This window comes from Misgurnus anguillicaudatus, chromosome 7 (assembly GCF_027580225.2).
Source record: "Misgurnus anguillicaudatus chromosome 7, ASM2758022v2, whole genome shotgun sequence".
Taxonomy (NCBI): Eukaryota; Metazoa; Chordata; class Actinopteri; order Cypriniformes; family Cobitidae; genus Misgurnus; species Misgurnus anguillicaudatus.
Genome location: NC_073343.2, coordinates 31,464,413 through 31,608,591, shown reverse-complemented (window position 1 = coordinate 31,608,591; position 144,179 = coordinate 31,464,413). Strand labels below are relative to the sequence as shown.

Genomic DNA, 144,179 nt, shown 5'->3' with positions numbered 1-144,179 from the left:
TCGCACGCAAAAGTTTCAAGTGGGCACACGAAACTAAACTTTAATTTTTTTTATTACATTTTTGCTCCATGTCCCTTTAGGGGCTCCGTATTACATAGACTGAATAAAGTGAATTAAAAATCCTACATAAAACAACCACATAATCTAATGGTGTTTATTAAGCTAATATCTATAAGCAGGCAGGATGGAATAGATTATACTAATAAACAACCAAACATTAAGTTGCTCTTTATGGTAAATACCCCCAAAATCCTTTTTCATTTGCTTGTATTCTTCATCCCAAAAACAAACCAGGAAAGTAATTGCATGTTTACTTAAAAAACACCCCAATAACTGCAATGAATAAACTACAAGATGACCAGACAAACTATGCAAAATGTCTAAAAAGGTAATGAAGAGATGTTTATTTAACATGCAACCTGTTATATATTTCATTATAACGGGACAGAGCCATGACAGGACACATCTGCATTATAAAGTTCTCCTGACAGTTCCAGTGCACATTATAAAATATGACCATTAGTCTCACATTTACGACGCAGAGCCATGTGCGGTTGGCAGCCAGTCTGCTCCGGGGCCATCTGGATTTAGTGACGGACCTCATCACCTATAAAAGCCCATTATTGCAGGCAGGAGCAACCGCATGCGGAGGGTGATATTGATTAGTCATGTCTTAGTCTGGGGTATATGGAAAGCGTAACTGCAGCTGTCCGCTTCTGCCCACCGGTGCCCAAAATGAGACTTCCGCAATGGGGGGTCAGTCACCACCTGGGCCTTTCTGGGTCCTGAGGACGTTTTTCATCTATAAGCACAAGGCTCAGTGGCTTTGACACACGAGAGGGTGACGGTGTTTGGTCTCTGTGGTAAATTTACAGTCTGTCATAAGTTTGGGGCGTTTGATACGATCAAAGAGGTGCAGAGCTCAGCGGTCGGTTATTCTTGAAGTTTATCTGAAACACCCGAGACAGCAGCTGTACTGTTTATCTCACTGGCTCATAAAACTCTGTCATGAAGATTTTAATGCCTTCCATCTGAGAGCATGGAGATATATCACATATATGGTAAAAATGGCAAGCACTAAATGTCAAATATTTGTTGTATTACCTTAGGTTCGGCAATAAAGTCATATCTAATACAATAGAATTTCCATATTTCTTTTATTTTCGTCAATTTGTTTAGATTTTTCATTTTATTTATAATATGTGAAAGTGCTTTTGTAAACCGTGAAGAGGAGTCATCAGCGTTATCAGCATGCATAAAGTTAATCTTTTCTCAACTTTGTCGCGCCACTGGACACGCCCCATCCGGTCGCCAACAAGCAAGCATTTGATGCGCGTCAGAGGCGAAATCGCTTTTTGTGGGAGGGGCAAGTGTTATGCGGCTGTCTTTTTGCAAGATGGTTGATTGTGCATTTATCGAGATAGTACCGGTTCGTATTTGGTCACCTTACTATAGGGGGAAATAGTTTAAAAACCACCAGGAATGCCGCGGGTCGATAAACGTCACGTGACTCAAAAGTGAAATTTGTATTTACAACTTACCAGGTTGCCCAATGTCCTCACTGACACTCTTCCAAGCGAGGTCCTTTTTATTCATGTCTCTATAGAAATTAGACATTGTGTCGTATAGCTCCGGGTTACTGCTCACAGACAATATCAAGTGTTCCTCCATGTTGAATGAGTGACTCCGGGTGGCTCATGATTGTTTAACGCGACGTGATAATCCGCCAAATTTCAAATTGTTCAACTCGGCGTCAGCCGCAAATTTGTGTCAAACACAAAATGCACAAGAAGCACCATTCGCGCGTACCGTGCCAGACGGCCAATTTGCGCCATGTGCGCAAACTAGATGCGCGAATGAGGCTGAATTGCGTCTACCGCGCTAAACGCCTCTTTTGCGCCGCGAGACCTCTAGACGCGTTTTCAACATTGACTTATCATTGACATCACTCGCGCTTGACGCCTTTACCACGGCTGGTGTAAACGCAGCATGAATGCAGCTTAAGGCGTATTATGCTAAAAGATAGAGTTTTAACTCTTTCCATGCCATTGTCGAGTTATCTCGTCAATTAAGAGAAAACATTTGCATTAAAAACGTGTTCCAGATGAAAATCTGTAAAACCACAATTATCCACTTACCCAATTTATAAAAAACTTATGCAAAAGTAAAAAATTTATTTACTCAATTTAAACTCTGTGTATGTTTTGATAATCTATTGGAATCTGATCTCTAACAAAATTCCTCCACAAAAATGCAATTATTTCAGCTTTTTGCTAAAAAAATATTTTTTAAGAAAAATACCCATATTTAAGATTTTATAAGCAGAAAAAAATAGATAGGATGAAACTTTTTTTTCCCGTTTTGTTTGTTTGTTGTTTGTTTGAAAGTAGAGGGTCTCTTCTTTTATTCGATTATTTGTACGTTTATATATTTTTAGAAGAAAATTTTTCTGGAAGCATTTTGTGAAACGTACCCAATTTATAAAAAACTGAAGCAAAGTTTTTTTTTACTAAATTTAAACTCTGTGTATGTTTTAATAATCTTTGGGAATCTGATCTCTAACAAAATTCCTTCACAAAAATGCAATTATTTCAGCTTTTTTGTAAAAAATTTTTTTTTAAAATACCCATATTTAAGAGTTTATAAGCAGATACACTGTAAAACCTAAAGGTTAACTCAACTCAAACCATTTAAGTAAACTGGTTGCATTAGGCCATTTAAGTTTTAAAACACATACATTTGAGTACTGTGAACTTAAACAAATTGAGTCATATGCAGTTATGCACTTATATTTAAGTTCACACTACTTAAATATAAGTACGTAATTGCACATGACTCAAGTTCACAGTACTTAAATGTATGTGTTTTAAAACTTAAATGGCCTAATGCAACCGGTTTACTTAAATGGTTTGAGTTAAGTTAACTGTTAGGTTTTACAGTGTTGAAACGTTTTTTTCCCCCGTTTTGTTTGTTTGTTGTTTGTTTAAAAGCAGAGGGTCGGTTCTTTCAATTGATTATTTGTATGTTTATATATTTTTAGAAGAAAATTTTCCTGGAAGGCATTTTGTGAAAGTTTTGAGAAATCACTGAAAATGCTGCCGGGCAACTTTAAAATAAAGGCTGGTGTGGAATGAGTTAAGTGATACAACTATCGACTGTACAAGGGGATAATAAGGTTCATGTATATTTTTCCTACCAAACTGGCACATTTGTTTTCTTGTTTTCAGCATAAACTCACTTAACTTTGATAAAATGCTTTTCAAGTAAACATCTCGATTCAAGAATTTTATTAGAAAACAAGATAAGTAAAAAATGCATTTTTGCAGTGTAGCTACATGCGCAAAGAAATGTCCATCATCAGACACGAGCAGCTACACTATTGTTGTGACAATACTGTGTCATGTCTCACCCTGGATATGTATGTAAACTCTTATTGATCTCTTCAGAAATGCTCCGAGAGATGTTTGGTGAGAACACGCTGCCCGTCGTTTGATCTCATACTCTGAATCCTGCATCTGAAGCTGATAATTGGAGGCCAAGTGTTCGATTGCGATGAGAGCTTTGTTTGAAGAGCACAGTTGTCTCTATTTTTGTTTTTCTGCTCTCTGCATTAGCAGCCGGCGGCGTTCGGCGGTTCATAAAAATGATGGAGGTCATTCTTACAGTGCATTTGACAGTTGCGATTGTGCCTTGATCTCTCAGTTCGTACTAAAACGCTGTTTGAAGATTTGCCCCCAAAGATGCATTTACATCCTCAGGTCAATAGCGACTATAAATTCTTCAGATTAGAAGCCTAAAAAATGCATTTGTAGCAGCTTTTGTGAGGGGGAGGAAATCTGCTGCATGTTTTTGATACAGTCAACATCACACAACATAATGCAGACAATTCATCAAAGCTGTACGAAGCTTTGTGGCTGAGTGTCACGTAAATGCATAGGCATCACCGTGCATGTTGGAGCATGTGGACTGTCCACTTGAATTTACTTGAAAATAGGCAATAGAGATTCAGGAAAAATCCAGAATTTCGAGCTATGGTTTTAGCGCTACATACGGAAAATCTGTTTATTTAAAAACAAAAACAATACATGTTGAAGCTCGATTCCCTGTTTGGGGTCCTTTGCTGGTACCCTCGTCTCTACCCTGCACTTTCCTGTATTCTTCTAAATTACCGTCTATGAAATAAATAAGCAAAAACAACAACAACATAAAAGATAGAGTTTTCCAAAGTGTAGATCCCATGCTTACTCCACAGTCACGAGTATTTATTTATCACATTATTTCTGCAGTGTTGAAGTGAGGCAGGTGCTTGCAGACTAAGTTTTGAGACCAGCTGCTTTGAGCAGATTATACAGCTTAATTCAGGAAAAACACGACTTAGATATACATTTATATTTTTACTGCAGCATTTCTGAATCGAGTAACAGTTCAATGAGTTTTTATATAATAAGCTGGAATAGAGAGTGCCGTGGTTGGATTAAGGGGCAGTATTATCCCCTTCTGACATCACAAGGGGAAAATTTTCATTGACCTATTTATTCACATGCTTGCAAAGAATGGTTTACCAAAATTAAGTTAATGGGTCGATCTTTTTCATGTTTTCTAGGTTGACAGAAGCACTGGGGACCCAATATAGCACTTAAATACTTAAACTTGGAAAATGTTAGATTTTCATGACATGTCCCCTTTAAAATATGCCAGTAGCATTGATTTGTCTCAAGATTCACACCAATAACGTTTTTAAGGCATGTTTATAAGTATTGTCTGCGAATCCAGGCCTATATTTTTTGTTAAGTACATCCAACTTTTACTTTTAGACCAAGGTTTGACTTAAAGGTGTAGCGGAGGATTTTCTCGAATTTTAGAAAAGAACCGCCTTCTCCACTTTTTTAAAAAAATGCAATTGCGCAACACTCCTGATTGACAAGGAGGACCAATAGTCTTGATGATCGACCTGGAAAAAGAAAATCCTCCGCAATACCTTTAAGATATTTTCGTTTTTATTTTAGTTTCATTAATATTTTTAATCAGCTTTTATTTATATTTTTAGTTCATGTTAATTTTACTTAAATTTTTAGAGTTAGGGTTTTGTCATTTTATTAGCTTTTTTCAAACTAATAATGTTAAATGTTATTTTAAAATGTAATTTTATTTCAGTTTTAATTTAGTTTTATTTTGTTTCAATTTACAAACTTATTTTTTGCTGAGGCAGCACAAAAATGCTGGATTATTTTCAGAAAGTCACAAACCCAGCCGTTGGGTTAAATTAACCCAGAAATGTTTATATTTGACCCAATGTGTTAAAACAACAAATTCTAAAAATTTAGCATAGGTTTAATTACGGATACATAAATTTTGACCCAACGTGGGTTTTAAAAAAAACTTTTTTTTACTAAAATTTAGGCGTATTTGATTTTATTCCAATAACAGATGTGTTTAGGTTCGTTTTAGTTGTTGATAACAACACTGGTTCACTGTTTGCAAAGTTTTAGAATGTTTTATGCCATATATTTTTTTGGGGGGGCACAAAGGGATGCACCATACACAAGGGGGGGCCACATGCCGAAAAGTTTGAGAACTACTGGCTTGAAGGAATAGTTCACTCAAAAAGAAAATTCCATCATCATTTACACCCTCATGTTGTTTTCTAAAAACAATTAAAACTTTTAAATAAAAAACATTAAATTGTATAATGTAGTGCTGTTGGTTAGTAACCTTATTCTTTTGAGGTTTAATTACACATAATTTATGATAAATTCATGTATTTTATAAAAAAGTCCTAAAACTGGGGCCCCCCGGCACAATCTTATCGCCCCCAGTTTGAGAACCCCTGCTTTAAGCAGTAAGACTATAATGGTACATGCCAGTACAATGCCTGTGCGTTCAAAAGTAGTCATTGTCTGATGAAATACATTGAAATTGAACATATTTTAATGTATTATAAATGTCTTGCATATCCACAAACAGGCAAACGTTGTGTCCTTTGGGGCATTTGCAGCAGGCTTTGTAATCTGCCTTTAGCAAACACGGGCAAGCTGTAATTAAACAGATGCTAACAGTGCACTTTTAAGTAAGTAACAGTGCAATTATATAAAGAATAGCTTTAGAGGACAGGATAAACATTATTAAGGTAAACACATTGATCTGAGAAAAAATGGTTAAAATGGTTCTTAGCTGTCCCTGGTGCGGTACTCTTTCAAAAAGTACACCTAAAGACGTCCTATTAGTACTTCAGAGGTACATTTTGTTACCATACATCCATATATTAGTACCTCAAAGGTACATATGGTACCCAATGGAAACTGTACATATTTGTACCTAAATGATAAATATTATGTCCTTTTTAAAGGGTATCGCCCCAGTGACAGCTTGGGACTCATTTTTTGGGGGACAGTGTAAAAAAACATTTAAACATTTGAAGAGTTTGGTTCCAAAACGCGATAAACGCCATTTTTGAAAAAAATGAGTTACTGTCAAAATCAGTATTATATCAGGTCAGTATTTAAAAGTAAATAATTTTACGCAAAATCCAATATCCGCCGTGTTATTCTGTCATTTTTTCTCCCTTTTTTCCCAAAATGCGATAAACGCCACTCCCCCTTTTTTACAGAACGCAATAAATCCATTTCTGATATTACAGCCCACCAGTCACGCAATGTAAACAAACATGGCGGCGTGCTGAGTACACGTAGTCCTAGTTTTCCTCATCTACTTTGTACTTCGTGATCAACAAACAAAACAAAATAATACTTTAATGGCATTGATAAACCTGTGATGGTTTTCTGTGACGGGAAAGATTGTCATCAACATCTAATAATTTACGCGAAGCACTCGGGAGACTGGTGCTTATCTCCCGACAGCATCAAGTTTCTCATGCTAACACATTGACCTAAGGGGATCTTATGAATAACGTTACATTATTTTACTCAAAGTCAACGAAAATCGAGCAGGACCAAAACATTTTACAGCTGATCGCTGTGAAAAATGCTAAGCAACGGCGTCAAGTATAACGCAGAAATATGATCTTAATATGACAAAGTAAGTGTTTTGATTAATGACATTAATGTTTATTTTTTATCAGTGTATATCACTGTTCAACTAAATGAATATATCATGGCAAAAATGAATGCACATTTATACATTGATTGAATAGATTTATAGCATTTTGAAAAAAAAACTGTCATGGATTTATTGCATTTTGTGGAAAAAATAATTCGTTTTTATAATAAATCTTTGAAAATCAAGTTATGGATTTTAATTTTTTATGTTTTTATAACCTAAAGATGCTATGGGAAACTTTGTATCAGAAAATAGTGGTTTTTATCTTGTCACTTTCTTGGTATAGAAAACACGTTTTTACCGAAATTTGTCAAAATGGATTTATTGCGTTTTGGAACCAAACTCTCATCAAGATTCACTTTTTAGCCAAATTCTAAGAAAATTCTGAGTTTTTGGTGTACTATTTAATAATTCACAGTAAAATGAAATACAAAGAGTGAATTTATTGAAATTTAACTCTTTGGGTGTTGATCACTATACAGATTTGATTGATGATATAACACTGGCTGGGTCATTTCTGCAAGATCTTGTCACTACTCAAATGAACTGTGACTTTCATCTCATTGATTGTCAGGAAGACAAAAGGTTTAATTTTAAGTACACTTCACACAACCTCTGGTGACTAGGGCTCAGCAGATCACCGACTGTTATTTGCTTTTTGTTTCAGGTTGAGCGAATTACGTTATTTATTCTGTTCTGCTCTTCTCAAAATCTTCACGTTTTGTTGTGTTATTTACCACAGAGGGCTTGATTGAATATCACAAATTCTTTGCAGCGGGGTTGTAAAGAAACAGGGATGTCAGATTTGATTAAAACGATGCTTTCACGCTACACCGTTTTCTTCACTTGCTCGGTTACTGAATGAAACCGATTTAAACCTCTAGAAATACAGAGAGATTGGTGGAAGAGAGCGGAGGCGGCAGATTATACTTTTGCTTGGTGGCTTTCTGATTTTATTTTGCCTTCAATTCATTTTGCCTACAGCTGAATCCATTCCTTGGCAGACTGCAGGGATGTGACAGTCTCTCTCTCTGTCTTAAAGTGACAGAAATCTCACCAGAAATCAGCAAGCGGGAGTACACTTCGTCTCACATTGAAAATAAGATTATCACGTGTCTTTAAAATAATCATTATTATTGGTGTGGAAATTATGTATTGTACACTCAAAAAAATAGCTTGTTGGTTTCACTTAATAAAATTATGATACCTATTTCCACACAATTAAATTGATTTATCTAAACATAAGCTGGGGAGGGGTAGTTCACTCAACTTAATTTGTTGAAAATTCAAATTTTGTTGAGCCAACTAACTTTACTTGCTTTTGTTGGTCAATTAAAAAAATAAACATTTCTTTATTTTTTTACCATATGTGATGAATGGTGCTGACAGGAGGTACACTGTAAATTCTAACAAGTTCAGTTTACTTAAAAAAACTAAGGAAACCGATTGCCTCATTTTTCCAAAGCAAACTTAAAAGCAAACTTAAGGTTAACTTAGTAATTAGCTATTAGTAAGTATAACAAACATTTTCTGAGTAAATTTACTAATACATATCAATTTAGTTTAATATGTAATTTTAAGTTAATATACTTATCAATGGTTACTAATGATACTTAAGAATTTCTATTAAGATTACCGTATTAATTCAATTAAACTAACAAGGTTTTATTTAGTACTGCTAACATTCTAAATACTAGTGCTCTGGACATGGATTTAATTAACAATTTTAAGCTATGTCAACTTAAAAAACTATGTGCAATCGGTTTCCAAAGTTTTTTTAAGTAAAATGAACATATTTTTTTAAGTACAACTGATAGAGAAAACACTCAACACACATATGGAATTCTGAACTGTTTATTTTTGTAATAAACAGCTAGAAAGCTTTTTAAAACATAATGCAGTGAACACATGGACACTTCTGTTCAAACAGTATCAGTCTTTCTGACTAACTTGCCTTTTTCTGTCATTCACAACAAAATCCTAAAAAGCTTTTCTGTAAGAAAAGGCACTTTAGAGAACAAAATAGGCCTGTATCTGCAGAAATTTGGCTTTGTAAACAACAATTTGGAATTTTGTGTAATTACAAATATTCCTTAAATACAGACTGGCTTTGGAAAGGGTCTGTTACTTAAAATACTTGATTGTTACAAATGGTGAAACCGAGGCACCTTAATGCAATACAAAACATGTCTAATGTTTTTTTGAGTAACAGACCCTTTCAAAAGCAAAAGTAAAACCAAGGCACACTAAGTGCAATACAAAACATGTCTAAAATACATGAGAGCTAACTTTGGAAAGGGTCTGCTACTTATAAACAACAACAAAAACCATAACTGATCCCCTTGTTACAAGAGGGCGAAACCAATGTACACTTAGTGCAATTACAAAACATGCCTGAAATACAGACAACTGACTTAGGAAAGGGTGTTACTTAAAGAAAAAACTCTTCCCCTTGTTACAAGAGGTAAAACCAAGGCACACTTAGTCCAAGTACAAAACATGAAAGGAAAGGGACAGTTACTTAAAAAACACATAACTGATCCCTTTTTAACAAGTGAAGTCAAGGCACATGTGAAAAAAGTGCCATTACTAAACATGCCTAAACACATTTAAAGGGTTAACATTTTCTTAATTTTTGCATCAACCAGTTAAAGTAATATTCACCCAAAAAATTGAAAATTCTGTCATCATTTACTTACCCCCATGTCGTTACAAACCGCCTACATTTCTTTTTGATGAACACAAATGAAGATATTTTGAGAAGTGACCGCAACCAAACCATTCATGGACCCCGCCCACCTCCACAGTATTCTTTTATCCTACTATGGAAGTCAATAAGGTCCATGAACAGTCCGGTCGCAAACACCCCTCAAAACATCTTCAATTCAGGCAGGTTTGTAACATGAAAGTGAGTAAATGATGATAGAATTTTTTGGTGAATTATACCTTTAACGGTTAGCATAGGCACCCAAGGCCAAAAGAAAAGACATTAGGTTAAAAGCTGATTTTTTAGAGTTTGGAGTTTGGGTTTCAGGTTCTTACCTCCTAAAGACAGAAATACCCTCTGAATAAATTCAAATGTATTCCTCATTGTCTTTGGGTAGTCTAAATTTAGAGCATAGATTAAAGCAAAAAGGAGACATACAGCATGTGGCAAGCTTCGGACATCGTCCATGACAAATTTTCCCTCCAGAATGATTTCCCTCATTGCGTTAACGTTGAGTGCATGTGGAGTTCTGGCAGGCATGTCTTCAGGTAGAACTGTAAGCAGGCCAACATCAATTTGGCTGAAGTCTGCATCTACATCAGAATCCTAAAGAGAGAAAATAATAAGAATGAATGTCTTTCTAACCTAAAACATTGATTGTATAGAATTCATATTCAGCAAAATATAGACGTTTCAGAGGTGACAACATAAACTAGCGGCTTTCGTGGTCAACGCGTAACTTCTGATAAACTTCGGTAAGAATAAATAACAACAAAGTCCTTTAAATGTAGTTTATTTATATAATAAGCAAAATAAACAACACGTAGATTACATAGGAAACCAAAACATTTGTTATTTTCGACGAGGTATTTGTTCAAGAATTCAGTTTAGCAACTAGTCAGACCATTAAAAAAAACTGAAACTGGAAGTAAAGTTCGGACCAGACGCGTATCACGTCACCACACGTGCATAGGCCTAACATCGTAATAAATTCGTCAAAACAGCATGCATGCATATAATTGTGGAAAATGTGTCGACAATAAGGACAAGCAAACAAGAAAAATAGAAAATGTTGTGTTAATTACCTTAAAGTTGCAGAGGGTAATGTTGAAACTTCCTTTGAGAATCTTCCTCAGGAGTCACTCCATGTGCTTCGTCCAGGTGTGGGGGAGGGGAAATGTGCTCAAATGCGCATGCTCAATAGAACGTCTTGGATATTTTGAGTAAGTTTACTTAAATTGCATTAGTTATGTGAACTTTGTAGTGTAACATTTAAAGAACAATTAACCGTTTTAAGTAAACTCAACAGTTTGGTTAAAAACAAGTAAACATACTAGCATTTTTATAGTAAGGATTACTATTTGCTTTTACAGTGTACAAGTAAGTTTATCGCATGAGTATTTGCACATGATTAAAAAAGCTGCAAAATTCCAGAATGGTATTAACATACTGTATTTAAAAATACAGCAACCTTAAACATACTGTAAAGTGTAAATGAGAATGCAGTAATCACAAACATACTGTAAAAAATACAGTAGTCACAATTATTTTTTTACAGTGATTACTGCATTTTCATTTACATACTTATGAAAACAGTAATAATAAGTATACTGTAAATATAAATACAGTAGTTACAATCATGCTGTAAATAAAAATACAGTAGTGTGTACTGTAAACGTGCAGCTGCCAGTAAGGTACTGTAACATTTACAGCAAACTCACCCAAGTATCAGTGCTTCGCCTTCTGAGAATATATAGTAACCAGTATGTATCCTGTTAAAAGATTGCTGTATCTCATATCACCTTGTTATTTGTACACGGTGTGACTATACAAATCACAACACATAAATAGGAAAATGTTCGCATGATTTTGTCACTTATTGGGTGGGAGCAGTTTGCTAGCTGGAGCCATTCACTTCCAGTCTTTGTGCTAAGCTAAGGTAGCAGGCACGGAGATGAAAAAGGTATGTATGGACTAATCTAACTCTGTGGGACACGGTGAACAAGCTAAAATCCCAAAATACGGGCATGTTCCTTTAAAAGCACAGTTTAAAACTTAATTTTAACATTTCATTTGTAGGGCTGAGTATTGATTCAGATGTTTCAGATCGATTCGATTTCAATTCACAAGCTATCGATTCGATTTCGATTCTCGGTTCAATTTTCGATTCCGGTTCTCAGGTCAGATTTAATACTCGATTTTCGATTCAACTCAATGAATATAGATTTATTACAAATACTATATTAATAAAAAAGAACCGTGAACAGCAGTTTACAAGTGAGTAATTAATAAAAAGAAATGAAAAGCCACAACACTATCGTCGTCATCTTGCTTGCAAAATCTAAAATGCTTCCATACCTCTTCCATACCTCTGACTTTTTATGTGAAGGTGGCATCAACATCGATAATTAGATTAACGTTAATCTTACGCTATATGTTTGCGGAAATAAATATGAAAAAAAAACGATTCTGCTCTTTGAGAATTGATTTTGAATCGACCACCTTTAAAAAAAAATGATTAAGCAAAAAATCGAGCCCTATTCATTTGTCATGAGAGCAAAGCAGGCTGGGAACTTAGTCCTCTTCATAGTTGTAGTTAGTCAATGTTGTCCCAACATAAATGGATTAAGTAAACATCCAACTCATCTTAATTATTTAAACTGAGTAAGCAGTTAATCGTCTTTTTTTGTATGTCAAAGAGTTACCTATTTATTTCAGTATTATGTGTTTTTATCAATTAAGGTAAATTGCGAAATTTAATTTTTTTTGTCTTTTAAATCTTGGAGGTTGTAATGCATGCTTTTATTATGTCCAGATTTGACCACAGTAATTCTTTATACCATGGTATTTCTCAAGCATCACTTTCAGTCCTGCAGCTGGTTCAGAATGCTGCTGCTAGGAACTGAAAAATTTGTATCCAACTTTGTGCCAGTCCATTTAGGCCCTTAAAAACAAATAGTAACAGCTTATACTGAGTCCTAAATTTGACTGGAAGCCAACAAAGGGATTGTAAAACCAGTGTTATAGTGATCTTTAACAATATACTTCTTCCAGGCCAATACGATTTGGACAAAGATTTTAACTAGTTGTCCCCAAGTCTCGATTAAAATTGTTTATAGAATAATTGTCTTGTGCTACTATTGATGCATTTAAATTTCTTTGATAGCTTATTTGTACTTCCGCCATTTTATGTAAACTAATTTTATGAATTTATTATTTTTATAGTGTTTTATAAATTTTTAGATTTTATGTGTCTATTATGTAAAGCACTTTGGTCAACATCTGTTGTTTTTAAATGTGCTTGAACCTGAACCTATATGCATTGAAATTGTGTTTGAACAAAAAAAAATATATTTAACATTAAACTAAACTGACAAAATGAGCAACCTTTAAAAATCTTTTTTGTTCGTGTATGTACACTGTAAAAATAGATTTGTTGGTTCAACCTAAAAAATTAAGTTACTTGGTTGCCTTCAAATTTTGAGTTAACTCAACATAAAAATTATAGTTAACTCTAAAAGTTCTGTAAAAATTATTGTGTCAAATAATAATTTTAAGTTGAATAAACTCAACATTTTAAGGCAACCAGGAAACTAACTTATGGATCCCCTAAGGGGACATGGAGAAAAAATTAAATAAAGTGTAGTTTCGCATGCGCACGTGAAACTATCGCCCACGCATGTGAACCTATCGTGTGCGCACGTAAAAGCGAACGTTTTCATGTCTGCACGCGAAAAAAGTTTCATGTGTGCATGCGAAAGTGTCATGCAAAACTAAACTTTTGAAAAAAATTCTGCACATCAAGGTTTCGCGTGGGCACATGAAAGTTTCACGTGAGCACGCAAAAGTTTCACGTGAGCACATGAAACTAAACTTTTTTACAAGTTTTTTTTAACTTACTATTATTTATCTCGACTAAAGATGAGTTGTTATAACTTATAAAATATAGTTGAAATAAGTCAACTTCATTTTGAGTTATAAAAACTCATCTAGTCAAGATAAATAATAGTGAAGTGGCATGTAAATCCGAGTTGATTCAACTTAAAAAAAATTTACAGTACGAGTAAGATAATCTCAAAGATTGAAATCAAACTTTGATGCTCCTAATTTCATTATTAGATTATGAGACTTTAACCTAGATTTCACAGACTGCTGTGGATGTGCAGGTACAGTAGATGAATGCAGCTCATGAATCTTAAATACCTAAATGTGATTTATAGTGTGCAAAGGTGTTCATCTTATAGGCTTTGATAGATCAAATTGATAGGAAAACCATATCTGATCTACTTACTGTACACCCCCCGACCAAGATGTATTACATAAAGCACCTTTAACCGCAGCTGGTAATAGTGCATAAACACATTTCATATCCGAACAAAATATAAAAGATTTAAGAGACAATCATATTTTCCTTCAGACAATATTTTGACTGGCGTTCACAACCACTAAAATATTCATTTAGGTATTACTGATGGACAGAAACTCATGAATGTTTCATCAAACGACTTGCGCTTTAACAATGACACTTGATTAGTCAAGGATTAATCAGACTAAACAGCTATTAAAAATGCATGCGACAAAAAAGCAGAGATGATCATTAATAAAAAAGGAGGTCTCTCTTAAAAATAACCGAAGTTGGATTTTGGCGGTCCGTGGCTCACTCCTGCACCACGATCTTACCGAACGAATGACTTATAAGCAATGTTTAAGAGTCATCTAACCATAAACTCATGAAGAGACTGAATTTATAATGAACAAAAGCACTCAGCGGCGTGTACAACATACTTCAGATATCAAGTGCACTGATCTGTCTCAGACTGCAGAGGTTATGAATCCACAGACAAATGCAACTGGCAATCTGCCATCCTATCAGAGAAAGAAATATAAACACGTGGGTAGAAACAAGAAGCCGGTGCAGTTTAATTAACTCGTGCTGCCAGTTTGGAGCCGGGATCGGTGAGACAGATTTGAATCGAATTTAATGGCTTGAGATATGAAAACTGAATGAGGCAATGGAGTGATGGCAGGCTGGTGGGTAAAACTCAGAGCTGAAGTCTAAATCATTTGTGCCGTTTTGTCACTGACTTGTGAGTTTGTGTTTGCCAAGGTGTGTTATCAGCCATCTGGAGTCAAGTTAAGACAGAAATGATGAATTTTATTTTGACTTTTTTGGTCGCTGGACATTAGGAATGATTGCAGGCAACAGAAGTTGTTCTTATGGTGATTCAAGACAGCATGGAGCAAACTCCCTGCTCAGCTACTGCTCATGAAAACAAGGGTTACATCCCCTAACTTTCATAAAAATTGTACAAAATATATTATAAATTGGTAACTACTTTTGTATTTGGTATTTAAAGTATTTTGCTGCAAACATCCTCTAAGTGCATGCAAAAATCTCCACTTGTAAAAGGTCTTTGTCACTCTTCAATGTCTTTTTTAAATTAAGGTAGGCTCAAAAATACGGTCAATATTCAAAAGTATTTGGTAATATCGGTAAAAAACATATGCATGCAATCGTTCATTACATTTTTCATGCACTCAAAGAACTTTGTGTGCTAGCGACTGTGGCTTCGAGGTTTTTAAATATGGTTTAAATGAATTAAAACTATTTTAGCCTTAAGTCTACATTAAAATATTAAGATTAGAGTAATAAAATATCAATTCTCATATTTCTATTTCATTAACAGCTCAGACAAAACCAATATTGGCTCTGGTCTGGGGAGGCAGTGCCCCCCCTGCCCCCCCAAACTCTGCTTATGGGTATTTCTGAATGGCCTGAGGCCGGGTTTCATCGGATTTGAGGTGAAGGTATTTGATGATTGTATAATATGTGCCAAGAGCTTGATGAAGATGGTATTTAATGGCTTTTGCATCTGAGCACTTCATATAGAGAAGGGTGATTCTCACAAAAACTTGGTTTTAAAAATGTCAACCATGAAAATGTAAAAATTGCTTAAATTTACTTTTTTTCCCACCAGACATTGAAAACCAAAGTCTGGAGTAAATGGGAACATTAATTTAAAAACTTTTACTTATCATTTAACACTTTTTGTAACATAATTTAAAAAAATAGTCCTAAAAAATCTCATTACCGCAACAGTCAGAAAACATCAACACTGACATATTTTCAAAATGACATGACAAACCTGAAAGAACATAATTTGAAGATTATGCACATGCATTTAAAATCAAAGTATTATGCTTCTATTAATTAAATTAACATTTAATAAGCATCTGTTGCGGTAATGATAATCAAAATGTTGTGTAAGCATTCTGACAAGACAATATTTCAAATTAACTGTAAAAAAAATGATCTTACCTGGTAGCCATCTTGAAGTAACTGGTCCATGTGCTTGGTCACTCAAAATCAAACTTAATTAAAATTCTGTATGTGTGCTTAAACTGTTCTCAAAAAGTGTTGCGGAGGATGAGAACATCAGGCATGGACACATCATTTTCCTAATTTTTCTTCATTATTATTATACATGAATATTCAGTAAATATTTTTTCTGTCATCTAAAGTAGTCTAGCAAAACATCCATTTATTTTTTTTCTTAATATTTTTGTGTTAATTTGATTAAATTACAACATAACGCATGTTCAAACACAACATTGCGGTAATGAGAATTTCAGCAGAAAATGAGATAAAATTTCCAATTATAAATTCTTATGTTGAAATCACACATTGTGCAAGGTAGAACACAGTATTGTGTTAATTCTGATGCTTTTTAATGAAACTATATTACACATTTTAAAGCTAAAAATCATTAGTGTCGTGGTGTTTCAATGGTTTCGTGAGAATCACCCAGAATAATGTACATATAACTACAAATTTGATTGAACATAAACAAGTAAGGGAAAAGAGTTAACACATTTCTGCATTTATTTGAGGATTTACAAAACATGTTAAACAAAAAACACAGCTACATTCTTCAGTTAGTCCTTCATTTAACACAAGGTCTGAATAAACTATTTTTGGTTATGTCTACAGTACATCTCTTTCTCTGACCCCTGAGTGTCTATTTTATATTGAAGAGAGTGAAATGTTTTTGAATGGGCAGTGAGCAGCTGCAAGTGTTGTCTGACCTCTTTGACGCATTCATGATGGCTTTAAGTGCTCACTCTTCTACGATTGCGTGGTGATGAAGAGCAGAGGTTCAATTGTGAGCATTTCTGAGTCCTGCTTTCCTTTTCTCAGAGTTCACCATATAGTTTCCTCGAGCAAGCCCACAAACATCAGATTTTTGTGCATCTATTCCCTACGGGAGCTAGCTTATTTATCGCTCTGCACTCTGCTGAAGACTCATTTACTCGTATCTTAAAAACCCAGAGGAAGTCAATAAATCCATCCTATGGGTATATTTTACACTAGCCTGAAACTCTGGAGTAATGCCCAAGCCCTATTTCAAATTCAGAGAAAGACCACAGAGTTTGTGTGGTTTTAATTTTTGCATCTCTGTTACTTTATTAAATGCACCCTCGTTTAGATTGAGGTGGGGAATGAGTGTTTCACAAAAACAGACCCAAAGGGTCTCATCATACACCTGGCGCATTACAAGTTGCTAGTTTTAAACCGGCGCAGTTATCATTTGCATGTTTAGCGCCACGTTGTTTAAATACTGTAGCAAATGCATTTGTGGCCAACTTTGCGTCCATGGGCGTTCTGGTCTGAAAACGAGGTGTGTTCAGGTGCATTGTTGGGTCGTTGCTATTTTGAGGCAATATTGTTTTTGTTATTAAATGAAAGTGTTAGTAATATGCGCCTATAAACGGGACGACAACGCATGTTTACTTACAGATGCGCAGCAGCACACAAACATTTTAAATATGAAAAAAATGAAATGATTAAAATGTAAACGAATATTATTGAGTCTCTTGGACATAAATTATGAAGACGTTAAAAGGCGTAAAGAGCTGCTTCACCTGTAGCCTGGTAAGTAATTAAATGTTTTGCTTTAAAAAAAATGCAAATATTGCATCTATTTTTTTAAAGTTTTCGTTAATGCAGATTTATTGTATATGATGACTTAGAACCTCTGGATATGGCGAGATGAGAACCTTTTTTAAGTAAAGCCTTGTAAAACAATTGCGGTGCTGTCCAAGTGCTAAAAGGTTTCGGCTCTCCACACGTTTGTAAATTCTTTATCTCCTGTTTGTTACAAATAAAGTATTTTTAGAGTACAAACCTTTTTTTGCATATTTGTAAACTATTCTTTGAGGTTACACTGATCATGTCGGATATCCATACATTTACAGCAATTAAAAGCCTGTTAATTTTACTTCCATGACTGAAATAAAACGACTTTTAAAGGTTTTAATACCAAAAAAATAACAATTTCAATACAACTGAAAACCAGGCACGTGCAGAGGGGGGGGGGGGCGGGGGGTGCCCAAGCACCTGCCCCTTGACCCCTGGATGATCAAAGTGCCCTTTTTGTCAAGGCATTTTTTTTGTAATTAAATGCCCTTTTGTGAAGGCCTGCCCAATCTAACTATTAGTAAAATTAATAAAAAATAATTTAGACGCAAATACAATTAGTCACATGATGACGTATTGACCTTTCATTGGACAATCTCTTTAGGGACGATCACTAGCTAGCTCACAGCGTTAACAGCGCCCACACGTGCACGACACGGTGCGCAGTAGAGGGAGGATCCCCCTCGAGCTGGCATTGAACCGAAGCGATGCTTGTTATATTGTTATTATTTTACAAGAACAACGTGAGGAGAGCATGGACAGCTTTTGTTTATTGCTGTCTGTGTGTATTAACATCTCTAGAACTTTAGATGCAAACAGGGCTCTCAAGTCTCACGCATTCGGCGGGAGACACATGCATTTCAGCCAGTTTACTCGCCACACCTTGCATTTCTCACGCTGAAAATAAAACATTCTTCCCATATAAAAACAATGGATGAAGCAAAGGCAGGGACGTTCTCTGCCGGGAGTTCATACAGGTAGCTGTCTCGAGTTTTTAGGTGTGCTCAACTTCACACAGCAATGCAAGAACCGAAACGCACATGACATCAAAGTACCGCGAGAAATATTCGGGAGATCATACGGAGGAATTTGATTTCAAATTCCTCTCGAGCTGTTCTAATGTCATCCACCTGTCACGCGGAGGTTGTTGGAAGAGCAAGATCCGATGAATACGGTAAAAAACTCGTTTAATTTTTGTATCATATTGAATTTACGATTCCTGGACTCGCCTTTGATAAAAGACAATGTGAGCTAATGTTGGGTTATATAGCCATACTCGTGCTAAATTATTAACTCAGTCAAAAACTCTCCAGCTATGCAGCCAGTTTTAGTTTACCTGAAAATAAAGTAAGTACTAGAGGCTTCATGAAATGAAGGAGAGGAGAGATGAATGTCATTATTTTATTGCCCTGTCATCAAGGCATCAAAGTGTGCATAAACACAACACAAACACGATTCAAAACTAAAATATGTAGACTACTCTCTTTGTATACAAATTTCGAACAGGATTAGAATAGAATTATATTTTAAATATGACAACAAAACACAAGCCTGTAAACGTAATAATATCTTAATGTCACAATGCAATAATATCATATAATTTTAAAACTGCATACTGTTCACACACACAAACACAAAATGAAATGCACTGTAAGTCGTTTTGGATAAAAGTGGCTGCCAAATGCATAAATATATAGATATAAAACTCAGTCTATATAGATTTTTCTGTCTCACTCTATTTGCAAGGAAAATAAAGAAATACGTTAGACTTAAAATCATCTTTCTATTCTGTATTACTTTATTATTTGTTTCAGTTGTGTGCTTGCGTATCAGCGAGCAAAGTGCCCTTTTTATTCTTTGAGCACCTGCCCCTCCAATTGTCTCTTCACGGCCCTGCTGAAAACAACAAAAAAATTATGTCAATGTTAAACTGGTGGTCTTCTTCCTCCACTTAAGTTTACAAATTCCGCCATCTACATAGCGAATCGTCATGGCGCAAGCGCAACTGGCTTTTAAAGGGGATGAGAGCTGAGACTCTCACTGGTTTATTGCACGTCACGCCCAAAACACACCCATTACTCATTACTAGAATAGGAACAACCCTTTTAGACTGTGTGTTAGGTGCACAAACCATTTTTCCTGTCAATAAATAAGCAAAAGTGGATTCGGACACGCCCATTTAGACAGTGCACCGTGCGCTTTAGACAATGCACTTAGATCGTTAAAATAGGGCCCAAAGTGTTTAGCTTTGGTAACTCTAAAGGGGCCATGGCACAAGACTTTTTTAAGATCTTTGGTGTCCCCAGAGCACATATGTGAAGTTTTAGCTCAAAATACCATATAAATAATTAATTATAGCATGTTAAAATTGCCACTTTGTAGGTGTGTTCAAAAATGTGCCATTTTGGGTGTGTCATTTAAAATGCAAATGAGCTGATGAAATTCAAACACTGATCACAAAGATGGTGGTTTGTTGCAATTAAAACTCAATTGTGCTTTTTTTCTGCACTAAATCACAGTGCTGTGGTTGGATAGAGCAAATTAAGGGGTGGTATTATTATAATAAGAGCTCCTTATGACATCATAAGGAGAGCCAAATTTCAACAACCTATTTTTTCATGTGCTTGAAGAAAATGGTTTACCAAAACTAAGTTACTGGGATGATATTTTTCACATTTTCTAGGTTGATAGAAGCACTTGAAACCCAATTATAGCACTTAAACATCAAAAAAGTAAGATTTTCATGCCATGGCCCCTTTAAAAGCAGTCACCATCTAAAGCGGCTTAAAAAAGTTCATCAAAGATGTCCTGAGACAAGAATGGGTACTAGTAAAATTTTTAAAACAACTTTTATTAAAGGTTTTGACTTCAAATGTTGACTAGTGTATATGCATTCTGACTTTTCCAAAGTGACTTCATGATATTTATTTAGTCCACGCATTACCTGGAAGTAATGGTGTTGCAAGCACAAAACCAGTTATAAATCATTTTTATGAATTGCTACATGAGTTCTTTTAGTTCAAGATTAATACAACCAAGGTGTTATAAGGAAGATTCTAGAAGGTTTTTTTTACCAACTGCCATTAGATTTTATAACAGCATGTAAACAACAGAACTGAATCAAAACGTTAACCAAACGTCTTTAAGATATTTGTGAAAATAAAGAAAAAAGTTACATGCTGAAACAGGAAGTGTTTCTGGACCAGTGTTGTTTACATTCTGCAAAATGGTCTATACAAGATAATTACAGTAGAAGTGTGATTGTGGATTATTATACATGCTCAAAACTAAAGTGGTGCTTTGAATAATGAAGTTGCTCAAACTGTTTTGCATTGGTAATCTTGTATTTTTATACTATTTATTATTGTGTGTAGTGAGCTTGCTGTGGCATATGAATTTCACTTTGGAGATTAAAGGCGGAGTGCACAATGTTTGAAAGCCAATGTTGATATTTAAAATCACCTGAACAAACGCGCCCCTACCCCAATAGAATCTGGACCTTCTTTTAAAAGACCCGCCCCACACATACGCAACCCGGCAAGGATGTCGGTTAGTAGACACGCTCCTTACTGCTGATTGGCTATAAGCGTGTTTTGGTAGTCGGCCCGTCTCCTTTTCCAAAGCGTTTTTCAAACATGGTGCACTCCACCTTTAATAAAGTTAATCAATCAATCAATTAATCAATCAATCAATCGTAGCAAGGGTATATTTTGTATAATACATTGTATGCATCAAAATTATGTTTTTATGCCAAAAATCATTAAGATATTAAGTAAAGATCATGCTCTATGAAGGTATTTTGTAAGTTTCCTATCATAAATATATATATATATAAATATATAAAAATATATATATATATATATATATATATATATATAAATATATATATAAATGTATATAAATATAAATATATCTATAAATATATCTATAAATATATCTAAATAATATATCTAAATAATATATCTAAATAATAGCTTACAGATAATGTTTACATCTCTCAATTTATAAAAATGTACCCTCATGACTGGTTTTGTGGTCCAGGGTCACATATATCAGTGAAACTTTACTAAGGCACATCACATTTTATCCTGCTTGTGCAGAAATCCAAGCTGGGATAAGAAATTCCCTTCTTTTCCGTAAACTACAGAGGAATTAGATGACTGTCATCGCTTTTGTTCCGCTCTGAAAACAAACAAATGAACAGCAAGAAAACAAACACGTCCTCGAGGTCTGGATAATCACACACAATTATGTAATTAATGATTTCTTTCAGACCACATTTTCCATTCTCTCTCCATTGTCTCTCTCTTACACAAACACACGTGCGCACACATGCACAAACACGCACACACAGGTGGAATAAAATCTGGCATAAAAGTGATCTGCACAGAAATACTGCAGTGTGTAAAATATTATTAGGAAAAGCTGCACTGCGAGCAACTGTCTTTGGCACAAAAGCAAACTCCACGACTGTATGACTATAAAAAACACTTCAACAGCAAGTATGTTATTTCTTTACTTTATTAAAGTCTCACACCTTCCACTGGAGCACACACAGGGACAAAACATTAAAAAACATAAATAGCCAAATAAAATAAGTTTAAACACATAAAAGGACAGTAAATCTGCCCGGTCCAAAAAATAAACAACAAAAATCTCATATTAGAGGTCTAAACAGGTCAATTAAAGTGCTAAAATTCATTCCTCTACTATTCGGTCTACAAACAAGTTGGCAACTGTTGTTTTCTCCAAGATTTAATGGAGTAAGGTAGCGTTTTTTTACGCAATTGGTAACAACGTGTGAAAACACGGCATGACGTTGTAGTGGAGGACTTTTATTATGCTTTTATTTTCATATTATTCATCCTATTTTTCATTTTTTAATTACAATCATAAGCTCATAAATCGTGATTCATATGGAGATCATGTTTTTCTGCTAACGTACAGAATTATGCTCTTTCTGTCTTTTGAGCAAAGTACAATGTCCAAGGACTTAAACATCATGTACTGAGAACAAGACATACGTTGTATGATTTCACTAGATTTGTGTTTAACTGTTTATGTTCTTAATCACTGACAGCTGAAGGCTATCTTCTAAATGACGTAGAAACGGATGATTGTACGTATTTCAGCATCTTACTATAAATGTGTGTTCAACCTTGTGATCGGGGCTCTTGGGTTTAGACTTCTAGCACCAGGGAGTGAGAGCCTATTCTGCAGAATATATAAAATTCAGACAAAGAAAATTCTGTCGACAGTGTGTCTGTGTGATCCTTGACTTTGACTCTTAGTGAGTATTATTTGATGCGGCTAAAATTCCACGACAATAATGGCGACGAGGATGCGGATTCCACAGCTGAAGACTCCAGAAGGTTTGGGAGAGACTGACTGATCACCCCTGAGACGAGAGGTCTCGGGCTCCGTACCCCAGGCCTAAGGGAAGGGAGAGTCTCAACCATTTCTGGAGTCAAAGCTGACGGAATCTGGAAAAGAACCGTTGTGGTGGCATCTGAATAGATAATACGGTAAGCGTTATTTCGTTCATGACCATGGGTCAGGGTAATTCGAAAGGGAGTACAAAGTCAATGGATCTGGAAAATGGTGTGTATGCTCGAGTGATCAAATCAAAGGGCACGGGGGCGTTGGAAAGCGTAAAATCTGGGAGAAAAGGTATGATTTTCCTCCTAAAGGAACACTGAGTGTAAAAGCACTCATTTTATTAAGGGAAAAATCATTGCGGATGGCAGAGAAATGAGAGCACAGAGTAAGATAAAGACCAAGGACGAACTGACTCAGACTAAGTCAGAGCTAAACATTAAGCAAATGTTTTCCTACATCAGATTCATTACATGATGAACCTAACTTTCTGTTTTTTTTCCTCCTCCCTATGCACCTGCACGTACCCCACCTGGGGTACATTTTCCAATACACAAGGGTACCGCTTCTGGACGATGACCTCCAACCCCCTCCACAACGTCGCCCTCCACCACCACCTGCTCAACAAATCGCACAGATACAACGACCAGCTCAACAAGCCGCACAGATACAAAAGCCAGCACGACAAGCACTACCTGATTGCACCCCCGCCACCGCCGATGCAAGAACTGCCACGTGGACCAGAATCAGGACAAAGATGATGTTCAGATAAACACGGAACGGGAGGCAAGGCCTAAGGAAACAGCAGAGAAGCCGTTCACCAGAGAAACAGCTATCTTCAGCTTTTGCCAAGATAGGAGAATGGGCACAGCCACAACATAACCAACGCAATTTCTCTTCGCAAGGACAACGCTCCCGAGAGAACGGGCAGCAGAGAGAATGAGAGAAGAGGAGAGGAGATCCGAAAGAAAATGTTTGCTGGTATTGCGGACAGAAAGGACATTTGAAAAACCAATGTTTCCATTTCCTGAAAACTCAAGGGACACCGGAATCCCAAGGGGGCGCGGGAAACCTGCCACTGTGTAAAGAAAGGGGCGACTGAAGCCAGGAGGGGGAAGGGGAGCATCGTACAGAGGCGGGTAAGTCCAATCTTGTTTTTTCTGCGGTTCAAATGCCATATTATCTGCTTGCTGATTCTGATTTTTCTGATGTGTATGATAGGGAAAGACACGCTCTGTGCAATGAAGAACTTGCTTTGCTTGATATTGATAAGAAATAATGGTTAAGGGACAGGTATTGTTGTTTATGGTAGACTCTGGATGCAACTGACTCTGTCATACGCAAAGATGAATTCCCATTTGTCACCTTGAGTGGGCAGTTTAACTCATCTATGAGTGCTACGGGGCATATAGTGAGGGAAGAATTTACTGCTCCACTCTGTTGTATGCATGACGGTAACGAGTTTATGCATATGTTCCTCTTATCTGACGCGTGTCCGGTAAACCTCATGGGGAGGGATTTGATGTGTAAAATTAATGCTAGCATCTTACGTAACAACCAAGGCCTGAATATTTCTTGTTGGGATCCCAGAATGTCATCTATGTGTGTGTCTATGTTGTATGTGTATGAATGGGCCTGTGTATGAGTGAAGAGTTGCATGCTGAAGGGAAGATAAGATTGCCACAAGCCAGCGAGGTCATTCCAGCTGATAACATGCATTGCACAGCTCATAGAAATGGTTCTCTGTAAAAACAGAAGGTTTGACTATAACCCATAAATGCTGGAATGACTCATGGTGTGTGGCACTCGTTCAAATTGACAGAAAAGCAAGAACAAATTTTTGATGTTGAAAATTCGGTACCCCATGTTTCCATTGCAAAAAAAAATACCAGTCAGCCATGGGAAAAAGCAGGTGAATTTGCAAAGGCCTGTAGCGAGGCTGTTGATTGGGAAATGTTGTCAGATAACGTGCAGTTCTCAGAGCAGATAACGGCACACAGGAGAAGTTGTGTTTCTTTTTTCATTGCTGAGAGAGAGAGCGTTGTAATACAGAAAGCTGTTTCTGCAGATTCAAATTTACAAAACATTTTGCCAGCACACATGACGTGTGCTAGCATTGATTTACCGCAAGAGGTTCTTGACAAAGTACCTGACTACCTGTGGGCTAAAGATAAATATGATGTGGGTTTGATTAAAGGGTGTGAACCAGTAGTTATCACCCCAAAGAGTGATTACAGACCATGCAAACCTCAATACCCTCTGAAAAGGGAGGCGCTTGAGGGAACAAGGCCAGTATTTGAGGCCTTATTGGAGAAAGGGATAATTGTTCCCTGCCCAAACTCACCTGTGAGAACACCCATTTTTCCTGTACAAAAGGTCAGAGATGCAGGTCAGCCCACAGAGTGGAGGTTTGTTCAAGACCTCCAAGCAGTAAATGCTGCGGTGCAGGTAAGGGCACCAAACGTGCCGAACCCTTACACAATTCTCTCACAGATACCAGCTGACGGCCAGTGGTTTTCTGTAGTGGATATTTCAAATGCATCTTTCAGTGTTTCCTGTCCATCCTGATAGCCAGTTTTCGTTTACTTTTACATTTGAGGGGTACAGCGAGAGCCCCACGATTTACAACTTTGCATTGCATTGTTCATTACAGAAACTTGTGTTGGATGATGATGTTGCTTTATTGCAGTACGTGGATGACCTCTTGGTGGCGGCACCGACTCAGCAGTCGTGCACAGACAACACCATACGGTTGCTCACTCATCTAGCTGAGGAGGGCCACAAGGTCAACCCCAAGAAGGTACAGTGCTCTGTCCAGAAAGTAACCTTTCTAGGACACGAAATTACACCAATGGGTAAGTCTCTCTCTCCAAAGAGAATAGAGGCGATAGCTAACATACCAAAACCCATTACAAAGAAACAAGTAATGTCATTTTTGGGTATGACATCTTATTGCAGGACTTTTATTGCTAACTATTCTGAGATGCAACAACCATTGCATGACATGATTTATGAAAAACCTTTAGCACCATCAGAGAAGATAAGATGGACAGAGAAGGCTGAAAGGGCATTTGTGGAACTAAAACAGACATTACAGCAGGCACCCACTTTGGGGTTGCCAGATCCTAAAAACCTTTTATTCAAACTGTGGATGAAAGAAATGGCTGTATGACATCTGTTTTGTTGCAAGAACATGGTGACAAGTTGAGACCAGTTGCATATTTTTCAGGTCGCCTTGATGCGGTGGCCAGGGGCCTACCAGGATGTCTCAGGGCAGTGGCACCTGCAGAGAAAGCTGTACAAGCCAGCAGTGAGTTTGTGGGTTACGCCAGCCGCGGCTGCTGGTCCCTCACTCTGTGTCTCATATACTGCTTGAACAGCGCACATCTCACTTGTCTGCAGCAAGGTGGCTGCGTTATTCCTGTGCATTGTTACAAATGTCTAATGTCACAGTTGAAAGATGTACAGTTCTGAACCCGGCGACATTGTTACCTACACCTGATGAAGGTACACCACACTGTTGTTTGTCTGCTCTACGGGAAGTATGTACACCAAGGCCTGACCTGGCTGACACACCCATACCTAATTGCACCCTCACATACTATGTGGATGGGTCCTCTTCCAGAGATGATAGAGGTATAAACAGGGTGGGGTGGGCAGTTGTGTCTGACTTTGAAGTTGTAGAATCCGGATGCTTACCACCTCACAAATCTGCACAGGTGGCTGAATTGCATGCACTAACACAAGCTTGTAAAATTGCTACTAATCAATCTATAACCATTTACATTGACTGCTTGTTTCTCTTTTAGAGGAAATTTTACTCCTTTCTCAAATAGCTGTGTGTAAATGCAAAGCACACACCAAGGAACAGGACGTGGACTCGAGAGGCAATGCACGCGCGGACGCAGCGGCAAAGCAGGCATCTCTCATTTCTACTAACGTTGATTTTTCTCTTACACAGATTTCCCAGGAAAAGGAAGCTGAAACAGCACAGGAGTCACTAATAAGCATGCAAACATTTTCTCTCCCAACAGAAATAGCTCTATGGAAATCGTGTGGAGCTACCAAAACTCCTGAAGGGATTTGGATGGGTCCAAATCAAAAACCTTGCTTACCTAAACACTTTTATTCCCATTTTGCTAGGTTGACACATGGCTTAGACCATGTGTCCAAAGGAGGAATGCTGACAGCCATGGCACAAAATTGGTTCACAAAGGGTTTTTCTCCTGTAGCACAGAGACATTGCGAAAACTGTCATATATGTCTGGGTAATAATGTTGCAAGAGGGGTAAAAACCGCACCTGTGGGGCATCCCATTTCCTGAGGGACCATTCACACATGTAATGATGGATTACATTGAATTGACACCAGCAGAAGGTAAACGTTACTGTTTGGTGATGACAGACATGTTTTCGAAGTGGACTGAAGCCACGCCCACCAAACATGCAGACAGTGCTTGACAAGGCAGTGACAAAAATGTTGTTGAAAGACATTATTCCCAGATGGGGAATCCCAAACAAAATTTCCAGTGATAATGGAGCACACTTCACTGCTCAGGTGGTGAAAGATGTGGGTACATTTTTGCAAATCAATTTGACCAATCACTGCGCCTACCACCCACAAAGTGGAGGTGCAGTGGAAAAAGAGAATGGCACCATCAAGGCAAAACTAAGCAAAATGTGTGAAGAAACAAAATTGAATTGGGTTCAGTGCTTACCACTGGTACTCATGTACATGAGAATGAGGGTCAGAGACCGAACTAAATTGTCCCCTTTTGAAATACTTTTTGGAAGACCCCCACATATGGGGTGGGAACCACACAGGGCGGCAGGTGATACCCTTCGAAATGAAAATGACATGTTGCAGTATTGTATTTCTATGTCTTCTATCCTTCAAAATATCTCAAAACAGGTTAAAGCAGCACTACCATGCCCCGCAGAGGGACCTTTGCACAACATCAAACCAGGAGATTTCGGGTTGGTGAAAAACCTGAGGAGGAAATCCTGGAAGGCGAGACGGTGGGAGGGGCCATTTCAGGTTCTGCTGACGACTCACACCGCCGTGAAGGTCGCGGAGCGTGCCACCTGGGTGCACATTGCCCATTGCCGGAGGGTTGGTCCAGGACTGCAAGTAACCAAAGGGAGGACGACTAGTCGACTGCTACGGACCACTTTTCCGCATTGGAGGGAGCCACAGACCCCTGTATCCTGCAAGTTTGTACGAAGAACGACACGAGAGAGCGGCAACAGCTCACAAGGTATTGGAGGACGACTCCAGTATTCTGGGTTTGGTTTGGACACACGCACACGACATCTTTAATGTGGGTAATCGACACGACGCTTGCAGCTTAATAACTGTAATTACAACACCAGCTTTGAGACCCCACATTAATTTAGACACTAAGATAATTTCATTCGAACAAGAAAGCAGGATAGCTTGGCACAACTGCACCGTGTGGTCCTACCAAACCCGAACCTACAAAGGAAATTAATCAACAAGGGCTCACGACCCCAACTCTAACTGTGCTCAGGGCTCACGACCCCAACTCTAACTGTGCTCAATCCGGAATCATCAAGGGCTCACGACCCCAACTCTAACTGTGCTCAATTTCTTCAAGAAAACGAACTATTTTTCTTCTTTCAAAAATGAGGTTCATGATCATATTATGCGTGTGCATTTTTGCTTTTACAACTGCACAGAACTCTATGTACACTATGGTTAAGGGTAATAACTAGAGCTACGTAACGATGACAGTAAATGAAGTTATGAATAAATCATAAAAAGGGAGGAGTGTAGTGGAGGACTTTTATTATGCTTTTATTTTCATATTATTCATCCTATTTTTCATTTTTTAATTACAATCATAAGCTCATAAATCGTGATTCATATGGAGATCATGTTTTTCTGCTAACGTACAGAATTATGCTCTTTCTGTCTTTTGAGCAAAGTACAATGTCCAAGGACTTAAACATCATGTACTGAGAACAAGACATACGTTTTATGATTTCACTAGATTTGTGTTTAACTGTTTATGTTCTTAATCACTGACAGCTGAAGGCTATCTTCTAAATGACGTAGAAACGGATGATTGTACGTATTTCAGCATCTTACTATAAATGTGTGTTCAACCTTGTGATCGGGGCTCTTGGGTTTAGACTTCTAGCACCAGGGAGTGAGAGCCTATTCTGCAGAATATATAAAATTCAGACAAAGAAAATTCTGTCGACAGTGTGTCTGTGTGATCCTTGACTTTGACTCTTAGTGAGTATTATTTGATGCGGCTAAAATTCCACGACAACGTGAACCGTACGGATAGGACTTTTATTTTATTTTATGCTGTAAAAGGATTTTTTGTGATAAGAATCCACAGGAAGGCATACAGGTATGGGCAGCAATTCGTAAGTGTATTTTACATAACAGTATGAGGTCTTTGTATGAGTGCATTTAGTTTTGCAATTTGGGAATCTAATGCAGTCTGTTTGTTTGTTTTTTAATGGCGCCTTTGTGCAGGTCTTCGATGTAAACACTCCGGAGAACGGCAATTTAGAAGTAACACGCATACAAACAATGAGTTTTTGCCAATACATTTAAACTTGGTTGACAGTGAAAATTGACGTATAAAGCCTTACCAGGCATACCACACAGGTCCTGAAAAGTAAATCCAAAACATTTTGATCGCCCCCTGGTGGCTGACTGCAGTATAGGTCACATATGGAGACACGTCAGAGCCGGCCTGAGGCCTAAGCGAACTAAGCAGGGGGCCCCCCAATTTTTTACAATTAAATAACTTAAACAAGTAATATAAATAAATTAATGAATGAGTGAGTACGAATGAATAAATGAATAGAAAATTCTGATTTGCAGACAACTGCTATGTGTCTGCAGTGTTACCGTTTGAGTCATGCGCAGTATAGACACCTCGCGTGCATTGACAATGTGTGCAAGTGCTGTAATAAATAACAAGCCATGTCACAAAGGATGTATCCCTCTGGTGCCGAAAAGAGAAAGAAGTAGTGCACACATGGAGAGACGCGTTTCAGAAAGCAAGCGAACATAAAATCTTTCTGTTCTTGAAAGGGCATATACAAACAAAATGATCTCCACAGCACTTTTTTCTAATAAAAACATTTGTTTATGTCTTAGGTTTATGTATAGATTAGGCAGAAACCAGGTCCGTGCTTCACTTAAAGAGAGAGTAACCTCAATTAACCTACTTAAGTCTGTGTCATTAATGTTAATCAAACAATCCAAGACAAAGAGAAAATCACTTCTGTAGCTCTAAAAACAATAATAATTATATTTAATTCATACAATAAAGACAGTGTTATGATTTATTTGATTTGATTTCTGTACCTTATGCTAATTTTAGCCCTTACTTAATGTGCAACTTTGTTCTTTTTATAAAGGATTATAATTTCTTATTTTTTTTATTAAAAAAAAATTGGTGGGAGGGGGGCCCCCAAACAAATTCTGCTTAGGGCCCCCAAGAGGCTCGGGCCGGCACTGAGACACGTCATTCATCTTTTTTACAGTCTGTGGTTAGAAAGCATCTACAACACATAACACATAGCTCGCAATAATCTCTGCTGGCATGTTAATTAAACATCCAGCTCAATATTTCATTATGAGATGTTTATTAAAGCTATTTGTGTTTCGGTAATAGGCAAACAAGACTGATCAGACTAGCTGCGAGCAGACACTTCACTGACACGAGCCATTCACCTCTGACCGCAGCAGACTGAATCGATGTACTTCTGCAACTTTCCATTAGTGAGACCGCAGCACATTACGCGGGACCTCTCCCCCTCCTGCAGACCCGCAGAGATACAGAAAGAGAGAGAAATACAAACAAACCGTCTCGAGCGTTACAAAACAAGTCCTCGATTGATTTTCTGCTTAGTGTAACCAGAGAGAAACGCGCACACACAAATATGTGACCAGTCACGGAAAGTAGGGACACAAGTCGGATCTGGGGCATTTTGAGTTATTCATAGATTCTGAAAGTGCAGATTCTAAGCTTTCCAACGATGTGTAACACAAGGAAATCTGATAAGATTTGGAGAAGTTGTGGCCATTTGAATGTAACACATTCAAGAAAGAGAATGCTGAGAAATTTGAGAAAGAAAAAAGTTAACACTTTCCCTTTTCCCTGGCTGGAGAGACAATAGGGCTCATTTACATCTCATTTAGCTAAGCCATTCCCCCTGTAAAGCCGTTTTGAGATACAGCTGTTCTAGCAGCATATGTAGTATTTTATTACAGAAGTCCGAATGGCAAAATGCAAAAATAAACAGGACTTTTAACGTTACCTTTGCGGGGATCACAAGTCGAATCCAGTCTGTTTCAGATGTGTGAATCATCCAATGATTGTTGTCCACAAATGCGTATAATCCGTGAAATATAGATATATAGTCTATTTCGCATGAACTTCTGGTAATACAATATAATATACAATCGGAGGACTATTTACAATGTAACATGTAAGGGTATATCAGATTACACTCCGGTATTTACGTTCCGTTAAACACATGAACCCGCCTTCAAAGTTTGTATTTAAAATAATAGATAATCCAAAAACAGCACCGTCGAAAACGTGAAGTCCTTAAGAGATGTTATCAATCGCTCGCTCGTTCCTCCATCAGCCAATGACTTCATGGAAAATATTGATAGACAAAACATGTAGCCAATTATATAAAGAATACAACGATCTGTGTGTAACTTCTGTGTGTTTGGGCAAATAGCAGTCGGCCGCATCACTGACTTTATGGGGCGCCGCAGTCGGATGACGTCAGAGTACCGCGAGAGCGAGTCGAAATTAAACTACTTCTTAAGATTTCTTAAAGAGCTCTCGCGGTACTTTGACGTCATCCGACTGCGGCGCCCCATAAAGTCAGTGACGCGGCTGACGTATATGCGGTTGACTGTTATTTGTTCCGCCCCAGCTTCTTTTATATTTCTTTTGTTTTGTGCGCCCGAGCTTCATTTACAGTCTGGGGAGACGCACGCTATAAGTTTGAAATAAATAAATAAAACTCAGCAAACATGTCTTAAGGGACAGAGCAGCCACGTCACTACAGTCACGTGACTTTACGCTCGAGCCGGAAGAGAAGACAATGCTGAATAAAGTCGTAATTCTTGCTATTTTTGGACCAAACTGTATTTTCGATGCATCAACACAATTGTACTGACCCACTGATGTCACATGGACTACTTTGATAATGTTTTTATTACCTTTCTGGACATGGAAACCGTACATAGATTTTCAATGGAGGAGACAGAAAGCTCTCGGACTAAATCTAATGTTAAAACATCTTAAACTGTGTTCCGAAGATGAATGGTGGTCTTCCGAGTTTAGAACGACATAATGGTAAGTCATTAATGACATTATTTTCAGTTTTGGGCGAACTATCCTTATTCAGTAGTCACGCTGTTCCCTTTGGGGGCGGATGCGAAAACACAAGCTTATACAGTATGTAAATATACACACAGACAATGACGCCCCCCGCTGCACGCTAGAATCTCCGGAAAACAAGCCTATTTTAACCGCAAAATGTACGCTTTTAAATATACATAAACTGCTATCTCAAACACGGAGAGGCTTCTTTGTGATCTCAACTAACAGATTCTGCAATAAAACGAAAATCACAAATTTTGAAAAAAAAAACTTTGTTTCTCATTTTCTCGAAACTTGTGCTGCCGACTTGTGTCCCTGGTTTCCGTGACGGGTCACATATTCTCGTATCATTGATTTTCTTTAGGTGGATACAGACATGGCCGCCCATCTCTTCTTTAGGTGTGTCTTGAAGTATGTGGTCCACGTGAGGTGGGCTTAAGCACCCTAAGCTGCTTGCATTGTAGGAAGATGGCAGTAAAATCAATTTCGCTATAGATTAAACGTCCAGGGTGAAGTGATATTTCTCACGTTGAGGGGTGAACTGTCTGTTAAACTGTACTGTATATAGCAGAGTTATGAAGTGCTGCATCTACACAGACTATGACTGCATTTAAAGGATTACTCCACTTTTATAAAAAAAAATTGATAATTTACTCACCCCCATGTCATCCAAGATGTTTATATCTTTCTTTGTTCAGTCGAGATAAAATAAAGTTTTTGAGGAAAACATTTCAGGATTTTTCCCATATTGTGGACCTCAACAGTTTCAATGCAGTTTAAAATTGCAGTTTCATAGGGGAATCTGGCGATCTTCATCTTCATCCACCCCCCAAAAAAAGTATTTTAAACCTCAACTTCTCGTATTGCACTAGCTGCATGACGCATTACTGTAAATATGTGAAACGCACACTTGTGGACCATTTTAAACATTAAACTGACATAAAGACATTACAGGAATAGTTTTCCCAAAAATGAAAATAATGTCATTAATGACTCACCCTCATGTCGTTCCAAACCCGCAAGACCTCCATTCATCTTCAGAACACAGCAAGATGTTTTATATTTAGTCCAAGAGCTTGTTGACCCTTCATTGAAAATCTATGTATGGTATACTGTCCATGTCCAGAAAGGTATTAAAAACATCATCAGAGTAGTCCATGTGACATCAGTGGGTCAGTTAGAATGTGTTGAAGCATCGAAAATACATTTTGTATCAAAAACAACAAAATTTACGACTCCATTCAGCACTGTCCTCTCCCCCGCGTCTGCCGCGAAGCGCATGAGACCAAAGTCACGTGACTGCAGCGACGCAGACGACGTGTTATCCTCAGACATGTTTGCGAAGGTTTTTTTAAAACTTACTGCGCCCCTCAAACTATAAACGAAGCCCGGCCGCAAAAAAAAAACAGTTGGGGCGCACCAGATAACACGTCAGCCGCGTCGCACGTCATCCGCGTCACTGCAGTCACGCGACTCCAGTCTGTCTTCACAACAGACGCGGAAGAGAAAACAACGCCGAACAAAGTCACAATTTTTGTTATTTTTGGACCAAAATGCATTTTCAATGAAAGCTCTCAGACTAAATCCAAAACATCTGAAACTGCGCTCCGAAGATGAACGGAGGTCCCCCGAGACCGGAACGACACCAGGGCGAGTCATTAACTTTCGCCGCCATTGACGAGATATCTCGTCAATCAAGAGAAAACGCTTCCCTGAAGTATTGCCCTATGGCAAGCGGCTGCGTGTCCGTGTCTGTTTTAAAGATCGCTCTGAATGGGATCTCTATGAAAAGTCAGTCACAAAAATGGAATTATCTCTGCTTTTTGCTCAAAATGTGGTGTTTTTGCAGAAATCTACTCATATTCAAAAGCTGATTACAAAAGAACTACTGAAGGTAGGATGAAACATTTTTGTTTGAAAGCAGAGGGTCTGTTCCTTCATTTGGTATATTGTATGTTTATATATTTAAAGAAGAACATTTTCTGGAAGGCATTAAACTTTTGTGAAAATCATGAAAACGCTGGCGCTGGCTGGCAACTTTTTTAAAAAATGCTGGCGGCGAAAGAGTTAATGACATTATTTTCATTTTTGGGTGAACTATCCCTTTAAATAGTATCATTCTACAACAACAACACTCCTCTTTCTCCACACTTGTTAACTTTATAGGGGTGGTTTTGCATACTTCATGTGTGACCTTTCAACATGATTTTGCATAATACTCTGAAAACAATTATTCATTCAGTCCTATTTTAACGTTCAAAAAAGTACAATATTTCTGTAAATGTCATGTTAAATTTCTATTATTTAATGTATAATAATAATTGAAAATATATGAGTGGTTTTAACTTTTTAATATATATTACTCTATAAAAGTAAGTAAATCTTTTCCACTAAAGTCCACTATATGGAGAAAAATCCTGGAATGTTTTCCTCAAAAAAAAAAATCTTGACTGAACAAAGAAAACAAAATTTTTTTACATGTTGTGTACATATTCCTGTACTTTCTGTTTGTATTTTAATAAAGAGATCGAAAAATATGGATGATTATTCAAACTTAAAACAAAGCTGGTGCTGGCCTACGACTTTTGCACAATACTGTATGCGTTTCTCCATGCGGTAGATCCCGCTGAATATTTTTGCATTGCAATGCGAGTACAGTAGTACAGTATGTGTTTTCATAATAAGTTAATATAATCAAGGCATGCAACGAGCACAAAACCTTAAACTTCTGACCATGCGGTACATTAAAATCTGAAATATTTCTGAAAACCTGAAAGTGAAATCTTTTTATTAAATGAAACCAAGAGCGATGACTATAATCCCAGATCAAATGAAATACTGTAACAGTAAAGATTTGCAGAACAACAAATTTGAAGATGACTGTGATCAGTCCGGTTAGTCTCAAAATTAAATCCTAAACTAAATCTTCACCTGATACTTGACCATCAACAACAATAAATATATTAACTGTATTGTAAAGCCAAACATACCTGTATACTGTTTGGTCTGTGTGGTCAAACCAATTCCCAAATATTTTCTGAAAAATATTAGTATTTGCTCAAGTCTGTACTTATCTGTGCGTTTAAGTTTCTTTGCATTGCCAAAATCAAGGCAGAAAATCTTTCTTTCAGTAAATAAATCCTGCAGCATTGGCGCAAAGGGAGCAGCTTCATAAATGCATTTAAACTGTAAACACTATTATAATGTTTAAATAATTAAAAAGCATCATTACGTAATTTGGTATGCAACTAACAAGAAAAAAATGCGCCTTTCCACACGATTCATAATCAAGAAAAAGTACTTCATTAATGCGGGAGGCATGAATCTAATTAAAACGAAAATCTGTTGAAGCCCTAATAAAACCACAAGCAACCGCTTGCATAAACACCACGTATAGGTAAAAAGATGAAAGACGTCAGGACAAAAACGCATTTTGCAACCTGGATGTTTGCTTTGTTTTTATGCAGTAAATTCAGAAAATAAAGTGAACAAGCGACTCACCGTGGTAACTTAAGGACAGCTGTGAATTGAGTGATGTGATACACTGAATCTTTTTATCCTTCAGTAAAGCCCCTGGACGGCACATCGAAAAAAATAAGCACTTCTCAGCAAAGCTGCAGGAGATTGGTGATGTAAATGTCACAAACACCCATACATGTTAGAGCCAAATCTCCGCAGGTGTCCACAGGACACGCCACATGGGGAAATATCAAGACACCAAGCGTCTCAAATGAGCTCAACAGACAGTTTGTGTCAATTACAAATAGATATCAAATAAAAATCCTTAGCGAATTTCCAATATTCATAAATATCGTCAATCCAATCCTTTAATCCATTAGGAATAACAATGAATGCCTATAAATGTTAGTGGTTTGGAATGACAGATGACGATCTTTAACTAAAAGTTATTAGCTTAAATTTTGTGCAACAGAAGCACTGATTGTGACATACGGGAGTTTTGTTGCATAGTTAGACGCAATAGCTTTGTTAGCTTTAAAGTTTTAAGAGTCTGCTTGTGCAAGCTGCATGCATTTAGGGAGGTAGCCTAATCTGTGTCTATGGCTTCATCTTATGCTCAGTGGATCTTTGGCTTTGCAAGACACTGAGCACACCTGAAGCTTCAGACACTCCTTCATTGGGGACCGTCTCTGTCTTAACCACTGGTGGCCAAGGCTTAAACGACAGGCCACGAGTCTCTCTGTGAGTCCCTGAACTGATGCACGGTAAACCTCTGGTTGGAGGAGGGAGCGCTTTAGCATTGTGGTTCATTGTGGGTCCAGGCCTTGCCTCACTACTGCCCCCTACGGGCAGAGCAGGGACGGTAACCCGTTTGTGCAGGCGAGGACGCTGCAGGAAAAGAGGGCTGGAGAATGATGGTGTTGATGTTCGCAAGACTTTATTTGGGATCGGTCTCACGATTTGTGAGTCACACTCGTGGTTGTCTTGGATGCGAAGGTGGGTGCTAAGCAACAGGCTCAACTCCTCTGGGTCGGGCAGGGATCTCGACTCCTCGCGAGGTACTCCAGTAGTGCTCGGAAAAGCAGGAGACCCCTCCCTGGCATCACTGCGGACCCCGGTGGGGACTGTTCTTGTTACTCTTTCCTGGATGAGGGAGTCGGGGTTGTGGTTGATGGGCTGAAGTATTTGAGGCTGTTGAAGACACAAGACAGAATGTTATAATGTGTAAAAAATTGTAATGTGTGACAGCTGACGTGTAAGAGTATTTAGCACTCGAAAACGGGATTGAACCAAGACAGTGTGCGACTGACTGTGTTGGGACTTGTGGGCATGTTCGCTAGTATGTTTTTTAGTAAATGCAACACACTCTGCACTGAATACAACAGGGCATCATGACACAACAGATAAGAGGCTTTTTGTATCTCTTGCTCACTCTAAAGGATTGTTTCTGCTATGTAAGAAAAAGTACAGAGTTGTACTGAGACCACAGCACCTCCTAGTGGCCAACTGTAGTTTCATCCAGCATCCAACATATCCATGTTATTGGTATCTGATCATATAACACCTCTAGATACAATCGCAAAACAGCACTGTCAGCTATAGCTTAACAGGGGAAATTAAAAGTCTTAAAGTCTTATGTTTTAAAACAAAGCGGGAGAAGCAATGGAAATGTAACGATAACCGATTTAATGGTTAACCGATATAAAAACGTCCAACGGTTAGTATTACACGTCATTTTATAATTACCATTTCGTGCCAGTGTCATGGCTAGAAAACCCCTGTCCAGTATCAACCAATTTAAGTAATAACATGAGACAAACACATTTATTCACATCTGCTCTCATGCGTTTGTGATGTAACGAGCCCCTAAGGTGACATTGGAGTAAAAAAATGCTAAAGTTCAGTTTCACGTGCGCACACCATACTTTAACGTGCGCACGCCATACTTTCACGTGCGCACGCCATACTTTCACGTGCGCACGCCATACTTGCACGTGCGCACGCCATACTTGCACGTGCGCACGCCATACTTGCACGTGCGCACGCCATACTTGCACGTGCGCACGCCATACTTGCACGTGCGCACGCCATACTTGCACGTGCGCACGCCATACTTGCACGTGCGCACGCCATACTTGCACGTGCGCACGCCATACTTGCACGTGCGCACGCCATACTTGCACGTGCGCACGCCATACTTGCACGTGCGCACGCCATACTTGCACGTGCGCACGCCATACTTGCACGTGCGCACGCCATACTTGCACGTGCGCACGCCATACTTGCACGTGCGCACGCCATACTTGCACGTGCGCACGCCATACTTGCACGTGCGCACGCCATACTTGCACGTGCGCACGCCATACTTGCACGTGCGCACGCCATACTTGCACGTGCGCACGCGAAATTAAACTTTATTTAATTTTTGCTCCATGTCCCCTTAGGGGCTCCGTAGTGATGACAGTGCTTCACTGAACAAATTTATATCCAAAAAATTTTACATTTAGAGAAATCTAGTTGTACGGAGACATGTTTACCTATTTCATTAGACAGATCCATCTTTTCTATCAATTTAAATTAAATTATGTCATTTGATAAGTTTAACGCTCCTTTCTACTTTATTCTCGCAACATACACAGACAGATGGCTTGCTGATTTGTCCTGTGTTTATATGAAAATCTGATTTACTTGTGTTTTATCTGAACTAGATTTATTGCACAATCCCAAATGTGCCATGATTAACATTAATGTTATTTATTGATGTTTATGCGATCAGAAGTGCGCATGAAAAATCAATTATAACTTTGGTTTGCATCAGTACCCTTTTACATTTCTAGAAATTGTTCACAAAACCATAATAATATTGATAATCAGGGTGATTTTGGTCACTGTAAACGTGAAGTAAAATTTTTATACAGTTTCATCTCTGAGAAGCAATAGCTTAGAATAAAAAATACTGAATAACAATGTAATAGGGTTTGACAAGGGTACAAGAGTTTGTCTGAGTGTTTGAGCGCAAGTAGCAAACTATTTGTGAGTTGGAGTGCAGACAGTTTCTTCCTATGTGACATCATTAAGTCTCAAGGGCGGAGAGACATGGGCTGACACCTGCAGGTAACACATTCATAATTCATTCATCTTTGTCTTTCTCTCACTTAGTGAGAACAGACCGACCCAAGAGACTGAACTTTTAAACCCAGTGAGGGCACAGAAGTGAGGGCAGATGAGAGAAGCTAAAGTTTAAACACTGTGAAAATATAACCTTGTTATCTTTAGAGTAAGATCATGTGAAAGATTGGAATCAATGAGTGAAATCAAACTTTGATGCTCCTTTTCTCATCATTAAATTATGAGACTTTAACCTCGATTTCAAATGTTTTCAAATATTATTCAATTTTATGGTCCTGATGGTCCAGACCTGGTAAAGGAAAATGAGTAACACAGAAAGCCCAGCTTTTTATGGAGTTGAAGAAACGCTATTAGTATGAAACCACAGTGCATGCATGTTGTTACAGCACAGCATGTTAAGCCAAAAGAAATGATCACACACAAACATGCAGCACTATTACAAACAAAAACAACAAAAGTAAAAAGATCTTCAAACAAACAAACAGTTTGCTGCTTGTAGTCGCTCTGCGTTTGTTGACCGAGTCAAATTGGCACCAAAGTGTCATCATTCCAGAGCCAAAGATTGTACACGCTTTAAATGTTAATTAATCTCCATGAATACCCGAGGCTACGTTTACACGACAGCAATGTTGCAAAACAAACATAATCAGTTATGTTAGAGTTAAACATTTTGAGTTCTACTGTCCTGAAAATCATCCAGCTGATCTCCCGGGCTGGCGGCGCTTAGACAATTAGCATCGCGCTCAAAAAGTAACCAATGTGATTCGATATTTTCCTATTTAAAACTTGACTCTTCTGTAGTTACATCGTGTACTAAGACCGACGGAAAATTAAAAGTTGTGATTTTCTAGGCAGATATGGCTAGGAACTATACTCTCATTCTGGCGTAATAATCAAGGACTTTGCTGCCGTAACATGGCTGCAGGCGGCATATGATATTACGCAGTGCCAGAAAATAGTCAACTTTTAATAGCTGGGAACTATTTTTGGGCACTCCGTAATATCATTACTCTTTGGTTATTTTTAAGCGCGATGCTAATAGTCTAATCAGGTTCAATGAATTATGCTAAGCAATGCTAAAAGTAGTACCGCCAGACCCAAAGATCCGCTGAATGGATTCCAAAACAGTAGAACTCAAACGTTTAACTCTACGGGAGCTGGAAAATGAGAAAAGTGTAATGTCCCATTAAACGAATTGACGACTAATACACTGTCTTATGTGTGCCAGGCCAGTAGATGGCGATGTTACCTTGCAAAGAAACATTGCACACCGGTGCACATACGCATTCTAGTGCCGCAGGGAAGATATTTTTGTGGGCAAAACCCAAAATCGATTTAGCATTTTAGGACTTCCGGTTCCAACCTGAAAAAATCAATGGGTTTCTTGAATGGGATTTTGATTAAATGTCCAAAATAAGATCTTGGGTTAACACCAGCCCAATATATTTTTACGTTTTATTCTACAACATAAAACGCACCAGTAATACCCACTCGTGAATTTTACATGTCTTTAAAAGGGCGGTTGATAACAAGTTCCTACGTGGGACTACAGACTTTGTCGGGGACTTTAAATGTCATCACGCATGAAGATCTCAAAAACAACACAAGATCCCAATTAAAATTCATACACAGAGTTTTTCCTTATCAGGAAACATGTTTTAAATGTGTTTAACAAAGTCTGAAAGAGTTGTCAGAAGCTTGGTGGTGATGACATTGAAGTGGTGTAGTTAGCTTGTAGCATAAAGTTAGCTTTTCATTTATAGTTAACGCATTTAGACTTCGAAATTCATAAAAGTTGTGTTCATCTGTGAAAATTATCTTTGTAGGACAAAACAAATTTGTCTTTAACTTTAACACAAAGCTTTTTTTTTTGATAATCTATAAGTCTAAAAAAAGTAAATAATGGGCTTTTGTCGAGGGAACCAGTGTCCTGCTTACTTGGCCTAAAAAAAAGTCATCCCTGCGGCACTCTATACAGAAAAAAATACAAGCCATCAAGACAACGAAAGTAATAAGCAGTTTTGCTTAGATTTTACTACAAAAATCTTAGGTTTTTTACTACAAGTGACCTTGGATGCAAAAATGTGTAAACTTTCTATAAGCAGCATTAATAAACGTAGTATCTTGAGCAGCACAAACACAGTCCAATAGGCCACCATTATTGTTTTGGTTATACTCAAGCACACCTATAGACTGTGAATGATGTTAGCGGTATCACAGATTCAACTTTACGTAGTTTACATTGATACCCGTCTATAAAAGTTTACGTTTTTAGGAGCCCAAAACATCGCTGCCGTGTAAAATAACATCCAAACCGCATAAAAACGTTTCCGCTTATAGTTAAAAAAAAGTTTTTGTATAAACGTCCCCTGAATGAGGGAGTACATTCAACTTTCCAGTAGAATGAGTCAAATTTTTCTTTTTACGAGTCAAAGAGTCAGACTGTGTCAAATATGTCTTTATTCAACAGAGTCTAGTTTTAGCAAGAGCAACACCCAAGGCTATAGAGATGAGCGCAGAGAATTAACAACCTCTGAAATGTTTCACAAGATAACCTTCGTAACGTTTTCGTTGAATATTACAACAATAGAAAGAGCTGTAATAAAGTCCGCCTCTAATTCAGTCGTTCGTCTTACCGTAGGGTTAGTGTGAAAAAATGCGGCCATTTTGATAATAGAAGGGTTTTTAATATCCTGGCTTTGTGCAGGAAGAGGTTATAATACCAATTCCTGGAGAGTTATCGGATCATTTTATTTTAATTGTCCTCTAAAACCGTCCTGTGTTCCCCTGGGCAGTCACAGGACTGATGACAATTGCAATGTGGCCAATGTCCTGCTTTTGTGTATTTGATGTTTAAACTTCAGTCCACCTGTGCAGACAGATAAATGTTTGGATAAAGTCTCTGTGTGTATGTGTGAGCTGGAAGAAATGATGGTTTTCCCAGAAAGCGCCAGTAAACATTGGAGCTCCGTCAGGGCAAAGACAGATCTAACATAACCACAGCAATCACAGAGGACAAGATGAGCACTTAAAACAGGTGGTTTGGGGTGAAAGAGAAAGTCATGCCAGCTGTGTGCATTTGATATTTAGTGTGTAATGAGAATTGTTTGCATCCTCTAAAACTAACATGCGGAAAGGCGACACGACAAGCATGCATTGGTGGATCACTTCATGTCAATGAGCATGCAAAGGTTGAAGCTTTTAGTAGCTGTTACTGTACCACGCTGTGTCACGGAAGAAATGTACTAGATGCTCCACCCCTGTTGTCCAGGGGCATTATGGGATAGGCAGAGGGGGAGAAACAACACAGAGCACAGTGTTGTCAATTTGAAAATAGGTAGAAGCAAAAGAAGGAACAGACCGAAGAAACGGAAGAGAATGGAAAGATATAAAGAATACATTAGTAAATAGGAGACATAAAACAGAAAAAATGTATGTTGAAGCAGACAAAATGCTGGAATATTTTCAATCCAGCGTTGGGTCAAAAAGAGACGAACCTGCTGGGTTAAATTAACCCAGAAAATGTTTCTATTTGACCCAAAAAATTGATTTAAACAACCCAGAATAGGTTACATTACAACCATGTCCCTTTTTGACCAAACGCTGGGTTAAAATTAACTAGGGCTGCACGATTATTAAAAAAAAGATCTCGATTCAAACAAACACACACAATCTCATTCCTAAATTATAACAATTCTTCTGTCTATTAAACCTTTGACAGAAATCAACCCGGAATATTGAAATATGTCTCAGCGCTGTTGCGGAGTCAGAGAGAGTCTTTATCATGTAAAGGGAGATTTTTAAACAGTGGGTTGCAATCACAATCCTTCATTGGTTCACTCTTTAAGGGGCTGTCCACACGGAGACGCATATCACTGTATACGTATAAATTTGTTATCGTATTGCCGTTTCGTCCACACGGATCCGGCGTTTTGAGAGAGCGAAACCGCTATTTTTTGAAACCGGGTCCTAAAGTGAATAAATCTGAAATCGACACCCTTGTGGTTTCGTGTGTACGTCAATCCGTATATTTTGTGAAGCGAAAACGTCATCACATCACGTGTCGGAAGCGTCACACGTAACAGCAACAACAATAACGGCGGACTACGTGATTGTGTTCGTGCTACAGAAGCTACTAAAGCCTACTAGCTTTATTACCGCAAAATCTATTTCTTCTATGCAATTGTGGTGAGCAACAAGCGATAATGGACAACACCATACGTTGGTTATGCGCATGCTCAAAGTCTTCTTCTTCGTGTATAGTGTATATCTGTGGCAGAATTACAGCGCCCCATACTGGTCCGGCATATATACTACACCGCTTTCAGTCGGTTTCAGTGGTTTCGTGTATACGGATTATTTTTTTAGAACAAGGAAAAAAAATGATCGGATAGGGAATGCACCGGCTTCGTGTGGACAAAGCCTAAAACGACGCGTTTAAATCGCAGAAGCAGCTCAACTTCATTGTACTGAACTAAAAAAGGCTCATTCTTAGTTAATAAAAACAATACAGTTCATTTTGTAAGGTCTTTATACACAACTTATAATATAGTTAGAGATCCTTCTAACTGTGGGTTCACACCAGCCGCGTTTGAGGCATCAAATTTGCGTCTACCGCGTCTAGTTTGCCGCTTGAACATTTTTGAGTTTACTCGCTTCATTCGCGCGTGAAATTCTAGTCATTGAGATACTCACGTGAAAATTCGCGTCATGGGAGGGGCTTCTGCGACTCTTGCTTTCTGTAATCAAGTCACTACTAGAGCAAGCTCCTGATTGGTTAACGTGGCACGCTTTTCCGCCAAAGTTTAAATTTTTCAACTGGCGGGTTTCCCGCAGCAACCCTCAATTCGTGCCATTCGCGCAAACTAGACGCGCGAATGAGGCGGAATCGCGCCTACCGCACCACACTAAACGCCTCATTCACAACGTGGGACCTCCGGATGCGCATCAACACATCTTCAGATTGACAACATTAAAATCACCCGCGCTTGACGCCTCTACCGCGGCTGGTCTGAACGCAGCATAAAAGTTACACAATGCCCCTTTAAACCTAAGCTTCATCCCTTTTCAGTGTCTTTCTAAACATTTTTCTATGACTCTATACAGCTGACTAACTTGTACACTGCCACAAAAAATATTTTTAAGCACCAAAAACTCAGATTCTTACACACATTTGCTGAGAAACCAATAAATTGAAGCACATACAACCAATAAAACGGGGATATACTCTTTGTTTTTCACTGTGTATAAAAGGTTTTCTTATTCAACCTCACACACACACCATCTATTACAGATGCATGTGGTCAAGCTGGTTCAGGCAACACATGTTGGGTCTTCAACTGACCGCACTGGTGCGCAAAGATGTTTACTCAAAATCCCTGAACAAAACGCACCTGCTTCCCATGCTTCACAGCTTATCCACACAGACACGCACACACAATGTAATAGATCGGTGTGTTCAGCCAGTGACCCATCTAAACCCGACAGACACACTTCAAAGCCTTTACAGCAGGGAACTGCTGACTCTGTCTGAAATGCTTTCACTTTTCCATCCACAGTATCTCCCTTTCACACATCAAATCTCTCTGACACCCTCTCCTGAGACTGAACTGGTCTCCTTACACATCCTAAAACTACCACTATATTTATAAATAGTAATCCTATTTATAAACCTATATAGAGACAGCATCCCAGAAAGAAAAAAAACAGAGAGAGAGAGATGGGTGGAAAGAAAGGTTTGCAGAGAGACCGGGTTTAAAGATGAGGGGTTAATGACTCACTTTGTCTGCGTTGAGGCATGCTGGCACGAGGTGCAGCCTGGTACTGGCACTGCCAGGGAGTGAGTAGAGAAGAAGTGGATGCAGCCTGCAACACACACACAGAAAAACCGTGACACACACAGACGTACACAACGAGCACACGTGCACAAACATCTGTAGAGAGAGAAACTCCAGTGAACCGAGACTAACACGTAGTTTAGTAGGCGAGACTCGCTCGCGGATGCATCACACAGGCACTTTTGTCTGAGAACTACTACAATGAATGTCTGAACATTACATTTAAATGCCTGCGAGGAACAACAAGAACATGAGTGCCCGTGGTCCAGGTACATCTAATAAATGCCCTCTTACTCCACTTTAACTCGTTCTGCTTGAGCAAGGCGTATTCATTTCACCCCCGTTGTGAATGCTGTTAATATGGGCGGTTAAATGAAAATGTTCTGCACACTCAGTATGTGTGAAACAGGCGGTAGGGTTATGGTTTGGGCATAGAACAGCTTTCCTATCAACCAATTATCAATTATCTCCGCCTTCTGGTTTTACATTTATGCATTTGGCAGATGCTTTAAATGTGCCATCTTTGGTGATCCCAACTTTAGTTAGTGTGTAATGTTGCTGTTAGAGCATAAATAATACATGCAAAATTATAAAGCTCATAGTTTAATGCCAATCAATATATTTTCTTTAACAGAAATCGCTTTTTAAAGAGTAACTAAACCCTAAACCAACCTTTTTTAGTTAATGATCTGTAAGAATGATGCTTTATTAGCGCTGTTCGTTGATTTTAGTAAGTTTTATGACATTTGGATATAAAGTGTTTCAATACTACAATATATGGTGTAAAAACGTCTAAGTGCTGCCCTCTTCAGGTTGAACGGTGGCTACTGCAGTTGAATTTTCCTGTTGGATGTTGGGTCCAAAAAATAACTCTTGACGTAAGCAGGTTCAAGCTCACCACGCCCTTGTTACGATCTCACCACACACTTGGTACGAGCTTAGTCCGTCCCCTCGATCTCCGTTGGGATCTGCCCAATTTCTTGCATTTTTCAAATATTGCCAGTGGGTGGAGTCAGGCTCTGACCAGGGGTTTAGTTACGCTTTAAGGACTACAGAGAACGGCTGGTTTGGACTACAGCCCACTACTTTCCAGGTATATGATGACAATATTCTGACCTCCACCTACATGAATATGGCAAAAAAGGCCTTGTTCCTTGTTGCACTTGCACGGAGAAGAGGAGGAGTTGCGTTAGCAGAGTGTTTTTGTCGCCATGCCATCGAGATGCTGTTATTTTCATCTCGGAGTCAAATCTCTTTGTTTGGCCTTTGCTGAGGACAGCTTCCTCAATGTGGCGTGACCTTTCCGGACAACGTGCGCTAAGCTGCTGTCGAATCACAACACACTGAACTCGTTTCGTATTTCTGAAGGAGGGACTTCATAGAACAATAAAGACATCAGCCCGTTTTTAGGAGAGTGAAAACAGCGGTATAGATATAAGTAAATTGTGTGAAAAATACTTAATTTTTTCAATATAACATGTGAAGAGTTTGGTTCCAAAACGCGATAAATTCCATTTTTAAAAGTTAGTTTAGTTTAGTTTTACGCAAAATCCGATATCTGTCATTTTATTCTGTCATTTTTTTTCCATTTTTTCCAACCCGCGACAAAGACCAGTCTTCCTTCTCTGCAGAATGCAATAAATCCGCTCAACAAATCACAGCGCACCATTCCACGCATTGTAAACAACAATGGCGGCGTGTTGAATTCACACAGAATCCTAGTTTTCCTCATCTACTTTGTACTTTGTGATCAACAAACAAACAAAAACAAAATAATACTTTTGTTGGCACTGATAAACCTGTGGTGGTTTTCTGTGGCGGGGAAGAAACGTAAACAGTCAAAATCGAATCATTTATGCGAGAGGCACTCGGGCGAAGCAAAATTGACAGCTGTTGCTTGTTCTCCTGACGGCATCAAGCTTCTGTCATGCTAACACATTGACCCCAGGGGATCTTGTGAAAAACTTTCAATTATTTTACTCAAAGTCAACAAAAATCGAGCAGGACAACCAGGACAAAACATTTTACAGACGTCCTAATGATGACAGCAACAATAGTCCCTTTCACACATACAGTCTTTACTGGTAATTTACTGGTAAATTGCAGTTAACATGTCATGTGTGAACAGAACCTTTCCGGTAAATCAGTGCTCCCAATTTACCAGTAAGACAGGTTGTAATTTGCCGGTAAGCGCTGTGTGTGAACAAAAAATATAGCATTACCGGCATTTAGATGACGTCAGACCGCGCTGACAGATCGGGCGGGCCAATCAGAAAGTTTTTTATACAGGTGACGCGGTTTCCCCCAGACTGTTTACGGACGTTTCCACACACATGTTGCTTAAAAGTCGAGCACACCTGAAGTTAACATCCACATTTCTTCACCAAAGTTGTTTAAAACAGCTTACCATCTAATTGTCAAATTGCCGACGTCCTTAGCACTAGTGGTGCACGATATATCGGCCGCCGATATAATATCGGCCGATATGGTCATTTTTTTACACATCGGCATCGGTCCGATGTCAAAATAGGGCCGATGTGAACAGGCCGATAATCATTCCTGTGTATTTGACGTGTGTGTGTAGGAGACGTGAGTGTGGGGGCGAGTATGTTTGTTTTTGCACAAGCGCATAAGTTACACATATGCTGAAGCAGGTTCTGTGTCTGAAGTCTGAAGAAGATCCTCGCTATGCTGTGTGACAGGGTTCTCCAATACGTCGATCGCGATCGCAAAGGCAATGCCGGTAGATTGCACATAAGTTAACTGTGTATCCTTATGCTGCTCCATGCCTCCAAGAGTAATTGTGACACACGTGAGTCTTTTTCAGTTGCTGTGCCTTTCTTCTCAAATGTGTTTTTATAAATCTTATGCCTGCCCGCCAGAGCATGCGAGCGGTGCGGAGCGGGAGCGGCGTGGTAATATTTCTATCAGAGCGCAGAGCGCATTTCCGAAATGTCCGCTCCACTCGATCAATACGTTCAGCACCGCTCGCTCATCCCAGAATGCCCTTTGGTAATTTGCTAGTTCGAGAATCTGTAAAAATGGCTAGCAATAAGTTATGGAGTTCAAATATTGTTTTAATGAAGTCGCCAGCCTCACATAGAAATGAAAGAAATGAAACTAAGATGACAGAATAACTGTAGTGTCGTCTGCATCTAGATGCAGTTTTAAAGATTAAAATTAGGCTACTTTAATCTAACTGATCAACACAAATACAAAGCGCCATAACATAGGCTAACTGATTGCTCACCAGCATTAAAACCACTTAAAATAAGAACCTTTATAGTTCTCCGCTCCGTGGATGAGAAAGATTCAGCCAAAAACGCCTTTAATATTAACTGACTGAACACTTGACTCTTCCCTGGACATTTAGATATTATTTTTTTCATTAACAGCATGCGTGGAACATTATAAGCATTGATGATAATCTGCCGACTCGACTGATTCAGCACGTCATCTATTTTACAGAGAGTCCGCTTAATTAACGGCTTTTCGTTCGGTCCGTGTGAGCTAAACATTTTTGTTCTATAATTTGCTCTCGCGGCTATATTTCTAAATATTTTTGACCAAGTAACACTCGGGATAAAATGTAAGTTGTTTTAGATAGCATTTAAGCTTCTGAAATAATGACAAATCAGTCTGACTAAAATGATATATCCAGATGAATTTAGCCAAAATAATGATTTATTCGTTTTCATACTATATAGATACACGTTAATTTATCTACCAATATACTATTGAAAATGCCATAAATACTCATGGCCTTCTGTATTGCATTCGTTTTGTACATTTACAGGTTCATAAATACTGTCTAATTTTAATTTCTTTAAGACAGAGCTGTGTTCTGTATTTACTGATGCACTGTAAATTTGCACTTAAAAACCTTCTTGTTAAGAAATTGTTCTTCAATTTGTTTTAGTTTTTTCAAATAATATATTTATATAACAGTATAGTTTGTTAATCTTTCTCATAAGGGGAACGAATTATTATAATATTTCGTAATTACTTATTACATTTATTATTACTTAAAATTAGTAAAACAAGTGGATGTCGTGGAAACAATTTGTTAATTTTAATTATATCCGGAGCTCCGTATCAGTTAAACTATAATAGCCAACACACAACTGTACATGCGATTTATCAGCTAATACTTTAATTAAATGCAATTATCCAAGAAAACAATTAGGCTTACTAAAATTTTTTTTATATCTGAGCAGGAATTGGTTTATTTGCGAGCGTGAGCGGAAAGTTAACGGAGCGCTTGCTTGGGCGGTGAGCGACTGAAGTGGAGCGCTTGAACAGTAGAGCGGAATATTTAGCGGAGCGTCACACCGCTCTGCCTCTGCTTCACTCACATGCTCTGATGGTGACAGCCCTAAATCCAATGTAAAGATATATGCAGTATAGTCCACGCATTTAAAGTGTTTTTAGCATGTAGAACTTGTCGGCTAAAAGTCTGGACACCACTGTCTTAGAGTAATTGTGAAACACAAAGTCTTTTTGAATTGCTGTGCTTTTCTTCTCAAATGTGTTTTTATAAATCTTATGCCTGCCCGCTGCAGTGTAAACTTCCGAAATTTACCAGGATGCAATCGCATTCTTTCCTTCATGCAGCTGATGCACGCGCCCGGTGTGTGTACGCGCGCCCGAGCGAACGAGGGAGGAAGAGAGAGAGAGAGAGAGAGCTGCAGCATTGTGCTGATTTATATGCTTCTGATACTATTGTCATTTTCTTTCTAGTTTGTTTTACTAAACCGTGTCTCTGCTATTTTATACAGTACTCGACATGAACTCCAGGATTTTTTTCAACTTCTCAAAAAAATAGAGTAATGGTGACAGCCCTAAATCTAATGTAGAGATATATGCAGTATAGTCCACGCATTTAAAGTGTTTTTTTAGCATGTAGATCTTGTCGGCTTTATCATTTTAAAAGTAGATCACCACACAAAAAAGTCTGGACACCCCTGCTGCTGTGTGCAATGAGAGTGAGGGCCGGGTGATACGAGGGGGAGTTCGGGACAAATTGTTCAACACAACTAATTTGATCACCCACTTAAAAAATAAGCATTCCGAAGCTTACAAAGAATAAGCTTACATATCAATCAGCTAATTGATGACATTTTGCACATGGGTAAAGGTGCCCAATCAGTCATTTCTGGGAATAAATTACAAAAGTAAAAAAAATGTTTTGGAAAATAGCTATTTATGATTATCATTAAAATGTGGTTTCTATACAGAGATATCGGCATCGGCAAATATCGGTATCGGCCATAACAGACAAGGGTCATATCGGTTATCGGTATCGGCCAAAATTTTCACATCGGTGCATCACTACTTAGCACACCATCTGTGAAGCCTAATGTGCAAACGCGCAGGTTCCGTTTGACGCCGCCTAACGCAATGTTGTTTGGTCATGAGCAACTTCGCGACCGTTTGCCACAGATGTGAAAACAACAAAATACGGACCGTGGATATTAAGTCATAACCCGCCGTTTACAAATACGACACGGACGGAGCTCGCCGGCCGCGCGCCACAGGTAACTTCCGCTTTCTCTCCGAATTTACCGGTATTTTGATACTGATGTGTGAATGATGTCTTACTGGTAAAAAGACGGAACGTCACTGCATGTGTGAACAGCACATTTTTGTATTTACTGGTAAATTCATTCTGGTAAATTCATGGTAATTTACCAGAATTACTGTGTGAAAGAGGCTAATGACAGTGTTCTTAATATGACAAAGTGATTTGATTAATGCCATTAATGTTTATTTTTATCAGTGTATAGCACTAGTCAACTAAATGAATATAACATGGCAAAGATGAATGCACATTTATATATTGATTAATAGATTTATTAGCATTTTGAAAAAAAAGTCATGATTTATTGCATTTTGTGGAAAAATAATCAGTTTTTGTAATAAATCTTTGAAAATTATACAATTATGGATTTGAATTGTTAATGTTATTATAACCTAAAGATACTATGTGAAAGTTTGTAACAGAAAATAGTGTTTTTTTATCTTGTCACTTTCTTGGTATTGAAAACACATTTTTACCCAAATTAGTCAAAATGGATTTATTGCGTTTTGGAACCAAACTCTTCATGTGTTCATGAACACTTGTTATATTGCGCACCGTATACACAATCAAAGCTTGAAAAACACAGGAAAAATCGGTACATTTAATATAATGTCTTGCAGTGCATTTAATAAATACGTTTTTTATTTATCATCTATCAATTAACTAACAGCTTGCCATTCTAAAGGTACAGTATATGGGTTTTTAGCGTCATCTAGTGGTTAGATTGCAAATTGCAACCAACCTCAATTTCGAGACGTAATGAGAAGCTACGTTAGCTGCCACAGGACAAACATGTCGTTGTCTGAGACAACGCAAGGACAAACGCAATCTCTAGAACAGTGGTTCTCAAACTGGGGGCCCCGAGATGGTGCCAGGGGGGCCCCAGTTTTATAACATTTTATAAAATAAAAACAATTTATCATGAATTCTTTGCAATTAAACCTAAAAAAAATAAGGCTACTAACCAACAGCACTACTTTGTATCATTCAATATGTTTTGCTTAATTAAAAGTTGAGTTTTAGAAAAAAATTTTGTCATACTGTAAGTTTTCTTTGGGGGGGGCCGCGAAGGAATGTGCCATACACAAGGGGGGCCACACGCTGAAAAAGTTTGAGAACCACTGCTCTAGAACAATTTGTCCATTTAGGGCTACTGTAGAAACATGACGACGACTTCCTTATAAGGTGACCCGCGGTGTATGTAGATAAAAACAACTCATTCTAAGGTAATAAAAACAATACAGTTCATTACGTAAGGTCTTTATACGTATAGTTATGTATATTATATTGCATTTCTGTCAAGAGATCCTACTAAAAAGTTACACCTGTAAGTTGGTATATTTCCGCTCTGTCCATCAAAAATCTAATTTGTTGATTGTGCATTCCAATTAATATCAAACTGCAGTTGGTTTGTTTTGATTTAAGCCTTCATAACTAAAAAAAATACAGCTAAGTAGCACAATAAAACACAATAAAAACATAACAACATAATAATAAACAAAAGTTTTGACAAAAATGGAGTTATCTCGTTATGGAACCAAACTCTTTATTTACTTGCCCATAATCCTCCCCCTAACCATGCAAACCGTATTGTAAAAGTGTTTACACCCCATTTTGTTGCACCATAGGGAATTTCTGAAGCAATACTGAAAACAAAACTAATCATAACAAACCTGATGCCCAGAGCATTACAGGTTTTAGTAGGGTTGGAGTGGGTTGACCTGAGGAGGAACTCTTATTAAATCTTACATTATGGACCTTCAGAGAATGCATAGACATGTAAATGTATGACATAAAAGGTCCAAATAAAAGTAGTCGTCTCATCCTTACATGCCCTCAGACCTCCCTTCCCTCCCTTTGATACATATTGCACAAAAAAGCACAGTGATTGTCAGTCTTGCAATTTCTGGGTATCCGGGTGCACAGGGTCTTATCACAATGCCTGAAAACCAGGCAAAAAAGATTTGACATTTTGTGAGATGTCACATTGGACCTTTGAAGGAAACTTTGAAAGGATTTTGTTTGAGCAGCAAGAAAAACAGATATTCTTCGGCAAAATTGATCCGAAATTGTATCCGGAGTAACATCTGTGAAATAATCTGTGCTTGTTACTTTTCGATTACACAACAACGGCGCACTGGTGGCCTGAACATTTTTGAAACAAGTTTTGAAGTGCATGTTTTTAATAACAATATCGTTTTGTCTCCATGTAAACTACAAAATATTTATTTGTGAGACATCATGCGCATGCATATTATGTTTTCAGATGTTTTGTTATTGCCCACTACTCGGTTGGCATACATAACACAGTATCAATGTTGTCATCTGTATGCAAAAAAAATTTTTAGTACATTGCCGCAGTTATTAACTACAGTTTAGTTTAACATAAAGAATCAATTAGGGCTATGACTGAATCAGAAAAGTGCCGTTACAAAAAAATTAAAGGATGTTGAACCAGAAACATATTCATATTAAATCCCAAGGATTTAACTTTCTGCTTTCATAAAATGAAACACTGTTAACAGGCTACAAATCCATCCTCTTCGATTTTAATCTTTAACACTAACAAGCGCACATACCAAACATCCCCTTTGTTTTCCCAAAAAACAACTTTAGCCCTCATTTCCACTTTCAGATTCTTCTCACCAGAGTTTCCTCATCTCACCTCCTTCTAATCTCTCCTGACTCGGGTCATTTATCTCGTGCTGTTAGCTTTACCGATTGTGTGCCGGTGTCCAATAAGAGCACGTCCCTAGTAAACAGCCCGGGCCGGGGCTCTGAAAGCTAAGCCACCTGGACGGGTGCCGTGTGCTTCACTTAAATAGGAGATGACAATCATTCTGTACTCTGCGGTAGATCGTCGTTTTCCCCAAACAGCTGCAAATTGGCCAAATCGGCACCTCGGCAAACCAGACCCCGCTCTGGGAGTCCCGCGAGACCGCCGAGCTATTTCGTCGTGAAATACGAATGCGAGGAAAGGACGGATAAGAGAACAGAAGGAATGTGTTGTCTGATTTGTCAGGCGTGACAACACATTTGCTTCTTACTTTTGTAAACAACTAGCCAGCATAAAACGTACAGGGGTTTGGGGGGAAATGGGAAATGAGAGCAAGAGCGACAGCTCGGCAAGGACGTGCGCACAGACATGCGCGTCTGACATTTCGGGGGAATTTCGGGATGATGCGATCGTGTTGACACGCATGCTGCTAGCGAGATAAAGAAAAAGAACTCACAGCGTGATGATGATGGGGCGGCCGCCACCCCGTCTGAGTGGATTTATCATGATGTGTTCTTCTCTCACCTTTGATCCCACACTTTTGCTGATGACAGTGACATCTCATTGGCTGAGAGAGAGAGAGAGAGAGAGAGAGCGAGACAAAAGTTTTACATAAATGAAAATGAAAAATGTGTCGTCACAATGATGGGATGTTGACTTGTTATGTGGTTGCTAACGGTTATGTGTGTTCTGAACTGGTTGCTATGCAGTTGTTAGGGTGGTTGCGCACTGCCCCAAGTTCCTTCTATATTTTGGTTTTTATGCTGCGTACACACCAAATGCGAAGCATCGTGTTCCTCGCCGTAGATTACTCTCTGGATTAAACTTCGTGTCATGCAAATTTTCTACTTGAGTTGAATATTTTCAACTTGCGTGGAAGACAAATTGAGGCGAAAAGCTCGTTTGCGCAAATTCTATTCACGTCTTTGCATTAAATTGGTATGTAATACTGTAGGGATGGGACGATTACCGGTTTCACGATTAACCATAATAAAATGTACTGACAGTTAGTATTATCATTTAAAATTTAATTATCATTACAACCATGTTTGATTACCGTGATTTTGAAAAATTGCGGTAAATCCTGTCCAGCCAGAATCAGTATGACGCAGGCACGCACATGCAACAGTTTTTAGCACAAGGCGGCATTTAAGGGATAATGTATTGTATTCATTTACGGTAAACTTATTAGACAGAATTATTTATTTTTTACCACAGAAATAATTTCAGGGACATGAAATATTCAATTGTGATTTTCAAAAATAAAACTACAAAAAAAAAGATTTCAGTTTGAGTATCAGTTCTTTTTGAACATTTCCATCTCATTTGAACAAAACCATGATAATATTGATAACCGTAATAACTTTGGTCACTATAATCATGATATGCAATTTTCATACCGTCCCATCCCTAAGTCTGTACCGGTGCAAATATTCAAATTCGCTTCTGGTGTGTACGTAGAAATGCTTGTACATCTGTTAAATGATAATTTTTTTTTTTTACTTTTTAACAATACGAGAAAATAAAACTAAACAAGATGTTTAACTCTTTCCCTGCCATTGACGAGTTATCTTGTCAATTAGGAGAAAACATTTCCCTGCCAATGACGAGTTTTTATGGCAATCCATATTTCTGCTACTATCCACTAGGTGGCGCTTTTACCCAACTTATAAAACACTCAAACATCCACTGATCCAAAAACACTAAAAACTCTGTGTATGTTTTGATTATCGCACTGAATCTGATCTCTAACAAAAGTCCTTCACAAAAGTGGAATTATCTCAGCTCTTTGCTCCAAATTTTGTATTTTTGAAGAAACCTACCCATTTTTGAGAGGTCATAAAAAGAGAACAAATGAAGATAGGATGAAACGTTATTATTAATATTTTTATTTTATTTTTTTATTTTTTTTTTAAACAGAGGGTCTGTTCTTTCATTTCATATATTGTATTTTTATATATTTCAAGTTTTCTTTTATTTTTAAATTTAACATTTTCTGGAAGACATTAAACTTTTGTTAAAATCATAAAAAAATGCTTGCTGGCCACTTCATTTTAAAAACGCTGGCGGGGAAAGAGATTAAGTCCGATAGTTGAAGTCCAATTGCTTGAGGAAACAGGTCATCCTTTATGCCCATAGCACAAAAACTGAGGATAAGTTTGTCAAAATCCCTAAACGTTTGCTAACAACTACTACTACCACTAATAACCACTTAATCCAGTTCTAATGTAAAAAAACTAAAAATGATTTGCTTTCATCTCCGTTTTGCCATCAGCACAATAAAAGAGGGTTAAGTTTGTTAGCACTAATGATATAATTGCTTACCGAAGGGGACATTAATTGGGATGAAAGGTGGAAGTGCACGTGTTGATGCATCATTTAGCATGTTTTCAGGACTGTTAATGAACAGTGCGAGGCACGGGTCTATATTGCGAATAGCTCGTCCTGATTAAGTCTTTCTCTTTCTCTTTCATTGGTGCAGACACGGACTTCGTTTGGCTTCGTATTCTAGCAGACTCATGTATTATGTATTATCAATTGACATTAAATGGTCAAAATAAGCGAGTACGAGTGTGTCTGTATGGGCTTACAGATTCTTGTTGCCGTTGCGTGAGCTGAGTGATGATTTTATCTTTCTTTTTCAGCTCTTCCCTGAGATTTGCCACCTCCTTCATCATCTCCTCCATCTGACAACACACACACACACACAGATGCAGATAAAATCAATGATATTGTACACACACAAATGCCCGCGTGGACGATCAAAAGCAGCTCTTGGTCAATCTTGGTGAGGTATTGATGTAGTTGGTTACGCCTCAAGTGAATGTAAACAGATGAGACAAGCAAAATAGGATGCGTGTCAAATTATTGGATTATTGGTTAGACCCTGCAGTGTAAATGGAGACCTGTCGCTGTCTCTTATGTTGTTTATGTTAATCAAACAAGAATATCGACAAGAAAATGTCTGCTGTTTATTATTTATTTTGGTTAATTGTTACTGACAATCTACTTGAATAATTACAGGTGACTTATATGTGACCCTGGACCCAGAAGGGTCATTTTTATGATTATTCATTTTTATACATCACCTAATACATCACATGTTGGCTTATGTTGTGACTTATTACAGGTTTTGTTATCCAGGGTCACATATAATAATTCAAGTGATTTTACAGACCTGCTGAACTTTGCTGTCATCTTCGCTGGTCTCCAAACTCTCTGGTGTTATCTCGCCATCATCCATCTAAACAAATGCACACAAACAAACAAAGACTGTCCTGTTTACAGCTGATTTTATCTTATTGTCTGTCTGTTTCCTCGTTTACATTTACACATGCACTCGTCGCTGCTCAGGGGCAAACAGCTGCGTATATGTAGCCATCTGCATATGTGTTTGGATATGCGTGCGATACCTGCAGAAGACTCTTGAGTTTCAACAGCTGTGATTTGACAGAGGTGCAGTCGTCCGCCATGTGTTTGAGAACAAGCGAGTCTAGCGCCACCGTGTGGTCATCGTGCTGAATTGCGGGAGGGAGAGTGCGTTGGGCCGTACGAAACCCGTCGTAATGCAATCCTGCCAGCCTGTCATAGACAGAAAAAAATTCAGAGTTAGACTAAATTATAGTAACAATAATATTAGGGAAGGCCAGGTAAGGAAGTTTATTTACAGCTCACTTCATACACAAAGAAATAAATCATTTTTAAGAGAAAAAAACTGTAAAAATAAAAGATATTTAAAAATCACAATAAAACAAAGATACATAAAAACACATAAAAGGAAATAAATTTGATATTTTAAAAATATTTAAAATGTGTTTACAAAGAATACACATTCATTGACATGAATTTAAAGAACGGTATCAGTATTGAAGGGGGTGTATTACAAATTTTATATTTTCTTTCATGTTTTAAAAGTTTTAAAACTTTATTATTAAAAAAAAATAAAAAATGGCTTGTTATACGCCTTATCTTTTGAATCAGGATGCTGGTCATTCAGCCATCAAAACAGAAAATACATCATTTTACAAACTTCTACAGGACAAAGAACCTCAGATAACGTGGATTGTTAAAATTAGAAGGGGCGTATGACCTAATTTGAGATGAGAATAGCGCATTGTGTACATAATATCCGCTTTGGATATTAGCCTGTTGGATAACGCTAATTTCTCATGCTGTGTAAGCATGTTTACTTTTCTTTAAAGAGACACTTTTTTGGAAAATATGCTAATTTTCCAGCTCCCCTTGAGTTAAACATTTGATTTATCCGTTTTGGAATCCATTCAGCCGATCTCTGGGTCTGGCACTACTTTTGGCATAGCATTAGCATTTTAGCACAATTCATTGAATCTGATTAGACCATTAGCATCGCGCAAAAAAATAACCAAAGAGTTTCGATATTTTTCCTATTTAAAACTTGACTCTTCTGTAGTTACATCGCGTGCTAAGACCGACAGAAAATTAAAAGCTGAGATTTTCTAGGCAGATATGGCTAGGGACTATACTCTTATTCTGGCGTATTAATCAAGGACTGGCTGCAGGAGGCGCAATGATATTACCCAGTGCCCGAAAATAGTCCCCTGCCATTAAAACTTACTAAGGGGACTATTTTTGGGCACTGCGTAATATCATTGCGCCTCCTACAGCCATGTTACAGCAGCAAAGTCCTTGATTATTACGCCAGAATGAGAGTTCAATTGATTCAATGGATTATGCTAAGCTATGCTAAAAGTGGTAGCGCCACACCCGAAGATCAGCTGAAAGGATTCCAAAAAGGAAAAAAATCAAATGTTTAACTCTAAGGGAGCTGGAAAATGAGCATATTTTCAAAAAAGTGGAGTGTCCCTTTAAAACAACAATATTGTATTTTTGCACTATATTGGAGTGTACAAATGTTATTGAGGTAGAAATGAATCCTACTTGTGTTGATTCCGGTTAATGTGTTAAATGATTTATTTTCTGTGTTTTGATAACTGAATGACCAACATCCCAGTACAAAACAATAGGTTTTAAGCGCATGCTCTGGACGTCCATTCTTACAGCCTCGGTTTGGAATCAACATGGTGTCGCTGGCTGAATAACGCAAAGGTTGCATCGACCACAAAAAGCACAAAAAATAGTACAGGCCTGATTATTGTTTTTATTGCTTTTGATCCATAACCTTAACAAATAAAGTTATGACACTGAAAACTACCAGTTGTCTACCTCATATACATTTTAAATATTATTAAAGATGATTAAACAGTCAGTAATAAAATAAGAATTAACAAATAATCAAATGATGAGCAAAAGCACTACAACTTTCTAACGTCAACAAGATATATTAAATATTTGAAATGTAAATGACTCTTTTTGTTTGTTTGTTTGTTTGTCTGTTTGTTTTAAAAAATGTGTGTAAGTGCAGCAAAAATTAAAACTTGTTTAATTTAAACTTAAGTCAAAGAGAGAGAGTGGGAAATGTTTATAAAAAAATGAAGGAAAAAAACGTGGACCATTAAGGTGACCCTGTCTGGGTCTCTTATTATAATTATAATATTAAGAACATCAAAGTATGATTTTAATTCAATCTTTGACATGACTTTACTCAGTCAATATTGGAGATATCAAGGCTATTTTTAAAGACTTTTCTTTACATTACTGTATGTAGGACAGTGCTTCTCAAATAGTGGGGCGGGACCCCCAGGGGGGGTCTCAGTTATTCTTTGTTGTAAGTTGATCGATATTTCTATTTTTGTGTTTTCTTTAATGTTAATAAGGATACAATGTTTTGCAGATGTGTCATTTTATAGACAAATTATACTATTTACAGTCGCGGCGGAGAGTTGGGGGGCGCGAAATGCACTGATGTAGGATGATTTTATGTAAAAAATAAATAAAAAAAAATAATATTTTAGGTGGGTTTTTACAGATTGGGTTAAAAATTATTTAAGAAAGTTTATTCATATTTTTATTATGTAGTAATAACGATTAACCGCGATTAATCTATAGCAGAATAAAAGTTTTTGTTTACGTCATATATGTGCGTGAACTGTGTATAATAATTATGTATATATCAATATGCTCACATGCATGTATAATTTTAAGAAAGAATATATATTTATATATTAAGTATTTATATTTATATATAATATAAATTATACATAAACATACAAATTTATATACACATGTAAAACATTTCTTAAATATATACATGCATACGTGTGCATTTTTTCTATACAAAGTTATACACAGTTAACAAACATAAATTATGTAAACAAAAACGTTTATTCTGCTATAGATTAATCGGAATTAATCGTAATGCATCCCTAGCTCTTTTATAAAACAACTAGAGACCATGCTATACTGTGAATTATCACAGTTAAATGGGTTGTAGTCCTGACCATATAATTCATGAAATAGCACTGCCTCTTTAATCCTATTCACATACCCACAGGTAAATATTCACCCGGTTGAGCATGTATGTGTTTTGTTTAGAAGGACTCGCCTGTCATTGTGAGGATGATCTGATCCACTCCATCTGTGCTGTCTTCGTCTCCATTGAGCCGGCCGGCCGCCCCTCTCAGAGCGCTCAAAGTGGGCCATTCCATCTGTGTGCACCAGACAAACAAACACCATGAACAAAAACCTACAATGCAACACTATTTACACATTCAGTGCGACACACTACCACACATTCACACAGTTCTTGGAAAGAAAATGAACTCTTCACGAGGTCGAGCAGCGTCCTTCCAAATCCACGACTCTTTTTGGTGTCTTAGAGTTTGGATACAAAGCACTTACATTGCCTGCGGCGACATATCAGGCACGCTCACATTCACGCATTGTGAGGCATATAAAATGCTCTCACACATACAAACACGCTTTGGATATTCTCTTTCAGTCTCGTACGCCGCAGAGTAAGACAGACCAAAAAAACCTGCTACATTCCACTTGTCCTTGTTTATCGTGTGCCACGAATACAAATAAACTTAGTGAAGGTCTGTTCTGAGTGACATGTCCATAAGAAAAAACATTCACAGAGATTACATCCAGCCAAACACTTAAATTTTAAAGTACTCCAAAAAGTAGACGGCAAACTTTGAAAAAGTTTTCTTCAAAACTTCTCGTGACTTTCTCAGCCGAGCAGTGGCAGGTCCAATAACTCTGACGCCCCGCTGGAGCGTGTATGTGTGTGTTTTTGAGTTCTGGGAACTCCCTAGGAACACTGACCAAAATCAGACACACACTCAGAAACCCAGCTGTAATCCCTGAGTCCCCGGGCACTTCACAAGAGAAGGGCAGTTGGACGTGTTGGCAGCCAAGACGGTGGTGTTTTTCGGCTGGGTCGACACAGCCCTTAGGCAGGGCCTCCCTCCGGTCACGGGAACCAGCGTCAAAACAGCATGTCTTCCTGCCTGCCAAGAGGGCAGATCGACCATGGAAGGAATGAAGAAGGGAAAGGGAAAGAGCAAGCAAGAGGAGGGGGCTCTGAAGTCATCTATTCCCACCTCCGGGCTCTTTTTGGACTTGCCCCCTCACATGACTGCAGGGCAAAACGCCCAGGGCTATAAATACCGTACAACATGCAGTGTTGAATTAGTGTTGAATGCAAACACAGAACAGGCAAAAAACACAGATGCTCGAATAAACACAAGCATCTTTATTAATCATCAACAGGCAAACGGTTGATGGGTCCAACTGGAAGAGTCCCATAAGAGAAGCGCTCATGTGGGACCACCCTATAAACAGAAGGCACTCATTCACTTGTATGCGGTAAAGTTTACGGTACAAAGCCTTGTTTATTCACTTTTGGGTGTGGAATTTCTCACAGAGTCTGAAATGACCTCAACACAAAAATATTTCTGAAACCAAATGTTCCCAAAAGCCATTTAGATGACTCAGATCATGTTTAATTCATTACAGAGAAGTAGCTACTTACAGGATATTATTGATGATAAACTACCACCATAAGCAGTAATGCTGTGTGGCTACAGTACATTATAGGATAGAAAATATAACATGCAAGCATTTGCTGAATATTACTCACTTGTATTAACTGACTTAGAGATGGTATATGCCATTTCTAACTTTTGTTGAATTATTAAACAGGCATTTACAGTCTCACTAAACTTTTATGTGGGTGATTATATAATTGCAGGTACATTTGGTGTCCAAAGTCATTATTTTTGATGCTTTTCAAATGGTTATATTTTTTATTAATTTAATAATTTGGTACTCATTGGCTATGTTTACATGCACTATAAGCAGGCTAGTTTTAAACAATAAATATTTTTGATACTTTTGGAGCTTTGGTGTTGCCGACTTTGTATTGTTATGCTATGTTTACATGCACACAATTATGTCAATCTGATTTAATTTAATACGATTGAAGGTTACGATGTTAGAGTTTACATGCACTCTAAAGATACTGCAATCTGATTAAAATGCTTTTACATGTACATTCTATAGAATCCGAACCGAACGTCTGCGCAAGCGCACAGCCAGGGTTGCCAGATTCGCATATCAGAACCATCCAAATGGACATTCAAAACTAGCCCAAAAGCATCCCAATGACGACAGCCCAAATACCAATAAATAATGAACAAAATACTTTCATCTTTAACACGCAGACAAACACAACTGGTGGAAACAGTTTAAACAGTAGCCCAAATCTAAACTCGAAAAAAGCAACTTGGCAACGCTGCGGACAACATCTCTTGTCGAGTTCAGGCTTTATCTCTGAATTAAAGTCAAAACAAAGTTGGAGAAAGTTTTCAGATATAGGTGATGAAAACACACTTTTCAAAAGTCACAACGCTATTTTTTTGCTTCAATGGCAACAGGTTTTTGTGACATTGGTGTTAGGGACTGGGGTAGGTTAGGGCAGTGGTTCCCAAACTTTTTCAGCGTGCGGGCCCCCTTGTGTACGGTGCATTCCTTCGCGGCCCCCCAAAGAAAATTTTGTGTCAAAAAACTGTTCTAAACTCAACATTTTAATAAAAAAACATTAAATTATACAAAAAAGTAGTGCTTGTGGTAGGTAGCCTAATTTTTTTAGGTTTAACTACACAGAATTGATGATAAATGAATGTATTTCATAAAATGTCATAAAACTGGGGCCCCCCTAACACCATCACGCGGCCCCCCTGGGGGCCCTGGCCCCCAGTTTGAAAACCACTGGGTTAGGGGAATAGAATATAATACTTTGTACGGTATAAAATGCATTGCGTCTATGCAATGCCATTATACACTATTCATGTCCCATAAACCACATTTGCAAAATGTGTCTGCAAAACCTATAAATGTAACATGAGCTTTAATATTCACAGTTTCTTTGCTAACTGCATGAGTCGAGCGCATACATTTATGCGTTACTTTGCGCTTACTTCCGTGTGTGACGTTGATCAAAACTGCGAGAAAGCCGGTTAAGGTGTTTACATGCAACGTGATATCGGGGTTATAAGCAAAAAACGACCTGTGCCAATCGTTTTTTGCTTATCCCGTTTATGGGCTTTTCCCCAATAAAAGACGACTGTGCATGTAAACACACACGAGTACAAAATTATTAAAATAATTGAAAACATAACCATTTCACAAAAACAAACATTTGGACACCATTGCACAAAAAGCAAACATTTGGACATCAAATGTATATGTGCATTATATAATCCCCCATATGTGTCTTTCAAAAGTTGACTTAAAAACTTTGAAACTGTGATCAGTCACAACAGCAAAAATATACCCTTTCCCCTTATCAGAATTCCTCGAGCAAAAACATCATCACATTTCAAAGGCCAAACATCAGTTGTTTGCTGTATAAAATAAACATATCCCCTTGCCTCACGGTCACGTAAACTTATTCACGAGTTGCTGAAAAACAAATCTTGTTTTATGTTTCCAACTGCGTCATTTGAAAATAATATGAATCAGTGTAATAATAAGAATAACATTTTATACTATATTCAGTCCTCAACATCCTTCATTATGTCCAAGTCCTTAAAAATAAAGATATTGAGGTATAGAAAAATTGCAAGTTGTTAATCACACTTAAATATGGCTGTGATCAATCAGCACACTGATTAAACCTGATCAGCCATCCCCGTCTATGCAAACAGAAAGCAAATTGAAAGTAGATCATCAGAGACCGATCAATACATGCTTGATTAGGTTTGATTAGATTTAGTAAGTGGCCTATTGTAGGTTTAATGATAAAGAGTGTTAGTGCTGAACGGAATCAGACAGACTGCAGAAATGTATTAACCAGATTCACAGGTTTGAGAAAACAGTGATGGTTGAAAGTCTTTTCTAAACAACAGCCACCGAGATCTTCAATGAGTAATTCCATTAAACTTTCCGTAACCATAATCACAGTTGTGCCGCTCGGGGAGGCGGTCAGACTTCGAGTAGAAAGCAATTTTGGTTCAGACATTGATTACAGGTTATACTACAGAACTCAATTACACTCTTTCTATGTGTGCAGGCATGTTTGTGTTTACTAACCGCTGCGCAATGCCCCATCCTCTGGCAGATCCACATCAAGCATGAGGTCCTCTTCCTCCAGGTCACATGACCCAGTGTTATCCAAGTTGTTCAGAATGTCCTAAGATTGAGAGAATGAGAGAGAGAGAAAGAGAGAGACGTTTTAGTGGTTGCAACATTTATTACTTTATTTATTTGTGATAATTCAAGGAAACCGAGTAATGCTTTTGTGTGACTAAAGATCGGGCACAAACCAAAGCGAAAGAACTCAAAGAGAGTCGATGGAAGGTAGATGAATTGAAAACAAATTAAAAAACATTAAGATGAAGAGCAAAACAGGTGCTTTTGGGGCCATTTGATGATTTGAAAATGCAAAAAGCATTTCAAGGTGAAAATCAATATCCCTAAAAAAAATTCAATTTGTCCTCAAACTGAAAATGAAGATGATGTTTCAAGCTGTGCCGTAGATGCACAAGGGGCAGTTATCAGCTTTTGGAGTGTTTTTTAATGCATTTTAAAGCGATTCTAAACATGAAGTCTGGATAAGAGAAGAAAGAGAAAAAATATTTTTGAAGAAAGACATTCGCTACATTTCTATGTGCTGAAATATTGGTTTGATAAACTGTAAAACAAGACCTTGTGGCGTGACCCAAATTAAAAGAGCCTCAAGATCTCCACTGCAAACTGGTTTGTGTAAATGAGGGTGAGATTTGGAATGGGAACCAAATGTGACCACCAATCGAGTATTATAAAACGGGCAGTAACCCCACGGTTCAGACCGCATTACATAAGTATCACTGCACCACTGTTGCTACGCAGCCTACTGATTTATGAAAATAAACACCACATTCTTTAAATCATATTTTAACTTTTCAACAATTTCACAATTAATGACGATTAAATGTCAATAAATATTGTTGAGTTATCTCGTCAAATAAGAGAAAATCGCTTCCCTGAGGAAAATAAACCCAATCCGTTATTATCCATTAGGTGGCGCTTTTATACAAGTTAAACACTGAGGGCTCTATCATACACCCGGCGCAATGCGCAACGCAAATGTCTTTTGCTAGTTTCAACCCAGCGCAATTATCATTTTCACGTTTAGCGCCGCGTTGTTTAAAAAGCAAATGCATTTGCAACCAATTTTGCACCCATGGGCGTTCTGGTCTGCACTTTTGGGAGTACTTCGACTCGCCTGAAAAGTCCGCTCCCCTTCTCACTCTCATAATGGGAGAGGGAGGGTGTTACTGCACCGAGTCGAAGTACTCCCAAAAGTGCTATTACGCCATAAAATATAGTTCCTCTTTTAAATCCGCTTAAAAAAGCACTACGTTTTATTTTGTACCACCAAACTTGCTCGTCTTGAATAGGAGGGACGTTGATGTGTTTGGTCACTTCTATCTTTATCTCTAAATGGTACCATTGAATGAATGGGGCTAAGCTAAATGCTATCGAAGCGTCGCGGCGCGCTCCGGCGCTTGCGTGCACGCACACAGATGGTGGAGGGATGTATCAACAGTTCTTGTTAAGGTAATAACATATTTTAATATTGAAAATGAGTAGACTATTACTTTAATGGAATCCCGAAAGTCTAAGCTTTCCAACGATGTGCCGCATGACCGTTTTGAAGATTTAATGCTTCAAAGTTACAATGACGTAATGCAGCCTCAGGTGCAAGGGAGGGGGTGTGCCGTGTACGGCACAGTGTTCCTTATCAGGTTAACCAGTTACTGGACAAAGATCGTGGGCGTTCCTAGCAAATGTATCTACTATTTCATATTCAATCCTGTTCGTTTTTAAGGGATAGTTCACCCCAAAATGGAAATTTATCATAATGACAGAAGTACTTGGTGGTTTAGAACGACACAGGGGTATGTGATATATGATAATATTATAATTTTGGGGTGAACTATCCCTTTAATGAACTTTCACTTTGTGTATAAAATAGTCTTCCCAATAGAGGTTCTGGTGCCTAATTTACATAAAACAAGTAAACTTACTCTTCTGGAAGTAGGACGTCATAAAAAGCATTTTTTTTAATTGGTCACTTGACATTTAACAAATGCTTAAACATTACACTAATTGCAAAGACATTTCATGAATCAATAGGGGTTAAGTGTCCCGTTCAAGGGCACAACACTGACAAATTAATCTCTGTAATGACTTATTCTCTACCTTGGTTCGAACCCGCAGCCTTTGCGTTTCCATCCTATAACCTATGCTACAACCAACTAGAAAACTGTGTGGCACAAATTATGTTATTGAGCCACATAAAATACATTTATTTCTCTCAAAAGATTTCTTGTTCAAAAAAGACAAAGTACCAAGTGAAACGTTTTGCATAATTTTCCATATTTCACATAAAAAGGACAGCTGGGGAAAAGAAAGTACAAGCAAGTCTCAAGTCTCAGCACACTTCAGACAACATTATCAATCATGCAACTACGATCCATTCACTAAATAACTTCAAGTCATCTTTAATCATATTTATATCTATAGTATATAAACAGAACCAAGCCTCAGTCATGGACGAGGAAACACTCACACCTACCAACACCAACATACTCTACAGCCAGCAGTGCTTCACCTCTAAGTGAATACAAAGTGTATTTAAAGCACATAGAGGTCACACCCTTCACCTATACGCACACAGGAGTCTCTAGGCCTTTCTATCTCTGACTCTTTCCCAATATAAAAGGGCTTAGTCACGGCAGGTTGCTTCAAAGGAAATGACATTTCACTGCGCCGGGCGCCAGCTTAGACACGCAGCCCAAGCTCCATCAGCACTCTCCTCCAGTGCCGGAAAGAGCCAGAAAAACGCAGCCCATTTCACATAGACCTGCACAGATGGGATTAAAGGTCCCTTTAGAGCTGGACCGATACAGACATAACTTCAGATAACATTTAAGAAAGGTCCTATCGGACAAGACCACAATTCTGATTACATTTCAAACAATCTGAGCGCTACGCTTGGAAGTAAAACGTCGTATTTGGGGATCAAATGGAACGGGATATTATCATATTAAAAAATATGCATTTTTCATATAGATGTAGTTATTTTGCATATAATGCATATGAACTACTAATCTGGTTTAATGATGTTAATGATAGTTATTTAAAGCTGCAATCTGTAACTTTTTTTATTAAAAAATAACCAAAAATCAAACAAAAGTTGTTAAGCAAATACATAAAAAAAGTGTTCAAAGCTGTCTCCTTAAGGCTGAAGTATGAACCCAATATATACGCATATACACACAGTTTTTGCAGTATTAAAGAGGACATATCATGCAAATCTGACTTTTTTCATGTTTAAGTGCTATCATTGAGTGCTTCTATCAACCAAGAAAATGTGAAAAAGATCAAACCCAGTAACTTAGTTTTGATAAACCATTTTCTGCAAGCATGTGGAAAAAAATAACTCATTGAAAATTGGCTCCCCATGTGATGTCAGAAGGGGATAATAACGCCCCTTAATCTGCACTATCCAATACGGCACTGCAATTTAGTACAAAGATCAGCTCATTTGCATTTAAAAGGACACACACAAAAATGGCACATATGGGGTATTTTGAGCTAAAACTTTCCATATGTACCTTGGGGACACCTAAGATTTATTTGACATCTTAAAAAAGCCTTGTGAAATGTCCCCTTTAAAATATATATATATTTTTACAAGAATTCAGGCAGATATAATCTGTTATTCTTTGGTTAACTGTTAATATATATGGGGGAATATATCTGATATGTAACATTATATTAGATCCTTGCATTACAATAAATCTTAAAACTGTCTGTGTCAATGTCAATCAAACAATTAAAGGAAGAAAAAACATATATTTTTTCTATAGATATTGTTTTTGACTTTGCATATGCTAAATCTTTTAATTTTATCAGTGATTTTAAGGTATGGATTCGGTAAAATACTAATTTTTGAAAAATGTACTCTTTCTGACTTTATTTGCAGCACAGGTCACAAATAATTTTAATTTTCACAAATAAAAATGTCAAACATTTTCTTAAGAGTACTGTTGTAAAATCTCTCTTTGCAATATCTGTTATAATATTCTAACTAACAAATGAAACTCATTGTCACTTCAAAACATCATCCTTTCATCATCTGTATTTAAGTTACAACAAAAGTTGATGAGTCAAGAACAGCAAGTGTTTTTTTTTTCTTTGTCCCTTGTTTAAAGGGGTGTTTCAATAGTATTTCATGCATTCTGATTTATTAACACAGTTATAGAGTTGTTTCCTCATGCTAAACGTAGGCAAAGTGTCAAAAAAGCAGTTGGACGTGTAACAGAGTATTTCTGTGCCGAATGCACTTCGCCAGGGTTCGTACAAGTTTCGGAAAGTTTTTTTCGATTACAGTTCCCACTGACGTTTCAGGGGTTTTCTATACCTATCACTTCTTTATATGGGCACTTCCCCCGGAAAACCCCGCCCACCCGTCAATCAGCTAGATGCTAGAACTTACAAACATTCACATCACGCGACAGCTTTGTTTAATTTCAAAACTCAACAATGGCACGAATGAAGAAGTGTGTTTTTGGATGTAAGGAGAAGAAATCCAGCCTTATGAAAACAATGGATATAGTTTATTTTCCGGGGTAGCAGCGGAGTTTTGCGTGTGTTTTTGATGCGCTGGATTTTCCCAACCAGGTCACGAGTTGCATGCGTTAAGTAAGACTTCTGTCTTATGTTGTAAATATGCACGTGCATATTATATAAATGACACAAACATGTAGTGAACCATAAGTTAAAAGTGTTGTATAGTGTTGCACGCCTCGTACTCGCTCCACCCGCGGTAGTAACTCCTCCTTCTTCATTTTTTCGTACGTTATCGGAAAGATTTGGTAAAGCTAATCTTTCTTTTATAAATCTGATTAAAGTAAAGACTCTTCTGAGATATAAAGGATGTCAAACTACTCTATATGTACTCCAGATTAAAATCAGAAATGCAGAAACAGCGTGTGTTACGTGAGCTTTAAGATGTTTACATTCACTTAAAGGAATATTCAATTTTCTCAAAAGAAAAATCCAGATAATTTACTCACCACCATGTCATCCAAAATGCCGATGTCTTTCTTTGTTCAGTCCAGAAGAAATTGTGTTTTTTGAAGAAAACATTGCAGAATTTTTCTGGTTTTAATGGACTTTAACAGAACCCAACATTCAATACTTAACTCAACACTCAACAGTCCTCCTAAACGGAGTTTCAAAGGACCACAAACACTCCCAAACGAGGCATAAGGGTCTTATCTAGCGAAACGATTGTCATTTTTGACAAGAAAAAAAAAATATATACTTTTAAACCACAACTTTTCATCAAGGTCCGGTCCAGCGCGACCTAATGTAAATGCGTAGTGACATAGGGAGGTCACGTGTTACATATATAAAACGCACATTTGCGGACCATTTTAAACAATAAACGGACACAAAGACATTAATTAGAATCAGTTGACATACAACAACGTAGGAACGGTCCTCTTTCAAGACGCTTGTAAACACTGGGGCGGAGTTTCGCGTTCGTCCTCTGTGACCTCTTGACGTCATGACGTATTGCGGTGACGTAGTGGGGTCAGCTGGCGCATCACGACCGGATCTACACGACGAGAAGTTGTGCTTTAAAAGTGTATATTTGTTATTTTTATTGTCAAAAATGACAATCGTTTCGCTAGATAAGACCCTTATGCCTCGTTTGGGATTGTTTATAGTACTTTGAAACTCCGTTGAAAAAAACTGTTAAGTGTTGAGTTAAGTATTAAATGTTGGGTTCTATTAAAGTCCATTAAAATTTGAAAAATTCTGCAATGTTTTCTTCAAAAAACATAATTTCTTCTCGACTGAACAAAGAAAAACATCAACATTTTGGATGACATGGTGGTGAGTAAATTATCTGGATTTTTCTTTTAAGAAAATGGACTAATCCTTTTATGTACGTTGTGTCTGTTATATTTGAATGATTAAAATAATCAAGACATTTTGAGATAATTTTGTGTAAATATGTCAGTTTAATCGCAAGAAAACAAAGTCAGTATTTGCAAACTATCTGCATACTGTTACTGTAGTATTTGTGTGATGTCTTAAGCCTTTAGATGTGGCTTTCCAGTTGCACAAACTTATCAAACATCACGTGAGGAGCACATTCAAGTCTATTTTAGTCTTTTTTGTATATTTAAATTGGCATGACCTAAAATGCACCAATTATACACTTTTGGGACAATGCAGCACTGAATCTGGCAAGTGACAGTCTGTCAACGGTCCTGAGCATTGTTCACGCTTGCCCCGAGCCATCAGGCTATCCTTATTGTGGAGCCCGGACTCATAAATAGTAAATGAATAAATGCTTCCTTAAGTTATGACACAAGTTATTAGTTTTGTATAAAAAATATAAGTATCGACAAATATTCAGACAAAATCGTTTTTACACGAAGACAAATATGTTTTTTCGAAACCTAACAGCAACCTTTTATTCAATTTGATATTTTCATTAAAACGTTGCAGAAAATAAAAGTAGATTAACAAAATGTCCTAGCTGTTAAATGTGGCGGGTGCAGCACTGATTCAATCCCAGAATAACACAAATAATCAGTTAGCAATTTAGTGTATCAGTAATGTGTGAATCATTGTATATCACAAATGTGTCTATAGTGTTTAAGCATCACGCATTCAGAGTGCCACTGGGATATCTCAAAACATAATAATGCCTGAACGTCATAACTGCCATGAGAATAAACAGCATTTCATTCCTTTCGATTGTTTTGCTGTCAACTTAAATTCTCTTTCAAACTGGCATTGCAGCACAGAGCTCCGACAAACACGCACAAGACAAAACGTAGGACGGTCTGTGCGTGCACGAGTGTGTGAAAAGAGTCTTAACATAATGAGGATACAGGGGTCTCTAAGAGATTAAAGTAAAATGAAACTCAATAAACCAGTTAACCATAAATTAAGAGGTTATTAGGGGGTTAAATATTTATAGAAATTATACAAATCCTGTTTACGGTATTAACAATGTCAGAAAATGACAAAGCGCAAACAATGAGCTATAACTCTCAGCTAATTAATAGTGAAAAGGTAGCAGATAAACGCTCATTTCAGAATCACTTAGTGTTGAGAAAACAAAGGCTTACGCACCTAGCTCATTTAAGCACTAATGAATTAACCTGTAAATACCTCATGCAAGACTATATTTAGTCCAAATAAACAACTCTTAACTGAGTCTAAAAGGAGATGCTCTTTGAAGTCAAAGTCAACTTAGGGATTAAACGCACACACAAACAAACACAAGGAGTAAGGAGGAAAAAAACAGGGAGAGACAGAAATGTGTCTGTATTGCCCCCTTGTGGCTTTGAAGAGTATTTTGAACTTCTACACCAAGCTGTAGTATCTTTCATACTTTCCTATTTTGTAGAAACCTCTTATAGTAGGACAAACATAACATAATGATCCTCATCTATAATAAATCTCTTTAATTATTATGATACCAACAAAATTTAGATGTCCCCCATGCATTTACATTTATGCATTTGGCAGATGCTTTGTTTTATCCAAAGCGACTTACAGTGCATTGCAAGGTATGCAAAATTTTTCCTCGGTTCGAGCACCTTTTGTGCTGCTAATGCAATGCTCTTACCACTGAGCTATACCGGAACAAGAAAATGTGTTATCAAATGAACTAAAATACCGTACCGTACATATATCGTTTTAAATGTAGTTTTCTCTTAAAGGGATAGTTCGGCCAAAAACGATATTAAACCCATGATTTACTCACCCCCAAGCTGTCCGAGTTGCATATGTCCATCGTTTTTCAGACAAACACATTTTCGGATATTTTAGAAAATATTTAAGATCTTTCTGTTGATTAAATGTAATGTTACGGGGTCCAGCCATAGTCCACGACCTTCAAGTCCAAAAAAAGTGCGTCCATCCTTCACGGATTGGATCCAGACGGCTCCAGGATGATAAACAAAGGTCTTCTGGGGGTGATCCGTGCGGTGTTGTTGTAGAGATATCCATGTTTGGAATTTTGTTGGCGTAGTTGACTACCTTCCGGTAGCGCTGCCATCTTAGAGTATTAGCGTAGTGTACGCACTTTTCTTAGTGACGTATGACAAATTCGGAGGGCGGGGGGACAGAGCAGCAGCAGAGAAACCTTTACGCTGCGTAAGCGCTCATCCTGAATGCGTATGATACTAGGATGGCGGCGCTACCGGAAGGTGGTTAATTGCGTTAATGACATTTTAAATATGGATATTTCTACAACAACACCGCACGGATTACCCACAGAAGACCTTTGTTTATCATCCTGGAGCCGTTTGGATTTAATTTGTGAAGGATGGACGCACTTTTTTTGGACTTGAAGGTCGTGGACTATGGCTGGACCCCGTAACATTACATTTAATCAACAGAAAGATCTAAAATATTTTCTAAAATATTCGAAAATGTGTTTGTCTGAAAAACGATGGACATATGCAACTCGGACAGCTTGGGGGTGAGTAAATCATGGGTTTAATATCGTTTTTGGCCGAACTATCCCTTTAAAACATGTTTAAGCTGTAGACGAAGCATAAGGCCAGATCACATCTAAATAAAGCCCAGCTTCTTTTTTAGTATCAGTGACAGCACATGAGTCTTAAACTAAATATAGACGTAGTTAAAGTATCTAGAGACGATTCACTGCTGTCAGGGGATCAAGTTAATTGCTTTGCTGTTGATGTGTGAGACAAGCCACTGATTTAACAGAATAACATTGGGTTATGCAAAAATACTTGTGTAATGATAATCTACTTTTGTATCAGTTTTCTGTTGTTGTTGATGGTTGCCTGATGGTATGCAGTTGCAAAAGCATTTTGAGTGGATGTTACAACTTTGCTTTGGCAAAAGTGTCCACCTTCAAACTTCTTTAAAATTCCTGTTATGTCACACAAACTAGTTGTGTCAGTATATGAACAGTACCTACTTGCAATACCTCCAACACACCACCAGATGTCACTCAAAGCCTGGTTTAATCTAAAGCACAGTCAGGTAAATAAAACTCCTGCTTCTTGCTTTACAACATCATCACCCATGCGACTGTAACAGTGACTCAGCCACCTTTATATTTATACACAATAAATAATACATAGCAAGTATGTCTGTGTGCGTGTTTGTTTATTTGCCACAGTGGAAGATTGGAAATGCATGCCTTACAACTTACGACATACAGAATAAATAAAAAAATATCCAAGCCGGTTTTAATAGAATCAAAAGCTGGAATGTTTAGCATGCACTGTTTAGCATTCCCACCCGGCGATTGGGCATCTTGCAAGCAGCTGAGGTGAAACGGCACCTCTCTTTAATTCGACTGTCAGAATCCTGCAGTCAGAAGTCAGAGCCACAGAAGCTAATCCATTATAAGCAGGGAAATAATTAGCAGGATCAGTAATGAAGAGAGGTCAGCATGTGTAAGCACGCACAAAAACTCGTAACACAAGTGCATGTACACGGTGCACAGGAGAGATGGGTTTACATACACTCACATAGTGAGACACTGCACTGGGCAGAAAACATTACACTAATAAGGCCTTAAAAGCCAGTATCTAAATCACTACATTTATTCAGAATAAATGCTAAATGCATAGATGTAAATGTTATTGTAACAGATTATTACACAGACACTTGCCATATTCATGTGTACCATACCCTTACATGTGCAATTATATAACAACTGTGAATTTACTTTTGTAAAATGTACTGATTTAGATAATCCTAAATTAGTTAATCCTAGTCCCAGACTAAAATGCATGTTTAAGGTGCCTTAATTTTAAAACATCTTAGCATATATCAGTGCCATTGTTTTGTCTCAAGAGTAGTAAAAACTACTTAAATGTCCTAATATATAATATAAGGGTTAGTCCTGGATTAACTAAACCCTGTCCGGGAACACTCCAATTGCGTTTAAGCCCTATGGATTATAAAGATTTAGGGATTACAATTAATCTAAAACAGAATAAAAGTTTTTGTTTACATCATATATGTGTGTAAACTGTGTATAATAATTATGTATATATAAATATGCAAAAAATTATATATATATATATATGCAAAAAAAAAATATATATATGCAAAATATATATATATATATATATATATATATATATATATATATATATATATATATATATATATATATATATATATATATATATATATATATATATATTTTGCATATATATATTTTGCATATATATATTTTGCATATATATATTTTGCATATATATATATATATATATATATATATATATATATATTATATATATATATATATATATATATATATATATATATATATATATATATATATATATATATATATATATATATGCAAAATATATATATGCAAAATATATATATGCAAAATATATATATATATATATATATTATATATATATATATATGCAATATATATATATATATATATATATATATATATATATGCAAAATATATATATGCAAAATATATATATGCAAAATATATATATATATATATATATATATATATATATATTATATGCAATATATATATATATATATATATATGCAATATATATATATATATATATATATATATATATATATATATATATATATATATATATATATATATATGCAATATATATATATATATATATATATATATATATATATGCAATATATATATATATATATATGCAATATATATATATATATATATATATATATATATATATATATATATATGCAATATATATATATATATATATATATATATATATATATATATATATATATATGCAATATATATATATATATATATATATATATATATATATATATATATATATATATATATATATATTATATATATATATATATATGCAAAATATATATATATATATATATATATGCAAAATATATATATATATATATATATATGCAATATATATATATATATATATATATATATATATATATATATATATATATATATATATATATATATATATATATATATATATATATATATTATATATATATATATATATATATATATATATATATATATGCAATATATATATATATATATATATATATGCAATATATATATATATATATATATGCAATATATATATATATATATATATATATATATAATATATATATATATATATATGCAATATATATATATATATATATATGCAATATATATATATATATATATATATATAATTTTTTGCATATTTATATATACATAATTATTATACACAGTTTACACACATATATGATGTAAACAAAAACTTTTATTATTTATTTATTTATTTATTTATTTATTTATTTATTTATTTATTTATTTATTTATTTAATATTTATTAGGGCTGTAAAGATTAATCGTGCAAATGCGCGTTTTCTCTAGCCTGGCTCCGCCCTCCTACGTTCTTCCGCTTAATTTTCATTTCGCTTCAGAACAACGTCTGGGACTGCTGTGTAGAGTTTCGTTTTCTCCGGCAAAAATCTGCAGGTCCAATCAGCGAACAGCAAGGAGTGGCTAAGAACGCAGACGTTGAGGTCGTGCGCCAGACTGAGTGACGTACGTCACGACCAAACGTTAGCGATTGGTTATGGCAGATTTAGAGTGACTCTGGGCAGATCCAATAGTTTTAAACTTCAACAGAGGACCCTCCTTAACGGAAGTAATGCTTTGCAATGGTGCGTGGCCAGACTCTCTGTACAAATGAAATGAATGTACAAGAGTCTGGTTGCACCAGGCTACGTTTTCTTAATGAATGAATTTGAATGAATTACGCTGAAATCCCGGCACATCCCAAAGCCAGGGGGCGCTCTCGTACAGAAACTCCCTTTGTGCCACAGAAGTAGCAGCATTAGAAACGCTATCCCAGGAAATGTCTATAAGAATATTTATATTGCTGTTCATAAAATTGTTTCAGGTATTTTTATGATAATAAAGAATATTTTGAATGATTTTGTTTAACGAGTGTTGCTTTTTTAAATGCACGTTATAAACGACTCCAACTCATAATGATTTTAGATTGATAAGGACTTCCTATTGACCAAATGCCGTAGTATATATGCACAAGCAGTTCACGAAACATAGAAACGCAGCCTTGCGATTCAGAATACATCCCTAATATTTATATTTTTATATATATAATATAAATTATACATAAATATAAAAATTAGGGCTTTAACGATTAATCGTGTGTCCCATTAAAAATGCCTTTCTGAAATTGATTCTGAATTGCAAGGCTGCGTTTCTGTGTTACATGCACAGTGGGTGTGCCTTGGGTGTGCATTATTTTCTTATAATTCAATGGCCCGTCGTCAATTATTCCTTATTATTATACACAGTTCAGACACACATATATAATGTAAAAAAAACTTTTATTCTGCAATAGATTAATTGCACCTCATAGATAAAAACCACCTCATCCAAGCATAAAAACGTTTTGTAATATTTTAGTTTATGCAATTTTTTTCCATAGGCTGCATTTTCAAGTTCCTACTTCAATTTGCCCAATTTAACATGTAATGGTAACTGTTGGTATATGTTAGAGCTGCACGATTACGTCCGACAAGAACCTTGACGTTGTTTTAGTACCAAAAAGAGGATCTTTTTCCGGATCTTATCCCTTCCAAAAGGGTTTTTAGCACAGGGGGAAACATTGGCTGCGTCCAAATAACCACAGGTGCTGTCTTTGCACTTGACTGCCTAAATTACGTTTTCTTGTATTTGGCCCAAGTGTAGTGGGCGTGAAGATTAAGCATGCATGTAGATTTATTCACCCGATGGACCTTCACGCTGCCAGCGAGAGCATCAAAAAACGCTCGAATGTATTCTCTGGAAATCTCTCAAGCGGAGGTTTCTGCCTTCCGATTGGTTGGTGTCAAACGTTTCCGCCTTGTGATTGGTTGGCGCCGAACCGCGTCATAGCTCATTACCATAAAGTAATGTTAATCCATGTCTACTTAAAATTTATATTTACATTTTTTTCTTTAAATAAAATGAATACATAATAACTGTACAATTAACATTAACTGAATTTAAAGATTATGTACACTTATCTGAAACTTTCAGAAGCATAAATCTTACGTTAAACTAATGTTCAGGGGTTGTACATTTTTAAAAATTAACAAAGTTCTTGAGAATCGTGAGAGAATCGTGATCTTAATTTTAGGCAAAAGAATCATGATTCTCATTTTATACAGAATCGTGCAGCTCTAGTATATGTAAAGTATTTTTATATTCCTTTCTTATTTTTTTTTTACATTTTATAATGCACCGATGGACGCTGACAAAGTGGCAGAGCACCGACAGTACACATTAACTTAAAAGATTGCTTTGGCAGAGTGTACGAGTACTCACAATGCTGTTCAGATCTGACTCAAAGCTACTGCAATGGCGCATGTGTGTGTTCTGTCCCAGCGGCTCCATCCCTTCCTCATCCCACATGTACGTTCCTCCAGAGCTGTTTGAGGGTGACAGCTCTAGAGATGAGGGACCCCCATGCCGGTCCACATCGGGGGACATTATCAGAGTTTCACAGGGTGGTCCAGCCCTCAGATCTGCCTTACCACCTGAGAAAAGAGATGGGAGGGTTATAAGGTGATGTGAGGAGAGAAGATCAGATAGCATAAACATTACGATAAGACAGTGTTTCCCAATCCTGGTCCTCAAGTTACCCTCCTTCCAGAAAGTTTAAGATGTCTCCTTATTTAAAACACCTGATTCAACTCATCAGCCTCCTTTCAGAATGGTTAACATGTCTCCCTAACAAGCTGATGAGTTGAATCAGGTGTTTTTAATAAGGAGACATCCAAAACTTTCTGGAAGGGGGTACTTGAGGACCAGGATTGGAAAACACATAGCATAAACATTACTATAACCACTGTTTTTGTGGAAATCATGCATGTACTGTACCTCCTTGACCAATAGTGTCATCTAGGAAACTTTGAAGGCGTGTCTGGTTGGAAGTGGCCACAGGACTTTTGTTATGTGGGATGCCGTTCTGTAATCGTTCCACTGGGTTCTCGAAGTCATCTAGGAACTCATCACTGGTGTCATTTCTTTCCAGAGAGGACGCAGAAGAGAGAGACATGTCCTCTGGGCCCTCCCCAGTGTAGCCGAGGTTCCCATCGATCTCCTGCCCTGTCAAGGGCTCCTCTGGGGAATCTGTGGTCTTGGATGCCTTTTCAAAGATAGATTTAGGTCAACTCAGCTACAATACACTACCACACATTTTCTTTCGTAAACTTTAAACTTTAAATTATGTTATTAGACACTTACACCCTTCAAGGCACAGCGATGCAGCTCCGGAGTGGGAGGTGGGGTTATGACATCATTTTCTACAGGTGCCCTCCCAACCACCAGAGGGCACTGCGATTTGGCAGCAATTGATCGATTAAACCTGTGAGTCTGTAATGTGGGCTTTGTCAACACAGAGTTAGGTAGAAGGGGTCTCTTTATGGTACTAGGAGGCGTTAAGCTGTCCAAAGGAGAAGATGGACCAGGGAACTGGTCTGACAGCCCTGGTCTAAACCGCAATCCCCCCAAACCGAGCGCCAGTCGGCCCCTGCCAAGGCTTTGGGGGAATTTAAGGCCATGCATTTGAGGAGGACGTAGCTGTGTATTACCCAAAGGTTTGGCCAGCTCTACAGATTTGTTGAAAGAGAAGGAGCGCGTCATGGGCACGTTGGTCGGTGAGGGTAGCTGCTTGAAATGGGTGAAGCTCTGAGAACGTACCATATATTCATGCACGTTAGACTGTCGTGACAAGCTATCATTTGATTGTGATAGGCTGTCCCTTGAGCTGCTTCCATGAGAGCCTGAGTTGGCCCTTGGTCGTGGGAGCCCTGAAGAAAGTGCCTGCCCATTTTGAGACAGCTTGGAGCTTGAGTTTTTATGGATTACGTCCTGACCGTTGCTGGTTGTTATGATCTGAGAGGTTTTGGGCTTTTGTTTAGGAATCGGGTTGGATTTAGAAGATTTTACTGGATTTGGGGTGGGTTTGGGGCTTCCACCAGAGAGTGAAGAAGCAGATCTGCATGTTTTGGTTGAGCAAGGGCTTTTTAACTCCTTGTTCCCAGGCGAATGTGGGGAGCGAACGTCTTTCGGATGACTCTCATCGGGGCTTGCGGGGTCTACTGTCCCACCCCCCTCCTTTCTCCATTTTAGGGAAAAAGAAGAGGCTCGGACAACTCCATTTGGCTTGGCCGGGGGACTCTTGACTTCTTGTAACGCCACGCTCTGGGTCGTACCATTTTGAAGGGGAGAGGGGGTACCATTGACGGGACGGGCACCAAATTTTGGCAGTCTGGACACCATGGGGGACTTACTGGGAACCTTCTGTTCCATCAGCAAACAGCAGAACATAGAAAGGAGAAACCTAGGGAGAAAAAGGAAAGAACGGATCATGAGAATTATACTCATTTGCTCTTTGACATCTTACTAGTATTCCAAATTATCATATTGATACGAACCTCTGTAGCCTTAAAAGAAATAAAATTATTTTGTTTGAATGTATGAATGTTGCTCTTTATGAAAGATAACAGAAGAAAAAGCAGAGATTTTACAAAATCTTGCTATTCCCCCCGGCACAGAATTCAATTCACTGTAAGGATGTTTTCATCTACATTGTGGTGACATGTAAATCATCTGAATTCACAACCAAGTTGTCAGTGGCCGTAAACATCATATGATCTGACTGACAGTTTCATAAAGCGTGACAGCACGGCTAAATCATAATGTCTTTAAAAGGATGAGCCAGACTGAACTTCATGAACTTTGAGAATGAAAGTCATCCTCTTTGTTGTGTGTGGTGCATGTGAGCATGTTGCAGATGACACATGAAACATTTTAAGGCGAATCTGGTCTAAAGCTTGTTTATAATTAACCCTCGGCAAACATCAAATGTTGAGTTCTTTTCTCTAAAACCCTTTCTTTAGCACACATGGGGAATATTACTTGCATAAAGCCATGAAAATGAAAATATGAGACAGACTGATCTTGTTTAGTTAAATCATTTCAAACTGTTTTTATTTCACTCTCTACTACTCTATTGATTTTTGCCAATGATGTCACGGACGAAAGGCTAAAGGGTAAGCACAACCCTTGAAATGAAAGAGATAAGAGGATGTGAGGGGGTTCTAGGATAAAAGCCAAATCTTGACCAGATGAATGGTGTGTCTATGTTGCTCCACTTCATTCGGTCCAAAACCAGTTTTGCTTATTGAAATCAGCTAACGACTTTAAAACTATTTTTAACTTGAAACACAGTTGCATGTGACCCTACCGTGTTTGCAAATTACCACCAAATTTAAACCCACAAAAACATACAATATGTATACATAAACTAAAACATTGTTCCCATCCCAAATGAAATATCATTTAACCTGCATTGATCCCAATTAGGCTGCATTTACACTGCATGTTTGTAGTGACTCAATTCGGATATTTGTGCCAACTCGGACATGACCCAGAAACATGCAAGCAGGGAAAAAGTAAATCAATACCAATATTTTCACATCGATTTTATGCCTCATTTATATGTAGAAATAAATTGGATAAAAAACAGATACATGCATTCGCATTTGCGATGTAAACGGACAGTATCATTGAACAACTTTGAAAAAGCAACGTTGGCAAATGATGACACCACCCACGATCACATGTCTGTTCTTCGGCTTGGATTTTGTGAAATAATTTTTATAAATAAACGCGACGTATAGTCCACTGCGACTTATATACGTTTTTCCTCTTCAAAATGCATTTTTGCAACTTATAGTCCGGAAAATACGATATGTCTACTTTAAATTGTTTTAACAAGTGTTTAGTGTAAATGCTGATATCGGATATGAGTCGCTTTTAAAAGAGGATGCAAGCGGGTCGCCGAAATATTGTCAATATGTCAGAATTGGGCATCAAGCTCTGCAGTGTAAATCCAGCCTGGATAGAGAGGCTATATAATGGGTTTGTGAGAAAACAAACCAGCAACACAAATAGGAGATGTGCATTAAACAAGGGTAGAAGAGAAATGAACACAGCACCCATTATTCACACACTGACCCACATTCGATGACGAGAGATTATACCAGCAGTCACATCAGACACATGGACAGACTGAGCGAGAGAAAGAGAGAAAGAGAGAGAGAGAGAGAGAGAGAGAGAGAGAGAGAGAGAGAGTGAATGAGAAAGAATTAGAGAGAGAGTCTCCACTAGGCTTTCTAATCTTCTTCATTCTGCCAAATCAGGTCAACCACAACACACACTGCCAAATCCTCTTTACTCAACAAAAAACCCAGTGAGGCTGTTACACACATTTCAATAGTGATTACAACACACACGGATTTTGTGACCTGGACTTATTCAAATACTACTATATATACTTGTTTTTTTATGACTGTAGGCTACTAGTTCTACATTCCATTCATTTCATTCAAATCCTTTTCAAATGGAAACCCCACAGCCGTGGCGTCAGTCGTTGTGACTTTGTGTGCAGCATGTTAACAAGCAGCAGGCTCTGACATAATATTAGTGCGCATGAATTTAAACCGGTAATTTCTCACGCTCGCGTATAAACGAAAGCAGAGGGACGTCGAAGTAATCAGGACAGAAGCGGTCAAAAGTGGACAAAGGAGACCGATTAAAACCCCAAGTGTAAACGTGAATGTCTCATCTACCTGTGATTCGATCAACCAAAACGCATCTTAATACCAGGTAGAAACAACAGCTTTTTTTAAGTGACCTCACCACATATTAGATACCCAACCCATTATGCCGTCACAAATAAACTGTAAGTCTGTGTGAAACACTTTATATCTGAAAATAGTGTTGGGCGATATGCCCCATTTTGAGATTGTCCTATCGCCAGCATCATGTGAGATCGCCGATACACGGTAGTATCATGGGGTAGTATCATTTATTAAATGAGTTAAAAATTAACAAATTATGACATGTCACTTGATTGGTGGACAAAAAAGAAGTTGAGGGCAACACTGTAATGACCCCAACCTTTTTAAAACTGATGCCATTAAGCCCAGCGCATCTTTATGCCCAGGCGCTCTGAAATTTCCTGCGTGCCAGGGAGCGGGAACAACAAAATCGCTGGATTTAAACCCCTGCGCAGCTAACAACCCTCCAGTACAAGTCGATGTCAGAGCCGCGCATTTTACAAGCTAATGTGCGAGCCAAGGAAGAGTCTGAGTCATGCGCATTACAAGTTCAGGTCTTTTATTGTTTCCTAATCTTTGTATGTCGTTTTGGATAAAAGTGTCCGCTAAATGCCTCAATGTAAATATTAGAAGTCCATGCCACACACGTACAGGTACGAGCAAGAGTCCGAGACGCACGCATTAAGTCCAGGTGTGTGCGAGAAGGAATACATGCACGTTACAAGCTATCTCGCGCAAAGTGAAGTCCACAGACCCTCTAAGAGCCGATTCACACCGGCTACGTGGCGTGTGCGTCTCAGCTGCGTGGCGTGTCCGTTTTTATTTAGGCTCCCATGTTAGCAGGTTTGACAGTTCGCACCGCCTGCATGACATGCACGTCTCAGGTGCGGCTCGAGCCGCACCGAAAACGCGTGCTTGCTAGGAATAGGACAGACGCCTATTTTTCACACCACACGCAAGCATCTTGGAAGCGTTTCCAGGCAAAATATGTGTCACCTATAGCAACAGCAGAGCGTCAGCGCTGCGTCAGGCACACTTCTGGTATGTACACGCGACACAGCCGCCACGCAACTGACATGCAACAGATACGCCATGCAGCCGGTGTGAATCGGCCCTAATGGTGGAAAAGCACGCAATGCGCGCATTAATGTGAAACTATGATGATAATAATAATAATTATCGCCAACTATCGTCATGAAAGCCCGCTATCAGCCTGTCTGTCGATGGCCTATGTCTGTCGATGGCCTATGTCTGTCGATGGCCTATGTCTGTCGATGGCCTATGTCTGTCGATGGCCTATGTCTGTCAGTGGCCTATGTCTGTCGGTGGCCTATGTCTGACGGTGGCCTATGTCTGACGGTGGCCTATGTCTGACGGTGGCCTATGTCTGACGGTGGCCTATGTCTGACGGTGGCCTATGGTGGCCTATGTCTGACGGTGGCCTATGGTGGCCTATGTCTGACGGTGGCCTATGTCTGACGGTGGCCTATGTCTGACGGTGGCCTATGTCTGTCGGTGGCCTATGTGTGACGGTGGCCTATGTGTGACGGTGGCCTATGTGTGACGGTGGCCTATGTGTGACGGTGGCCTATGTGTGACGGTGGCCTATGTGTGACGGTGGCCTATGTGTGACGGTGGCCTATGTCTGACGGTGGCCTATGTCTGTCGATGGCCTATGTCTGTCGATGGCCTATGTCTGACGATGGCCTATGTCTGACGATGGCCTATGTCTGACGATTGTCGATACACGATAGTATCGTCTATCGGCACAACCCTATCTGAAAAGAGATTCACCAAAGTAATGACCCATATACTTCTGTCATTTTCAAAACACTTCCTTGAAATCTTCAAAATCACATGTCACAATGTGAATCGTTTCAAAACTCGCTGACTTGGCTTAAAACTCTACCTCGATTATATTTTAATTAAATGCTTATAAAGAAAATAAACAATTAAAATTGATTTGCCATTTAAAAACTAGGCAGTCGCTGTTGCATTGAACAGCAAATACGTTTGCCTGAATTAAAATATGTCAGAATCTCTTTAAGTACCTAAACTCACTGCCTGGGGTCAGGTGTTGTCATAGATGGGGTAATTATAAACACTTCAAATAATCGCTAAACCATTTCCTTCCCACAAAAGCCCATATACCCGGTTGTACTCAAACAGTCATTCAGAAAAGAATGAGGATTTTATGACACGTAAAGTACCTGCACACATGAACCCTAAAGACATTCAGCCAAGTTTAATGGGTAACTGGAACCAAGCAAACAAGGAATGTCGCTTCAGATCAGGCAAAACACATTTGATTTGACATCCAAATGTGATTTTAAATAGACGTGACTTGAGCTCAGACCTGACCAGAAACACTCCCAGTCAGACTGTTAACCATGAATCTTGCGTTGTCGTCCTTTTAAGCCACTAATGACAAAGCACTTCTGTGCCATCATCAGTAATGCAAACAAAACCACTCAAGAGACAAAATGAGTATACTGCTGGAGTGTTTCTTTTATGGACTGTATTATGTGTAGTTACTGAAGCAAAAGAAAAATCCTGGATAAAGAAAAGATTCAAAGCTGACCATTTTCCAATATATCTCAGTGGGATAAAAAGCAAACACAATGTGTACACAACATGTGACGACCAGACCCTAAAATCGATTAGACATGGTCATCTCTCCATCTGACTGCTGCTCAATATTGAATCATTACTGTACTGTATAACAAACATGCTCAAAGAATATTTATATGGGAAAGAGATTAAAATAACTATTATTGATGTACAGAGTACATTTAAAGGAGGCAGGGTCAATAAAATATTTAACACTGGCTACTTTTCTTTATTTCTCTTCTGGGGAAGACCCCCAGGCCAAACGGCTATATGACATGTGCAACAAGCGTGAAAAACAAAACCATACCCTGCACAACCGTTCTGTAAAATGACCCAGAATCCATTTTATCAGTCAATCCATTTTATTTTTCTGTGATGTAACCGAACTAAGAGGTAATATGTGACCCTGGACCACAAAACTAGTCATAAGTTTTGAAATTGAGATTTATACATCAGTTGAAAGCGGAGTAAATAACATGCATTGATGTATAATTTGTTAGGATAGGAATTTAGGATAGGAATATTTGGGCGAGATACAACAATTACAAAATCTGGAATCGGAAGGTGCAATAAATCAAAATACTGAGAAAATCGCCTTTAAATTTGTTCAAATGAAGTCATTAGCAACTGCATCCAATCACAAAAATAAAGTTTTGATATATTTATGGTAGGAATTTTACAAAATATCTTCATGTAACATGATCTTTACATAATATCCTAATAAATCAATTCAATAATAGTTTTTGTCATAAACAAAAAGATAATGTTGACCCATACAATGTATTTTTGGCTATTGCTAGAAATATTCCCATGCTACTCAAGACTGGTTTTGTGGTCCAGGGTCACATACTGTGAAAATATTCTTAATTCAGGCCTTAAATTATACTAAATATGCAAGGAAACATGAGAAATAATGTTATATAATGTACCAGTGTGACAAGCCTAAATTTAAATGCAAAAGGATAGCCAGATGCCTGATAAAATACAAGCGTCTACTGTAAATATTTAATTGGTGTTAAATCATAGTTTTTAACGGGACTGTCACTGAAGAATTACCAAAACAGAAACGTACTGTTAAATGTGCTTCTCTGAAGCTAAATGAACGAATTAAGCAATACACTTTTAGGGGCGGTTTCCTGGACAGGGATTGGACTAGCCCTAGACTAAATTAAATGTAAGAGCTGTCCAAACTGAAAACAACTTGCACTGACATATATATCTTAAAATACATCAGTGCCTTGTGTTTTTCATTAAAATGCATGCCAGTAAATTAATGTTTTTAGTAAAGCATGTTTGTTAAAACTAGTTATATTTCCTAATTAAACTAAGGCCTAGTCCTGGTTGAAGATAATCCCTGTCCGGGAAATAAATGATGTAAAATAAATTATTCTACCACATAAAAGTAAATCTGTGACATCACCAGCGTCTTCAGACAATAAACTTAAGCTTAAACAGTCTTACTTTATTCCACAATTTTATCTTTTTACATTACTCATTTAGTGTGAAACGGGTTACCATTTGAGAAGTCATAAAACATATGAGAGTCTGCTGACTGACTTGAATTACATTTAATTTAGTTATTGTCCATTAAGTTAAAGATCTGTTACTACTTTTCAGCGCATTTGGACTTCAATCTTGCATTTGCTAGGAACTCATTAACTCTTTTTAGCAGTCAGAAAACTTGGTAAGGCTTGTCTGCCCCAAGCAGTTTTTGTAATGTAAATTAACGTACAAGCACAAGCTGCTAATGAGAAACTGAACAGACCGAAGTCATGCACAGCCTGGGGTTAGCAATGCTAATACTCCTATAAACTAAAAATAGGTGAAACTGTCATTCTAGCCATTATGTTTTAGATGTTTCAGCTTTTTAATGACGCATCATATGCTATATTTGACATAAGATTAAAATGAACATATTGGGGAACAGATGAGAAAATATACAAGACTGAATCTTATTTTGCCTTGATCCGAAACATAATGCTGTTCAATAAATGTTAAACCTAAAAAAAAAAACTCCACCTAATAACATTTTACCAAAATTAAATTGGACTATCAGAATAGCATTGCAGTGTGATTTCATTCAAAGAAAAATGCAGATTTAACTTCTTACACTCTGAGGCTATTTTGGGGATTTTCGCCTGGATTTGGCCTACCCAATTTCAAAAGCTTCCCATACCCACAAGCAGAGGTGTACATACAAAAGTTTGGTATTATTTTACAAGAAAGCCTTTGAAATTTCATAAAACACTGTTGAAAGTGCTAAACATGGTTGTATGTGTTGTCAGTCCTCTAATAAACACAATGTTTTTTTCTCTAAAGTCTGTATTTAAAAGTGTATAACTCTGGCCCTGAATGGTAACCTGCAGACAGTTTTGTTTAATTCCAGCAATTGTCAGCTTACAGAGGAAAAAGGATTTTTTTCTCTATCATAATAAATGCAAAAGTTATTTTACTCCAACTGATGGGAGGAATAATACCCTTTTTTTATTTAATCTCCACCTAAAAATATTTGAAGCGCTCCCATAACCACATACAGTGGAATAAATGCAATATCTTTATATCATTTTGCAGAAAATCCTTTGAAGTTACATAAAAAGCTGCTGTTTGTGACAAATATTGTTACTTAGGGTGTTTTTCATATGATGAAACACCAAATTGTCTTTTTTTATGTTGTAAACACTGTCTTTGATAGTGTATAACTCTGGTTCTGGGTGTTCTAGCAGACTGCAGAGAGTTCTGGTTGTTAGCAGCAGCAGACAGTAAACACCCAAAAAAGAATGATCTCTTTAGCATGTCGCTTTCAAAAGTTATTCTTATTTTACTGAAGGGTGTGAAAATACATTTTCATATAAATATAAATTTTTTGTTTTGCACATATAATAAGTAGCAAGGGATTATTCATGCACACAACCAAAGAACATGCTGTGAATGGACTCATTTTTTAGAGTAGGACCTAAGATAAAAGATGGTGTATCACTTGTGGCTATCTGTGCTATCTGAGACAGTTCACACTCAAGTTTCCCATATGTTTACAAAAGACCATTTTTTACCTCATTATTCATTCGACAATTGTTAGATAAGTGATGATAATAGGACAAAAATAACGCTGTAGCCTTATTCCTGAGACTGAGAGCTTTCATTTGATATAAGACTTGCCTGTGTTTGTCATACTTGACAAATATGAAATATGTGAATATTAAATTATATTAAAAAAATATGGGGGGGTGATAGTGTAAACTAATTGTAAATAACTTTCTTACAGTAAAAGATATGTCAAAGTGATGCATATCTGCAGAAAGTAGAGAGTCTAAGCTTTCAAACAGTATCTCATATGTGGTACTGGGTCCATGACAGACCATTAAAAATTAAAGGAAGATTTTATATTAAGTCAAAATAAGATAATTCTGGACCCGGTACAGGGTCCCAGAGTAAAGCCTGCTTAGTAAAGTCATCTGAAGCTTACACCCTGAATACTGAGGCTTGTACATACATACTGTAGTTAGTATTGACAAGACTAAGTACAAAAATTTGTTGGTGGAAACTAAACCACAGCCAAATGTTTTCAGTAATGTGACTCATAAGTTTCTCTTTCATTTCAGGCCACTCAACAGTCTTAAACTTTTCTAGTGTAAGCCCTATGATATGGTACATAAGGACAAGAGGCTATTATACAGAACATAAACTTAATACAAAACAAGCCTTCAACCAAATGCTCTTAACACATATTACACATTTATCAAATACTTTCGCTTCAAATCTGCTTAATCTAGGTGCCAAAGTGATGAGCAAAGCATAATAAGAAATTGAAGAAAAACATGTAACAATAGTGATCTAACAACAGTATAGGGAGTAAATTTGTACTCAATATTATAAACAGTATTGACCAAAATCATGAGATGTGTTTTATAATCAGCAATTCCTAAAACAAAATTATTTCAAACAATATAGTAACATCTCTCGCCTCTGTGAAGTTGAGGGGAAACCTAATCTGTTTTGTGTGGAAAGCCCAGGCTGGCCAAACCTGATTTGCAAACAGTCCATTTGAATGGCATTTGAGGGAAAATATTTACATCATTCTAAACTGAACAAAAGACACCACAATAAACTTAACTTGTATACAGTGAAAATGATAAGTCTTTGTTTTATTAACCATAATGTTAGATATACAACATACATTTGCTGTTGTGTCACGGACAGCTTAATGCAGACATTTTCCCAACCCAAAACCAAACAATCTAACACACACAAACAGGTCAGGTACACATTTGGAACCTACACCTTTGGGGCACTAATAGGCACTCTTTGGTACCAATATGTACCTCTGAGGCACTAATATGAACTCTTTAGGTGTCTCCTTGATGCCAATGAATGATGTAAGCATACACAACAGAAACACACAAGCAAAACCCAATACCATGCAGAACAGCTGTCTGGTGCTAAGACCAAGCATTTAGCTGCCTGGACACTTCACATTATACAACATTATACTCACTGTAATGCAATATGAGAATCTAGTTTAGCAAACTGGAGCTTACTGTCTGAGCAGGTAATAAACACCATTTAAAAGCATCTGACACTAGGATTTACGGAGACGCAGCAACTATGTGATGAATTTTACCAGAAAGTTTGATAGAGGCGTGCAACTTGTGTAATCTCACGCACACAACGGCAGACACTTTTGGTGGTCAGCATTCTTTCATAACCATAAAGACACACACACCCAACAGCTGCCAAGCCACGGTTCATGCCACCCATGCAAACCAATGCAAGAAACAGGGGAGCCTCGCACCTGTCGGGGACACACATGCAGTCTATCAACACAAGTGCTAAGTGAGAAGTTTTAATTTTGGGAGGGGTTGAGTTAATACAGACCAGACGGTGTAAAGCCCAAAGCATCTCTGACTCTGACAGTTCATGGCTAATAACATCAGCAACGACTGATGGCTATGCAGTCTCCATAAACAAAAGCTGAATGAGCCTATGTGTTTATAAGCATAGTGGGTGGTGCGTTTATAACCCAGTGCCGAATGAAAAGATGATAAACAAATGCCCTTCCTCTTACACTCAGTCTAGACTCTAGACGTATGCAAATGTGCCCATTGAACTATATTTTCATTGCATTCTCTTCCTCATCATAATGTTGAGAAGAATCTGACCTTAATATTATCTGGTTATTTCTATATTAAATCTCTGGGTATTTCCTGAAAGTCAATACTATAGAGGAAGTCATTATGTCAGATTTTTTTTCTAGGCCTCCCCCAAGTACAATTTCCCATAATTCCCCTGTGTACTGCGTCACGTGGACCAGATACCCAGGTAGTGTCAGTGTCACTGGTAATAAAATATTGATAAGTGTTTGTCATTATACAATGAGCATATTCATTTAAACAAAGTAAAACACAAACAAACAGTTTGCTTTTCAAGTGAAAGTGGTCTGAGGTCATTTCTGCAAAATGGTTTTCATCAAGGACTTTCCCTTTAGGGTAGGGAAACACCACTAAACCTACGCCAACAAAGTAGCGCAGTGTGTGAGGTCAGCTTACATTGCCCAAATGCTGGCTACAGTATGACTGGGTCCAAAGTTGCCCTCACACACCAAATGGATGGTGGAGATGTAGCACCTCCGTTCTGCGCCTGAATGAGATAACTTTCCGTACCATAAGGTGGCAGTACACAACCGCCGATGCGACCAAAAAAGGCAACAATGACTCACTTTTGCTGACGGTGCAGAACACACAGCAGAAATTTTGTGCATTTTCTAATCGGAAGTGATCATCCCTATGCCTTGTTCCCTTCGAAGTGGATAACTCTTGATGTGTAAACTCTAGAGGGAGTTGCGTAATTATTTCTCATACTGTGGCATACTGTTTAAACACACTTGGCGAACAGAGTAATGAAAAACAACATCATTATCTCTTTATCTTGAGCAACTGTTTATGTGGCGTCCCCATCGCGAAGTGCCCTTTAAGAGGCAGCAAAAAACGCATTATTCGCACGTAGTTGGAAGCTTGAACATTTGAGTTTACTCGCTTCATTCGCGCATGAAATTCTAGTAATTCGAGAAATTCACGCAAAAATTTGCTTCATGGGAGGGGCTACTACAGCAAGGTCCTGATTGGTTAACGCAGGGTGGACATGGCCGAAGTTGAGATTTCTCCTAACATTTCCACGGCAACGCTGAACCACACAGCAGGATGCCTAATCACATCTTTGCATTGACTTAACATGTAAATCACTCGCGCATGCCGCCTCTACCGCGTCTGGTGTAAACGCAGCATTAGGGTGCAATATGCCATTTGGAAGTCAGATGATGCTCAAAACCTGTTCGGCTTAGAAACACCAAGCTTTAAAGTCCCTGTGAACCGCTAACGACTTTACCTTCATATTGTGACTTATTTCCGAGTGAAACAGAATAACATTCAAGGAAAATAGTGGGTGTGGCCTGTGTTTTCCATTGTGCTTGAATAGTATATAGAAAAGTAGGCGTTTCATTCAGAAATGGAACTGGCATCAGAGTGACAGTTGTAGGGGGCGGAGTTACGGATGCTCCGCCCAAGCCATCTAGCTGATGTCATCAGAGTATGATCGAAGGAAGTGAAGGAAGATTTTGATGAGTTTATTAGACACATGATTTTTTTTCTAAATTATGTCTTGGTTAGACAAATTGTTTTTAATAAACACTGCAATATTACATTACAAAATAAGAATTCTCAGTTTTGATTTCATTGGGACTTTAAACAACATAAAAGCAACATGTCTGTGACGTACTACCTCACTGCACTTTTAAATTATGTAAGACGCTCTGAATACACATTTTTGATACATATATTCCTGAAGGCTCTGTGTTGCGTAAGTCAAGTTTCTCCACATTTCTGTCTTTTGCTTGGATGGGCATCAGCAAAAAAGAGCAGTCGTAGTCTGGGGGCAAAGATCATGTCTGTGCTTAAAATAGTAGGCCAGCTCATAAACAGTGTGAACTACTAACTTTATAGTGAACATGGCAACTCAGGATTCAGCAATGACACATATTTCAGGATTTGTGAGGAAGCTTTCTTGGTTAAAAATATTAGCTAGATGCAATATCCATCACACCAAACCATAAAAGCAGAGTTGATCACTTCACAGCTTTATATTCAGTGTATTCATTCATGTTTGTAAACAAATATGTTTAGAAATAAGGAAACCAACCACTTGATAAAGTTATGCATGTAGACGAAGTAAATTTGACACACCTGTTCAGTGAAATCAGCCGAGTCGATCCATGAGGTCAACGTCAAGTGTCCCAGATCTTCAGAGGGGTTCACGGTCAACGTAAACTTTTATTTAACACATTTAATAAACACAGACTTACACTATACACGTATTTACGCCTATATAATATAATAAACTACGAAACACTAAAGGTATGCTCGTGAGCAAACCGCTATGTTACTAAAACAAGCCAGAGAAACCAGAAAGATCGTCCATATTCCACAACGTCGATTAAAACCGTTTACTTACAACACAGACAAATAAGCGTGTTTATAAACAGTCCGAAAATTATAATATATTCCTATTTCTGAATCGATATAAGACGATACTCCTCATTAAAAATTCCCCTCACCGCACAGGAAGGAGTTTAACAGCGTCATTAGAGTGATGCTGTACTGAACTCAGCGATGATCGACGCTCATTCCCGCATCCGCTTCTCCATCAGCACCTGGCACGCTGTATGCACTTCGCTCGTGATTGTACGTGAACGCGCATATGAAAACGCAAAATACACGCGGTTTGTTTATATCGGTGGTCTTCCTCTATCCCGAGCGGATGTGTTGAAGAAGCGTGCGCTCAGCTCCTGCCCACAAACAAGCTCTCAACCCCCCCCTCGCGAGAGCGTACTCTCCCTACTCTTCTCGTACTCACGCGCGCCGAAAGTGTGACTCTGACGTAGGACGTAATGTGTACGCGAACTCGCGGGCTGGGACCTTGGACGGGAGCGCGCATAATGAAAGAATGCTGAGTTAATACGTAAACCTGTAGCGAAAAACAGCTTGGTTGGCTGGTCTTATATGTTTTTTAGCATGAATCAGATAGTTATGTCGTCTAACCATACGCTGGTATTTAACTGGTTTTACTTTTACCTGGTCTGGTGGGTCAGCAGGGCCTCAAACTAGACCGGCTTCAATGGTTAAAAGTGGTCAAAACACCATCCAGTCACAATAATCTGTTTTTAGCTGTTTTTCACAGGGTATATTGGGACACCTGACCACTAAACCAACAGGGACTTAAATGACATTTAGGCTACATTAAAAATACATAAATGTTAATATTGGTCCCCCCTGCTAAAAAAATAAATAAAAACCATTGCAGAAATTCCTTATGGTTTGCCATTAAAATACCAATAGGAACCATTAGCTTTTACCATCAAAACCACTACAAAATTCATTTTTGTAGTGTGGTGTGTTTTGGGACATATTCCATTAGGATTTAATGGCCCACCAATAGAACCCACACCAGTAGAGACCAGAGACCATTATAGTTTCCAATACAACCAATAAAATTCCCATTTAAACCAATAAATCCACTAGAATTTCTGTGATGGTGTCTAATGTTTTTTTTTTTAGCAGGGCCACTTTTGCAGTTTAAGATTTCACTCTTCTGCAAAGGCTTTCCATCAGATTTTGGAGTGTGTTTTGTGGGAAGTTTTGCCCATTCATCCAGTACAGCATTTCTGAGATCATGTACTGATTTTGGATGAGACGGCCTGGCTCATTTATTTCAGTTCATCCAAAAGGTGTACGATGATGGGATTGAGATCGAGGCTCTTTTGGGGTCAGAAAAGTTTTTTCATACCAGATTCATCCAACCTTGTCTTTATGCACTTTGCTTTGTGCAATGGGGCGTAGTCATGCTGGAATACAAAAGGGTGTTCCTTAAACTGTTCCCAAAAAATGGAAGCATACCATTGCCAAAAATATCTTGACATGCTAAAAAAAGGCTATTCAGATTTCTTTTCACACATCAAAACATTACACACTGTTAGAAAAAACTAAACATGTCTCAAATGGTCACTGGAGAAGTACCCTTGTACCATTTAGGTACAGATATGTATTCATTTGGTGCCAATGAGTTACTAATTTAGGAACAAATGTGTACTTTTTGGAGGGTATACTGCTCCAGTGACAGCCAGGAACCAATTTATTTGTTGAACAATTTTTTGACAGTGCGGTTGACCCTGACATACAGGAAATGACTAATGTTGTACCACATTATGGTATCAAATTATAAGACCCACAATCTAGATTATACCAACTTCAACCTATTTCTTATATAGTCAGAGCGATTTATGCTTCATATTTGTTTATGCTTGTCTATGCTTTTGTTGTTGTGCAGCTGTGATGGCACAAGGGATCGGCTTTTATAGCTGCATTAAGCAAAACGTCATACTCCAGCAAATAAAAATCAATCTGTAATAAAACCTTAGAGATTTAAGACTCTCAGACAGCCATATTAAGTGAGAGAGACAAAGAGATGCTTGCCAACTTTGTCCGGCAAAACCTCTTGAAATCTCAACCCCTGAACAAACAGATTGAAAATATTAATTGCAAAACATTAGGACATATACACAGACAGTCTCTTTAGGTAACAAATGAACTCATATCATTGCCATAAGCTGCCTAATTTAAATTTTTGTTTCATTTTAATGTTGCAACACTTTGTACAACACCAGATGGCGCCATAAAACAATTGTTTCGAATACTCAACTGCAATGTTTTTCATTCTTTCTCCTTGATGCCACATGCATGCATATGTGTGGTGTGTGTACCACGTGTAGATATTTGGCTGTATTTGTGAGATTTTTTTTTTAAAAGTCAGAGAGTGTATTTTAGATGATCATTGTTGTGTTAAAAATAACTGGCTTAAAGGGATAGTTCACCCAAAAAAAGAAATGCTGTCATCATTTTCACACTGTCGTCCTGTTACAAACCAGTATTAATTTCTTTGTTTAGATGAACACAAAGATATTTTAAGGAATGTTTGTTACCAAACCGATCAGAGGCCCCATTGACTTCCACAGATGGAAAAAAGAATACTATGGAAGTCAATGGGGCCTCTGATCGAGTTGGTTACAAATATTCCAAAAAATGTCTTTCTTCATGTTAATCAGGTAAAAGTGAGTAAATTATGACAGAACTTTCATTTTGGGGGAACTATTCCTTTAAAAATAAAAAGTGCAGTCGTGCACTTTTAAAAAAAATGTGCTTAAAGGATCTTTGCAACCATTTTTGGTTCAGAAAGTTTCTGTGGATGTTAAATGTTTTATATGGAACCATAAAGCCAAACAAAGTAAGATATTTTTAGGAATGTTTGTTATCAAACCGATAAGAGGCCCCATTGACTTCCACAGTAGGAAAAAAGAATACTATGGAAGCCAATGGGGCCTCTGATCGGGTTGGTTACAAATATTCCAAAAAATTTCTTTCTTCATGTTAATCAGGTAAAAGTGAGTCAATTATGACAGAACTTTCATTTTGGGGGAACTATTCCTTTAAAAATAAAAAGTGCAGTCGTGCACTTTAAAAAAAAATGTGCTTAAAGGATCTTTGCAACCATTTTTGGTTCAGAAAGTTTCTGTGGATGTTAAATGTTTTATATGAAACCATAAAGCCAAACCAAGTAAGATATTTTGAAGAATGTTTGTTACCAAACCGATCAGAGGCCCCATTGACTTCCACAGTAGGAATAAAGAATAGTATGGAAGTCAATGGGGCCTCTGATCGGGTTGGTTACAAATATTCCAAAAAAATGTCTTCCTTCATGTTAATCAGGTAAAAGTGAGTAAATTATGACAGAACTTTCATTTTTGGGGAACTATTCCTTTAAAAATAAAAATTGCAGTCGTGCACTTTTTAAAAAAATTGTGCTTAAAGGATCTTTGCAACCATTTTTGGTTCAGAAAGTTTCTGTGGATGTTAAATGTTTTATATGAAACCATAAAACCAAACCAAGTAAGATATTTTGAAGAATGTTTGTTACCAAACTGATCAGAGGCCCCATTGACTTCCACAGTAGGAAAAAAGAATACTTTGGAAGTCAATAGGGCCTCTGATTGGGTTGGTTACAAATATTCCAAAAATGTCTTCCTTCATGTTAATCAGGTAAAAGTGAGTAAATCGTGACAGAATTTTCATTTTGGGGGAACTATTCCTTTAAAAATAAAAAGTGCAATCATGTGCACTTTTAAAGAAAATTGTGCTTAAAGGATCTTTGCAACCATTTTTGGTTCAGAAAGTTTCTGTGAATGTCAAATGTCTTATATGGAACCATAAAGCAAAAAACAAAAAACATTTTAGGAATCTTAATTTTGAAAAGTGTGTTATATGTAGAAATAGGATAGCTGTCTCCACATTATAGTAAAACAAACTGGTTGTACATACCGGGTGGGCTTGACAAAAACAAAAGCAAATGTGATGGATTGCAAACAAACTTTTCTGTCAAAGGGCACAGAGGTCAGATTCTTAATTTGCGAGACACGAAAAAGGACTTTATTTATGTATTTATTAGAACTATAATCAAAGATCTTTAAAATAAACACATCAGCACCTGTAAAAGCTTAACTCACAGACACAAACACATCAAAAAGACATAAGCATGCAAACCATGACATTTTGGCACGAATATTTGTGGATAAATATGACGTGATTAAAACAACAGTTTAGACAAGATTTTTGTTTTGGAAAATCATTTGGCCCGGTGCCCTCGATTTCATCAGTGTCCAGTGAGTTTGCGTGTGGGTGAGAGAGAGAGAAAGAGATAGAGTGAGTTCTGGTTCTCATTGAAGTTGGCATTTCTCCATAGACAAAAAGATTTACAGGCCAAAAAAAAAGCAGATGAAAGAAAGCAGCACAGAGTAGGAGGAGAGAAAGAAAGAGAGCGATCGGGTGCCTTTAGATGTTTTTCACAGTCCATGTGTAAGTTGAGGTGAGTTTGTGTGTGTGTGTGTGTGCGCGTGCATGTGTGTGTGTGTGCACGCTCATCCATGCTGTAAATGGATTGCTAATGAAGAACGTCTCAGGTGAAGCCCCAAAAAGGTAGGAGAGGAAATAAAGGAGTGAAAGCCAGGTAAAAGGAGAAGGTAAAAATAGATGGTGAAAAAATACAGACCTGAAGGAGGGGCAGAGATGGATGGGAGAAGGAAAGGTATGTGAGAGAAGGAGGCAACGAGAAAAAAGATCATAGGAGAAGAGAAGCTCTGGTAAGAATTTCAGCACCAATTAAAGAAAATAGCAAAGGAATGAAAGAGGGATTCAGTCGGTGTGCTACTCTTCTGTTAACATACAGTAACTCTATCTGCTCAAGGCTGTTATATACCGTAATGACTTCCTAGTGATACGACACACACACATCTAATGAGCACTCGTGGGCTTTTATACAATACTGGATCTACTCGGAGTTGTTTGAAGAAGCGCAGAAGAGATCAGTTTGAAGAATCTGCTTTGATCAAGGTTTGTGCTTTGAGGACATTTATAAGTATGATCTCTAAAACATCGACTTTTAGATTGACATTTTTTTTTCTTTACTATATATAAATAATCTGTGTTTTTTATTAGCTCTGTGTTTTCTTGATCAAATGAAAGCAGTCGCAGGATGTTCTTTAGGAAGATTTTCTCAGAGTGAAATGATTAATTGTTAAGCACACTCACACCCTTTTTTGAGAGCTTTTTGAAAAAAGTTATTTGGATTCGGGTTTTAATAAAGTCAGAGCTATGTTAAAAACACCTGTTGAACATTTTCAGATCTGTGAACCCTTGCACGACATCCACAGCAGCTATGCACCTGTTACCTCATCTGCTCTTCTTGACTATGACCCTTCAGTTTGGTTTCATTATGGTGAGTATATTTTTATATTTTGTCGTATTATCAAATAGCCAGTGGAATTCAAATCAGAGTTTTGTGGTTTTTACTCCATGTGTATTTGGAGTATATTAGCATAAAGTGTGCTGCAAAACTTTATGCTATAATTTACCCCAAAACATTGACTAAATTGACCACTTTTTTAGCACTTTTTTAAACACCAGCTGCAACTGATTCCCCATACGGCCAAAAAATATTTTTTGGAATATAATTTTTAAAAATGTTTAAAAAATTTATATTTTGAAACATGTTTACAAAAATGTATTTTTAAGCAATATATTTTTGGCCAATTTTTCTTTATATATTTTGTAGTGCTGGGCAAAGATTAATCTAGATTAATCTCATACAAATAAAAGTATTTTTTGCATAACATATGAGTTTGTGCTGTGTATAATTATTATGTATATATAAATGCACACACATTCATATATGTATTTAAGAAAAATGTATATATGTATATATATTTATTTATATATTTTATATATTCTATATTTTTTATAAATAAAAAACAATATATAAATAAAACATTTCTTAAATGTATATATATGTATGTGTGTGTGTGTGTGTGTGTGTGTGTGTGTGTTTTAATATACATAAAATTTACACACAGCACAAACTCATATATTATGCAAAAAATTACTTTTATTTTGTATGAGATTAATCAAAATTAATCTATGCCCAGCCCTAATATTTTGAAATATATTAATATATATATATATATATATATATATACACACATATATAAAGCATCAATATTCATAATATTGAAAGAAAAAATGTGTATGTTACAAACCTGTAAACATAACAGATTTAAAAAGGTTAAAATTAAATATATTTTCAACTTCAAAATATACACTTATATTTTTATATTTTACATACTTACACATTTTATACGTAAACTTTATGCATAATTTTTGTAAAATTAGAAATGTATTTGTTGCCTTTAAAAAACATTTTGAAATATATGTTTATACTGTATATGAAGGTAAAAAACTAAATATATTTTAAAATTCAAAAGTATATTTAATTAAGCTTTACTTTGTACCGGATGTATTTACCACATTTTAGAACATATTATGATGGGGATATAACTAGTTTTCTTAGAAATAACAAATTTATCATGATTAAATGTAAAAGAGTTTATGGGGTACTAAGATGAATCAGAGTTTAAAAAATCTAAAAAAGAAATTCTGAAAGTTTTCACACTTACTGTGCTATAAGTTAAAGGAGCATTTCACCCATAGAAACATTCATCTTTATTGAGTGCGTCATATTTGTAGTCGAAATGTAACATATATTTCGAATTTGGTTCCTATTTGACAGAGAAAAGGGGTGTTTGTAGTCTCACCCCCTAAACAAAGATATTGAACTTCCTGCTTTCAATGATGCAAAATGATGATTTTTACATCATTGAAAGATAGAAAGAAGTGCACTGGACACTGAAATCTGTATTTCTCCTGTCTCAGCGGCAACTGAGAAAATTATGCATGACCATTCAAAAACATGAATGGGGTTCTAACTATACAAAGCTTAATGCAAATGGGTGAAGTGTCCCTTTAATCACTAACAGATTGCTTGAAAACAGTAAGTTCTCTGCAGCACATTAAGATCAACATTCAAGAAACATTTTTTTAAAAATGGCAAAAAATATATTTGTGTATGTGTGTGTGTGTGTGTGTGTGTGTGTGTGTGTGTTAGGGTGGAAGAGCTCAACGCAAACAGAGGCAGGCAGAAGAGAAGTTGAGGCCATACCTGGGCAGAGTGGATCCAGGTGAGCCGGCTTACTAAGATATATTGACGTGTCTACCTACTTTTGACAATTGAATGTGCAAACCCAGCTATTTTTTTTAGATAAAATCATCCTGAACGTTCTGTGAGAATATAACCTTGATATATATTTAGTGTTTAGATTATAAGACTTTAGTCTGGATTTCACAGACAGGATTACAAATAGTTTATTATATAAGAGCAGCCAGTGACCCTTTGCCTTTAAGACCAAATGGATTCACAACCTGTAAACAGTTATCTGCTATAACATCCCTTGCGGTATGAAATTCCTAGCACATGTATTTCATAACTACAATTTATTACACATTTTCTTATGGAATCCTTAAAGACATCTCAGAGAATTGTTTTTAAACACATTATAAATGTTAGAAATGTATTGCTTAAACATGTTACAAAGATTGTGAACTATGTAGTAGTGAATTGTGGAGTTACACTAAACCGTTTATCCACATTTCTGTGTTCAGGATAATACAGTGGCTCGATGATGCACTGGAGTCACAGAGCATGGCCCCGCCCCTAACACAATTGATCGTTTTTATAATCATTTAGATTTGACTGGGTGGTTAATATCACATTTTTCTGTGGTGTGACAAACTGAGAACACATTTAATATCAGACTTTAAAGGTGCCAAAGAATGCATTGAAATAATATTTTCAATTGTTCTTTGATTTTACATAGAAGGTGTAACTTTATTAAGTGCAAAAATGATCCACAAACGTTTTTACATGTCCATTTACAATTTGTCCTTTGAATGAAATTGTCTATTTTTGCCCGTTTGGGAGGGTCGTGAATAATAATGTTGAGCTGTGCTCTGATTGCTCTGCTCTGAGGCTCATGCCAGTAGCTCACATTAGTAAACCGACCTTATATGTTTGAGCCTGTATCAGATAAAAAATACTGATTTTGAGGAATAACTAATTGTTTGGAGATTGATAATGGACATTTCTGAGTGATAAATTTGTGTTTTGTTCAGTAAAGACCTGCAAAACGTAACGTCAATAGTAGAACTTCAGCCTAAATGCTAGCATATAGCATTAACTAGCATGCAGCGCTAACTCAGCAGTCACAACTTTGTTTTTAGCATTTTAACAACTTTTTAATTATTTAATGTATAATTTAATGTTGGAGGCATACATCTCGACTGTGACGTCACAGTCGGTTTTATGTTGCGATTGACCTGTTTTCTACGAGCAGTGCTGTCTCTCTCCCTTACTGTTAACTTTGTCTTATCAGAATCACTGTGTCAGTTGTTAAAATGTCACAGTCCTATTGGTTCCTGGTGCCAGGTAGTGGAGGACAGAGGCGTTCTTGTTCCGAAGTGTGTGTGTCCAAAGACTTGTCCTCGGTAAGCCTCACAATTTCCCAATACAGCTGATTTTTAAAGCCAAGTTGCTTACAGTGAAGCAGAGACATGAACAGTGTAGTTTTTAGTGTTCAGAGTCACGATTAAGAACAGAATAATGATGTCATTTGCTCCTTGTGGCTTACCTTGAAGTCAAACCCACAACAACCTTATGGCCAGCAGCCAAGACGTTTAACCGCTGAAGTATTACCTCTGTCACAGTGTACTTAGTCTTTGATGCAGATAACGGCCCACGGGAAATGAAAAGATCGGTTAAACAGCAAAAATATTTGTTAAATGTAGAAAAAGATGCTGATGCAATGATTTTAGTTCTTACACATGTACATATTACACCACACGAGCTTGTATACAGCTAATTAAAGGATAGGAAAAATAATGGAAAAAAAAAACAGAAATACTCTGAAATAGTACAGTAGCAAAACTCTGCTACACTGTAAAGAAAATGCAGCATGCACAGCTTGGTTTTGCAAGTCAATTCAACATACTACTTTAAGTTTTGACTTGTGATTAGGGCTGTCAAAAGATTAATCGCGATTAATCGGATACAAAATAAAAGTTTGTGTTTGCATGATATATTTGTGTGTGGATTGTTTATAATTATTATGTATATATAAATACACACATACATGTAAACATTTAAGAAAATGTGTATTTATGTATATTTATGTATATTAAGAAAAAACAATATATGATTTTTTTAACAATTTATTTTTATGATACAACTGCAAACAAGTATTTAAACACCTGTCTTTCAGCTAGAATTCTGACCCTCAAAGACCTGTTAGGCCTAGTCCACACGGACACGGGTATATTTATAACCGGAGTTTTCCCTAAAAAAAATCCCGTCCACACATGCTCGGTTTAAATTAAATATCCATCCACACGATAAAGCAAAAGCATGCTATCAAGCGCTGTCAAGAGCATGCCACACCAGCAGGCGGGGATATAACCCAAATCGTGTTCCGCAATATAGTGAGATAACTGAGCATCTATCTGTATACATGTTAGAAGCCTTGTTAGCACAGTTATTATTAGCAAGATACGTCCGCCATTGCACAGAATCATCAACAAAGCAGTCAGCGGCGCACAATCTTGACGTCAAACACAGTGGATAATGGCACACACTCTGACGTCGCAAGGCAAAACCCCCGGTTTTACTCTCTACACGACACCACTGTAACCGGGGTTTCTTAAAAAGCTCACCCTGGCGGGGGTTTTCAAATATGCTCGGTTTCAGTGCCCTGATACTGCGGTTTTGTGTGGACGAACAGCCGAACCGCGTGAAAAAACTCATGGTTATAAAAATACCCTTGTCCGTGTGGACTAGGCCTTTGTCTGCCTTTAAAATGTCCACCTCCACTCCATTTATTATCCTAAATTAGATGCATCTGTTTGAGGTCGTTAGCTGCATAAAGACACCTGTCCACCCCATACAATCAGTAAGAATCCAACTACTAACATGGCCAAGACCAAAGAGCTGGTCAAAGACACTAGAGACAAAAGGTACACCTCCACAAGGCTGGAAAGGCCTACGGGGAAATTGACAAGCAGCTTGGTGAAAAAAAGGTCTACTGTTGGAGCAATCATTAGAAAATGAAAGAAGCCAAACATGACTGTCAATCTCCCTTGGACTGGGGCTCCATGCAAGATCTCACCTCGTGGGGTCTCAATGATCCTAAGAAAGGTGAGAAATCAGCCCAGAACTACACAGGAGCTGGTCAATGACCTGAAAAGAGCCTGGACCACTGTTTCCAAGGTTACTATTGGTAATACACTAAGACGTCATGGTTTGAAATCATGCATGGCACGGAAGGTTCCCCTGCTTAAACCAGCACATGTCCAGGCCCGTCTTAAGTTTGCCAATGACCATTTGGATGATCCGGAGGAGTCATGTGAGAAAGTCATGTGGTCAGATGAGACCAAAATAAAAACTTTTGGTCATAATTCCACTAAACGTGTTTGGAGAAAGAAGAATGATGAGTACCATCCCAAGAACACCATCTCTACTGTGAAGCATGGGGGTGGTAGCATCATGCTTTAAGGGTGTTTTTCTGCACATGTGACAGCGAGACTGCACTGTATTAAGGAGAGGATGACCGGGGCCATGTATTGCGAGATTTTGAGGAACAACCTTCTTTCCTCAGTTAGAGCATTGAAGATGGGTTGAGGCTGGGTCTTCCAACATGACAATGACCCAAAGCACACCGCATATCAAGGTTCTGGCGTAGCCTAGCCAGTCTCCAGACCTAAACCCAATAGAGAATCTTTGGAGGGAGCTAAAATCCCTCCTGCAGTGTGTGCAAACCTGGTGAAAAACTACAGGAAATGTTTGACGTTTGAGGTGTTCAAATACTTATTTGCAGCTGTATCATACAAATAAATACTTTTAAAAAAAATCATACATTGTCATTTATGTTTTTTTTTTTTTTTTGATTATGTCTCTCACAGTGGACATGCACCTACGATGACAATTTCAGACTCCTCCATGATTTCTTAGTGGGAGAACTTGCAAAATAGCAGGGTGTTCAAATACTTTTTTTCCTCACTATATATATATATATATATATATATATATATATATATATATATATATATATATATACATACATACATACACACACACACACACACACACACACACACACACACACACACACACACACACACACACACACATTCTGGTTTCCATGTTTTGTGGGGACATTCCCTTACCTACCCCATTCCCTAACCCCAACCATCACAGAAAACTTTCTGCTACTTCACATTTTCAATAAACATCAATCTGTTTGATTTATAAGCATGTTTCCTCATGGGGACATCAAAATGTCCCCACAAGGTCACAAAAACACTGGTATTCCTATCTTTAGGGGGACAATTGGTCCCCACAACGTGATAATTACCAGGTACACACACACACACACACACACACACACACACACACACACACACATGTAATTGTTTCTTAAATTCATACATGCATGTGTGTGTATTTACATATACAAAATAAGTACACACAGTGCACAAAAAAAATTATCGCGATTAATCTTTTAACAGCCCTACTTGTGATAAGTTGAAATAACCTATAAAAATAAGTTGAAATTGTTTAACTTAAATTGTTAAATTAAAGTAACATAAAAATATATGTTGATTTGACATCATTTTTTACAGTGGTCAGTCCATTTTTGCAACCATTTTTGGATTTCCAACCAATTTGTGTGTTGTTTTTTTATAGGCAGGGGGCACCAGTGTGCAGTGTTTTGGGCAAGATGTACAGCAATGAGTGTCTGCTTCACAAGGAGGCCTGCCGTAAAAAACGACGCATTGGCAAAGCACACACCGGAGCTTGTCTGGGTAAAAAGCACACAAATTGAACCATATATATGCATGACCACCTCCTCTAAAGACTCCTAAAAAAAACGCACATATGCGTACAGTTGTCTAAATCATTCACTTATTTCAGTGAGCAATTCACAGTGCACTGAGGACGAGTTGGGGCAGTTTCCTTATCGTCTCCTCGACTGGTTCTTACTTCTCAGCAGAATGGGAGAGAGATACACACCAGCTGCTCCATCACAAAGCTGCCTGACACATACACAACGAACCCAGCTCGCACAGGTATCACATCAAGGGTTGGCAAGCTTAAGCACAAGAAGACTTAAGAGGAAGATAAATGGTATATTTTTGTCTTGTTTTAGAAATGTTTAGAAATTTAGAAAAGAGTTTCATCCAGATCTAGGCCTGTTTTGTCTCCTGAGGGACATTTAGGCAGAGAAATTGATACCTTATGATTGAAGAACCTAAAAGTAGACATTATTGATCATCTGTTGATTGATTTCCTTTAAATTATTCAATGCGAACCACAAAAATGATCTCTACTCAAAGACCTGATGAGATCTTTTGCTCTCGCTTTCAGACGAGGTTTAATCTGCTGGATCGTAACAGGGATGGCAAGTTAAGCAGGAGAGATCTGAGGAAGCTTCGCTATAAGCGGATGCCACTGGAGCACTGCGCACAACGATTCTTTCAGTAAAAACACGCACATATTGTATAAAGTCAATGACACACGCCGAATCATCTTACTTTATGATGTTTTCTCCTGTTTGACCTTCTTTGGATTTGCATAATATTACAGCGACTCCCCCAGCATCATTTTGATTATAGTACACATGCCTGCTGGATGTCATCCAACCATTTCTCTTTATCCCGTTATCTTGTTCATCCTCTCAATCTGTCTCTCTCTCATTCAGAGCTGTGAATGCTTATTGCCTTCGTACTGTTTTAATGTGAGTGGTGTCCTCTACGGATGATAGCTGAAGAGAGAGATGTGTGAGAGAGAGAGAGCGAGAGAGAGAGAGAGAGAGAGAGAGAGAGGGGCACTTGTAGATTTTAACAAGACAATGTATGTGTGCACAGGTCATGTGACAAAAACAAGAATAAGAAGGTGACCCTGACAGAATGGACTTCATGTCTGGTTAACCGGTCGGAGCGCTGGTTTCAGGATTTCATGTGTAAGTAGGCTATATATACACATTAAATATTGATATAAATTGATTTTGTTAAAATAAAACACAAGTTGTGTTAAAAGTAACACACAATGTGTTGTTTCAATAATAACACAGAGATGGATGGATTCTGGGACAACGCATTTTGTCCCGCCAAAAATATACATAAATAACATTTTATTTTATTTTTTATATGTATGTGTGTGCAATTAATCTTTTGACAACCCTAATAAATATATACCATTTTGCAATATGTAAAAAAACTGGTCCTGAAGCACTTCCAGTTGTTTTTAAGTTTTTTTAGTTCACATTTATTTTACATTTTGATTCAGTTCAAAATTTTCTGTTGCTTGTATTTTGTTGTAATAGTAATTCATATTACAGGGGACATTTTACAATACTTGTCAAATAAATCTTTGGTGTCCGAAGAGTATATATGTAAAGTTTTAGCTCAAAGTACAATATACACTCACCTAAAGGATTATTAGGAACACCATACTAATACTGTGTTTGACCCCCTTTCACATTCAGAACTGCCTTAATTCTATGTGGCATTGATTCAACAAGGTGCTGAAAGCATTCTTTAGAAATTTTGGCCCCTATTGATTAAGGGTGTCACGATTTCAATTTTAAATCGAAATCGATCGAAATTAGGTCACAACCTCGAACTTCGAATTAAAAAATTGAATCGTCGATGCTGCCACGCCCCCATGTCACGTCCGGTCGGCTTGCCAAGCGGGGGAAAATAAACTCTCAGAAGTGCCTTTAAAAACATCCATCCAGCGGAACGCGATTTATATTTTAAACACGAGGGATGTATTGCTCCTTGAAATGCAATCGAATTGAATCGTGACATCAGAATCGAAAATGTAATCGAACCGAGGATTTGGAGAATCTTGACACCCTTACTATTGATAGGATAGCATCTTGCAGTTGATGGAGATTTGTGGGATGCACATCCAGGGCACGAAGCTCTCGTTCCATCACATCCCAAAGATGCTCTATTGGGTTGAGATTTGGTGACTCTGGGGACCATTTTAGTACAGTGAACTCATTGTCATGTTCAAGAAATCAATTAGAAATGATTCTCGCTTTGTGACATGGTGCATTATCCTGCTGGAAGTAGCCATCAGAGGATGTGTACATGGTGGTCATAAAGGGATGGACATGGTCATTTAAACGATGCCCAATGGCCACTAAGGGGCATAAAGTGTGCCAAGAAAACATCCCCCACACCATTACATCACCACCAGCAGCCTGCACAGTGGTATCAAGGCATGATAGATCCATGTTCTCATCAGACCAGTCAACATTATTCCAACCTTCAACTGTCCAATTTTGGTGAGCTTGTGCAAATTGTAGCCTCTTTTTCCTATTTGTAGTGTAGATGAGTGGTACCCGGTGGGGTCTTCTGCTGTTGTAGCCCATCTGCCTCAAGGTTGTGCGTGTTGTGGCTTCACAAATGCTTTGCTGCATACTTTGGTTGTAACGAGTGGTTATTTCAGTCAAAGTTGCTCTTCTATCAGCTTGAATCAGTCGGCCCATTCTCCTCTGACCTCTAGCATCAACAAGGCATTTTCACCCACAGGACTGCCACATACTGGATGTTTTCCCTTTTCACACCATTTTTGTAAACCCTAGAAATGGCTGAAAATCCCAGTAACTGAGCAGATTGTGAAATACTCAGATCGGCCCGTCTGGCACCAACAACCATGCCACGCTCAAAATTGCTTAAATCACCTTTCTTTCCCATTCTGACATTCAGTTTGGAGTTCAGGAGATTGTCTTGACCAGGACCACACTCCTAAATACATTAAAGCAACCATGTGATTGGTTGATTAGATAATTGCATTAATGAGAAAATGAACAGGTGTTCCTAATAATCCTTTAGATGAGTGTAGATAATTTATTATAGCATGTTAAAATTGCCACTTTGTAGGTGTGAGCAAAAATGTGCCGGGTGTGTCTTTTAAAATGCAAATGAGCTCTAAATGACAGTGCCGTGGTTGGATAGTGCAGATTAAGGGGTGGCATATCCCCTTCTGACATCACAAGGGGTGGTAGCTGGTTTTAGCTGGTTTAAGTTGGTCTTCCTAGTCTGGCAAAACTGGTGGGTCAGCTGGTCTTCCAGCCTGACCAGCTAAGTCCAGCTTAAAAAGTGACCAAAACACAGCTTGCTACACCAACAAAACCAAGCTGGGACACGAGCTAAACCCAGCTTATCAGTTTATGCTGGATATAATTGCATTTTTTCCTTTCTTTTTCTCTCTATCTTAGCTATGAAGATGGGCTCACCAAAGCTGTGTCCTGTCCAAGACAATAACCTTTGATTTCAGATGTTTTTGGGTGACTTCATGTATTCCTGATCCGGACCACTGCTGAATCTTTCGTCCAAATAAACGATTCTTCTAAAGCTTCATTTATTTTTCATATAGTTAATTTTTCAAATCTATATGCAACTGAAACATTAACATTATGTCTAAACGTCCTTTCTGCATGTTTTTTGCCTTTTAGTCAACAAAAACTGCTTTTTGAGGGACAGCGGTCATGTATCATGGATCACACAAGCAATTACTGCAGAGAGGGACAGTGAGAGAGAGCGATTGGGCTATAACCTTAAACAGAGGAATGGAGAGCAGATTAATTGAGGGGTGGTGTTTAATAGGAGAGAGATGGAGAGAGACGGACGACCCATGAGAGAGATAAAAGACTACGTGAGGAGGGATGAGAGGAATAGATAATATGGCAGCGAGGGAGAAGGACACGGAAAAAGAGCGAGAGAATATCGTAATGCACTCAGAGAACGGGTGGGGACGGGCGAGTTACAGTAAACCATCGCAAATGGAGGAGAGAAAATAGATTGAAGCATGAAAATGGATGAGAAAAAGAGATGGAGAGAAGAAGACAGGGGGAGGGGTGTGAGACAGAAAGAAAGAGTTGAAGAAGGGTGTTAGATAGACCGAGATTGTTGGTGGAGAGTTTAACTAAAAGGTATCTTATCGCAAAGTAACTTCCATCATTGATGGGTCTCACGCTTTCTGCCAAAACTGATTCTCAACATCTGAAAACAAGTAGATTGAGTTTGATTCGTATATATGACCCCAGGAAATGATGTCTAGTAATCAGATCCCACTACATTTGTAGCTTTTAAAGCAGGATCGTCTTTTACCGCAGACAGAATCAGATCTCAACCGGATGTCTTTGTAGACATTGTTATGCTTTGTAGTCGTGATGATGTGACATTTTGGGGTTACGTGTTGCACGAGTTGTTGATTTGAAAAAAAGTATACTTAAATGTACTAAAAATATACTTCAATACCACCATTTGTAGTACAGTACATTGTTATTTTGTGCTAAATAAAAGTGTGAACGTACCCTACAAATATACTAATTAAAAGTATAGTTCTACTTTAGTACAATAAGTAAGTATAATATTCAAATACATTTTTAGTATATTGAAATAAATTGTGTCTCAGAATAGCACCATTGAGTTCACATAGAAGTTCTTAAAGGGACAGTTCACCCAAAAATAAAAATTCTGTTAAATAAAATAAAATAAAATTTGACTCACCCTCATGTTGTTCCTGTATTCATTTCTTTGTTCTGCTGAACAATTCAATTCAATTTTATTTATATAGCGCTTTTCACAATAGTTAATTGTTTAAAAGCAGCTTTACATTAATAGAAGCAGTAAAAGCACAGAAAAACGACAGATAGCACAACATAATACACAATAGCATAAGCAGTCAAATTTGCTGCGGCTATGACGCAACATTATGAGCGAGCGTATTACTAATGTGCCATCATAGTAAAATTATACCTTCAAAATATCATTTTATACCCTAATATATTAAGTTTCACCTGCTGCCGGTAGAGGCGCTAATTTAGTAAATGCATCTATTGGTCGTATTTGGTGAAATGGAGAAACGACCGAAGCAATCGTATGGGTTGAAGAATAGGTTGCGCCGTAATATGCATGAAATATGGTATTAAGAATGGATCTATTATGCTGGTTAAATTCATGCTGGTTAAGTCTCTGATCGGTCCTCTCTCCATAGTTATCCTTTTGAAAATGCAACCCTGGTCACATATTGTGCCTATAAAGGTGGTGTGTGTGATGCTGCGTTCAGACCAGCCGCGGTAGAGACGTCAAGCGCGAGTGATTTCAATGTTAAACCAAGGTGAAGAGACGTTGACGCGCGTCTGGAGGTCTCGCGGCGCGAATGAGATGTTTAGCACGGCGTGGTAGACGCGATTCCGCCTGATTACAGGAAGCGAGCGGAGTCGCAGAAGCCCCTCCCATGACGCAAATTTCCGTGTGAAATTCTAGTCATCGAGACATTCACGCGGAAATTTGTGTCATGGGAGGGGCTTCTGCGTAAATGAAGCGAGTAAACTCAAAATTTTCAAATGGCAAACTAGACGCGAATTTGACGCCTCAAATGCGGCTGGTGTGAACCCAAGGTAACATTTAGCAGCATCTAGTAGTGAGATTGTGAATTGCAACCAACAGCTCACCCCTCAATTTCAAAATGCATACAGTATGGTAGCCACCAAAGGACAAACATATATGCATCTGAGACAACGTAGGGACGAAAACGGCTCATTCGGTAAAATGGCTCATTGTATGGTAATAAAAACAACAGAGTTTGGCATGTAAGAACTTTATACACCACTGATAATATAGTTATATATATTAAATTGCATTACTCCTTCTAAAAGTTACACAATGCACCTTTAAAGGTGCAGTGTGTAAATTTTAGCGGCATCTAGTGGTGAGGTTGCGAACTGCAACCAATGGCTCAGTCCACTGCTCATACCTCGCTTTTGAAACACATAAAGAAGCTATGGTAGCTACAACCGGACAAACATGTCATCGTCGGAGACAACTTAGTAAAAAAAGTTTGTCCGTTAAAACCTTCTGGCGGCACAAAATGGCGACTTCCATGTAAGGGGACCCTCTGTGTATGTAGATAAAAACATCTCATTCTAAGGTAATAAACACATAACGGTTCATTATGGAAGGTCTTTATACGCCACTGATAATATAGTATTGAATATTATTTAGCATTTCTGTCAAGAGATCTTTCAAAAAATTACACACTGCACCTTTAAGTACAAAATTAGTGCATAAAAATAGCACATTATAAGCGAACTAACGTTCCCATAAAGCAGACGACTCTGGGTCGGATCTGCACCAAAGCTGCCAACTTTGGCGCAGATCTGGATTCTGGGTTTATTGGGCTTTTTTACCTGCAATTCATTCAGACGTTTAAGGCATATGTCAAGCTGTACGATTAGTTCACAAACATATGATTGTTCCTACATGTGTATCTTAATTGGCAGAGCATTATATTAGGAATGCAAAGGTCATGGGTTCGACCCCCCGAGGAACAAACACATACTGGTAAAGAGAAAGCATCTGGCAAATGCATAAAAAAATATTTCTCCATATGATTTCATTTTTGCTGTATGGTTCCTTAAACATAAGGAACCTTAGAGGAACCAAAAATGGTTCTTCAAAAGCATCACTGCCTTGTGTAGCACATTTATTTATAGTGTACTGAATATGATCATCTGTGGTTATTTAAAAACGTGATACTGGGCTTAACTTGTACTTAATCTGGATTATTCAATTGGGTATGTGTGTATTCAGGAAGGAATCTATAATAGATCCATTCTCAATAACATTTAAAAGTCTAGATACAAAGCGGAGAGCCTTATCACTAAAAATTAAATGAAATGAGGTCCAGTGTGGAGACACAACCTCTAAGGTCAAATCAGAGCCCCTCAAGGGAACCTCCCCCCAAATCAGCTACAACTGTTTCAGAGACACACACACACATCTCAATACCAGACCCATTGTCATTACTCTGCCCCTAACAACGGCCCACACACACAAGTGTACACATTTTAACTTTACAACCTCTTTTGTGGTCACATCTAGTGTCTCTCCGAGGCCACACACAGACAGATATCCTGCTTTAGTAATGGACAGATGCAGATATAACAGGTCCATATGGAAGGACTGTATGGATGAGATCATCCACATGTGTCATTGACTGAACTCCCTCTGGATGAGAGATCACTCCATGACCTGCTGCGTCCATGACATCACACATCGGGAGGTCAAACTGAACTCAAAAAGTGATGTAACGTTTGTTGAATATGTCAAATAATTGAAGAGTTATTGCAATGCTATGTCACATTTCTTCTCATCTTGTCTGTCGTCTTTTGCTCTTTCTTTCTCTTTTTTGTCTCTGGAGGGGGGATTTCTTTCAGTATTGCATGGGCAGATGGACGACTGTTTGTCATCGGCTGTTAAAATTCAGATCACTTTCAGCACAACTCTATATGTCCTCTCTATTTCAACTTGATCAGGGTTAGGTTGGTTGTGCAGAACTCCAGAGATCTCCACACTGTAAAAAACAATTCTTGTTGCACTTAAATTTTTAAGTTTATTCAACTTGGATTTATAATTAATTTAAATTTTTTTGGACTAGTGAGAAGTTGCTATACATTTTAAAAATAAAATTGAATTAGCTTAAGTTATTATAACTTTATTTTTATAATTTATAGCAACCTCTCACTAGTCAAAAAAGTTTACATTTATTGTAAATTGTAAATCCAAGTTGATTAAACTTAAAAATTGCAGCAAAAAAAAAAAAATCTTTACAGTGCAGAAAAATGTTTTTAATTACTCAGAGGTTTCTCTTTTAATAGCTCATGAGATTTAGTAACTTAGTCTCAGATGTTTAACCTAAAATTGTTTAGGAGAAATAAAAATAAAACTCTACATTTGGATTAACCTAAAATTGCTTCAATTGGTAAGTTTTTTTTTACTTAAAAATGTTGAAAACCTTATTTTTGTAGGTGTTACCAATTGAAGTAAGTTGATTCAACTTTTCACTTTTTACAGTGTAATTGAGGCATTTGTAAGATTTCTGACTCTTTTTCGCAGAAGAAAAACACTGGAGAATTCACTTGGTAACGCATAAAAAAAACATTTTTTCAACCTATTTCATTGCTAAAAAAAACTATGTTATTTTGTGTATTTGGTATAATACAGAACAACTACCCCTCGAAATTCTTGTGCACATCCCTGCTTTTTACATGCTGTACTGAAGAGGAAACATCCGGCAAATATGGTGAATGAATTATTAAGAAGAACACAACAGAAAAACTGCATGATCAAAAAAATAACCAGAGGGAGAGACAGATTAAATTGGAGAGGAGAGAGTCACAGAAGATGAAAAAGCCATATGAATATATATATATATATATATATATATATATATATATATATATATATATATATATATATATATATACGTATTATATGTGTGTGTCAGTTTCGTTATTGCTGGCAATATCTAAAAGGTTAATCAGTTATAACTAAAAACTTCAAAACCAGAGCAGTTTGAGAGAAAGAAAGACTTCAGGCAGTTCAAAGGGATTTTGAAGTGGGCCACAGCACTCACCCAGCTCTCCAATGGGGACAGAAGAGCGAAGCTCACCTTAAAACACCCAAAGAATCTTAAAGGATAATTCCGGTATTTAACACTTTGAGTCTCATTTGGTTTGTTTTGGATGAACTACAGTGTGGACACAGAAATTTTGACAATGGGTCGTGTCTTGACTTTTCGACTCATTTAGAAGCGTCTCTTGACTGCTTCAGAATGGAAGTCAGTGGCCATGCACAAACATGTCATTAAAACAACACTTAACGTTCATTTTCAAAACTGTACTTCTCACCGAGTGGTTCATGGTGTTCGTTGATGATTAAAAACAAGTTGTGTAGCGAAATACAGTTTCTGTCGTGTTTTATTTGGCATTTTGTAAAATTCCATTGACTTCTCTGGGCAACCGTTACATTTTAAGGTAAGAATGAAACTACGATTGTATGTCGGTCAACGAATACGACTTCCGGCAGACGCACCGAAATCCTGGCCAGGACGAATGGCACGTATGGTCACCCTACGCATGCTGTTACAAATAAAGTGGGTACTGGACCATCTTTCATTGCCAAATGTTTAGTAAATCCCTCCGTGAAAAAGTAATTGTAACCACTGATCTTCATCCTTTGGTAGTGAAAACGACAAAAACTGAAAACACAGCATGATATGATGTTTACACACTAACTAGCTGACGTGTCTGTGGGCAGGTCATAGTTTTCGTTTCTCCCGGGCAAGGCTGTAGGCAGAGATTTTTATGCAAAGTATTACCTAGATACAGACAGGAAGGAGATTCAATCCATATGATGACTCGTTTCAGTGATGCAGAGTCGACTCCCTACTTTAGAAGCCAATAACTTTATTAATCGTGCACCTTTTGGTTCATCTACTTTGCACATTGTTTACATTGATGGACAGTTACATGACACACTGCAATACAGCTAATTTTCGATTTTGGATCTTTGTGGCTCTTTAACTATTGACCAAATACAGTATAGTCCGGCTATTACAAACTAGATTTTGGGTTGTCTTTTTTCATGCACAGTGAGAAAGAGTAATTTTTTCCCAATAATGGTTAGAAAGAAGACCACTTTGAACTAGTGATACACCAATGTATCGGCCGCCGATATTTATCGGCCGATTTTTTATGAATTTGAAACCATCGGCATATCAGCAATAGCACGAGAAAGGCCGATACCGATTGTTTATTACTTAACTGCATAAAGAAATCCATTATATGTAAAAAAAATAGCTAATGTTGTTAATAAAATAAATGCTGAATAGCAAAAACCACCTTTGAAGGTTGTTATGCTGTCTTATTATATTTGTTTTAGCTTAATTTGTGGCTCTCTTATTATGTTGGTCAGTTGAATGTTAATTAGATCAAATCCATTTTTAGTAAAAATAATTTGATGCAGAAATAAACTAGCTAATAGACCAATTGTATAGTATTGTATAAGTAGTGTTTAATATCGGTATCGGTTGTCTATTTAAATCGGTATCGGCCCAAAAATATCTTATCGGTGCATCCCTACTTTGAACCAAAGCCAACAGTTTCATATTTTACCACTAATAACCACGCATTAAAACACATGTGTACTCTAAACTAACACTGAAAAAATAGATAAAATAAAAAACAAACATAATTAAATCAAATACATTCTGATGGGTTTTATATAAGGTTTCTCTTTCTGCATTTGTGAATTTAGCATTACCGTAGTGTTGTGTACACTCTCGGAGTCTGTGAGTTGCCCGCCAAGGGACATTTTATTAATAGCCTCAATTTTAATATTTATTCATAAGATATTTTTTATATTAGCTTGGCTTCTTTTATGCATGTTGACATATTAAACAATAATAAAATCAACAAGCAAAACAAAAAAAGTTTTGAGCAGGGGGGTTGCAGAGGGTCGTGAGTTGAAGAACAAATTTATTTTTAAATTAAATTAAACCATAAAATGTAAATCATTTAAAATAAAAAAATCTTACTAACAAAAATATATATTTTATTTGTTTAATCTGCATGTCATGTGACCAACTCACAATGATATATCAGAATACCGAGAGCTCAGATATAGACAGATATGTTTTTATGTACAAATAAAAGACAATTACCAAATAAAGGCCCAAAAACAGGTGAACATATAAGTTCATTTCATCACCTCAAAGATGTGTCCTGATCTGAACCAAAACCACCAAAATGACTTTTTATGGTCAACAGATACTCTATCTGATGCTTGAGAGAAACAGGAAAAAATGATTTGAGCTCTGGTTTTGCTCGTGAATGATTCAGGATCCGGGGTCACAAACATTCATACGCACGCACGTACACAATGCCCAGATGGGTGGAGTGTTCTCATTACTTCAATAGCAAGCCTGAAGCACCCTTAGAATACGTTCAAAAAGGCCCGAGAGACATGCTTAACCCACACACACACATACACACAATGCAAATGATCCTTTTCATTCTGCGGTGGAGGATGGACAGAATGTGAGGGAGGGGTGAAAGATGGAGAGAAAGCATTGTGCGAAAGAGAGAGGCACAATGTCAAGTTACAATTGCATGTATATATATTCAATCTCCGTGAAAAGAGCACTTGACCTACAGAGCATCATATATATGGACACGTACTTTGGGTGTGTGCTGCGAAGGGACTGCGTGTTCCCTGCGAATAGACCTGCTTTAGCTCATTCACCCTTTTTCGCCAAAAAGTTATCGTAAAGGGTACAGAACAACTGGAGTGTCTGAGTTTTATTACACGCACACAAGGGATATCAATTTTCCAATGTAAGCTTTTCTTGGATCTGTTTATAGGTTTCTATGAGAATAAATGAGAAATTGAGTTTTGTCCGGGTCCCCAAATGTAATTAACACATCCATTTACACACACACACGTCTCCAAAGACCCTCCCCAATTCTCTCTGCAATTAGACCATACACACACACACACACACACCCCTCTTACCAAGAGACCTCCCAGTCTCGCCATACATGCAACGACAGCTCTCACCAAGAGACTTCTCCATCTATCCATCATCTATCTGTTTCCATCTCTCTCTCTCTTGCTCTCTCACACACACACAAACACACACCACATGCGCATGTGTCTTGTTTGACTAGCGCGCCTCAGCTATCAGACTGCACCGATCTGGGTCGGGGGAGAGGAGAGAGCGGAGAAAAGAAGAGGAAACGAGAGAAGAGTGGGAGGTCTCTTCTTATTTCGTTCTTCAGGACTCCGGCAGGACAGAAGAGTTTTATGACTCTGAGCACCGGAGCGCAAGACATCAGACGTACACTTCTCTTCTTCTTTTTTTTCAGAGAAAAAGTCCTGCGTTTGCTGAGGTGAGTAACATGTGATTGTGTTATTGTGTGTGTGTGTGATTAAATGTCAGTGGAGATCCTAAAGCAATCAGTCTGGTGTTTTGCACTACCACGGTGAGGTAGATGATGGACACGGTTGTGCAGGAGACTTTTGCGTTCAATCTCTGTATCGTTTTCTTCATCACCTTGTTCCACAGGCCTGCTTTTATCCTCTCTTTATGTGTTTTTCTTTCTCTTTGACCACTGAATAGCTCGTGGGTAAACAGTGAGATGGTTTGTGGTTCTGTTTCAGGGAAATCCTAAGCAGGGATGAGAAACTCCTAATGGTGCTGATTAAACTCAAATCTATCTATCCATCTATCCATCTATCTATCTCTTCTTTTGGATGTTTTTGTGGAGACAAAATGAATTATAGCTTTAAAAAAAATGGTGCACAGCGATGCTACAGAAGAACCATTTTTGGTTCCTCAAAGAATCATTCTGTCAAAGGTTCTTCGAAGAACCATTTCTTTCATACATTTTTACAATCTAAAGATCCTTTTTCAGTACAAATAACCTTTTGTGAAACCTTGGTAAAGGTTAAATCTACTGTATGGCATCGTGAAGCACCTTTATCTTTAGGAGAGTTGTTGAAATCAACTATTAGATATCATAAAGACTGTATTTACAGTATATCAATATATTTCTGCTCTCTTTCATACTTCCCATCAATCTTTCACTAAATCCCCTTTCTCCTCTCTCTCTCTTTCTATTTATCCCCCTACGGCCCCGATCTTCGCACGAGTTCTCAGTTTCCATTCTATACCATTCAAGTTTGCAATCTTTCCTTCCCTCTTTTCCATCTCTCTCTTTTTTCTCTCTTTATATCTGGTTCCCTTGGGAGCAGTCAGGACCCCTGCAAAGAGCATGTGTCACATGAAACCACAGTCACCAACGCCATCAACAAGCTCTCGAACAGATTGAGCAAGCGAGAGAGAGAGAGCGAGCGTGTTTAGTCACACGAGCTTGCTGGACACAGTAAATACAGAGATTGAGAGATATAGACCATAATACACTTTTAACAATAAAGGTGCTTCATGATGCAATAGCAAAGAAGAACCAATTTTGGCTGAATGGTTCCATAATGAACCTTTAATATTTGAAAAACTATTAAAGGTTATAAAAGGTTTTTAAAAATATATGTAAGAAATGAAGAGTGCATCTGACATGTTTTCTTGCAAATTAGCATGCTCTTATTTATAGTTTCAGTCATTTCACTTTAATGGCAGTTGAGTCATTGAAATTTCACAAATGTCACTCTATAGACCGTTTCAGCAGTAACAACATAAACAAGCGGCTGTCGCGTCCGCACGTAACTTCCGGTAAACTCCGCTAAGAATAAATAACAACAAAGTTCTTTAAACGTAGTTTATTTATATAACAAGCAAAAAAACAACATATAGATTACCTAGGAAACCAAAACATTAGTTTTTTTCGACGAGGCATTTGTTCAAGAGATCAGTTTAGCAACTAGTCAGACCATTAAAAAAACAAAACTGGAAGTAATGTTCGGATCCAGACGTGTATCACGTGCGTCCGATGAAACCGTAAAAACAGACGTAAAACAGATAACCCAAGATCTTGTTAACCCCGGGGTCTAGAATAAACTGCGGTTAACTATTTCAAGTGTGAAAAGCCCTATACAGTGTGCACACCAAAGCTTTTCAACGTGGCTGAAAATGCCAGGCGGACGCCGTCCTCCAGCTTTTTTCAGCTGTGCGCTTTGATTGCGATGATACTTCTGATTTGTTTATCAGTTGTTGAACGATGCACCGATTGTTTGTTGTGATATTGTTTGTCCGCCCCTCCTCCACTGTGATTGGACGGCAATATTTGATTAAGAATATTTTTCAACTCTCGGTGCTCAGCGTGGACAAATCCTGCCAGCTGCTGGCTTTTTTGAAATGTGCTGCGCTTCCATTGGAAACATTTGAAAACATACGACAGCTGCTGGTGTAAACGTTTTGGTGTGCACGCTACCTTACAGCAGGGGTTCTCAAAGTGGGGTCGGGGATGGTCCTTAATGGTGGTCTGTAAAATAAGTAAGGAATAATTGACGACGGGCCGTTAAATTATTAGAAAAATAATGCACACCTGAGGTGGTAATTATTCCGTTTATACTACGGTTATCACACCTCAAGACATCGATCACATGACATATTTAAAGAGTAACTAAACCCTAAACCAACTTTTTTTTAGTTAATGATCTGTAAGAATCTGGCTTTATTAGTGCTGTTGATTGATTTTAGTAAGTTTTTTGACATTTGGATATAAAGTGTTTCAATACTACAATATATGGTGTAAAAACGAGTGCTGCCCTCTTCAGGTTGAATGGTGGCTACTGCAGTTGAATTTTCCTATTGGATGTTGGGTCCAAAAAATGCCTCGTGACGTAAGCAGGTTCAAGCTCACCACGCCCTTGTTACGATCTCACCACACACTTAGTTCGTCCCCTCTATCTCCGTTGGGATCTGCCCACTTTTCTTGCATTTTTCAATTATTGCCAGTGGGTGGAGTCAGGCTCTGACCAGGGGTTTAGTTACGCTTTAAAGGGATATGTCCGGTTTTCGTACTTAAATCGCTATTATGAGTATGATTATTTTTTCCACATCTCATCCAACGGCTCTTGTGCTTGTTTTAAAATGTCATTTTAAAGCTGGCAATGGAGGCTTGAGCCATAGCAATCTAATGCAGTTATTAATGAAGTTATTAGAAAGAGAGCAAGAGCGACAGAGACACAGAGAGAGAAAGAAAGACAGAGAGAGAGCGAGCGAGGGCGAGCGAATGAGCGAGAGACGAGGCTACCTGTGTATGTCTCTAAACAACGCTGTTATTGCCTCGGAAAATCATCTGTCATGTTGTTTTTGTTAGTCTGTTTTTACAGTTAACTATAGTGATATGGAACTGTAATGCGGTCAAGAGAGCTGCCTGGAACTACGTTCGCCATGCGTTTCCCAGAAAATAATTGCACACCTCAGATCATTCATCAGCCAATCAGATTCAAGCATTCAACGGACACGTAGTATAATTTGTAATAAATGATAAAATGATGTTGTATTATTAAGAAGGGGATATTTACATTTAAGAAACTTGCTACTGTTCATTTTATGATAGCTTTTAAGATAATTTAAAGCAGTCATATGATCCGATTTCATGCTGTTAAAGCTGTTTTTGCATATAGAAGATCTGTAAAGTTGCAAAGATTAAAGTCTCAAACCCAAAGAGATATTCTTCTTAAAAGTAAAGGATCATCTACACCTTCCTAAAACGCCTGTATCAAACATGCCCATTTGCATAACACCGCCCAAATGTATACGCAAAGAAAGAAGGCGTAACTTTTATTCGGGCTGTAGTATTGTTGCAACCCCCGCCAAGCAGATATTGCAAATGTGGTAAGAAATGTAACAATTACGTCACACGCGTAAGACTCCTTTAAAAATTATGACTCTTGAGTTAACAAAATGGTAAGAATAGGCCTACTGTTGAGATTTTAAGGGGGTCCTTGGAAATATTTCTCCCCTGTGGGGGTCACTGGCTGCAAAAAGATCGAGAACCCTTGACTTAGAGGACTTTGCAGAAAAATTGACATGGCGTTTAGTGGATTCTGCAACAAACTGGTTCTGAATAGCATTAGGTTGGCTTTTGCATCAGAGCTCCTTAAGTGGTTCTTCTAAAAACCTTTGACTGAATGGTTCTTTAAGGAACCAAAAACGGTTCTTCTATGGCTTTGGTGTGAAGAGCAGTTATGGCGTGTATGGATGTTTCATTTATGTGTGAGTCAATTTATTCATTTTTCTCCTCTCTCCACCTCCTACGTCCATGTTCAGCTCCTCCCTCCGTTTTTTTCCTCTGATGTTCTCTTTCTCACCTTCGCTGTCTTTTTTTCACCTTTCCTAATCCCTCTCTCCATCTTCCTGGACATTTTCCCGATCTCTTTCTCTCTTCACACTTTCCTTGCATCCTCTTCTTCACCCGTTGCTTCTTCATCTTAAATCTCCTGTATGTTTCTGATGAAGGTCTGTTCAGCAGTCATAGTCAGAGCGGAGGTTGGGTCGCATGTGCGTTCGCTCCATCACCGCCTGTCATTTGATCTTCATGGCAATGTTTCCCCAGCGACAAGTACGAGTGTTGTTATGGGGACACTTTTCAGCACGACGGCTTTGATCGCAGCTTTCGTCTCTCCAGGGATGTGAACTCACATTGCTAGGCCCATCAGCTGCAGATAAACAGCACACGAACATCTGAGAGTTTCTAAACTTCCTCGACTCTCCCCCACAACCGCCGCTCCGCTTTGTTTTTGGATTACCTCCAGGTGCTGTTTTGCCTGGGTTTGTTCTTTTCCCGGGAAGACTTAAAAAAAACACAAATAATGAGAGGAGTAGGGTTCGACAAGCGAGAGCTTTCTATTTTTACAGCACACCAATTTGAACCCTCCTGTTAAAAATAGAGACGCAGATTCGAACGGCGTGCATTACTAAAGCACTCGAGTCGAAGTGGTTGCTGCCGAGTGTCAAAGCGAAGAGCGCTGCAAGATTCCCGAGCGTTAGCGGATAGCACATTTTCTTTGCTCGTATAAATAATTCTCTCTGAATAAAATAAATATGTTTCTCGCTATCAATGAATCATCAGCCGGGACGGGGCTAACTTTCTCTCGCTCTTTCTCTCTTCAACAGACTCTATCTCTCTCATCTTGCCCTCACAACAGATGGAGTGTGAGTGAATCAACTGATTGACTGATAGCTCTGTTCAACGCTTGTCAGCCGTAATGAATAACCTCTGCGCTGAAAACACACAAACTAGATTGTCAGCACCTTGGGAGACAAATAAGCATCTACCGCCTCGAATGCAGATCTTGTTAGGATTTAACAGTAAATTACGATGAGCTGAAACACTTCAAAAGCTTCATTTTGACAGGTTTAGATTTTAATCTTAATTTAAAGTTTGCAATTTTATCTCTGTCGATTACTTCAAGGACATCATAAAGTCTGGAGTCTTCAAGTCAGAGAGGTGTTCACACTACGTGAATGATACACAACAGAAGGTCACACAAAAGAGCATGAGAGAAGTGAAAAAGGGAATTACGCGAAGTAAAAGAATGAATCAGCATATGTGGGTACCTCAACCCATGCCTTGCTCTCATTGGCTGTAGCTTATTGTGACATCACAGGATATTTATCATGCTAGATATTTGTCTTGCGTCAGCGCATAGATATATACACTAGTTGTCGCCTTGGCTACGGCAGTTCATTGGAACGAATGCGTCAAATAGAGCCGCCATCTTGAAACAGGGGAATCCCGCATCAGCGTCATTGTAGGCCAACACAGTCTCACGGCAAGTCGTGTTATAGTAACGAAAAATTTTGATTAATTTATTCGTGTTTGATGACGCGGGTTTCCGCTGTTTTTCGTGTCTCTGGAGGCGGGTGTCTTTTTCGTCCGTCCCAGCGCGAGTTTCTGTCAATGGCTGTTCGTGTCTGTGGCACGACTTTCTTTATCGTGTCATTTTGTATTTTGTTTTCTCATCGTTGTTTCCTATTTTTAAATCATTGTCGCTTGGGGTTAGGGTTAGATCCGGGGTTTGCGTTAGGATGTTATTTTTTGCATTGGTTTCTACATGTTTTTCGTCCACTTTTAAAACTATTCTCGCCTGGAGTTGGGGTTAGAGCTGGGGTTTGGGTTAGGAAGTCGCAGAAAGCGATTCTAACCCAAACCCCAAGCGACAATGGTCAAAAAATAGAAAACAACGATGAGAAAACAAAATATAAAATGACACGATAAAGAAAGTCGTGCCACAGACACGAACAGCCATTGATAGAAATTCGTGCTGGGAAGGACGAAAAAGACATTCGTCTCCAGAGACACGAAAAACAGCGGAAATTCGTGTCATCAAACACGAATAAATTAATCAAACTTTCCGTTACTATAACACGACTTGCCGTGAGACTGGGTTGTGTAGGCAATGGTGTGACGGAAATAAAATCACCATAAATTGTCATGAATGCGATTTTCTAGGTTTTCTATTAGTTCATTTTGTTGTAAACCTTTTTAGCGACGACTAGGAGACTTGGTTACTGCAGCAAAGCAACAAAGGTTTACAGCAGTTTCAACAGTCAGACATGTATTTAGCATTGAGTCCAGAAAAAAGTTAAAGTTTAGATTTTTTGAAAATCTACTTTTTCTAACTATAATGCGTAGTGCTAGTAGCCCTAACATCCAAACGCAGCACAAAAGTCCGGCATCGTCCATGAATTCAAAGTACAGGCGGAGATAGCAGCGTTACCTAGCTACTTCCTATGACAAGACCCCTGTTCCAAGATGGCGGCGGTTTTGACGCATGCGACATCTAGTGTATATATCTATGGCATCAGCAAGAATCTTTAATGCGTTGATCGCCTGCTGCTCCCGCTGATTTGCAAGCTCCATGACTTACAAATCGGGCTTAAAATCCTGTAGTGTGAACTTGGCATAAGACAGGCCTTTAAATTAGGAGATTTATAGGTCATCTAATATGAGAAATTCACTTTTATGTGTTGCGTGAACATAATTGTGTGTTGCTTGCGTAAATACACAACCACCCTGTAATGAAAAAAATCCATGTAAAACCTCAACAGTTTCATGGGACAACCTGTTGCCATTTTCTGAGCAAACTGACGTCACTTGCATAGACCTTTTGCGTGTTTGCAAACAGAGATGACATTTTTTTGTGGGCGGAGCCCAACTGGTGTCAGAAAGTGACAGCTCTGCAGTAGTGCAGTGTTTTAGCGTTAAAATGTGATTTTTATGGATCTGTGTCCTGTTCTGTCAAAGTCTGTTTCATCTATGTTTCTCTTTAGTGTTATGTTTCTTATAGCGTTTATTTTTTAGATAAATTAAATGTTTAAATGGCTTGGCTACTAATATGTGTGCATGTATGTAATGTATATGTATTGTTCTTTATTGGTAAATCAATTATTTTACAGTATGAATTGCTAAAGTACATAAAAAAAGCAATAATATCATGTTTTCTATATAATATCATTTATTAAATATTTTATCATTTTCCTGTTTTCTATTATTTCTTTTTTATATTAAGGGCATACGTGTTTGTTCTAAAACTATTATAAAACTATTGTTTACATACAAATTAATTTAAAGTCACAATGAAGCGGAAGTAGCGATCGTCTTATTTTCCCTGTCATGATGTATATCCGAGTGAAACAGTTTGTGAAATAAGGTACGGTAGGGCTGGACTTGACTTCGTCCATTGAGAATTTACTGGATCGTTGGAACTTGTGTCATGTTGCTATTTGCCAATCGCCACAATATTTTCCCAAGCCCCCCCCACCTGTTATACCACCTGACCGTAAGTAAGGGGGCGTGCCCACCAAAGCTTTTTTACGTGGCTGAAAATGCCCGCGGACAGCTTTATTTCAGCCCAGTGTCAGCTTTTTTCAGCTGAACGCTTTGGCTGCTGTGATACTTCTGCTTTGGTGGCTTTTTTGAAACACGTTGCGCTTCCATTAGAAACAATTGAAAACGTGCCAGCCGCTGCAGAAAAAGCTTTGATTGTTGCGTTATTTGTCCCGCCCCTTCTCCACTGTGATTGGACAGCCGTGTGAGAATTGACATTGACGAGCTGAGCTTTTCACCCAAAGTTGAATATTTTTCAATATTCAGTGCGGAAAAAACACCAGCTGGTGGCTTTTTTGAAAAACGCTGCGCTTTCATTGGAAGCAATTGAAAACATGCGCCGGCCACCGGCGTTAAAGCTTTGGTTGTTGTGTTATTTGTCCCGCCCCTTCTCCACTGTGATTGGACGGCCGTGTGAGAATTGACATTGACGAGCTGAGCTTTTCACCAAAAGTTGAATATTTTTTTATTTTCCGTGCGGAAAAATCCCGCCAGTTGGTGTTTTTTTGAAAAATGCTGCACTTCCATTGGAAACAATTGAAAACATGCGCCGGCCGCTGCCGTAAAAGCTTTGATTGTTGCGTTATTTGTCCCGCCCCTTCTCCACTGTGATTGGACAGCCGTGTGAGAATTGACATTAACGAGTCGAGCTTTTCACCAAAAGTTGAATCTCTTTCAACTCTTTGGTATGCACGCCCCCTTAGTGCGAAAAAACCCACCAGCTGATGGCTTTTTTGAAAAACGCTGCGCTTCCATTGGAAGCAATTGAAAACATGCGCCGGTCGCCGCCATAAAAGCTTTGGTTGTTGTGATATTTGTCCCACCCCTTCTCCACTGTGATTGGACGGCCGTGTGAGAATTGACATTGACGAGCTGAGCTTTTCACCCAAAGTTTAATATTTTTCAATATATAGTGCGGGAAAAAAACACACCAGCTGGTGGCTTTTTTGAAAAACGCTGCACTTTCACTGGAAACAATTGAAAACGTGCTGGCCACCACCGTAAAAGATTTGGTTGTTGTGATATTTGTCCCGCCCCTTCTCCACTGTGATTGGACGGCCGTGTGAGAATTGACATTGACGAGCTGAGCTTTTCACCCAAAGTTGAATTTTCTGTTTTTCCAGTTGTTTTAGTGGCCATTTGTGCTGAATGAAGATGAATCTTTCCTGCTGTCTTTACCTGGCTATGGCCTTCTTCTCTGGCCCAGCCACCATCTTCGCCCTGGCACCTGAAAATGAAGTAACGTTACATCCCACAACATGGCTGGGTGAGAACAAGATCACGGCGGTACATCTACCTAAAGGACGCACTCGCAGGTAAGACACACAGACACACCTGAGGAAGTCAAATAAAAAATCTTCTCGAAGTGAATGTGAATGAGAATAACTGACCCAACCTGATCTCACAAAGTTCCGGGGGATAGACAAGGAATTTTTTGCTCATTTTTCCGTGGCATTCTCACGGATCTTCGCATTTTTCCGTGGCCCTGCTACGGACTGTCTTTTTCCGCGGCATTCTCACGGATTGGTTACTCAACAGCTTTTTCCTATTTTCAAACCATTTTCGCTTCGGTTTAGGGTTAGATTTGGTGTTTGTTTGCATTAGTATGTCACTTTAACTATTGGTTTATACTATTTTTTTATGTATTCTTTTATGTATTTTCTAAACTTTAAACAATTGTCGCATGGCGTTGGGGTTAGAGTTGGGTTTGGGTAGGGATGTAATTTCATGTAAATCTAACCCTAAACCGAAGCGAAAATGGTAAGAAAATAGGACAAAACAGTTGAGTAACCAATCCGTGAGAATGCCACGGAAAAAGACAGTCCGTAGCAGGGCCACGGAAAAATGGGGAGATCCATGAGAATGCCACGGAAAAATTAGGAAAAAATTCTGTGACTATCCAACAGAAATTCGTGAGATCAGGCTGACTGACCACACACACGCTGACCAATCAGAAAGAACGACACAAACATAACAGATTACTTGACTACCGAGTGCAAGACTTCAAGTTTAAATCCACATTACTGATCTCCAGAGATATTGTATCACTACCGCAGTATCGCTTAGCAGGGAACAGACTCATCCGAAAATCACAGTAAACTAATATCAGTCCTCGAGGGCGTTGTTCCACAAGAATGGATGTAACCCAGTCCATGTGAAAGTCCATATGGCCCATAAAGCGCATGTATTATTTGATAAAAACGATCTACTTAGACAATTAGCTTCTACACAAACAGTTTACGGGATGTAATCAGTAACACAGTCATTTGCTTCTTGTTAATGGTCTTAAAATCACACCACACATTCCCCCGGTTTCCTCTTTATCAAACCCACCGAATTCAAGCAGCGAAGTTCTTCATCCATTAGCGACATTAGCAGTGAGAATCACACAGTCAGAAATGCTCTCTCGCCCGTAACAGAGGTGGTGTCAAGATTCAGTGAAAGAGAGAGAGAGAGATGAAAAGGGTGCATTTTAAATTCACAGCCACAGGGTAGGAGTTTCAGATTATAAATCAAATTAATGAAAGATTTAAAAGATCGTAATTGTACCTTCCACAGTAAAATCTCACTAAAATTGCATTAAAAGGGCAATGGGTGAACGCACCTGATGAGACGGAGATAAAGTACGCTCGACACCGACAGTAATCCATCAGATGCCCTTGATTTTTGTCGTCAAGGTCAAAGTTAAACCAGATTACCTGAACTATGTGTGTAAGACATCCAAATCACATTATGACAAATAAGTCGTAAATCTGATGTCTGAATGATAGAAAGAACATAATGAATTATACATAGCAGATGTCAAAGACCATTGACTGAAGGAGGGATTCAAGGTCATAGGAAAAGGCGGCTGCCAAATGCCTGGTGTTACCAGAATGCACAGAGGGAGGTTCACCAGATTCCTCCCAGTGTGATGTTATTCATGGAGGGAATGAATGTGCATGATGGTGCACCTGGCGTCAGCTGCGTTCTGTAAACATTTGGGTTTGTGAAGATGCATATCTAAACAGCAGTGATGGATCGATGGAAGCTTATCAGAGATCTGTCATTCTAGAGTCATTGCTTTAGTTTTACCTCGCCTTGAAGAACAGCTGACAAGCAATAGATATTATAAAGCTCAAAGACATACTGAACCTTCTTTGTATGCTAAATGAGTAACAACTTTACAGAAATGATTTAGTATAAACTCTTATCCTCCTTAAACCAGAAAGTCAAAGTTTGGCTGGTTTGCATGACCCATTTATCCATTGGTATAAAAAACTACAGCAAAAAGCACATTTCTCCATTGAATGCTGCTCAAAAACACCAGTTTTGACAGAAGTTTTGCAAGAAAGATAATATAATGCATTTATTAAAAACTCTGGCTTATACCAGGGGTTTTTAAACTTTTTTTCTCAGACGAACCTCTTAACCTAAATTATTTAGGCCTACTTGAAGTACTTTAAGTATTTTAATAATTTAATAGCACATTTGCATGTTCAACTTAAAAAACATTTATTTGACCTTCATCTCATCTTATTACCTGTTATTGGACCTTCACCACTAATTTTCTTTTATTGGTACATAAAACGTATCTGTAAGCTATACTTTGCATAAGTTCGCAGTTTTCTGATATGCGGGGTTGTGTACCCTACTGAAAAATCCAGCTAAGACCAGGATAAGCTGGTAGCTGGTTTTAGCTGGTATAAAGTGGCAGTAGCTGGTCTAAGCTGGTCCTCCCAGCATGAAAAAGCTGGTCATGCTGGTGGGCCAGCTGGTCTTCCAGCCTGACCAGCTAAATCCAGCTAGACCAGCTTAAAAAGTGACCAAAACACCAGCAAAACAAGCTTCCTACACCAGCAAAACCAGCTAAAACCAAGCTGGAGACCAGCTAAAACCAGCTCACCAGCCTATGCTGGTCTCTGCTGGATTTTTCAGTAGGGTAATGGTCACATGACATTCAGATTAAATCAAAAAACATGGTCAGTTTCCCGGACAGGGCTTATATAGTCCCAGACTAAATTGCATGTTTGAGCTGCTTTAATTTAAAAACACGTTGTCCTGTTTAATTTTAAGATATTTCGTTGACATTGTTTTGTCTTAAGATGCACACATGTAGTGTTTTGTAAGGTATGTTTGTAAAGCTTCTTAAATGACCTAATATTAATAAGGCCTAGTCCCAGATTAACCTAAACCTTGGCCAGGAAACCGCCCCATATTTTGTGTAAGTAAGTGTTTAATTTTGATTTTTTTTTTTAATTATTCACACTTTTTATTGTAATAATTTGTTTTTCATCAACTCGCGTGCAAAACCCATTTTGGGAAATTAATAAATGTTAATGAAATTTTATTTTAAATATTTAACGAAACTGAGCATCCATTTTATTAATAAAGGTTAAAAATGATTTAAAGAAATATTCCATTCTCTTAAAAGAAAAATCCAGATAATTTACTCACCACCATGTCATCCAAAATGTTGATGTCTTTCTTTGTTCAGTCGAGAAGAAATTATGTTTTTTCAGGAAAACATTGCAGGATTTTTCTCATTTTAATGGACTTTAATAGAGCCCAACATTTAATACTTAACTCAACACTTAACAGTTTTTTTCAACAGAGTTTCAAAGGACTATAAATGAGACCAAACGAGGCATAAGGGTCTTATCTAGCGAAACGATTGTCATTTTTGACAATAAAAATAAAAAATATCCACTTTTAAACCACAACTTCTCGTCTAGATCCGGTCGTGATGCGCCAGCGTGACCCCACGCAATACGTCATGGTTTCAAGAGGTCACAGAGGACGAACGCGAAACTCCGCCCCAGTGTTTACAAGTGTTGAGAAAGAGGACCGTTCCGACGTTGTTGTATGTCAACTCATACTAATTAATGTCTTTGTGTCAGTTTATTGTTTACAATGGTCCGCAAATTTGCGTTTTATATATGTAAAACGTGACCTCCCTACGTCACTACACAGTTACGTTAGGTTGCGCTGGACCGGATCTAGACGAGAAGTTGTGGTTTAAAAGTGGATATTTTTTATTTTTCTTGTCAAAAATGACAATCGTTTCGCTAGATAAGACCCTTATGCCTCGTTTAGGATCGTTTATAGCAGTGGTTCTCAAACTGGGGTCCGGGGCCCCCAGGGGGGCCGCGAGATGGTGCCAGGGGGGCCCCAGTTCTATGACATTTTATAAAATACATTAATTTATCATTAATTTTGTGTAATTAAACCTAAAAAAATAAGGCTACTAACCAACAGCACTACTTTGTATAACTAAATATGTTTTGTTTAATTAAAATGTTAAATTTTAGAACAGTTTTTGTAATAAATTTTCTTTGGGGGGGCGCGAAGGAATGCACCATACACAAGGGGGGCTGCACGCGGAAAAAGTTTGAGAATCACTGGTTTATAGTCCTTTGAAACTCTTAAAATTTTTTAACTCATTTCCCGCCAGTCTTTTTTTTTAAGTTGCCCGCAAGCATTTTTTGTGCGTTTCACAAAATGCCTTCCGGGAAAATTTTCTTCTAAAAATATTCAAACATAGGCCTACAAATATATTAAATGAAAGAGCCGACCCTCTGCTTTCAAAAACAAACAATAAACAAACAAACAAAACGGGGAAAAAAAGTTTCACCCTATCTATATTTTTTTCCCTGCTTATAAACTCTTAAATATGGGTATTTTTCTTAAAAATATTTTTTTTAATCAAAAAGCTGAAACAATTGCATTTTTGTGAAGGAATATTTTTAGAGATCAGATTCAGAACGATTATCAAAACATACACAGAGTTTAAAATAAATAACTTTTTGCTTCAGTTTTTATAAGTTGGGTAATCTAGTTTTGGATCTGGTGGATAATCGTTGTATTACAGATACACATTAAAATTCATCAGGAACACACTTTTTTATGCAAATAGTTTCCCTTAATTGATGAGATAACTTGTCAATGGCGGGGAAAGAGTTAATAAATCTGAACTTATTCTCATTTGATTGTGTTTCAGGCTGTATTTTACACTAAAGAAGAAAGCTGATTTGATGTCTGTTACTGTGAGCCCCTGTGCAGTACCCATTGAATGGAGTTTGGCTGTTCGTACGCTGAAGGATAAACCACCTAAGAAATCCCACTGTGAGTTTGAGTTGGTTAAAGCCATGTGTTGTGTTCATGTAAACATGTAGATGAGCACATGTGGAAAGCATGTGTGTGTATGTTTGAGTAAGACTGGCATGGTCTTAACCAGGGCTATCAGGTTTTGTATTTGAAGGGCAAATCGGTAACATATCCCTCCAGAGACATTAATGAAGATGTGAAGCAGTCGCTTGAGGCTCACTGATTAAATTAGCAGGTGTAAAACTGCTGTTGTGTTGCTTTGGGATCTCAACGGCCAGAAGATTCTTCTCTTATTCATCTCTAAATCTCCAGGCTTTGTTTCTCAGATAGAGAGAATAAACAGAAACAAAGACACAACATATGGAGGGATAAACATCATCTGCTTCTAATTAGAAAGAATGATTGACGTTATAATTTCATATACTGTAGTATAATAAATAAATGTTTTATTATTAGTCTGTGTAAACATGTTACAAAGACTATGAACTATGTACTAGTGAATTGTGGAGTTACACCGTTAAACAGTTTTTTCAAATTTTTGTCACTGCAAAAAAAAGGAAAAAATGTCTTAGTATTTTGTCTTGTTTTCAAAATTAAGATGCTTTTTCTCGATGAGTTAAACAACCCAAGAAAAAAAGTCTAGATTTTAGACCAAAAATATCATTTGTGCATAAAACAAGCACAAAAAATCTGCCAATGGGGTAAGCAAATTTTTTCCCTTGAATTTAGTGTTTAAGAAAAACGTTCAAGATTTTTTAACTTACGCCATTGGCAGATTTTTTTTGCTTGTTTTATGCACAAAATCACTTAAATTGAATATTTTTGGTCAAAAACTAGACTTATTTTCTTTGGTCGTTTTGCTCATCAAGCAAAAGCATCTTAATTGAAGAATTTTTAGATATTTTTACTGAAGACAAGACAAAAATACTAAGAATTTTTTTTGGGAAATTTTTTTTGCAGTGTATTTATTTGGCCGGGGCTAAAATGGTGGCTCGAAGATGCACTGGACTCACAGAGCATGGCCCCGCCCCTAACACAATCGCGAGCATCCATTTAGCTTGTAGCAGTATGTAGCAGTTATAGGCAACATTCTTGTAAGTGGGCGTGGTTTCAGCGCCGACAGCGGACACGCCCCCAGCATTTGCGAGTGCAGAATCTTGCTTTACTTTATTAATTTATTTTATTTAATATTTTTTTAATCATTCAAAGTTGGCTGGGTGGTTAACAGTGGCGGCCAGTGACTTCTCTTCAGAGGGGCGCAAATTCAATATATGTGTTCGGGGTGTCGTGTGTAGCTCGTCAAGTCAAAATATGTGTTTGTTGTGTCATGTGAACCATGTACATCATGCGTCATGTCAAAATACGCGTTTATATGGGTTTATGATAAAAGAGACGCTCACGTTCACAAAATACTCGCAAAACACTAACTTAACACTAAACTCTGATTACACATGCGAGTATCTAGCAAACGTGAGCGTCTCTTTTATCATAAACACCTTTGAAGGATCTGCAGCAGACACTTGTTTTGACATGACACGTAATGCACATAAGTTTACATGACGCGTTAAACACATATTTTGACATGACGAGCCACACACATGACGAGCTTAATACATGTTGTGTCGAGCGTCGCATCGTTGGCCCTTGTTAAAGAAGTCACCAGCTGTCATTGGTGGTTAAAAACATTTTTTTGTGGTGTCACAAACTGAGAACATATTCACTCTAAAAATGTCTGGCTTATTTCTGACCCATAATGGGTAAATATCGGACAGAACATGTGCTGGGTTAAAAATTACCACATGCTGGGTCAAAAATGACCCAATGTTGGGTTGTTGTTATGCAACCATGGGGTATAACCCAGCAGTTGGGAAAAAGTAACCCAGCACGTGTTCTGTCCAATATTTACCCATTATGGGTCAAAAATAACCCAGCCATTTTTAGAGTGTTTAATATCGGACTTTACACAGACTTTAATCTATTATTCTTACAAAATGCTGGATACATTTAGCTTCTTTTGGAAAAAAATCTGTACTTAGTGTTGACCTTTCTGGACTCTTTAGAGGAGACTCAAGTCCTAAAGTCATTTGATTAGAATTAGAAATTAGGATTTCATTTCATTTAAAGAGATCCTGCAGGTTCTTGCTATTGCTCAAGTGTTTGTTCAAACTAAACCCTTAACATTACGCCTAATGTCCTGTATTTTCTGGTTGTATTCTAATAAAGAGACTGAGAAATAATTATATATGGTCATTATATCGTTGCAAAAACAACTCATAATGGTGTTATGGTAGCCTAAGACTTTTGCACAGTATTGTATCTTTTAATGAAAATGCGTACCTAAAAGATTTGTCTGTGTAGAGCGATTTGCAAGTGTAGATTAAGTTACGAGCATAAAAGAAAGATTTGCACATAAAGAATAAGTGTAAATTGTGTTAAAAGATAGATCTGATGTACTGTGTTGCATAAGTAAATTAATAAATGACATATATTGTGAATTTGTATCCATCAAAGTAATTCATCCATCAAATTATTAAAACCCATTATTATCACTATAATGTCTACAAGACTTTGTGCTGTCCGTATAAACACAACTTGATTTTCTCCTGCCTTTTGAGTGGTTTATGGTGACTGCGTTTTCTGCTTTGGTAATCATGAGCATGCACCAAAATAAATATATATTGTCTGCTGGGCAAAGCAGCATTATAAAGTCATAAAGTGACATTTAAATCATTTAGACTGTGAAGTCAGGGGTCCCCATCTACACCTTTAAATTATTCACTTTGAATTACCCAACGTTCCCTCTAAAAAGCAGTGATGGTTTGCATGAGAAACAGGGTCAGATGTGTTTTGGGCTTTCTTTTGATTCGAGCTTTTTGAACTAACAAGCATCCGTCTTCTGCAATGCTTCTTTTTTGCAGGGACCTCAAAGAAGAGCATGCCCGAGGTTTGGTGGAAAGGTTCTGGAAGGGAGGTTAAGATTTACACCTACACCGGGAACGCTGTAGACACCTACACTGGTCCTGCCTACGCTCCGGCATCCATCTACATCCTTCGCCTGAAATCGAACGAGCGTGACACCCAGGTATCCGCCTACCTGCACGAAGGTCCCGGACCCTCCGGGGTCTTTCCTGAACTGCCGCCCGACCCAAGAGTGCACACGCTGGGGGTCGGCATGACCAGCGTCACTTTGAGCTGGGCTCCGAGCTCTTCTGTCGTTGTTGAGGAAGGTCAACGTGGTAACCGTCCATACTATGAATACTGTGTTCTAGTTAACCCCAAACATAACCATCGCAGTCTTTGCGCGGTTCGCGAGGGGTCTAAAAAGGATGAGAATGAGCAGATGAGACCTGGCAAAGAGCTTAAAAAAGACTGGTGGTGGCATCAACCAGATACCCCTGAGGACAATGAATCTTCTAGTGCTTTGTGGGACAACTTTGAAGACCCTGGATGTGTGTGCAAGGACACGGAAAGCGTGTGCACCGTTTCAGACCTGCTTCCGGATACACAGTACTACTTTGACGTGTTCGTAGTAGACAAGGTTAATGGCACGAGCGTCCCATACACGGGTACCTTCGCCCGCACGCACGAAGAGGCTCGTCCGGCTGTCACGCCCTTACGAGAAGGCCAGGTCAAATGGGTCAACCTGAATGGGGACGCAAGTAGTCAAAATGGGGAGCGATCGTTCCGATTTAAGCCTCGTGGGTGGCAACAGAACGGCCTCCTTACCATGCACACCTGCAATGGCACCGGTAAAGTCAAGGTCACCGTTTCCACTAAAGGTCAGGAGTTGACCACTCAGGAGGTGGGACACGAGTTGGCCCAAATATGGTTGCATGGCGGCCCATCATATCTCATTCAACTACAGGCTTCGCATTCAGACAAGTCAAGATTCTGTCTCAGAATGCAAGCATCATCCGCGTACCATCGCCGAGCGGTGCCGGTGTTTCCCGCCATGCTCCAGATCAAGTCTTTCAACAGATTGCGGACCTGCAACTCTGTTACTATAGCCTGGATGGGAACAGAAGAGCGAAGTCTCTATTGTGTTTACCGAAGGCAAATTCCACACGGCTCAGGCAAACACAGCTCCACAGATCGATGCCTTGACCCGGAGTCCCGACCGGCCAGCGAGAGAGTCCTTTGTAAGTATTTCCAGGAGCTTGATCCACGTCGGGCGGTCACGACAGCTGTGATCAGTGAACTTGATCCGGGAGTGCTGTATGTGTTTGATGTTTATCTTATGAGACGCTGGGGACTGCCGATTAAGTACCACAGCAAGACGTTGAGAACCAAAAGCGAATGTTGAGTGGACCGGTGGACATCTCCGAAATTTCACTACCGCGTTGAGGACTTAATGAAGAGACATTAAGCCGCGATGAAACCATATAAGGCCAGAGAAGGAACTGTCGGTGGCCACCGACCAGAAGGATCTGGTGTGATGGAGGTCATATGTAACACACTCAAGCAAGACTACACACTTATTCAGATGCTGGAGACCTATGCTAACACACACAAACACATACACACAAAGATACTGAGAGAGGTGAGACCAAGTTCACACCAGCAAAAACTAATTTACTGTACGATATCGATGTACTAATGTTTGTGTTGTTGTTGTTGTGAGCTGTCTCTGTTGATAATTATACAGTATTGAGTGTCCGAAAAACAGAGAAACTCTCTCATCTCTTACACAAAAGAAGACGATGCCAAAATATGCAAAAGAAACAGCCAGAGGGCTTTGAGAGACAGCACTAAACAGAGCTGTGTATCAGATCACTCAATCTGAGAGAGAGAGAGAGAGAGAGAGAGAGAGAGAGAGAGAGAGAGAGATGTGTGAAATGTTAATTATGCTCTGCTAAAGCATGCAGCAGGCAAATACAAGTTACCATTCACTTCATTGTATTTGATGTGATCGTTGTGCTGCTTCTGCACCCTAATAAAAACACTGTTACAAACCAGACAATAAATGATTTGTAGGCGTGTCAAGCATCAAGTTATTAACCGTCTTTTAAAGGAATAGTTTGCAAATTGCGAAATGTTGCCCTTTGTGAGTCTTGTCACTAGGGCTGCGTTCAGACGTAGCATTCGAAGGCATGAAGGCACGTTCGAATCCAATGTTTGTTTACTTCCTGTCTCCTCACATACCTTCATTGGCTTGTCCTACAATTCTATGCTTTTGTGCGTGGGGAGTGTGATTGGCCGAGCCTGGTCGAGTTCAAATAAATAAAATGGTGGCCAGGAAAGTGGCTGGTGCAAAATTTTTGTGTAAATACCCATTTACACGGAAAAAAAATGTATCTCGCCAAAAATGTATTTTAAATATATGCTAAATACATTTTGTAAATGTTATGCTCAATTGAATATATTTTTTAATTTGGAAATATATCAAGCTTTAACCTTCATATATCATATATTTTAATATATATTTCAAGGCAAGCAAATACATTTCTAATTTTACATCCCATGTGGCAAAAATGTATTTTTTTTTTTGCCTAAATATAGTTTAAATATATGCTAAAAGTGAATTTATAAATATATTCTTTAAGTTGAAAATATATTTAATTTTAACCTTTTTAAAACTGTTGTTTACAGGTTTGTAACATAAACAAAGTTTATCTTCCAATGCGACGTGAATATATTTCCTTGGATTGAAATATATGGAGGGCTATATAAAATACATTTCAAAAACCCTATAAATGCAAAAAAGGTGTAAAATGTAATTATATAACCTTACCCATACGGCAAAAAATATATTTAAAGAAAAATATATTTTTGTAAACATATTCCATAATATATTTCAGCAAATATATGTGTTGGCCATTTTTTTGTATATTTTTAAATATATTTAAAAATATATATATATATTTTGCCTATGGGTAAGGTTATATTGTTACTTTTTACACCTTTTGATTGCTTTCTAGTCAGAAATTACTAGTGTAGTTGTTTTCAAATATGGGATTAGTTATCACAAAGGCGCTATATTTCAAACTATTCCTTTAAGGATCTCCATTAATTTTATACAGTTTTACGATTCTTGCTTTAAAATGAATTGCATTATAATTATTGTTATATTTTATCAATTGAAAGGCTTATCTAAAGTACAATTTGGAAGTAAATAACAGATATAAGCAAAGTAATATTTTTCCAGAGCGAGTTGTATTGTCTTTATCAACATTGCTCAAGTGGCTCCCCCTGCAGGCCAAAGGTGATACAAACATCCTTCGCAATAAATCCATTACGGTCAGATGTTAACGTTGTTTGGGGGTAAATATCAAACATATTGATTTAGAGAGAATAATTAACAATTTTAACTTTATTATGCATCTATTTTTAATAAATCTAATGTTTAAAGTCCCAATGAAACCAAAAATGACGTTTTTGGCCTTAAGTATCAATATGTTTGTCTTAAAGGTCCCTTTCTTCCTGTGTTTTTGAAGCTTTGATTGTGTTTACAGTGCGCCACCTAACATGAAAAAAGTCTGATTTTCATGATAGGTCCTATTTAAGACCTATAAAACGAGTTTTTCACTTTGAGACTTCAGGACAAAGTTTTAAGAAATCATCAATGATGAAATATATGAATAGAAAATATCCTTTTATTTAACTGAAATCACAAGATTTATAAATGTTTTAACCAATTTATAGAGTTTTCACTAACTATTATTTTGATTATTCAGGATGATCAAGTAAACTGATATTTTTTGGTAATAAAAATAGACCTAAGGGAGCAAAAGCTTTTAAAATGACAATCTTGTCTTGATGAGACAATAATAATTGGTGCAAATAAAGTATCAAAACACAATAAACACATGGTTTTATTAAACAACGATACAGTGATGAAAATAAGTATTTGAACACCCTGCTATTTTGCAAGTTCTCCCACTTAGAAATCATGGAGGGGTCTGAAATTGTCATCGTAGGTGCATCATGTCCACTGTGAGAGAAATAACAATGTATGATTTTTTAATTGTTTATTTGTATGATACAGCTGCAAATAAGCATGGTACAGTAGCCTTTGTTTGCAATTACAGAGGTCAACGTTTTCTGTAGTTTTTCATTTTTTTGGCCCACTCCTCCACACAGATCTTCTCTAGATCAGTCAGGTTTCTGGCCTGTCACTGAGAAACACAGAGTTTGAGTTCCCTCCAAAGATTCTCTATTGGGTTTAGGTCTGGAGACTGGCTATGCCATGCCAGAAACTTGATATCCTTCTTACAGAGCCACTCCTTGGTTATTCTGGCTGTGTGCTTCTGGTCATTGTCATGTTGGACGACCCAGCCTCGACCCATCTTCAATGCACGCGCTATTTAATGTGCACTCCGGTTTACCTCTAAATTGTCCTAGATGTGACTCGATGCGGCGCTGAGCTGCGCGTCTGGTGTGCGACCCCCTTAAGACAGTTTCTAAAATAACTGAAAATGTGTTCGATATATGCATCTCGGACGGCTTGGGGGTGAGTAAAACATGGATTTAATATCATTTTTGGCCAAAATATCTCTTTAAAAAGTGACACAAACCACATTTTTTGTGATTTTAATTTTACATTTTTATCAAACTACTTGAGACTTATTGCTTCATGTTTACATTATTTATTTTGTGAAACATTAACATTTTTATCATTTTTTTAATAAAATGATTGTGCATTGCATTATTTTTTTAATATTAAAATATATTTAAACTGCTAAAAAATGTCTTCTGTTTAATATTTTCACCTCCAGCAGCGATGACAAAACTCAATTTGTCTCATTTAAAACAAGACCCAAGATTAGGCTTCTGTCTAGACCAAAAAAATGACAGAGTTATATTTATTTTTAATTAAGAGGTTAAATCTGCAGATTTTTTGGGGTTTATCTGCGTGCGTGGAATATGGAAAGCCAAGGCCTGCTTTTTATCCAGACCTTGACGCTTTGTATGGTGCTGCGCAGACCGTGCGCTTATGACGTCAGAGTACCGCGAGAGAAATGTAAAGGCGGACCATTTTGTAACATTTCGACATACTCTCGCGGTACTCTGATGTCACAACGGTCGGACGGTCTGCGCAGCCCTTTGATTCTTTACGGTAAAATACAAGCAACGTGAGAAGTGGTGAGGTGGTTCTTCTCAGTAGAAAGTAAAGGTACGATTGAAACCCTTAAATATAACTGGTTTAGTTACTTACATCGTGTGTTGCACTTTCACCACCGCTAACAATCCGAAACATCGCGCAGACGTGTACTCGCTCTGTAGTTTGTAGCTCGCGCTCCGGCTACGGTAAACAACTCCACCTTCTTTGATTTGATTGGCTATCGCATCATTTTGATTTTGACAAGCACTGACTGTGCTAATTGAGGCAGACAGATAGAAATAGGCGTTGCACAGAATTTACAGTTATATATTAGGCAATTATTATTCCAATAGTGATTGCTATTACACACCAGGGGAATCTTAATGGTGGGCACGAACCTGCGTGAAAAAAATGGATTTGGTCCGATTTGGTCGTAAGAGCGTGAGAAATGGGGTCAACTGCGTGTGCCCTGCCATGTAGGAGTATTTTCTCAAGGCCTGCGACTGAGGGTCATATTTCAATTCAAAGGTATGTAACTTACTCCGTTTTTTATTAACATGACTCTGAAAAACATCAAAACACAGTTTGCGTTGGGCACCAACTCCCCGGGGGCCACCATCTTGTTTGCTCAGAAAATAAAAACGTTTAATTCTGTTTAAATACGAATCACAACGACATACATAGATACAAAACAAATGACGTTATATACAACATTTTGCGGTGAGTAAGCAGATGACGCGACATCCCCGCACCAAAATTGCTTGGATTTATACCGTCAGATTAGCCTTGTCACATTAAATTAAACTACAGATGCAGAAATGCACTATATAATTACATATTTGTATATATTCAGTTTGTGTTGTTGTCAAATACAATTATAAATGATAACAACAGCATTTTTAATAAAGTTTTATTCTCACACGGTTACGGGATAAAATTTTAGCTCGCATTGCATTCTGGGTAGTGGCGGCCATTTTAGGGGACGCGGTCGTAAGGATTCACAGCAGTAGTACGGGAATAAATGGATCGAACGATGATCAAGTGTAAATTACATATAAATACAAACTCAACAATGAAGCAAAGTTGCGGTAACGTTACTTAGAGAAAATCCGTACAATCAACAAACTCGAGCTGGCTCCTTATTCGCCTAACTATCCGTTCCACCAATATCAGAGCGCTTCAAGCGCCTCCCTTGCAATGTCATTGGCTGTTTTTTTAAAGGAACAGTAACCACAACAATTTGAGACTGGGGCTGCGTCGGAAAACTCAAGGGAGTGACTCGTTGCCTCGCCGCCTCATGAGGAAATGACTTCGGAGGCATGAAGGCAGCTCAGAGAAAGACTTTCGGACACACTTCAAAGGCAGCGTGTTTGAAATATAAACAGAGAACGCCTTTGTGATAACTAATCACATATTTGAAAACTACAATACTAATTTCTCGCTAGAAATGCAATTAAAAGGTGTAAAAAGTGAAAATGTACCTTTATTTACACTGAATTTGTACTCCAGTCGCTTCCTTGGCCGCCATATTATTTTTTCGAACTTGACCAGACTCGACCAATTACATTCTTATTGTACGCCCACGCATAGGTATCTCAGGAGACAGGAAGTAAACCTAACATTGAACATGCCTTGATGCCTTCCTTCCTGCCTTGGAAAGCTGCCTCAGAAGGCAGCAATTTAGAGTTTTCGGACGCAGCCTGGAGCTAGGGGCAACCTTCCGATCTCTCTGATGAAGCCAATACGGAAGTGACTTAAACTGCAATTCATCGATTGGCCGCTTGAGGCTGGCTCCAAAAGGGAGTCAATAGATCTCCATGTTGAAAATGGCCAACTTTACAGTATAAAATAATTTGTTTACAGCCTGGTACAAAAAGTGTTTTTGGTCTGTACAGATAATTTTGCCCTTCATGACAACTGTGAGGGGGGTGAACTAATCTGTTTAAATTATATTAAGCCTTAAACTTCATAATTAAGGGCATGAGTCGCATGACCACTTGAGTGAGGGGTGAACGGCCACTGCTGTCACTAGAATCGAGCTAGGCGGTAGGGGTGTGCCATAGCATACCGTTCACGATAATACCGATATAATTTTTTTACACGATAAAAATGTCATATTAATGATATAGCGACGTGATGACGTATGGTGCATTTACGTTCCCTAACGCACAGCAACAACAGCTGAGAGCAAGAGCAGCATGTCAGCGACGCGAGTGCAACCAAGCTTTAAGGTACACGAGAAGGAGATAATAGCAGCAGCGGGTGATGTGAAATCATTTTCTAAATAAATGCAACGTATAGTCCAGTGGGACTTGTATATGTTTTTTTTTTCAAAACACATTTTTGACTGATGTGTCTTATACTCCGGAGCGACTTACGGTCTGGAAAATACAGTATTTGGTTTGTAGCTCCACCCACAGATGCGCTCTCACTTTCAGTGTGAAGAGAAAAGAAAACTGACTTTTTCTAAGTGTTAATTGACCTTTAACAAAATTCTGATATATAGTATTTTTATAAAACTTAAATTTCCTAACAAATGTCTTTTTAATGAGTTCTCTATGTTCTTATCACAGGTTTGGAAATGCGTTACCCAGGAGTCATGAAAGTTATCTAGTACAGGAAAGTCAAGCACCTTATCTTCTAAAAGATGCTCTGGTGACCAGACTTACAGGGGTCTTGAGCGTAAGAACGGTTCTGTCTTTCATTTTTGGGTTAAATAATTGATCTACATTACACCTTGAATGAATTATTTGAATGTACAGAAAAACTGCAGAACATCAGGCGGGAAAGGAGCGATGTTCTTAAAAGTAATCTAACACACACAGATCTAACCCTTGTCATTTTTACTGCTAATGCAATGCTCTGTCCTGTCAATCGAGCTACAAGAAAACAAAAGTCTTTATCCAAAATTTACTTCACAGAAATATTTGAGTATTTGGTGTATTAAGTTTCTCTTTGATTAGACCACATGTACGTCACTTTGTGCTCTCGCATCTGTCCAAAGTCCTATCACTAGGTAGTAATCTTGTTTATGTTTGTTAAAGATATATGCATCTCAAGTGAGCTGAAGCAAAAATGAAAATTCTGTCATCGTTTACTCAATCTCAGGTTGTTACAAACCTGTATACATTTTTCTGATGAACACGAAGGAAGATATTTTGAGAAATGTCTGTAATCAACAATTTGTGTACCCCATTCACTTCTATAGTGGGATAAAATAATGCTATGGAAGTGAATGGGGCTCATGAATGGTTTGATTATGAACATTTCTCAAAATATCTTAATTCGTGTTTATCAGTACGAACAAATTGATACAGGTTTGAAACGACATGATAGTCAGTAAAGGTGAGATTTTTGGGTGAAATATACCACTGCATTGACACGTGTAGCCTTCTGCAACAACACTACACAAATGCATTGAATTGTATGTGTGTATAAATGCAGGTTTTTACAATCATTAAGTATTCCTTTAAAATAATTAGGATTATGATTTCTACCATAATGTGTCCTCCGAGCCTTTGCACGCAACACTGCAGAGGTGCGCTCACGAGGACTCTTTTCTGCGTGCATGTGTCTCTCGCTCTCATGGTTTTCTTGACAGATCAGTTTGAGAACCAGCCGCTATAAAATAATGTGGCTACGTTTTCATTGACGAAACGATAACTACATTGAAACAATCACATAATGACGACAACTATGGCGAAAATCTTGACTTTTTATCTATGAATAAAAACAAGACCCTACACGGGGTGATCTTATTAAATCCAAGTACTATGAGAGCGAATTAAGTGCATATGGTGAAGTGTGGTCTCGCAGTACGTTGATGTCAAATGCTGAAAGCCTTTCATTACGCTGTTATGCTGACTAAAACTTTGGGTTCTCAGATGGTGGAGGAGAAGTTTCACAAAGCCAGTAAAGAAGTGGCTAAAAGGATCGTTATGATGTCGGATGCCAGATCCACCTAAACTTTCATCTAGAGCAGTGTTTCCCAATCCTGGTCCTTGAGTACCCCCTCCTAGAAAGTTTTATATGACTCCTTATTTAAAACACTTGATTCAACTCGACAGCTTGTTAGGGAGACCTGTTAACCATTCTGGAAGGAGGCTGATTGGTTGTTTTGAATGGGGAGACATTTACAGCTTTCTGGAGGGGGTGCTTGAGGACCAGGATTGGGAAGGACTGATCATGACGAAGAGGGAAAGATCCTATTTCATCAAAGCTAAAGAAGCAGGAGACTTGGGACACAAGCACAAGCTCACTCCAGACATGGTTTCTGGCTTTCAGGTCTGTATAACATTATATACAAAATCATTGATTGTATCTGTAGAGCTTAGGGGTAAAACATTGCATTAGCAGTGCAAAAGGACAAGTGTTCGAACCCAGGGAAGCAACACACATGGTGATAAAAATGTATACCTTATAATGCACCAGAGGCCATTTTGGATAAGCATCCCCCAAATGCGTAAATGTAACTAGTCAAAGCCAGATCATTTCAGTCCTAACCTGTTGTTGTCACATCAAGTTTTCAATCCATACATTTTTCTTGGAAATTGAGCCCTCTCCCATCAGAGCTATGGGAACACACACAATTCTGGTCTGATTGGCCGTCACCACTTTACAGTTAATTATGAGAACTCCTTCACAAAGACCATTAAAGATCACATAACACACACGATTTCTGCCACTCTCATGTTAATCTTGGTTATCTATAGAGTAGTATTTCATCCTTCATATTTCCAAAGAGTCTTTCGTGTTGTCAGATTCATAAAAGACAGAACACCTTTTCCAGGTTTATTTTTTTTTCCGGAAAAGATGATCTCTTGAAGGCGTACAGTGGGCGGAGCTAAAGAGTTACGAGTACACACAGCCTTTAAATTCTAATCCAACAGCTGATACATCAAAGTAAATAAAGCTTAAATAAAAACTGTTTTTTACATAACCTTGGCTTACAGTCAGATGCAGCCATTGGCCCAGAAATACTCTTGTCACATGCTCAATGGCTTTTTTGAAATTATGCATTAGTTTAGCCTGAGGATTACAACTTTTAAACGGTGTCAATAAGTCAGAATGCATGAAATGGCGTTAAACCCCTCCTTTAAGGACACTATCTGGAATGACCTCTCAAAAAGATACCAGGTGTTCAGCGTAATCATATTCTCACTTGTTTTTAATTAGGATTATTTAGGGACTCATACTATGTTTTTGTCTTACTTGCAGGTTGACAGCGTCGGACAGTTTTTGGAGGAGGGCACAGCGTTGGATGCCAGATTCAAGTCAAAAGTGTCAGATGAAGTGTGGTACAGACTGGAGGAGGAGCTGATATAAATGAACAGGTGTTAGCCATTATTAGTTATCTACTTCTCTTCAATTTTCGATACCAATATACATGACCCTCATATTCTGTTCCATACAGGTTCAGGGCCAGCAGATGAATCAGGGGCTTAAAGAGAGAGCGGATGACCAAGATGACTGCATATCTGATGAAGACATCTGTGCATCTGCCAGTGAAACAGTGGTAAGAAAATATAAAGGCATTCTGTTTTTTCCCCATTGAATTATTAGTACAAAATGAACTTGTTTGCATGTACCTCAATAGTGATTTATATTTTTCTTTATTTCCTGACCTATTGTTCACAGAAGAGGCCAAAGCTCTCTGCCCTCAAGGAGCTGTTTGCTGTAGAGGACATAGAAATAAAGTAAGAAAAGAGACCACCAGCACTAATAAGGCACTACAGATTACTTCCATCTCCTCAGTCCTCAGCGAGTCCAGTAACCCTGGTGGTATGACATGAAGGACACGGCCAATGCTTTTTTTGATTTGGCTACAGGGTATCTCTGTGTGCAAGCATCATCCACACCCTCAGAGCGTGCATTTTCTACTGCTTTGCAAATGTTTTAATGATACCTAGCCCTATATCAGTGTTTCTCAAACTTTTTCAGCCCAAGGACCACTTTATCTTCCGATTTTTTTTTCTGAGGACCAACTAACAGAATCCTACTCTAACACGCCTCCAAAAAAAAACCAACAAAATAGGAAGGATAAGCTAAATTTAAGTGTAATATGCAAATGTTTCAAGTCAAAAACTAATTTTTTAAACACAAGTGCAATGATATGTTCAGAAATTATTATATGAATTTTATTTCATTAAAAAAAAGTAAATGTGAAATGAGTTGCAGCTTAATATGAACAACAAACTGCACATGTAAAAAAATTGCAATTATACATAACAGCCTAGGTCCCACTTAATGTCATTCCAAATAGCCATTAGTTTAAAACTGAGGTGGTGGGTATATGAAGTCTATGGTTGTAACTATGGTAACAATAAAATGCTGAAAAAAAATGTTCCCTTAATGTCCAAAATCACTGAAATTACAGAACTAATAGATATGTGGATTTTAGCTGCTTTCAGTTTACGCTTGATCTTTTCTTTTGACTCCTCTTTGGTTTAGCCACCGATCCATTTTTACGTTATTAAAACAGAATGGCAATAACTGATATCACAGTTTCACAAGGGCATTAAAAATCTATTTAAATAAGTGACAATTTTGTATAAACACTTGCCTAGTTTAGGTCATCTTTTGGCAGACCACTGGGGGGTAGTGGGCCGCGGAGCACACTTTAAGAATTACTGCCCTATGTAAATGTGAAGTAAATACTTGCTTTTATATGATTATATATTGATGGAGAGTAACTAGTATCAGCTTAGGAACCACTGATTAATCTTAATGTTTTCAACTCTTCTTTTGTGTTCTTTTGCAGATGCTTTCATAAAACATCATAAGGTGGAAACTGTTGGACAGTTAGGACAGGCTATGAATTCTGAGATGGCAAATAGAAAGGAGACATAAGCCTGCCCCCAATCCAAATTTATGCTTTGATTTTATATCTGAAGTCTAGTATTTGTTGCTGGCTGGATTCATGTTGTTAATGTGCAGTTAATGGATATACTATATATTTGCGTAACATATATATTATGTGCATAAATGTATACTGCATTGTTTGTAAAATCTGATTTCAGTACCCACTGATTTATTGGGGGAGTGTGATGAAAATTTAGGTCAATTAAATTATTTACATAAGCTGTGTGTTGAGTGGTTTTTATTTGTGAGAAATTTGTTTACACTGTATGTGAAATATACTAGAGGGGCTTTCACATACATTTTTAAATAGATGTACATATGACAACAAAATAATATGTTGACAAGTACTAGAAAGAAATATATATGGTCAT

At 37.8% G+C, this 144,179-nt stretch overlaps 3 protein-coding genes and 2 long non-coding RNA genes across 9 annotated transcripts; 3 read left to right on the top strand and 2 right to left on the bottom strand.

Moving 5' to 3' along the window:
- Positions 1-22,945: 22,945 nt before the first annotated feature.
- Positions 22,946-23,902, bottom strand: LOC141365372 (uncharacterized). Its single transcript, XR_012370601.1, has 2 exons — positions 23,765-23,902; positions 22,946-23,734 (listed from the first exon to the last, which is right to left on the bottom strand). It is a non-coding gene; the product is annotated as an uncharacterized lncRNA (long non-coding RNA).
- Positions 23,903-24,118: 216 nt separating this feature from the next.
- LOC129435177 (uncharacterized) lies at positions 24,119-29,337 on the top strand. The gene is made up of 2 exons (XR_008641156.2): positions 24,119-24,256; positions 28,029-29,337. It is a non-coding gene; the product is annotated as an uncharacterized lncRNA (long non-coding RNA).
- Positions 29,338-34,418: 5,081 nt separating this feature from the next.
- Positions 34,419-91,987, bottom strand: ccser2a (coiled-coil serine-rich protein 2a). Of its 4 annotated transcripts, XM_055171441.2 has the most exons (13): positions 91,300-91,987; positions 78,075-79,173; positions 77,709-77,976; positions 77,154-77,365; positions 63,770-63,869; positions 59,775-59,877; positions 56,707-56,875; positions 56,472-56,537; positions 55,885-55,980; positions 53,751-53,861; positions 44,880-44,964; positions 42,320-42,359; positions 36,891-37,161 (listed from the first exon to the last, which is right to left on the bottom strand). In XM_055171441.2, the coding sequence occupies exons 2-13, from the start codon at positions 79,158-79,160 to the stop codon at positions 37,104-37,106; spliced, it is 2,394 nt and encodes a 797-aa protein (XP_055027416.2). In that variant the 5' UTR covers positions 79,161-79,173; positions 91,300-91,987; the 3' UTR covers positions 36,891-37,103. The 4 variants fall into 4 exon arrangements, with proteins under 4 accessions (XP_055027414.2, XP_055027415.2, XP_055027416.2 ...); XM_055171442.2 differs by lacking the exon at positions 42,320-42,359 and having other exon boundaries at positions 91,300-91,984; XM_055171439.2 differs by lacking the exons at positions 42,320-42,359; positions 44,880-44,964 and having other exon boundaries at positions 34,419-37,161; positions 91,300-91,982.
- Positions 91,988-95,864: 3,877 nt separating this feature from the next.
- On the top strand, positions 95,865-108,162 carry sparcl2 (SPARC-like 2). Of its 2 annotated transcripts, XM_073869733.1 has the most exons (9): positions 95,865-96,302; positions 96,407-96,552; positions 96,844-96,937; positions 98,660-98,732; positions 103,346-103,464; positions 103,574-103,728; positions 104,027-104,139; positions 104,527-104,621; positions 106,893-108,162. In XM_073869733.1, exons 2-9 carry the CDS (start codon positions 96,457-96,459, stop codon positions 106,943-106,945), a joined length of 798 nt encoding a protein of 265 aa, XP_073725834.1. In that variant the 5' UTR covers positions 95,865-96,302; positions 96,407-96,456; the 3' UTR covers positions 106,946-108,162. The 2 variants fall into 2 exon arrangements, with proteins under 2 accessions (XP_073725834.1, XP_055027362.2); XM_055171387.2 differs by lacking the exons at positions 95,865-96,302; positions 96,407-96,552 and adding an exon at positions 99,984-100,095 and having other exon boundaries at positions 96,877-96,937; positions 106,893-108,160.
- Positions 108,163-115,073: 6,911 nt separating this feature from the next.
- Positions 115,074-133,892, top strand: ndnfl (neuron-derived neurotrophic factor, like). Its single transcript, XM_055173164.2, has 4 exons — positions 115,074-115,412; positions 123,944-124,135; positions 128,800-128,924; positions 131,825-133,892. The coding sequence occupies exons 2-4, from the start codon at positions 123,969-123,971 to the stop codon at positions 133,207-133,209; spliced, it is 1,677 nt and encodes a 558-aa protein (XP_055029139.1). The 5' UTR covers positions 115,074-115,412; positions 123,944-123,968; the 3' UTR covers positions 133,210-133,892.
- Positions 133,893-144,179: the final 10,287 nt, after the last annotated feature.

Coding starts and splice junctions, on each gene's coding strand:
- ndnfl (XM_055173164.2), top strand. CDS start 123,969: ATGAAGATGAATCTTTCCTGCTGTCTTTACCTGGCTATGGCCTTCTTC. Junction 124,136..128,799: donor CCTAAAGGACGCACTCGCAG/GTAAGACACACA, acceptor ATTGTGTTTCAG/GCTGTATTTTACACTAAAGA. Junction 128,925..131,824: donor ACCACCTAAGAAATCCCACT/GTGAGTTTGAGT, acceptor TCTTTTTTGCAG/GGACCTCAAAGAAGAGCATG.
- sparcl2 (XM_073869733.1), top strand. CDS start 96,457: ATGAGCACTCGTGGGCTTTTATACAATACTGGATCTACTCGGAGTTGT. Junction 98,733..103,345: donor CCTGGGCAGAGTGGATCCAG/GTGAGCCGGCTT, acceptor GTTTTTTTATAG/GCAGGGGGCACCAGTGTGCA. Junction 103,465..103,573: donor ACACACCGGAGCTTGTCTGG/GTAAAAAGCACA, acceptor CACTTATTTCAG/TGAGCAATTCACAGTGCACT.
- ccser2a (XM_055171439.2), bottom strand. CDS start 79,160: ATGTTCTGCTGTTTGCTGATGGAACAGAAGGTTCCCAGTAAGTCCCCC. Junction 63,870..77,153: donor AGTCAGATCTGAACAGCATT/GTGAGTACTCGT, acceptor TCTCAATCTTAG/GACATTCTGAACAACTTGGA. Junction 56,538..56,706: donor AACTCAAGAGTCTTCTGCAG/GTATCGCACGCA, acceptor GCATTTGTTTAG/ATGGATGATGGCGAGATAAC.